The sequence below is a fragment of the Eschrichtius robustus genome, chromosome 1 (assembly GCF_028021215.1).
Source record: "Eschrichtius robustus isolate mEscRob2 chromosome 1, mEscRob2.pri, whole genome shotgun sequence".
Classification (NCBI taxonomy): domain Eukaryota; kingdom Metazoa; phylum Chordata; class Mammalia; order Artiodactyla; family Eschrichtiidae; genus Eschrichtius; species Eschrichtius robustus.
The window spans coordinates 144263003-144383358 of NC_090824.1; the positions used below are offsets into that span (position 1 = coordinate 144263003).

At 54.4% G+C, this 120356-nt stretch overlaps 43 non-coding genes across 43 annotated transcripts; all 43 read left to right on the forward strand.

The window, feature by feature from the left end:
• The first annotated feature begins 1997 nt into the window (after window positions 1–1997).
• On the forward strand, window positions 1998–2090 carry LOC137753574 (small nucleolar RNA SNORD116). Its single transcript, XR_011071512.1, has one exon. It is a non-coding gene; the product is annotated as a small nucleolar RNA SNORD116 (small nucleolar RNA).
• A 2688-nt stretch (window positions 2091–4778) lies between these two features.
• On the forward strand, window positions 4779–4871 carry LOC137751353 (small nucleolar RNA SNORD116). Its single transcript, XR_011070768.1, has one exon. It is a non-coding gene; the product is annotated as a small nucleolar RNA SNORD116 (small nucleolar RNA).
• A 2635-nt stretch (window positions 4872–7506) lies between these two features.
• LOC137753579 (small nucleolar RNA SNORD116) lies at window positions 7507–7599 on the forward strand. The gene has a single exon (XR_011071513.1). It is a non-coding gene; the product is annotated as a small nucleolar RNA SNORD116 (small nucleolar RNA).
• A 2689-nt stretch (window positions 7600–10288) lies between these two features.
• Window positions 10289–10381, forward strand: LOC137751356 (small nucleolar RNA SNORD116). Its single transcript, XR_011070769.1, has one exon. It is a non-coding gene; the product is annotated as a small nucleolar RNA SNORD116 (small nucleolar RNA).
• Window positions 10382–13016: 2635 nt separating this feature from the next.
• LOC137753583 (small nucleolar RNA SNORD116) lies at window positions 13017–13109 on the forward strand. The gene has a single exon (XR_011071514.1). It is a non-coding gene; the product is annotated as a small nucleolar RNA SNORD116 (small nucleolar RNA).
• Window positions 13110–15797: 2688 nt separating this feature from the next.
• LOC137751358 (small nucleolar RNA SNORD116) lies at window positions 15798–15890 on the forward strand. Its single transcript, XR_011070771.1, has one exon. It is a non-coding gene; the product is annotated as a small nucleolar RNA SNORD116 (small nucleolar RNA).
• Window positions 15891–18551: 2661 nt separating this feature from the next.
• On the forward strand, window positions 18552–18644 carry LOC137753587 (small nucleolar RNA SNORD116). The gene has a single exon (XR_011071516.1). It is a non-coding gene; the product is annotated as a small nucleolar RNA SNORD116 (small nucleolar RNA).
• A 2688-nt stretch (window positions 18645–21332) lies between these two features.
• On the forward strand, window positions 21333–21425 carry LOC137751359 (small nucleolar RNA SNORD116). The gene has a single exon (XR_011070772.1). It is a non-coding gene; the product is annotated as a small nucleolar RNA SNORD116 (small nucleolar RNA).
• A 2665-nt stretch (window positions 21426–24090) lies between these two features.
• Window positions 24091–24183, forward strand: LOC137753788 (small nucleolar RNA SNORD116). The gene has a single exon (XR_011071582.1). It is a non-coding gene; the product is annotated as a small nucleolar RNA SNORD116 (small nucleolar RNA).
• Window positions 24184–26870: 2687 nt separating this feature from the next.
• LOC137749623 (small nucleolar RNA SNORD116) lies at window positions 26871–26963 on the forward strand. Its single transcript, XR_011070236.1, has one exon. It is a non-coding gene; the product is annotated as a small nucleolar RNA SNORD116 (small nucleolar RNA).
• Window positions 26964–29628: 2665 nt separating this feature from the next.
• LOC137753795 (small nucleolar RNA SNORD116) lies at window positions 29629–29721 on the forward strand. Its single transcript, XR_011071583.1, has one exon. It is a non-coding gene; the product is annotated as a small nucleolar RNA SNORD116 (small nucleolar RNA).
• A 2687-nt stretch (window positions 29722–32408) lies between these two features.
• LOC137749626 (small nucleolar RNA SNORD116) lies at window positions 32409–32501 on the forward strand. Its single transcript, XR_011070237.1, has one exon. It is a non-coding gene; the product is annotated as a small nucleolar RNA SNORD116 (small nucleolar RNA).
• Window positions 32502–35161: 2660 nt separating this feature from the next.
• Window positions 35162–35254, forward strand: LOC137753988 (small nucleolar RNA SNORD116). Its single transcript, XR_011071672.1, has one exon. It is a non-coding gene; the product is annotated as a small nucleolar RNA SNORD116 (small nucleolar RNA).
• A 2688-nt stretch (window positions 35255–37942) lies between these two features.
• On the forward strand, window positions 37943–38035 carry LOC137751492 (small nucleolar RNA SNORD116). Its single transcript, XR_011070821.1, has one exon. It is a non-coding gene; the product is annotated as a small nucleolar RNA SNORD116 (small nucleolar RNA).
• Window positions 38036–40700: 2665 nt separating this feature from the next.
• Window positions 40701–40793, forward strand: LOC137754021 (small nucleolar RNA SNORD116). The gene has a single exon (XR_011071704.1). It is a non-coding gene; the product is annotated as a small nucleolar RNA SNORD116 (small nucleolar RNA).
• A 2688-nt stretch (window positions 40794–43481) lies between these two features.
• Window positions 43482–43574, forward strand: LOC137749634 (small nucleolar RNA SNORD116). Its single transcript, XR_011070238.1, has one exon. It is a non-coding gene; the product is annotated as a small nucleolar RNA SNORD116 (small nucleolar RNA).
• Window positions 43575–46235: 2661 nt separating this feature from the next.
• Window positions 46236–46328, forward strand: LOC137753594 (small nucleolar RNA SNORD116). The gene has a single exon (XR_011071517.1). It is a non-coding gene; the product is annotated as a small nucleolar RNA SNORD116 (small nucleolar RNA).
• Window positions 46329–49016: 2688 nt separating this feature from the next.
• On the forward strand, window positions 49017–49109 carry LOC137751496 (small nucleolar RNA SNORD116). Its single transcript, XR_011070822.1, has one exon. It is a non-coding gene; the product is annotated as a small nucleolar RNA SNORD116 (small nucleolar RNA).
• A 2665-nt stretch (window positions 49110–51774) lies between these two features.
• LOC137754032 (small nucleolar RNA SNORD116) lies at window positions 51775–51867 on the forward strand. Its single transcript, XR_011071714.1, has one exon. It is a non-coding gene; the product is annotated as a small nucleolar RNA SNORD116 (small nucleolar RNA).
• Window positions 51868–54555: 2688 nt separating this feature from the next.
• Window positions 54556–54648, forward strand: LOC137749640 (small nucleolar RNA SNORD116). The gene has a single exon (XR_011070240.1). It is a non-coding gene; the product is annotated as a small nucleolar RNA SNORD116 (small nucleolar RNA).
• Window positions 54649–57309: 2661 nt separating this feature from the next.
• Window positions 57310–57402, forward strand: LOC137753597 (small nucleolar RNA SNORD116). The gene has a single exon (XR_011071518.1). It is a non-coding gene; the product is annotated as a small nucleolar RNA SNORD116 (small nucleolar RNA).
• A 2688-nt stretch (window positions 57403–60090) lies between these two features.
• On the forward strand, window positions 60091–60183 carry LOC137751475 (small nucleolar RNA SNORD116). Its single transcript, XR_011070812.1, has one exon. It is a non-coding gene; the product is annotated as a small nucleolar RNA SNORD116 (small nucleolar RNA).
• A 2664-nt stretch (window positions 60184–62847) lies between these two features.
• Window positions 62848–62940, forward strand: LOC137753797 (small nucleolar RNA SNORD116). The gene has a single exon (XR_011071584.1). It is a non-coding gene; the product is annotated as a small nucleolar RNA SNORD116 (small nucleolar RNA).
• Window positions 62941–65567: 2627 nt separating this feature from the next.
• LOC137749646 (small nucleolar RNA SNORD116) lies at window positions 65568–65660 on the forward strand. The gene has a single exon (XR_011070241.1). It is a non-coding gene; the product is annotated as a small nucleolar RNA SNORD116 (small nucleolar RNA).
• A 2661-nt stretch (window positions 65661–68321) lies between these two features.
• LOC137753602 (small nucleolar RNA SNORD116) lies at window positions 68322–68414 on the forward strand. The gene has a single exon (XR_011071519.1). It is a non-coding gene; the product is annotated as a small nucleolar RNA SNORD116 (small nucleolar RNA).
• A 2692-nt stretch (window positions 68415–71106) lies between these two features.
• LOC137749653 (small nucleolar RNA SNORD116) lies at window positions 71107–71199 on the forward strand. The gene has a single exon (XR_011070243.1). It is a non-coding gene; the product is annotated as a small nucleolar RNA SNORD116 (small nucleolar RNA).
• Window positions 71200–73862: 2663 nt separating this feature from the next.
• On the forward strand, window positions 73863–73955 carry LOC137753847 (small nucleolar RNA SNORD116). The gene has a single exon (XR_011071601.1). It is a non-coding gene; the product is annotated as a small nucleolar RNA SNORD116 (small nucleolar RNA).
• A 2686-nt stretch (window positions 73956–76641) lies between these two features.
• LOC137749658 (small nucleolar RNA SNORD116) lies at window positions 76642–76734 on the forward strand. The gene has a single exon (XR_011070244.1). It is a non-coding gene; the product is annotated as a small nucleolar RNA SNORD116 (small nucleolar RNA).
• A 2663-nt stretch (window positions 76735–79397) lies between these two features.
• LOC137753851 (small nucleolar RNA SNORD116) lies at window positions 79398–79490 on the forward strand. Its single transcript, XR_011071603.1, has one exon. It is a non-coding gene; the product is annotated as a small nucleolar RNA SNORD116 (small nucleolar RNA).
• Window positions 79491–82176: 2686 nt separating this feature from the next.
• Window positions 82177–82269, forward strand: LOC137749665 (small nucleolar RNA SNORD116). Its single transcript, XR_011070247.1, has one exon. It is a non-coding gene; the product is annotated as a small nucleolar RNA SNORD116 (small nucleolar RNA).
• A 2663-nt stretch (window positions 82270–84932) lies between these two features.
• On the forward strand, window positions 84933–85025 carry LOC137753854 (small nucleolar RNA SNORD116). The gene has a single exon (XR_011071604.1). It is a non-coding gene; the product is annotated as a small nucleolar RNA SNORD116 (small nucleolar RNA).
• A 2686-nt stretch (window positions 85026–87711) lies between these two features.
• Window positions 87712–87804, forward strand: LOC137754043 (small nucleolar RNA SNORD116). The gene has a single exon (XR_011071719.1). It is a non-coding gene; the product is annotated as a small nucleolar RNA SNORD116 (small nucleolar RNA).
• Window positions 87805–90472: 2668 nt separating this feature from the next.
• On the forward strand, window positions 90473–90565 carry LOC137753607 (small nucleolar RNA SNORD116). Its single transcript, XR_011071520.1, has one exon. It is a non-coding gene; the product is annotated as a small nucleolar RNA SNORD116 (small nucleolar RNA).
• Window positions 90566–93252: 2687 nt separating this feature from the next.
• LOC137749669 (small nucleolar RNA SNORD116) lies at window positions 93253–93345 on the forward strand. Its single transcript, XR_011070248.1, has one exon. It is a non-coding gene; the product is annotated as a small nucleolar RNA SNORD116 (small nucleolar RNA).
• Window positions 93346–96007: 2662 nt separating this feature from the next.
• Window positions 96008–96100, forward strand: LOC137754257 (small nucleolar RNA SNORD116). The gene has a single exon (XR_011071789.1). It is a non-coding gene; the product is annotated as a small nucleolar RNA SNORD116 (small nucleolar RNA).
• A 2687-nt stretch (window positions 96101–98787) lies between these two features.
• LOC137749676 (small nucleolar RNA SNORD116) lies at window positions 98788–98880 on the forward strand. The gene has a single exon (XR_011070251.1). It is a non-coding gene; the product is annotated as a small nucleolar RNA SNORD116 (small nucleolar RNA).
• A 2662-nt stretch (window positions 98881–101542) lies between these two features.
• Window positions 101543–101635, forward strand: LOC137754261 (small nucleolar RNA SNORD116). The gene has a single exon (XR_011071790.1). It is a non-coding gene; the product is annotated as a small nucleolar RNA SNORD116 (small nucleolar RNA).
• A 2686-nt stretch (window positions 101636–104321) lies between these two features.
• LOC137749681 (small nucleolar RNA SNORD116) lies at window positions 104322–104414 on the forward strand. Its single transcript, XR_011070254.1, has one exon. It is a non-coding gene; the product is annotated as a small nucleolar RNA SNORD116 (small nucleolar RNA).
• Window positions 104415–107076: 2662 nt separating this feature from the next.
• Window positions 107077–107169, forward strand: LOC137754269 (small nucleolar RNA SNORD116). The gene has a single exon (XR_011071795.1). It is a non-coding gene; the product is annotated as a small nucleolar RNA SNORD116 (small nucleolar RNA).
• Window positions 107170–109855: 2686 nt separating this feature from the next.
• Window positions 109856–109948, forward strand: LOC137749687 (small nucleolar RNA SNORD116). Its single transcript, XR_011070255.1, has one exon. It is a non-coding gene; the product is annotated as a small nucleolar RNA SNORD116 (small nucleolar RNA).
• Window positions 109949–112610: 2662 nt separating this feature from the next.
• Window positions 112611–112703, forward strand: LOC137754276 (small nucleolar RNA SNORD116). The gene has a single exon (XR_011071796.1). It is a non-coding gene; the product is annotated as a small nucleolar RNA SNORD116 (small nucleolar RNA).
• Window positions 112704–115390: 2687 nt separating this feature from the next.
• LOC137749690 (small nucleolar RNA SNORD116) lies at window positions 115391–115483 on the forward strand. The gene has a single exon (XR_011070256.1). It is a non-coding gene; the product is annotated as a small nucleolar RNA SNORD116 (small nucleolar RNA).
• A 2662-nt stretch (window positions 115484–118145) lies between these two features.
• LOC137754279 (small nucleolar RNA SNORD116) lies at window positions 118146–118238 on the forward strand. Its single transcript, XR_011071797.1, has one exon. It is a non-coding gene; the product is annotated as a small nucleolar RNA SNORD116 (small nucleolar RNA).
• Window positions 118239–120356: the final 2118 nt, after the last annotated feature.

Here is a 120356-nt window from a genome sequence, read left to right on the forward strand (position 1 = left end):
AGATGTGGACATGTCCTTTGTGATGTCGTGGATTAGGCTATCATAATTGGGTTGCAGGTGATGGCCTCGGCTTCCCAAGGATGTGTCATGTTCGTGATTGGCTGGCATCAGCTGCCTTTAGAGGGGATGGCTTTGGCATTTCAGGTGGATGAGGTGAGGTAGGTAACTGTGTAGATTTGGAATCCCATTGCCAGAGGAAAGACACTCAAAGTGTGTCTTGCGAGAAGTAAAGAAGATTGACATGGTGACGCGTCTGTGCTGGCCTTCTTGGAGGATGTTTAGTTATGCGAACATCCCCTTTGGCCGCTTTGTTCCCTTGTTTGGGAATGTGCAAAGCAAAAGTGCTTCTCCCGGGGGGGCATGACTCGGCTTGCGAACAGCCAGAGTTTTATCTGGAGCAGTCCGTTGGGGGGACAGAGGTGGGGGCACTGTTGCGACACCAGGCGCATTGTCGTGGACAGCCACTGTGCCCTTTCAAGGTTCCAGGTCCCCTCGTGTGGCAAAGGTTGTCCGTTGAAAGCCTTTGATCACTGTGAGTTCCTCGGTAGTGTCGCTGTGGCAGTGGAGAATTGCCAGGATGCATGGGGTGGGGTGGGCATCATCCAAGCAGACAGGCTTGCGGTGTGTCTTCCCTGCTGTTCAGTGTCTCCGTGTTCGTATGATGTCTGTGGCTTCAAGTAGAGTCGAGCCGCCCTGCAGGCAGGAGGAAGGCACTTAGGACGAGGCTGTGTAGCGTTTGAGCGTTACCTCAGTGGTCAGGGCCGCAAACCCTAACAGTTGGAAGCTTCCCTATACGTGGCCGGGAAGTTGGCCTAATTTCCGCTGTGGGGTTCCAACCTGTGTCATGGTTGCTGAAGCCCAACACTTCCCATTGAGGGCATTCCCACGGGGTCATGGAAAGTGATTTGGTCTAGTTGGCGAGACGAGGCACTTGGGCCGAAGTCCATTAACACCTTGAGAAGTGCCAGGCTGCATCGTGCTTTTTGGCAATTGCAGGTCAGTGTCAGCCCGCCCATGGGAGGTTACCTTGCTTCCGGGAGCACTGGGAGTGACCCGAAGGGCACATCAGATGTGCTGGTAGGTGGCAGGATCGCCAGGTCCACATAGGTGTGACACCCACGGCCGGGAGGGAGGTCTCGTCCAGTCTTTGTGCTTTGGTCAGAAGGCGTGGCTGTGGGAGAGCGGGAGTCTGTGGCCTATTTCGACAGCCTTGGGGTCAAAGTTCGCATGCGGCCTCATGAAGCTGACAGGGGTCTTTCTCCTTTCAGTTGGGGGTCCAACCAGGGTGCTGTGTATAAACTATGACGTTTACTGTTAGAGGCGTCTGCAGAGGGCCACAGGGACACCCAGAGACCAAGACGCGTATTTAGCGGCACACACAGGAATCCACAAACGCATCCTCGTGCAGAGTCACAGTCACACACGCCCACACGTGTGAATACACAAATACAGCGTCTCACACACCGAGCAACGTACGTGCGTAACTTCCTTCAGTCGTGCTGTGAGACACACAATCAGTTTTCGGTAAGGGATAGTGGTACTTGGGAAGGAGGTTCCAGGCTCACGCCCAGATTATGTGTTCACAAAAAGTCATGTTCTCTGAGGACCCTGGTGCAATTTAGAAACCTGCGTGATTTCTGTCCACTTCTCAGGTGCAGTTGCAGCGTAAGGCTGGCTGTTGGCAGAGAAGACCTTCGCGTTGTCTGATGTCTGGATGTGCTAAGGAGAACTGGAAAAAGAGGGGCTGGTGCATGTTGCCGAGCATGGCTGTGGATATCTAAGGACGGTAGGCATTCACCCATACTAAGATGTGCCATTGGATATTAGGATTTCCACAGATGGACCCAATGGTTGCAAGAGTGGATTGATTGTTGGTCCTGCTGAGTGGCCTGAGGACTGTGGATTCCCCAGGCAGTTGGAGTATTTCCAGTTCATGGCTCCTCTGCAGAGACCCACGGCCTTCCCTTTTGTGTTCTGCAGCGTCCCAGCATGTGTTTGGATCGATGATGACACCCTTATATGCATTCCTTGGAAAATCTGAACAAAATGAGTGAGAACGCTCTACCGTCTCCTCATCGAAACTGAGGTCCAGCACGTTTCCTCTCTCGGGAGTACGGGACAGTTAGGAGTGAGGGCCAACGTCCCCTGCTGACAGGCATGCAAACACCACTAAGGGCTCCAGCATTGGAGGGGCTCCTGTCTGAGGGTCGACCATGTCTGCCCATAAGCTGGGTCATCTATGAATCCCCGGTCCCTGCTAAAAGGCCGTTGGGGGAATGCAAGAGGGCAGGCTTTCCTGCTAGTCTTCAGGGTCGGAGTGTCTTCTGGTATAGACCCAGTAAGATTGCAGCTTGGAGAGGTGATTTTTGGACAGGATCACGCTTTGTGCATGCCGCTTCCGAGGTTGATTATGGAAGCCAAAATGAGCAAGCTTCCGTGGTTGGAGCCTGGAGCCTCAGGCCAGGCCTGTGGCCCTCTCTGTTGTTGTGTTTCACGCAGTGAGGTTCTTGACTGCCCGGTGTGGCTGGAGCAGTGGGCGGGCGTGGGCGGGAGTTGGGCGATGGCGGAAGGGGGCTGAAGGTTTAGGCCTCAGTGCTGCCCCTGTCAGCTCCTCTGCTGAAGTTGCCGGCACACTGTTGGCGCTAAGTGGATGTTCGTGGAGTGGGGTGTGGGTCGAGTGAAGCATTTCAGTCTGGGTGGTGGCTGCTGGCCTGGAGAGAAAGGTAAGGTATCATGAGGAAAGGTCCTGTGTGATGTTGTAGGATGGGCTGTCATCATTGGGTTGCAGGCGCTGGCCTCGGCTTCCCAAGAATGTGTCTTGTTCGTGATGGGCTGGCATAAGCTGCCTATGGAGCGGATGGCTTTGGCAGTTCAAGTGGGTGAGTTGAGGTAGGTAAATTGTGTAGAGTTGCAATCCCGTTGCCCGAGGAATGACACCCAAATGGTGTCTTGCGGGAAGTAGGGAAGATCGACATGCTGAGGCGTCTGTGCCGGCCTCCTTGCAGGTAGTTGAGTTATGCGAACATCCCCTTTGGCCGCTTTGTTCCCTTGTTTGGCAATGTGTAAAGCGAAAGTGTTTCTCCCGTGGGGGAATGACGCGACCGGCCAGTGTAGCACGCAGGCCTTTCGAACAGCCAGAGGTTTATCTGGAGCAGTCCATTGGTGGGGCAGAGATGGGGGCCCCATTGCCATGCCTGCTGTGCTGCCGTGGCCAGACACTGTTCCCTTTCAGGTTTCCAAGTCCCCTCGCATGGCAGAGGTCTTCCGTTGCAAGTCTGTCTGTGGTCCTCGGGGACCATGCCTTTGATCACTGTGAGTTACTCGGTAGTGTCACTGTGGCAGTGGAGAATTTCCAGGATGCATGGGGTGGGATCAGCATCAACGAAGGAGACAGGCTTGTGGTCTGTCTTCCCTGGTGTTCAGTGTTCCCGTATTCTGAAGACGTTTGTGGTTTCCAGTAGGGTCGTGTCGCCCTGTGGGCTGGAGGAGGGCACGTAGGACGAGGCTTTCAAGGGTTTGAGAGTTTCCTTAGGGGTCAGGGCCGTGAACATTCAAGATGGGAGCTGCCTGAGACGTGGCTGGGCATGTGGAGTAGTCTCCGCAAGGTGATCCGACATGGGTCATGGTGGCTGAGGCCCACCACTTCCTGTGGTGGGCATTCCCACGGGTCAATGGAAAGTGATTAGGCCTAGTTGGCGAGAAGTGGCACGTGGGCCCACGTTCGTTAGCCCCTTGAGTGGTTTCAGGCTGCATCTTGGCAGTAGACAGCTGCCGGTCGGAGTCGGCCTGACCATGGGAGTTCCCTTGCTTCTGGAAGTGCTGCGAGTGACCCCAAATGCCCATCAGATATACTGGTAGCTGACAGAGTCTCGAGGTGCACGTAGATGTCACAGCCAAGGCCCGGAGGCAGGTCTCGTCCAGGCTGTGTGTTTTTGTCAGAAGGCGTGGCTGTGGGAGAGCGGGAGTCCATGGACTATTTCAACAGCCCCTGGGGGTCAAAGTGTGCCTGCGGCCTCTTGAAGCTAACAGGGGTCTTTCTCCTTTCAGTTGGGCGTCTAACCAGGGTGCTGTGTATAAACTATTTCTTTTATTGTTGGACTCCTCTTCACAGGGCCATAGGGACACACAGAGACCAAGACGCGTATTCAGTGGCACACAGAGAAACCCACAAGCACGTCCGCATGCGCAGTCACAGTCACACATGCCCACACGCGTGAGGACACATATACAGCCTCTCACACACCGGCCAACGTATGTGCCTAACTTCCTGCAGTCGTACTATCAGACAGGCAGTCAATTCTCAGTAAGGGATAGAGGTCCTTGGGAAGCAGTTTCAGAGCTCAAGGCCAGGTAAATGTTTGTATGGATCATGTCCTCTGAGGACACCGGTCCACTTATGAAGCCTCGGTGATTTCTGTCCACTTCTCAGGTGCAGTTGCTGGGAAAGGCTGGCCGTCGGCACAAACAAGAAGACTTTCTTGTGCTCTGATGACTGGACGTGCTAAGAAGAACTGGAAAAAGTGAGGCGGGCCCATGTCCCCGAGCATGGTCGTGGATAACTCAGGATGGTAGGTATTCAAGCACCCCAAATGTGCCATTAGGTATTAGGTTTTCCTCAGACGGGCCCAATGGCTGCAAGAGTGGATTGATTGTTCCTCTTGCTGAGTGACCTGAGGGCTGTGGATTCTCCAGGCTTTTGAGGTAGCCCAGGCTCATGGCTCCTGTACAGAGCCCCGCGCACACCCCGGTTATGTTCTGCAGCGTCCCAGCATGTGCTTGGATAGATGATGACACCCTTGCATGCATTTCTTGGAAAATCTGAACCAAATGAGTGAGAACACTCTACCGTCTCCTCATCGAAACTGAGGTTCAGCACGTTTCCTCTCTCAGGGGGAGAGGACAGTTCGGAATGAGGGCCAGCCTCTCCCGCCGACATGCATGCAAACACCACCAAGGACTCCAGTATTGGAGGGGTTCCTGTCTGAGGTTTGACCGTGTCTGAACATAAGCTGTGTTATCTGTGAATCCCGGGTCCATGCTGAATGGCTGTTGAGGGAATGCGAGGGGCCAGGCTCTCCTGCTGGTCTTAAGAGTCGGAGTGTGTGCTGTTTTAGGCCCAGTTAGCTTGCAGTTGGGAGGTGAGTTTTGGCCAAGGTCACGCTTCGTGCATGCCATTTTGGGGGTTGATTCTGGAAGCCAAAATGAGCAAGCGTCCCTGGTTGGTGCCTTGAATCTCAGGACAGGTCTGTGGACCTCCCTGTTCTTGCGTTTTTCACGGTGAGGTTCTCGAGTGCCTAGTGAGGCTGGAGCAATGGGCAGGGGTGAGCTCGGTTGGGCATCGGAGGAAAGCGGCTGAAGGATTAGGCCTCGCTGCTGCCCTTGTTTGCTTCTCTACTTTAACTCCCGGCAGAGTGTTGATGCCAAGTGGGTCATCGTGGAGTGGGGACAGGAACAAGTGCTGAATTTAAACCTGTGTGGATCACTGATGGCCCGCACAGGAAGGTAAGGGAAGATGTGGACATGTCCTTTGTGATGTCGTGGATTAGGCTATCATAATTGGGTTGCAGGTGATGGCCTCGGCTTCCCAAGGATGTGTCATGTTCGTGATTGGCTGGCATCAGCTGCCTTTAGAGGGGATGGCTTTGGCATTTCAGGTGGATGAGGTGAGGTAGGTAACTGTGTAGATTTGGAATCCCATTGCCAGAGGAAAGACACTCAAAGTGTGTCTTGCGAGAAGTAAAGAAGATTGACATGGTGACGCGTCTGTGCTGGCCTTCTTGGAGGATGTTTAGTTATGCGAACATCCCCTTTGGCCGCTTTGTTCCCTTGTTTGGGAATGTGCAAAGCGAAAGTGCTTCTCCCGGGGGGGCATGACTCGGCTTGCGAACAGCCAGAGTTTTATCTGGAGCAGTCCGTTGGGGGGACAGAGGTGGGGGCACTGTTGCGACACCAGGCGCATTGTCGTGGACAGCCACTGTGCCCTTTCAAGGTTCCAGGTCCCCTCGTGTGGCAAAGGTTGTCCGTTGAAAGCCTTTGATCACTGTGAGTTCCTCGGTAGTGTCGCTGTGGCAGTGGAGAATTGCCAGGATGCATGGGGTGGGGTGGGCATCATCCAAGCAGACAGGCTTGCGGTGTGTCTTCCCTGCTGTTCAGTGTCTCCGTGTTCGTATGATGTCTGTGGCTTCAAGTAGAGTCGAGCCGCCCTGCAGGCAGGAGGAGGGCACTTAGGACGAGGCTGTGTAGCGTTTGAGCGTTACCTCAGTGGTCAGGGCCGCAAACCCTAACAGTTGGAAGCTTCCCTATACGTGGCCGGGAAGTTGGCCTAATTTCCGCTGTGGGGTTCCAACCTGTGTCATGGTTGCTGAAGCCCAACACTTCCCATTGAGGGCATTCCCACGGGGTCATGGAAAGTGATTTGGTCTAGTTGGCGAGACGAGGCACTTGGGCCGAAGTCCATTAACACCTTGAGAAGTGCCAGGCTGCATCGTGCTTTTTGGCAATTGCAGGTCAGTGTCAGCCCACCCATGGGAGGTTACCTTGCTTCCGGGAGCACTGGGAGTGACCCGAAGGGCACATCAGATGTGCTGGTAGGTGGCAGGATCTCCAGGTCCACATAGGTGTGACACCCACGGCCGGGAGGGAGGTCTCGTCCAGTCTTTGTGCTTTGGTCAGAAGGCGTGGCTGTGGGAGAGCGGGAGTCTGTGGCCTATTTCGACAGCCTTGGGGTCAAAGTTCGCATGCGGCCTCATGAAGCTGACAGTGGTCTTTCTCCTTTCAGTTGGGGGTCCAACCAGTGTGCTGTGTATAAACTATGACGTTTACTGTTAGAGGCGTCTGCAGAGGGCCACAGGGACACCCAGAGACCAAGACGCGTATTTAGCGGCACACACAGGAATCCACAAACGCATCCTCGTGCAGAGTCACAGTCACACACGCCCACACGTGTGAATACACAAATACAGCGTCTCACACACCGAGCAACGTACGTGCGTAACTTCCTTCAGTCGTGCTGTGAGACACACAATCAGTTTTCGGTAAGGGATAGTGGTACTTGGGAAGGAGGTTCCAGGCTCACGCCCAGATTATGTGTTCACAAAAATCATGTTCTCTGAGGACCCTGGTGCAATTTAGAAACCTGCGTGATTTCTGTCCACTTCTCAGGTGCAGTTGCAGCGTAAGGCTGGCTGTTGGCAGAGAAGACCTTCGCGTTGTCTGATGTCTGGATGTGCTAAGGAGAACTGGAAAATGAGGGGCTGGTGCATGTTGCCGAGCATGGCTGTGGATATCTAAGGACGGTAGGCATTCACCCATACTAAGATGTGCCATTGGATATTAGGATTTCCACAGATGGACCCAATGGTTGCAAGAGTGGATTGATTGTTGGTCCTGCTGAGTGGCCTGAGGACTGTGGATTCCCCAGGCAGTTGGAGTATTTCCAGTTCATGGCTCCTCTGCAGAGACCCACGGCCTTCCCTTTTGTGTTCTGCAGCGTCCCAGCATGTGTTTGGATCGATGATGACACCCTTATATGCATTCCTTGGAAAATCTGAACAAAATGAGTGAGAACGCTCTACCGTCTCCTCATCGAAACTGAGGTCCAGCACGTTTCCTCTCTCGGGAGTACGGGACAGTTAGGAGTGAGGGCCAACGTCCCCTGCTGACAGGCATGCAAACACCACTAAGGGCTCCAGCATTGGAGGGGCTCCTGTCTGAGGGTCGACCATGTCTGCCCATAAGCTGGGTCATCTATGAATCCCCGGTCCCTGCTAAAAGGCCGTTGGGGGAATGCAAGAGGGCAGGCTTTCCTGCTAGTCTTCAGGGTCGGAGTGTCTTCTGGTATAGACCCAGTAAGATTGCAGCTTGGAGAGGTGATTTTTGGACAGGATCACGCTTTGTGCATGCCGCTTCCGAGGTTGATTATGGAAGCCAAAATGAGCAAGCTTCCGTGGTTGGAGCCTGGAGCCTCAGGCCAGGCCTGTGGCCCTCTCTGTTGTTGTGTTTCACGCAGTGAGGTTCTTGACTGCCCGGTGTGGCTGGAGCAGTGGGCGGGCGTGGGCGGGAGTTGGGCGATGGCGGAAGGGGGCTGAAGGTTTAGGCCTCAGTGCTGCCCCTGTCAGCTCCTCTGCTGAAGTTGCCGGCACACTGTTGGCGCTAAGTGGATGTTCGTGGAGTGGGGTGTGGGTCGAGTGAAGCATTTCAGTCTGGGTGGTGGCTGCTGGCCTGGAGAGAAAGGTAAGGTATCATGAGGAAAGGTCCTGTGTGATGTTGTAGGATGGGCTGTCATCATTGGGTTGCAGGCGCTGGCCTCGGCTTCCCAAGAATGTGTCTTGTTCGTGATGGGCTGGCATAAGCTGCCTATGGAGCGGATGGCTTTGGCAGTTCAAGTGGGTGAGTTGAGGTAGGTAAATTGTGTAGAGTTGCAATCCCGTTGCCCGAGGAATGACACCCAAATGGTGTCTTGCGGGAAGTAGGGAAGATCGACATGCTGAGGCGTCTGTGCCGGCCTCCTTGCAGGTAGTTGAGTTATGCGAACATCCCCGTTGGCCGCTTTGTTCCCTTGTTTGGCAATGTGTAAAGCGAAAGTGTTTCTCCCGTGGGGGAATGACGCGACCGGCCAGTGTAGCACGCAGGCCTTTCGAACAGCCAGAGGTTTATCTGGAGCAGTCCATTGGTGGGGCAGAGATGGGGGCCCCATTGCCATGCCTGCTGTGCTGCCGTGGCCAGACACTGTTCCCTTTCAGGTTTCCAAGTCCCCTCGCATGGCAGAGGTCTTCCGTTGCAAGTCTGTCTGTGGTCCTCGGGGACCATGCCTTTGATCACTGTGAGTTACTCGGTAGTGTCACTGTGGCAGTGGAGAATTTCCAGGATGCATGGGGTGGGATCAGCATCAACGAAGGAGACAGGCTTGTGGTCTGTCTTCCCTGGTGTTCAGTGTTCCCGTATTCTGAAGACGTTTGTGGTTTCCAGTAGGGTCGTGTCGCCCTGTGGGCTGGAGGAGGGCACGTAGGACGAGGCTTTCAAGGGTTTGAGAGTTTCCTTAGGGGTCAGGGCCGTGAACATTCAAGATGGGAGCTGCCTGAGACGTGGCTGGGCATGTGGAGTAGTCTCCGCAAGGTGATCCGACATGGGTCATGGTGGCTGAGGCCCACCACTTCCTGTGGTGGGCATTCCCACGGGTCAATGGAAAGTGATTAGGCCTAGTTGGCGAGAAGTGGCACGTGGGCCCACGTTCGTTAGCCCCTTGAGTGGTTTCAGGCTGCATCTTGGCAGTAGACAGCTGCCGGTCGGAGTCGGCCTGACCATGGGAGTTCCCTTGCTTCTGGAAGTGCTGCGAGTGACCCCAAATGCCCATCAGATATACTGGTAGCTGACAGAGTCTCGAGGTGCACGTAGATGTCACAGCCAAGGCCCGGAGGCAGGTCTCGTCCAGGCTGTGTGTTTTTGTCAGAAGGCGTGGCTGTGGGAGAGCGGGAGTCCATGGACTATTTCAACAGCCCCTGGGGGTCAAAGTGTGCCTGCGGCCTCTTGAAGCTAACAGGGGTCTTTCTCCTTTCAGTTGGGCGTCTAACCAGGGTGCTGTGTATAAACTATTTCTTTTATTGTTGGACTCCTCTTCACAGGGCCATAGGGACACACAGAGACCAAGACGCGTATTCAGTGGCACACAGAGAAACCCACAAGCACGTCCGCATGCGCAGTCACAGTCACACATGCCCACACGCGTGAGGACACATATACAGCCTCTCACACACCGGCCAACATATGTGCCTAACTTCCTGCAGTCGTACTATCAGACAGGCAGTCAATTCTCAGTAAGGGATAGAGGTCCTTGGGAAGCAGTTTCAGAGCTCAAGGCCAGGTAAATGTTTGTATGGATCATGTCCTCTGAGGACACCGTTCCACTTATGAAGCCTCGGTGATTTCTGTCCACTTCTCAGGTGCAGTTGCTGGGGAAAGGCTGGCCGTCGGCACAAACAAGAAGACTTTCTTGTGCTCTGATGACTGGACGTGCTAAGAAGAACTGGAAAAAGTGAGGCGGGCCCATGTCCCCGAGCATGGTCGTGGATAACTCAGGATGGTAGGTATTCAAGCACCCCAAATGTGCCATTAGGTATTAGGTTTTCCTCAGACGGGCCCAATGGCTGCAAGAGTGGATTGATTGTTCCTCTTGCTGAGTGACCTGAGGGCTGTGGATTCTCCAGGCTTTTGAGGTAGCCCAGGCTCATGGCTCCTGTACAGAGCCCCGCGCACACCCTGGTTATGTTCTGCAGCGTCCCAGCATGTGCTTGGATAGATGATGACACCCTTGCATGCATTTCTTGGAAAATCTGAACCAAATGAGTGAGAACACTCTACCGTCTCCTCATCGAAACTGAGGTTCAGCACGTTTCCTCTCTCAGGGGGAGAGGACAGTTCGGAATGAGGGCCAGCCTCTCCCGCCGACATGCATGCAAACACCACCAAGGACTCCAGTATTGGAGGGGTTCCTGTCTGAGGTTTGACCGTGTCTGAACATAAGCTGTGTTATCTGTGAATCCCGGGTCCCTGCTGAATGGCTGTTGAGGGAATGCGAGGGGCCAGGCTCTCCTGCTGGTCTTAAGAGTCGGAGTGTGTGCTGTTTTAGGCCCAGTTAGCTTGCAGTTGGGAGGTGAGTTTTGGCCAAGGTCACGCTTCGTGCATGCCATTTTGGGGGTTGATTCTGGAAGCCAAAATGAGCAAGCGTCCCTGGTTGGTGCCTTGAATCTCAGGACAGGTCTGTGGACCTCCCTGTTCTTGCGTTTTTCACGGTGAGGTTCTCGAGTGCCTAGTGAGGCTGGAGCAATGGGCAGGGGTGAGCTCGGTTGGGCATCGGAGGAAAGCGGCTGAAGGATTAGGCCTCGCTGCTGCCCTTGTTTGCTTCTCTACTTTAACTCCCGGCAGAGTGTTGATGCCAAGTGGGTCATCGTGGAGTGGGGACAGGAACAAGTGCTGAATTTAAACCTGTGTGGATCACTGATGGCCCGCACAGGAAGGTAAGGGAAGATGTGGACATGTCCTTTGTGATGTCGTGGATTAGGCTATCATAATTGGGTTGCAGGTGATGGCCTCGGCTTCCCAAGGATGTGTCATGTTCGTGATTGGCTGGCATCAGCTGCCTTTAGAGGGGATGGCTTTGGCATTTCAGGTGGATGAGGTGAGGTAGGTAACTGTGTAGATTTGGAATCCCATTGCCAGAGGAAAGACACTCAAAGTGTGTCTTGCGAGAAGTAAAGAAGATTGACATGGTGACGCGTCTGTGCTGGCCTTCTTGGAGGATGTTTAGTTATGCGAACATCCCCTTTGGCCGCTTTGTTCCCTTGTTTGGGAATGTGCAAAGCGAAAGTGCTTCTCCCGGGGGGGCATGACTCGGCTTGCGAACAGCCAGAGATTTATCTGGAGCAGTCCGTTGGGGGGACAGAGGTGGGGGCACTGTTGCGACACCAGGCGCATTGTCGTGGACAGCCACTGTGCCCTTTCAAGGTTCCAGGTCCCCTCGTGTGGCAAAGGTTGTCCGTTGAAAGCCTTTGATCACTGTGAGTTCCTCGGTAGTGTCGCTGTGGCAGTGGAGAATTGCCAGGATGCATGGGGTGGGGTGGGCATCATCCAAGCAGACAGGCTTGCGGTGTGTCTTCCCTGCTGTTCAGTGTCTCCGTGTTCGTATGATGTCTGTGGCTTCAAGTAGAGTCGAGCCGCCCTGCAGGCAGGAGGAGGGCACTTAGGACGAGGCTGTGTAGCGTTTGAGCGTTACCTCAGTGGTCAGGGCCGCAAACCCTAACAGTTGGAAGCTTCCCTATACGTGGCCGGGAAGTTGGCCTAATTTCCGCTGTGGGGTTCCAACCTGTGTCATGGTTGCTGAAGCCCAACACTTCCCATTGAGGGCATTCCCACGGGGTCATGGAAAGTGATTTGGTCTAGTTGGCGAGACGAGGCACTTGGGCCGAAGTCCATTAACACCTTGAGAAGTGCCAGGCTGCATCGTGCTTTTTGGCAATTGCAGGTCAGTGTCAGCCCGCCCATGGGAGGTTACCTTGCTTCCGGGAGCACTGGGAGTGACCCGAAGGGCACATCAGATGTGCTGGTAGGTGGCAGGATCGCCAGGTCCACATAGGTGTGACACCCACGGCCGGGAGGGAGGTCTCGTCCAGTCTTTGTGCTTTGGTCAGAAGGCGTGGCTGTGGGAGAGCGGGAGTCTGTGGCCTATTTCGACAGCCTTGGGGTCAAAGTTCGCATGCGGCCTCATGAAGCTGACAGGGGTCTTTCTCCTTTCAGTTGGGGGTCCAACCAGGGTGCTGTGTATAAACTATGACGTTTACTGTTAGAGGCGTCTGCAGAGGGCCACAGGGACACCCAGAGACCAAGACGCGTATTTAGCGGCACACACAGGAATCCACAAACGCATCCTCGTGCAGAGTCACAGTCACACACGCCCACACGTGTGAATACACAAATACAGCGTCTCACACACCGAGCAACGTACGTGCGTAACTTCCTTCAGTCGTGCTGTGAGACACACAATCAGTTTTCGGTAAGGGATAGTGGTACTTGGGAAGGAGGTTCCAGGCTCACGCCCAGATTATGTGTTCACAAAAATCATGTTCTCTGAGGACCCTGGTGCAATTTAGAAACCTGCGTGATTTCTGTCCACTTCTCAGGTGCAGTTGCAGCGTAAGGCTGGCTGTTGGCAGAGAAGACCTTCGCGTTGTCTGATGTCTGGATGTGCTAAGGAGAACTGGAAAAAGAGGGGCTGGTGCATGTTGCCGAGCATGGCTGTGGATATCTAAGGACGGTAGGCATTCACCCATACTAAGATGTGCCATTGGATATTAGGATTTCCACAGATGGACCCAATGGTTGCAAGAGTGGATTGATTGTTGGTCCTGCTGAGTGGCCTGAGGACTGTGGATTCCCCAGGCAGTTGGAGTATTTCCAGTTCATGGCTCCTCTGCAGAGACCCACGGCCTTCCCTTTTGTGTTCTGCAGCGTCCCAGCATGTGTTTGGATCGATGATGACACCCTTATATGCATTCCTTGGAAAATCTGAACAAAATGAGTGAGAACGCTCTACCGTCTCCTCATCGAAACTGAGGTCCAGCACGTTTCCTCTCTCGGGAGTACGGGACAGTTAGGAGTGAGGGCCAACGTCCCCTGCTGACAGGCATGCAAACACCACTAAGGGCTCCAGCATTGGAGGGGCTCCTGTCTGAGGGTCGACCATGTCTGCCCATAAGCTGGGTCATCTATGAATCCCCGGTCCCTGCTAAAAGGCCGTTGGGGGAATGCAAGAGGGCAGGCTTTCCTGCTAGTCTTCAGGGTCGGAGTGTGTTCTGGTATAGACCCAGTAAGATTGCAGCTTGGAGAGGTGATTTTTGGACAGGATCACGCTTTGTGCATGCCGCTTCCGAGGTTGATTATGGAAGCCAAAATGAGCAAGCTTCCGTGGTTGGAGCCTGGAGCCTCAGGCCAGGCCTGTGGCCCTCTCTGTTGTTGTGTTTCACGCAGTGAGGTTCTTGACTGCCCGGTGTGGCTGGAGCAGTGGGCGGGCGTGGGCGGGAGTTGGGCGATGGCGGAAGGGGGCTGAAGGTTTAGGCCTCAGTGCTGCCCCTGTCAGCTCCTCTGCTGAAGTTGCCGGCACACTGTTGGCGCTAAGTGGATGTTCGTGGAGTGGGGTGTGGGTCGAGTGAAGCATTTCAGTCTGGGTGGTGGCTGCTGGCCTGGAGAGAAAGGTAAGGTATCATGAGGAAAGGTCCTGTGTGATGTTGTAGGATGGGCTGTCATCATTGGGTTGCAGGCGCTGGCCTCGGCTTCCCAAGAATGTGTCTTGTTCGTGATGGGCTGGCATAAGCTGCCTATGGAGCGGATGGCTTTGGCAGTTCAAGTGGGTGAGTTGAGGTAGGTAAATTGTGTAGAGTTGCAATCCCGTTGCCCGAGGAATGACACCCAAATGGTGTCTTGCGGGAAGTAGGGAAGATCGACATGCTGAGGCGTCTGTGCCGGCCTCCTTGCAGGTAGTTGAGTTATGCGAACATCCCCGTTGGCCGCTTTGTTCCCTTGTTTGGCAATGTGTAAAGCGAAAGTGTTTCTCCCGTGGGGGAATGACGCGACCGGCCAGTGTAGCACGCAGGCCTTTCGAACAGCCAGAGGTTTATCTGGAGCAGTCCATTGGTGGGGCAGAGATGGGGGCCCCATTGCCATGCCTGCTGTGCTGCCGTGGCCAGACACTGTTCCCTTTCAGGTTTCCAAGTCCCCTCGCATGGCAGAGGTCTTCCGTTGCAAGTCTGTCTGTGGTCCTCGGGGACCATGCCTTTGATCACTGTGAGTTACTCGGTAGTGTCACTGTGGCAGTGGAGAATTTCCAGGATGCATGGGGTGGGATCAGCATCAACGAAGGAGACAGGCTTGTGGTCTGTCTTCCCTGGTGTTCAGTGTTCCCGTATTCTGAAGACGTTTGTGGTTTCCAGTAGGGTCGTGTCGCCCTGTGGGCTGGAGGAGGGCACGTAGGACGAGGCTTTCAAGGGTTTGAGAGTTTCCTTAGGGGTCAGGGCCGTGAACATTCAAGATGGGAGCTGCCTGAGACGTGGCTGGGCATGTGGAGTAGTCTCCGCAAGGTGATCCGACATGGGTCATGGTGGCTGAGGCCCACCACTTCCTGTGGTGGGCATTCCCACGGGTCAATGGAAAGTGATTAGGCCTAGTTGGCGAGAAGTGGCACGTGGGCCCACGTTCGTTAGCCCCTTGAGTGGTTTCAGGCTGCATCTTGGCAGTAGACAGCTGCCGGTCGGAGTCGGCCTGACCATGGGAGTTCCCTTGCTTCTGGAAGTGCTGCGAGTGACCCCAAATGCCCATCAGATATACTGGTAGCTGACAGAGTCTCGAGGTGCACGTAGATGTCACAGCCAAGGCCCGGAGGCAGGTCTCGTCCAGGCTGTGTGTTTTTGTCAGAAGGCGTGGCTGTGGGAGAGCGGGAGTCCATGGACTATTTCAACAGCCCCTGGGGGTCAAAGTGTGCCTGCGGCCTCTTGAAGCTAACAGGGGTCTTTCTCCTTTCAGTTGGGCGTCTAACCAGGGTGCTGTGTATAAACTATTTCTTTTATTGTTGGACTCCTCTTCACAGGGCCATAGGGACACACAGAGACCAAGACGCGTATTCAGTGGCACACAGAGAAACCCACAAGCACGTCCGCATGCGCAGTCACAGTCACACATGCCCACACGCGTGAGGACACATATACAGCCTCTCACACACCGGCCAACGTATGTGCCTAACTTCCTGCAGTCGTACTATCAGACAGGCAGTCAATTCTCAGTAAGGGATAGAGGTCTTTGGGAAGCAGTTTCAGAGCTCAAGGCCAGGTAAATGTTTGTATGGATCATGTCCTCTGAGGACACCGGTCCACTTATGAAGCCTCGGTGATTTCTGTCCACTTCTCAGGTGCAGTTGCTGGGAAAGGCTGGCCGTCGGCACAAACAAGAAGACTTTCTTGTGCTCTGATGACTGGACGTGCTAAGAAGAACTGGAAAAAGTGAGGCGGGCCCATGTCCCCGAGCATGGTCGTGGATAACTCAGGATGGTAGGTATTCAAGCACCCCAAATGTGCCATTAGGTATTAGGTTTTCCTCAGACGGGCCCAATGGCTGCAAGAGTGGATTGATTGTTCCTCTTGCTGAGTGACCTGAGGGCTGTGGATTCTCCAGGCTTTTGAGGTAGCCCAGGCTCATGGCTCCTGTACAGAGCCCCGCGCACACCCCGGTTATGTTCTGCAGCGTCCCAGCATGTGCTTGGATAGATGATGACACCCTTGCATGCATTTCTTGGAAAATCTGAACCAAATGAGTGAGAACACTCTACCGTCTCCTCATCGAAACTGAGGTTCAGCACGTTTCCTCTCTCAGGGGGAGAGGACAGTTCGGAATGAGGGCCAGCCTCTCCCGCCGACATGCATGCAAACACCACCAAGGACTCCAGTATTGGAGGGGTTCCTGTCTGAGGTTTGACCGTGTCTGAACATAAGCTGTGTTATCTGTGAATCCCGGGTCCCTGCTGAATGGCTGTTGAGGGAATGCGAGGGGCCAGGCTCTCCTGCTGGTCTTAAGAGTCGGAGTGTGTGCTGTTTTAGGCCCAGTTAGCTTGCAGTTGGGAGGTGAGTTTTGGCCAAGGTCACGCTTCGTGCATGCCATTTTGGGGGTTGATTCTGGAAGCCAAAATGAGCAAGCGTCCCTGGTTGGTGCCTTGAATCTCAGGACAGGTCTGTGGACCTCCCTGTTCTTGCGTTTTTCACGGTGAGGTTCTCGAGTGCCTAGTGAGGCTGGAGCAATGGGCAGGGGTGAGCTCGGTTGGGCATCGGAGGAAAGCGGCTGAAGGATTAGGCCTCGCTGCTGCCCTTGTTTGCTTCTCTACTTTAACTCCCGGCAGAGTGTTGATGCCAAGTGGGTCATCGTGGAGTGGGGACAGGAACAAGTGCTGAATTTAAACCTGTGTGGATCACTGATGGCCCGCACAGGAAGGTAAGGGAAGATGTGGACATGTCCTTTGTGATGTCGTGGATTAGGCTATCATAATTGGGTTGCAGGTGATGGCCTCGGCTTCCCAAGGATGTGTCATGTTCGTGATTGGCTGGCATCAGCTGCCTTTAGAGGGGACGGCTTTGGCATTTCAGGTGGATGAGGTGAGATAGGTAACTGTGTAGATTTGGAATCCCATTGCCAGAGGAAAGACACTCAAAGTGTGTCTTGCGAGAAGTAAAGAAGATTGACATGGTGACGCGTCTGTGCTGGCCTCCTTGGAGGATGTTTAGTTATGCGAACATCCCCTTTGGCCGCTTTGTTCCCTTGTTTGGGAATGTGCAAAGCGAAAGTGCTTCTCCCTGGGGGGCATGACTCGGCTTGCGAACAGCCAGAGTTTTATCTGGAGCAGTCCGTTGGGGGGACAGAGGTGGGGGCACTGTTGCGACACCAGGCGCATTGTCGTGGACAGCCACTGTGCCCTTTCAAGGTTCCAGGTCCCCTCGTGTGGCAAAGGTTGTCCGTTGAAAGTCTGTCTGTGGTCCTCGGGGACAGTGCCTTTGATCACTGTGAGTTCCTCGGTAGTGTCGCTGTGGCAGTGGAGAATTGCCAGGATGCATGGGGTGGGGTGGGCATCATCCAAGCAGACAGGCTTGCGGTGTGTCTTCCCTGCTGTTCAGTGTCTCCGTGTTCGTATGATGTCTGTGGCTTCAAGTAGAGTCGAGCCGCCCTGCAGGCAGGAGGAGGGCACTTAGGACGAGGCTGTGTAGCGTTTGAGCGTTACCTCAGTGGTCAGGGCCGCAAACCCTAACAGTTGGAAGCTTCCCTATACGTGGCCGGGAAGTTGGCCTAATTTCCGCTGTGGGGTTCCAACCTGTGTCATGGTTGCTGAAGCCCAACACTTCCCATTGAGGGCATTCCCACGGGGTCATGGAAAGTGATTTGGTCTAGTTGGCGAGACGAGGCACTTGGGCCGAAGTCCATTAACACCTTGAGAAGTGCCAGGCTGCATCGTGCTTTTTGGCAATTGCAGGTCAGTGTCAGCCCGCCCATGGGAGGTTACCTTGCTTCCGGGAGCACTGGGAGTGACCCGAAGGGCACATCAGATGTGCTGGTAGGTGGCAGGATCGCCAGGTCCACATAGGTGTGACACCCACGGCCGGGAGGGAGGTCTCGTCCAGTCTTTGTGCTTTGGTCAGAAGGCGTGGCTGTGGGAGAGCGGGAGTCTGTGGCCTATTTCGACAGCCTTGGGGTCAAAGTTCGCATGCGGCCTCATGAAGCTGACAGGGGTCTTTCTCCTTTCAGTTGGGGGTCCAACCAGGGTGCTGTGTATAAACTATGACGTTTACTGTTAGAGGCGTCTGCAGAGGGCCACAGGGACACCCAGAGACCAAGACGCGTATTTAGCGGCACACACAGGAATCCACAAACGCATCCTCGTGCAGAGTCACAGTCACACACGCCCACACGTGTGAATACACAAATACAGCGTCTCACACACCGAGCAACGTACGTGCGTAACTTCCTTCAGTCGTGCTGTGAGACACACAATCAGTTTTCGGTAAGGGATAGTGGTACTTGGGAAGGAGGTTCCAGGCTCACGCCCAGATTATGTGTTCACAAAAATCATGTTCTCTGAGGACCCTGGTGCAATTTAGAAACCTGCGTGATTTCTGTCCACTTCTCAGGTGCAGTTGCAGCGTAAGGCTGGCTGTTGGCAGAGAAGACCTTCGCGTTGTCTGATGTCTGGATGTGCTAAGGAGAACTGGAAAAAGAGGGGCTGGTGCATGTTGCCGAGCATGGCTGTGGATATCTAAGGACGGTAGGCATTCACCCATACTAAGATGTGCCATTGGATATTAGGATTTCCACAGATGGACCCAATTGTTGCAAGAGTGGATTGATTGTTGGTCCTGCTGAGTGGCCTGAGGACTGTGGATTCCCCAGGCAGTTGGAGTATTTCCAGGTCATGGCTCCTCTGCAGAGACCCACGGCCTTCCCTTTTGTGTTCTGCAGCGTCCCAGCATGTGTTTGGATCGATGATGACACCCTTATATGCATTCCTTGGAAAATCTGAACAAAATGAGTGAGAACGCTCTACCGTCTCCTCATCGAAACTGAGGTCCAGCACGTTTCCTCTCTCGGGAGTACGGGACAGTTAGGAGTGAGGGCCAACGTCCCCTGCTGACAGGCATGCAAACACCACTAAGGGCTCCAGCATTGGAGGGGCTCCTGTCTGAGGGTCGACCATGTCTGCCCATAAGCTGGGTCATCTATGAATCCCCGGTCCCTGCTAAAAGGCCGTTGGGGGAATGCAAGAGGGCAGGCTTTCCTGCTAGTCTTCAGGGTCGGAGTGTGTTCTGGTATAGACCCAGTAAGATTGCAGCTTGGAGAGGTGATTTTTGGACAGGATCACGCTTTGTGCATGCCGCTTCCGAGGTTGATTATGGAAGCCAAAATGAGCAAGCTTCCGTGGTTGGAGCCTGGAGCCTCAGGCCAGGCCTGTGGCCCTCTCTGTTGTTGTGTTTCACGCAGTGAGGTTCTTGACTGCCCGGTGTGGCTGGAGCAGTGGGCGGGCGTGGGCGGGAGTTGGGCGATGGCGGAAGGGGGCTGAAGGTTTAGGCCTCAGTGCTGCCCCTGTCAGCTCCTCTGCTGAAGTTGCCGGCACACTGTTGGCGCTAAGTGGATGTTCGTGGAGTGGGGTGTGGGTCGAGTGAAGCATTTCAGTCTGGGTGGTGGCTGCTGGCCTGGAGAGAAAGGTAAGGTATCATGAGGAAAGGTCCTGTGTGATGTTGTAGGATGGGCTGTCATCATTGGGTTGCAGGCGCTGGCCTCGGCTTCCCAAGAATGTGTCTTGTTCGTGATGGGCTGGCATAAGCTGCCTATGGAGCGGATGGCTTTGGCAGTTCAAGTGGGTGAGTTGAGGTAGGTAAATTGTGTAGAGTTGCAATCCCGTTGCCCGAGGAATGACACCCAAATGGTGTCTTGCGGGAAGTAGGGAAGATCGACATGCTGAGGCGTCTGTGCCGGCCTCCTTGCAGGTAGTTGAGTTATGCGAACATCCCCGTTGGCCGCTTTGTTCCCTTGTTTGGCAATGTGTAAAGCGAAAGTGTTTCTCCCGTGGGGGAATGACGCGACCGGCCAGTGTAGCACGCAGGCCTTTCGAACAGCCAGAGGTTTATCTGGAGCAGTCCATTGGTGGGGCAGAGATGGGGGCCCCATTGCCATGCCTGCTGTGCTGCCGTGGCCAGACACTGTTCCCTTTCAGGTTTCCAAGTCCCCTCGCATGGCAGAGGTCTTCCGTTGCAAGTCTGTCTGTGGTCCTCGGGGACCATGCCTTTGATCACTGTGAGTTACTCGGTAGTGTCACTGTGGCAGTGGAGAATTTCCAGGATGCATGGGGTGGGATCAGCATCAACGAAGGAGACAGGCTTGTGGTCTGTCTTCCCTGGTGTTCAGTGTTCCCGTATTCTGAAGACGTTTGTGGTTTCCAGTAGGGTCGTGTCGCCCTGTGGGCTGGAGGAGGGCACGTAGGACGAGGCTTTCAAGGGTTTGAGAGTTTCCTTAGGGGTCAGGGCCGTGAACATTCAAGATGGGAGCTGCCTGAGACGTGGCTGGGCATGTGGAGTAGTCTCCGCAAGGTGATCCGACATGGGTCATGGTGGCTGAGGCCCACCACTTCCTGTGGTGGGCATTCCCACGGGTCAATGGAAAGTGATTAGGCCTAGTTGGCGAGAAGTGGCACGTGGGCCCACGTTCGTTAGCCCCTTGAGTGGTTTCAGGCTGCATCTTGGCAGTAGACAGCTGCCGGTCGGAGTCGGCCTGACCATGGGAGTTCCCTTGCTTCTGGAAGTGCTGCGAGTGACCCCAAATGACCATCAGATATACTGGTAGCTGACAGAGTCTCGAGGTGCACGTAGATGTCACAGCCAAGGCCCGGAGGCAGGTCTCGTCCAGGCTGTGTGTTTTTGTCAGAAGGCGTGGCTGTGGGAGAGCGGGAGTCCATGGACTATTTCAACAGCCCCTGGGGGTCAAAGTGTGCCTGCGGCCTCTTGAAGCTAACAGGGGTCTTTCTCCTTTCAGTTGGGCGTCTAACCAGGGTGCTTTGTATAAACTATTTCTTTTATTGTTGGACTCCTCTTCACAGGGCCATAGGGACACACAGAGACCAAGACGCGTATTCAGTGGCACACAGAGAAACCCACAAGCACGTCCGCATGCGCAGTCACAGTCACACATGCCCACACGCGTGAGGACACATATACAGCCTCTCACACACCGGCCAACATATGTGCCTAACTTCCTGCAGTCGTACTATCAGACAGGCAGTCAATTCTCAGTAAGGGATAGAGGTCCTTGGGAAGCAGTTTCAGAGCTCAAGGCCAGGTAAATGTTTGTATGGATCATGTCCTCTGAGGACACCGGTCCACTTATGAAGCCTCGGTGATTTCTGTCCACTTCTCAGGTGCAGTTGCTGGGAAAGGCTGGCCGTCGGCACAAACAAGAAGACTTTCTTGTGCTCTGATGACTGGACGTGCTAAGAAGAACTGGAAAAAGTGAGGCGGGCCCATGTCCCCGAGCATGGTCGTGGATAACTCAGGATGGTAGGTATTCAAGCACCCCAAATGTGCCATTAGGTATTAGGTTTTCCTCAGACGGGCCCAATGGCTGCAAGAGTGGATTGATTGTTCCTCTTGCTGAGTGACCTGAGGGCTGTGGATTCTCCAGGCTTTTGAGGTAGCCCAGGCTCATGGCTCCTGTACAGAGCCCCGCGCACACCCCGGTTATGTTCTGCAGCGTCCCAGCATGTGCTTGGATAGATGATGACACCCTTGCATGCATTTCTTGGAAAATCTGAACCAAATGAGTGAGAACACTCTACCGTCTCCTCATCGAAACTGAGGTTCAGCACGTTTCCTCTCTCAGGGGGAGAGGACAGTTCGGAATGAGGGCCAGCCTCTCCCGCCGACATGCATGCAAACACCACCAAGGACTCCAGTATTGGAGGGGTTCCTGTCTGAGGTTTGACCGTGTCTGAACATAAGCTGTGTTATCTGTGAATCCCGGGTCCCTGCTGAATGGCTGTTGAGGGAATGCGAGGGGCCAGGCTCTCCTGCTGGTCTTAAGAGTCGGAGTGTGTGCTGTTTTAGGCCCAGTTAGCTTGCAGTTGGGAGGTGAGTTTTGGCAAAGGTCACGCTTCGTGCATGCCATTTTGGGGGTTGATTCTGGAAGCCAAAATGAGCAAGCGTCCCTGGTTGGTGCCTTGAATCTCAGGACAGGTCTGTGGACCTCCCTGTTCTTGCGTTTTTCACGGTGAGGTTCTCGAGTGCCTAGTGAGGCTGGAGCAATGGGCAGGGGTGAGCTCGGTTGGGCATCGGAGGAAAGCGGCTGAAGGATTAGGCCTCGCTGCTGCCCTTGTTTGCTTCTCTACTTTAACTCCCGGCACAGTGTTGATGCCAAGTGGGTCATCGTGGAGTGGGGACAGGAACAAGTGCTGAATTTAAACCTGCGTGGATCACTGATGGCCCGCACAGGAAGGTAAGGGAAGATGTGGACATGTCCTTTGTGATGTCGTGGATTAGGCTATCATAATTGGGTTGCAGGTGCTGGCCTCGGCTTCCCAAGGATGTGTCATGTTCGTGATTGGCTGGCATCAGCTGCCTATGGAGGGGATGGCTTCGACAGTTCAAGTGGATGAGGTGAGGTAGGTAACTGTGTAGAGTTGGAATGCCATTGCCAGAGGAAAGACACCCAAAGGGTGTCTTGCGAGAAGTAAAGAAGATTGACATGGTGACGCGTCTGTGCTGTCCTCCTTGGAGGATGCTTAGTTATGCGAACATCCCCTTTGGCCGCTTTGTTCCCTTGTTTGGGAATGTGCAAAGCAAAACTGCTTCTCCCGGGGGGCGGCATGACTCGGCTTGCGAACAGCCAGAGGTTGATCTGGAGCAGTCCGTTGGGGAGACAGAGGTGGGGGCACTGTTGCGACACCAGGCGCACTGTCGTGGACAGCCACTGTGTCCTTTCAAGGTTCCAGGTCCCCTCGTGTGGCAAAGGTTTTCCGTTGAAAGTCTGTCTGTGGTCCTCGGGGAAAGTGCCTTTGATCACTGTGAGTTCCTCGGTAGTGTCGCTGTGGCAGTGGAGAATTGCCAGGATGTATGGGGTGGGGTGGGCATCATCAAAGCAGACAGGCTTGCGGTGTGTCTTCCCTGCTGTTCAGTGTCTCCGTGTTCGCATGATGTCTGTGGCTTCAAGTAGAGTCGAGTCGCCCTGCAGGCAGGAGGAGGGCACTTAGGACGAGGCTGTGTAGCGTTTGAGCGTTTCCTCAGTGGTCAGGGCCGCAAACCCTACCAGTTGGAAGCTTGCCTCTACGTGGCCGGGAAGGTGGCCTAATTTCCGCTGTGGGGTTCCAACCTGTATCATGGTTTCTAAAGCCCAACACTTCCCATTGAGGGCTTCCCAAGGGGTCATGGAAAGTGATTTGGTCTAGTTGTCGAGATGAGGCATTTGGGCCGAAGTCCATTAACCCCTTGAGAAGTGCCAGGCTGCATCGTGCCTGTCGGCAACTGCAGGTCGGTGTCAGCCCGCCCATGGGATTTTACCTTGCTTCCGGGAGCACTGGGAGTGACCCCAAGGGCACATCAGATGTGGTGGGAGGTGGCAGGATCTCCAGGTCCACATAGGTGTGACAACCACGGCCTTGAGGGAGGTCTAGTCTAGTCTTTGTGCTTTGGTCAGAAGGCGTGGCTGTGGGAGAGCGGGAGTCTGTGGCCTATTTCGACAGCCTTGGGGTCAAAGTTCGCATGCGGCCTCATGAAGCTGACAGGGGTCTTTCTCCTTTCAGTTGGGGGTCCAACCAGGGTGCTGTGTATAAACTATGACGTTTACTGTTAGAGGCGTCTGCAGAGGGCCACAGGCACACCCAGAGACCAAGACGCGTATTTAGCGGCACACACAGGAATCCACAAACTCATCCTCGTGCACAGTCACAGTCACACACGCCCACACGTGTGAATACACACATAAAGCGTCTAACACACCGAGCAACGTACGTGCGTAACTTCCTTCAGTCGTGCTGTGAGACACACAATCAGTTTTCGGTAAGGGATAGTGGTACTTGGGAAGCAGGTTCCAGGCTCACGTCCAGGGTAAGTGTTCACAAAAATCATGTTCTCTGAGGACCCTGGTGCAATTTAGAAACCTGCGTGATTTCTGTCCACTTCTCAGGTGCAGTTGCAGCGTAAGGCTGGCTGTTGGCAGAGAAGAAGACCTTCGCATTGTGTGATGACTGGATGTGCTAAGGAGAACTGGAAAAATTGGGGCGGGTGCATGTTGCCGAGCATGGCTGTGGATATCTCAGGACGGTAGGCATTCACCCATACTAAGATGTGCCATTGGATATTAGGATTTCCACAGATGGGCCCAATGGTTGCAAGAGTGGATTGATTGTTTGTCCTGCTGAGTGGCCTGAGGACTGTGGATTCCCAAGGCACTTGGAGTACTTCCAGGTCATGGCTCCTCTGCAGTGACCCACGGCCTTCCCTTTTGTGTTCTGCAGCGTCCCAGCATGTGCTTGGATCGATGATGACACCCTTGTATGCATTCCTTGGAAAATCTGAACAAAATGAGTGAGAACGCTCTACCGTCTCCTCATCGAAACTGAGGTCCAGCACGTTTCCTCTCTCGGGAGTACGGGACAGTTAGGAGTGAGGGCCAACGTCCCCTGCTGACAGGCATGTAAACACCACTAAGGGCTCCAGCATTGGAGGGGCTCCTGTCTGAGGGTCGACCATGTCTGCCCATAAGTTGGGTCATCTAGGAATCCCCGGTCCCTTCTAAAAGGCCGTTGCGGGAATGCAAGAGGGCAGGCTTTCCTGCTAGTCTTCAGGGTCGGAGTGTTTTCTGGTATAGACCCAGTAAGCTTGCAGCTTGGAGAGTTGATTTTTGGACAGGATCACGCTTTGTGCATGCCACTTCCGAGGTTGATTATGGAAGCCAAAATGAGCAAGCTTCCCTGGAGGGAGCCTGGAGCCTCAGGGCAGGCCTGTGGCCCTCTCTGTTGTTGTGTTTCGTGCAGTGAGGTTCTTGATTGCCTGGTGTGGCTGGAGCAGTGGGTGGGCGTGGGCTGGAGTGGGCGATGGCGGAAGGGGGCTGATGGTTTAGAACTCAGGGCTGCCCCTGTCAGCTCCTCTGCTGAAGTTGCCGGCACACTGTTGGCGCTAAGTGGATGTTCGTGGAGTGGGGTGAGGTTCGAGTGAAGCATTTCAGCCTGGGTGGTGGCTGCTGGCCTGGAGGGAAAGGTAAGGTATCATGAGGAAAGGTCCTGTGTGATATCGTGGGATGGGCTGTCATCATTGGGTTGCAGTCGCTGGTCTCGGCTTCCCAAGAATGTGTCTTGTTCGTGATGGGCTGGCATAAGCTGCCTATGGAGCAGATGGCTTTGGCAGTTCAAGTGGGTGAGTTGAGGTAGGTAACTTGTGTAGAGTTGCGATCCCGTTGCCAGAGGAATGACACCCAAAGGGTGTCTTGCGGGAAGTAGGGAAGATCGACATGGTGAGGCGTCTGTGCCGGCCTCCTTGCAGGTAGTTGAGTTATGCGAACATCCCCTTTGGCCGCTTTGTTCCCTTTTTTGGCAATGTGTAAAGCGAAACTGTTTCTCCCGTGGGGGAATGACGCGACCGGCCAGTGTAGCACGCAGGCCTTTCGAACAGCCAGAGGTTTATCTGGAGCAGTCCATTGGTGGGGCAGAGATGGGGGCCCCATTGCCATACCTGCTGTGCTGCCGTGGCCAGCCACTTTTCCCTTTCAGGCTTCCAAGTCCCCTCGCATGGCAGAGGTCTTCCGTTGCAAGTCTGTCTGTGGTCCTCGGGGACCATGCCTTTGATCACTGTGAGTTACTCGGTAGTGTCACTGTGGCAGTGGAGAATTTCCAGGATGCATGGGGTGGGATCAGCATCAACGAAGGAGACAGGCTTGTGGTCTGTCTTCCCTGGTGTTCAGTGTTCCCGTGTTCTGAAGATATTTGTGGTTTCCAGTAGGGTCGTGTCACCCTGTGGGCTAGAGGAGGGCACGTAGGACGAGGCTTTCAAGGGTTTGAGAGTTTCCTTAGGGGTCAGGGCCTTGAACATTCAAGATGGGAGCTGCCTGAGACGTGGCTGGGCATGTGGAGTAGTCTCCGCCATGGGGATCCGACATGGGTCATGGTGGCTGAGTCCCGCCACTTCCAGTGGTGGGCATTCCCACGGGTCAATGGAAAGTGATTAGGCCTAGTTGGCGAGAAGTGGCACGTGGGCCCACGTTCGTTAGCCCCTTGAGTGGTTTCAGGCTGCATCTTTGCAGTAGACAGCTGCCGGTCGGTGTCGGCCTGACCATGGGAGTTCCCTTGCTTCCGGAAGTGCTGTGAGTGACCCCAAATGCCCATCAGATATACTGGTAGCTGACAGAGTCTCGAGGTGCACGTAGATGTCACAGCCAAGGCCCGGAGGCAGGTCTCGTCCAGGCTGTGTGTTTTTGTCAGAAGGCGTGGCTGTGGGAGAGCGGGAGTCCATGGACTCTTTCAACAGACCCTGGGGGTCAAAGTTTCCCTGTGGCCTCTTGAAGCTGACAAGGGTCTTTCTCCTTTCTGTTGGGGGGTCTAACCAGGGTGTTCTGTATAAACTATTTCTTTTATTGTTGGACTCCTCTTCACAGGGCCATAGGGTCACAAGAGACCAAGACGCGTATTCAGCGGCACACAGAGAAACCCACAAGCACGTCCGCATGCACAGTCACAGTCACACATGCCCAAACGCGTGAGCACACATATACAGCCTCTCACACACCGGGCAACGTATGTGCCTAACTTCTTGCAGTCGTACTATCAGACAGGCAGTCAATTCTCGGTAAGGGATAGAGGTCCTTGGGAAGCAGTTTCAGAGCTCAAGGACAGGTAAATGTTTGTATGGTTCATGTCCTCTGAGGACACCGGTCCACTTATGAAGCCTCGGTGATTTCTGTCAACTTCTCAGGGCCAGTTGCTGGGAAAGGCTGGCCGTCGGCACAAACAAGAAGACCTTCGTGTGCTCTGATGACTGGACGTGCTAAGAAGAACTGAAAAAAGTGAGGCGGGCCCATTTCCCCGAGCATGGTCGTGGATAACTCAGGATGGTAGGTATTCAAGCACCCCAAATGTGCCATTAGGTATTAGGTTTTCCTCAGACGGGCCCAATGGCTGCAAGAGTGGATTGATTGTTCCTCTTGCTGAGTGGCCTGATGGCTGTGGATTCTCCAGGCTTTTGAGGTAGGCCAGGCTCATGGCTCCTGTACAGAGCTCCGCGCACTCCCCGTTGTGTTCTGCAGCGTCCCAGCATGTGCTTGGATCGATGATGACACCCTTGCATGCATTTCTTGGAAAATCTGAACCAAATGAGTGAGAACACTCTACCGTCTCCTCATCGAAACTGAGGTTCAGCACGTTTCCTCTCTCAGGGGGAGAGGGCAATTACGAATGAGGGCCAGCCTCTCCCGCCGACATGCATGCAAACACCACCAAGGACTCCAGTATTGGAGGGGCTCCTGTCTGAGGGTTGACCGTGTCTGCACATAAGCTATGTTATCTGTGAATCCCGGGTCCCTGCTGAATGGCTGTTGAGGGAATGCGAGGGGGCAGGCTCTCCTGCTGGTCTTAAGAGTCGGAGTGTGTGCTGTTTTAGGCCCAGTTAGCTTGCAGTTGGGAGGTGAGTTTTGGCCAGGATCATGCTTCGTGCATGCCATTTTGGGGGTTGATTCTGGAAGCCAAAATGAGCAAGCGTCCCTGGTTGGTGCCTTGAATCTCAGGACAGGTCTGTGGACCTCCCTGTTCTTGCGTTTTTCACGGTGAGGTTCTCGAGTGCCTAGTGAGGCTGGAGCAATGGGCAGGGGTGAGCTCGGTTGGGCATCGGAGGAAAGCGGCTGAAGGATTAGGCCTCGCTGCTGCCCTTGTTTGCTTCTCTACTTTAACTCCCGGCAGAGTGTTGATGCCAAGTGGGTCATCGTGGAGTGGGGACAGGAACAAGTGCTGAATTTAAACCTGTGTGGATCACTGATGGCCCGCACAGGAAGGTAAGGGAAGATGTGGACATGTCCTTTGTGATGTCGTGGATTAGGCTATCATAATTGGGTTGCAGGTGATGGCCTCGGCTTCCCAAGGATGTGTCATGTTCGTGATTGGCTGGCATCAGCTGCCTATGGAGGGGATGGCTTCGACAGTTCAAGTGGATGAGGTGAGGTAGGTAACTGTGTAGAGTTGGAATGCCATTGCCAGAGGAAAGACACCCAAAGGGTGTCTTGCGAGAAGTAAAGAAGATTGACATGGTGACGCGTCTGTGCTGTCCTCCTTGGAGGATGCTTAGTTATGCGAACATCCCCTTTGGCCGCTTTGTTCCCTTGTTTGGGAATGTGCAAAGCAAAAGTGCTTCTCCCGGGGGGCGGCATGACTCGGCTTGCGAACAGCCAGAGGTTGTTCTGGAGCAGTCCGTTGGGGAGACAGAGGTGGGGGCACTGTTGTGACACCAGGCGCACTGTCGTGGACAGCCACTGTGCCCTTTCAAGGTTCCAGGTCCCCTCGTGTGGCAAAGGTTGTCCGTTGAAAGTCTGTCTGTGGTCCTCGGGGAAAGTGCCTTTGATCACTGTGAGTTCCTCGGTAGTGTCGCTGTGGCAGTGGAGAATTGCCAGGATGTATGGGGTGGGGTGGGCATCATCAAAGCAGACAGGCTTGCGGTGTGTCTTCCCTGCTGTTCAGTGTCTCCGTGTTCGCATGATGTCTGTGGCTTCAAGTAGAGTCGAGTTGCCCTGCAGGCAGGAGGAGGGCACTTAGGACGAGGCTGTGTAGCGTTTGAGCGTTTCCTCAGTGGTCAGGGCCGCAAACCCTACCAGTTGGAAGCTTGCCTCTACGTGGCCGGGAAGGTGGCCTAATTTCCGCTGTGGGGTTCCAACCTGTATCATGGTTTCTAAAGCCCAACACTTCCCATTGAGGGCTTCCCAAGGGGTCATGGAAAGTGATTTGGTCTAGTTGTCGAGATGAGGCATTTGGGCCGAAGTCCATTAACCCCTTGAGAAGTGCCAGGCTGCATCGTGCCTGTCGGCAACTGCAGGTCGGTGTCAGCCCGCCCATGGGAGTTTACCTTGCTTCCGGGAGCACTGGGAGTGACCCCAAGGGCACATCAGATGTGGTGGGAGGTGGCAGGATCTCCAGGTCCACATAGGTGTGACAACCACGGCCTTGAGGGAGGTCTAGTCTAGTCTTTGTGCTTTGGTCAGAAGGCGTGGCTGTGGGAGAGCGGGAGTCTGTGGCCTATTTCGACAGCCTTGGGGTCAAAGTTCGCATGCGGCCTCATGAAGCTGACAGGGGTCTTTCTCCTTTCAGTTGGGGGTCCAACCAGGGTGCTGTGTATAAACTATGACGTTTACTGTTAGAGGCGTCTGCAGAGGGCCACAGGCACACCCAGAGACCAAGACGCGTATTTAGCGGCACACACAGGAATCCACAAACTCATCCTCGTGCACAGTCACAGTCACACACGCCCACACGTGTGAATACACACATAAAGCGTCTAACACACCGAGCAACGTACGGTCGTAACTTCCTTCAGTCGTGCTGTGAGACACACAATCAGTTTTCGGTAAGGGATAGTGGTACTTGGGAAGGAGGTTCCAGGCTCACGTCCAGGGTAAGTGTTCACAAAAATCATGTTCTCTGAGGACCCTGGTGCAATTTAGAAACCTGCGTGATTTCTGTCCACTTCTCAGGTGCAGTTGCAGCGTAAGGCTGGCTGTTGGCAGAGAAGAAGACCTTCGCATTGTGTGATGACTGGATGTGCTAAGGAGAACTGGAAAAATTGGGGCGGGTGCATGTTGCCGAGCATGGCTGTGGATATCTCAGGACGGTAGGCATTCACCCATACTAAGATGTGCCATTGGATATTAGGATTTCCACAGATGGGCCCAATGGTTGCAAGAGTGGATTGATTGTTTGTCCTGCTGAGTGGCCTGAGGACTGTGGATTCCCAAGGCACTTGGAGTACTTCCAGGTCATGGCTCCTCTGCAGTGACCCACGGCCTTCCCTTTTGTGTTCTGCAGCGTCCCAGCATGTGCTTGGATCGATGATGACACCCTTGTATGCATTCCTTGGAAAATCTGAACAAAATGAGTGAGAACGCTCTACCGTCTCCTCATCGAAACTGAGGTCCAGCACGTTTCCTCTCTCGGGAGTACGGGACAGTTAGGAGTGAGGGCCACCGTCCCCTGCTGACAGGCATGCAAACACCACTAAGGGCTCCAGCATTGGAGGGGCTCCTGTCTGAGGGTCGACCATGTCTGCCCATTAGTTGGGTCATCTAGGAATCCCCGGTCCCTTCTAAAAGGCCGTTGCGGGAATGCAAGAGGGCAGGCTTTCCTGCTAGTCTTCAGGGTCGGAGTGTTTTCTGGTATAGACCCAGTAAGCTTGCAGCTTGGAGAGTTGATTTTTGGACAGGATCACGCTTTGTGCATGCCACTTCCGAGGTTGATTATGGAAGCCAAAATGAGCAAGCTTCCCTGGAGGGAGCCTGGAGCCTCAGGGCAGGCCTGTGGCCCTCTCTTTTGTTGTGTTTCGTGCAGTGAGGTTCTTGATTGCCTGGTGTGGCTGGAGCAGTGGGTGGGCGTGGGCTGGAGTTGGGCGATGGCAGAAGGGGGCTGATGGTTTAGAACTCAGGGCTGCCCCTGTCAGCTCCTCTGCTGAAGTTGCCGGCACACTGTTGGCGCTAAGTGGATGTTCGTGGAGTGGGGTGAGGTTCGAGTGAAGCATTTCAGCCTGGGTGGTGGCTGCTGGCCTGGAGGGAAAGGTAAGGTATCATGAGGAAAGGTCCTGTGTGATATCGTGGGATGGGCTGTCATCATTGGGTTGCAGTCGCTGGTCTCGGCTTCCCAAGAATGTGTCTTGTTCGTGATGGGCTGGCATAAGCTGCCTATGGAGCAGATGGCTTTGGCAGTTCAAGTGGGTGAGTTGAGGTAGGTAACTTGTGTAGAGTTGCGATCCCGTTGCCCGAGGAATGACACCCAAAGGGTGTCTTGCGGGAAGTAGGGAAGATCGACATGGTGAGGCGTCTGTGCCGGCCTCCTTGCAGGTAGTTGAGTTATGCGAACATCCCCTTTGGCCGCTTTGTTCCCTTTTTTGGCAATGTGTAAAGCGAAACTGTTTCTCCCGTGGGGGAATGACGCGACGGGCCAGTGTAGCACGCAGGCCTTTCGAACAGCCAGAGGTTTATCTGGAGCAGTCCATTGGTGGGGCAGAGATGGGGGCCCCATTGCCATACCTGCTGTGCTGCCGTGGCCAGCCACTTTTCCCTTTCAGGCTTCCAAGTCCCCTCGCATGGCAGAGGTCTTCCGTTGCAAGTCTGTCTGTGGTCCTCGGGGACCATGCCTTTGATCACTGTGAGTTACTCGGTAGTGTCACTGTGGCAGTGGAGAATTTCCAGGATGCATGGGGTGGGATCAGCATCAACGAAGGAGACAGGCTTGTGGTCTGTCTTCCCTGGTGTTCAGTGTTCCCGTGTTCTGAAGATATTTGTGGTTTCCAGTAGGGTCGTGTCGCCCTGTGGGCTAGAGGAGGGCACGTAGGACGAGGCTTTCAAGGGTTTGAGAGTTTCCTTAGGGGTCAGGGCTTTGAACATTCAAGATGGGGGCTGCCTGAGACGTGGCTGGGCATGTGGAGTAGTCTCCGCCATGGGGATCCGACATGGGTCATGGTGGCTGAGTCCCGCCACTTCCAGTGGTGGGCATTCCCACGGGTCAATGGAAAGTGATTAGGCCTAGTTGGCGAGAAGTGGAACGTGGGCCCACGTTCGTTAGCCCCTTGAGTGGTTTCAGGCTGCATCTTGGCAGTAGACAGCTGCCGGTCGGTGTCGGCCTGACCATGGGAGTTCCCTTGCTTCCGGAAGTGCTGTGAGTGACCCCAAATGCCCATCAGATATACTGGTAGCTGACAGAGTCTCGAGGTGCACGTAGATGTCACAGCCAAGGCCCGGAGGCAGGTCTCGTCGAGGCTGTGTGTTTTTGTCAGAAGGCGTGGCTGTGGGAGAGCCGGAGTCCATGGACTCTTTCAACAGATCCTGGGGGTCAAAGTGTGCCTGCGGACTCTTGAAGCTGACAGGGGTCTTTCTCCTTTCAGTTGGGGGTCTTACCAGGGTGCTGTGTATAAACTATTTCTTTTATTGTTGGACTCCTCTTCACAGGGCCATAGGGACACACAGAGACCAAGACGCGTATTCAGCGGCACACAGAGAAACCCAAAGCACGTCCGCATGCACAGTCACAGTCACACATGCCCACACGCGTGAGCACACATATACAGTCTCTCACACAACGGCCAACGTATGTGCCTAACTTCCTGCAGTCGTACTATCAGACATGCAGTCAATTCTCAGTAAGGGATAGAGGTCCTTGGGAAGCAGTTTCAGAGCTCAAGGCCAGGTAAATGTTTTTATGGATCATGTCCTCTGAGGACACCAGTCCACTTATGAAGCCTCGGTGATTTCTGTCCACTTCTCAGGGGCACTTGCTGGGAAAGGCTGGCCGTCGGCACAAACAAGAAGACCTTCGTGTGCTCTGATGACTGGACGTGCTAAGGAGAACTGAAAAAAGTGAGGCGGGCCCATGTCCCCGAGCATGGTCGTGGATAACTCAGGATGGTAGGTATTCAAGCACCCCAAATGTGCCATTAGGTATTAGGTTTTCCTCAGACGGGCCCAATGGCTGCAAGAGTGGTTTGATTTTTCCTCTTGCTGAGTGGCCTGATGGCTGTGGATTCTCCAGGCTTTTGAGGTAGCCCAGGCTCATGGCTCCTGTACAGAGACCCGCGCACACCGCGTTGTGTTCTGCAGCGTCCCAGCATGTGCTTGGATCGATGATGACACCCTTGCATGCATTTCTTGGAAAATCTGAACCAAATGAGTGAGAACACTCTACCGTCTCCTCATCGAAACTGAGGTTCAGCACGTTTCCTCTCTCAGGGGGAGAGGACAGTTCGGAATGAGGGCCAGCCTCTCCCGCCGACATGCATGCAAACACCACCAAGGACTCCAGTATTGGAGGGGCTCCTGTCTGAGGGTTGACCGTGTCTGCACATAAGCTGTGTTATCTGTGAATCCCGGGTCCCTGCTGAATGGCTGTTGAGGGAATGCGAGGGGCCAGGCTCTCCTGCTGGTCTTAAGAGTCGGAGTGTGTGCTGGTCTAGGCCCAGTTAGCTTGCAGTTGGGAGGTGAGTTTTGGCCAGGATCACGCTTCGTGCATGCCATTTTGGGGGTTGTTTCTGGAAGCCAAAATGAGCAAGCGTCCCTGGTTGGTGCCTTGAATCTCAGGACAGGTCTGTGGACCTCCCTGTTCTTGCGTTTTTCACGGTGAGGTTCTCGAGTGCCTAGTGAGGCTGGAGCAATGGGCAGGGGTGACCTCGGTTGGGCATCGGAGGAAAGCGGCTGAAGGATTCGGCCTCGCTGCTGCCCTTGTTTGCTTCTCTACTTTAACTCCCGGCACAGTGTTGATGCCAAGTGGGTCATCGTGGAGTGGGGACAGGAACAAGTGCTGAATTTAAACCTGCGTGGATCACTGATGGCCCGCACAGGAAGGTAAGGGAAGATGTGGACATGTCCTTTGTGATGTCGTGGATTAGGCTATCATAATTGGGTTGCAGGGGCTGGCCTCGGCTTCCCAAGGATGTGTCATGTTCGTGATTGGCTGGCATCAGCTCCCTATGGAAAGGATGGCTTTGGCAGTTCAGGTGGATGAGGTGAGGTAGGTAACTGTGTAGATTTGGAATCCCATTGCCAGAGGAAAGACACTCAAAGGGTGTCTTGCGAGACATAAAGAAGATTGACATGGTGACGCGAATATGCTGGCCTCCTTGGAGGATGTTTAGTTATGCGAACATCCCCTTTGGCCGCTTTGTTCCCTTGTTTGGGAATGTGCAAAGCGAAAGTGCTTCTCCCGGGGGGGCATGACTCGGCTTGCGAACAGCCAGAGTTTTATCTGGAGCAGTCGGTTGGGGGGACAGAGGTGGGGGCACTGTTGCAACACCAGGCGTACTGTCGTGGACAGCCACTGTGCCCTTTCAAGGTTCCAGGTCCCCTCGTGTGGCAAAGGTTTTCCGTTGAAAGTCTGTCTGTGGTCCTCGGGGAAAGTGCCTTTGATCACTGTGAGTTCCTCGGTAGTGTCGCTGTGGCAGTGGAGAATTGCCAGGATGCATGGTGTGGGGTGGGCATCATCAAAGCAGACAGGCTTGAGGTGTGTCTTCCCTGCTGTTCAGTGTCTCCGTGTTCGCATGATGTCTGTGGCTTCAAGTAGAGTCGAGTCGCCCTGCAGGCAGGAGGAGGGCACTTAGGACGAGGCTGTGTAGCGTTTGAGCGTTTCCTCAGTGGTCAGGGCCGAAAAACCTACCAGTTGGAAGCTTGCCTCTACGTGGCCGGGAAGGTGGCCTAATTTCCGCTGTGGGGTTCCAACCTGTGTCATGGTTGCTAAAGCCCGACTCTTCCCATTGAGGGCTTCCCAAGGGGTCATGGAAAGTGATTTGGTCTAGTTGGCGAGATGAGGCACTTGGGCCGAAGTCCATTAACCCCTTGAGAAGTGCCAGGCTGCATCGTGCCTGTCGGCAACTGCAGGTCGGTGTCAGCCCGCCCATGGGAGTTTACCTTGCTTCCGGGAGCCCTGGGAGTGACACCAAGGGCACATCAGATGTGGTGGTAGGTGGCAGGATCTCCAGGTCCACATAGGTGTGACACCCACGGCCGGGAGGGAGGTCTCGTCCAGTCTTTGTGCTTTGGTCAGAAGGCGTGGCTGTGGGAGAGCGGGAGTCTGTGGCCTATTTCGACAGCCTTCGGGTCAAAGTTCGCATGCAGCCTCATGAAGCTGACAGGGGTCTTTCTCCTTTCAGTTGGGGGTCCAACCAGGGTGCTGTGTATAAACTATGACGTTTACTGTTAGAGGCGTCTGCAGAGGGCCACAGGGACACCCAGAGACCAAGACGCGTATTTAGCGGCACACACAGGAATCCACAAACGCATCCTCGTGCAGAGTCACAGTCACACACGCCCACACGTGTGAATACACAAATATAGCGTCTCACACACCGAGCAACGTAAGTGCGTAACTTCCTTCAGTCGTGCTGTGAGACACACAATCAGTTTTCGGTAAGGGATAGTGGTACTTGGGAAGCAGGTTCCAGGCTCACGCCCAGGTTAAGTGTTCACAAAACTCATGTTCTCTGAGGACCCTGGTGCAATTTAGAAACCTGCGTGATTTCTGTCCACTTCTCAGGTGCAGTTGCAGCGTAAGGCTGGCTGTTGGCAGAGAAGACCTTCGCGTTGTCTGATGTCTGGATGTGCTAAGGAGAACTGGAAAAAGAGGGGCTGGTGCATGTTGCCGAGCATGGCTGTGGATATCTAAGGACGGTAGGCATTCACCCATACTAAGATGTGCCATTGGATATTAGGATTTCCACAGATGGACCCAATGGTTGCAAGAGTGGATTGATTGTTGGTCCTGCTGAGTGGCCTGAGGACTGTGGATTCCCCAGGCAGTTGGAGTACTGCCAGATCATGGCTCCTCTGCAGAGACCCACGGCCTTCCCTTTTGTGTTCTGCAGCGTCCCAGCATGTGTTTGGATCGATGATGACACCCTTATATGCATTCCTTGGAAAATCTGAACAAAATGAGTGAGAACGCTCTACCGTCTCCTCATCGAAACTGAGGCCCAGCACGTTTCCTCTCTCGGGAGTACGGGACAGTTAGGAGTGAGGGCCAACGTCCCCTGCTGACAGGCATGCAAACACCACTAAGGGCTCCAGCATTGGAGGGGCTCCTCTCTGAGGGTCGACCATGTCTGCCCATAAGCTGGGTCATCTATGAATCCCCGGTCCCTGCTAAAAGGCCGTTGAGGGAATGCAAGAGGGCAGGCTTTCCTGCTAGTCTTCAGGGTCGGAGTGTGTTCTGGTATAGACCCAGTAAGATTGCAGCTTGGAGAGGTGATTTTTGGACAGGATCACGCTTTGTGCATGCCGCTTCCGAGGTTGATTATGGAAGCCAAAATGAGCAAGCTTCCGTGGTTGGAGCCTGGAGCCTCAGGCCAGGCCTGTGGCCCTCTCTGTTGTTGTGTTTCACGCAGTGAGGTTCTTGACTGCCCGGTGTGGCTGGAGCAGTGGGCGGGCGTGGGCGGGAGTTGGGCGATGGCGGAAGGGGGCTGAAGGTTTAGGCCTCAGTGCTGCCCCTGTCAGCTCCTCTGCTGAAGTTGCCGGCACACTGTTGGCGCTAAGTGGATGTTCGTGGAGTGGGGTGTGGGTCGAGTGAAGCATTTCAGTCTGGGTGGTGGCTGCTGGCCTGGAGAGAAAGGTAAGGTATCATGAGGAAAGGTCCTGTGTGATGTTGTAGGACGGGCTGTCATCATTGGGTTGCAGGCGCTGGCCTCGGCTTCCCAAGAATGTGTCTTGTTCGTGATGGGCTGGCATAAGCTGCCTATGGAGCGGATGGCTTTGGCAGTTCAAGTGGGTGAGTTGAGGTAGGTAACTTGTGTAGAGTTGCAATCCCGTTGCCCGAGGAATGACACCCAAAGGCTGTCTTGCGGGAAGTAGGGAAGATCGACATGCTGAGGCGTCTGTGCCGGCCTCCTTGGAGGTAGTTGAGTTATGCGAACATCCCCTTTGGCCGCTTTGTTCCCTTGTTTGGCAATGTGTAAAGCGAAAGTGTTTCTCCCGTGGGGGAATGACGCGACCGGCCAGTGTAGCAAGCAGGGCTTTCGAACAGCCAGAGGTTTATCTGGAGCATTCCATTGGTGGGGCAGAGATGGGGGCCCCATTGCCATGCCTCCTGTGCTGCCGTGGCCAGACACTGTTCCCTTTCAGGTTTCCAAGTCCCCTCGCATGGCAGAGGTCTTCCGTTGCAAGTCTGTCTGTGGTCCTCGGGGACCATGCCTTTGATCACTGTGAGTTACTCGGTAGTGTCACTGTGGCAGTGGAGAATTTCCAGGATGCATGGGGTGGGATCAGCATCAACGAAGGAGACAGGCTTGTGGTCTGTCTTCCCTGGTGTTCAGTGTTCCCGTATTCTGAAGACGTTTGTGGTTTCCAGTAGGGTCGTGTCGCCCTGTGGGCTGGAGGAGGGCACGTAGGACGAGGCTTTCAAGGGTTTGAGAGTTTCCTTAGGGGTCAGGGCCGTGAACATTCAAGATGGGAGCTGCCTGAGTCGTGGCTGGGCATGTGGAGTAGTCTCCGCAAGGGGATCCGACATGGGTCATGGTGGCTGAGGCCCACCACTTCCTGTGGTGGGCATTCCCACGGGTCAATGGAAAGTGATTAGGCCTAGTTGGCGAGAAGTGGCACGTGGGCCCACGTTTGTTAGCCCCTTGAGTGGTTTCAGGATGCATCTTGGCAGTAGACAGCTGCCGGTCGGAGTCTGCCTGACCATGGGAGTTCCCTTGCTTCTGGAATTTCTGCGAGTGACCCCAAATGCCCATCAGATATACTGGTAGCTGACAGAGTCTCGAGGTGCACGTAGATGTCACAGCCAAGGCCCGGAGGCAGGTCTCGTCCAGGCTGTGTGTTTTTGTCAGAAGGCGTGGCTGTGGGAGAGCGGGAGTCCATGGACTATTTCAACAGCCCCTGGGGGTCAAAGTGTGCCTGCGGCCTCTTGAAGCTGACAGGGGTCTTTCTCCTTTCAGTTGGGCGTCTAACCAGGGTGCTGTGTATAAACTATTTCTTTTATTGTTGGACTCCTCTTCACAGGGCCATAGGGACACACAGAGACCAAGACGCGTATTCAGTGGCACACAGAGAAACCCACAAGCACGTCCGCATGCGCAGTCACAGTCACACATGCCCACACGCGTGAGGACACATATACAGCCTCTCACACACCGGCCAACATATGTGCCTAACTGCCTGCAGTCGTACTATCAGACAGGCAGTCAATTCTCGGTAAGGGATAGAGGTCCTTGGGAAGCAGTTTCAGAGCTCAAGGCCAGGTAAATGTTTGTATGGATCAGGTCCTCTGAGGACACCGGTCCACTTATGAAGCCTCGGTGATTTCTGTCCACTTCTCAGGTGCAGTTGCTGGGAAAGGCTGGCCGTCGGCACAAACAAGAAGACTTTCTTGTGCTCTGATGACTGGACGTGCTAAGAAGAACTGGAAAAAGTGAGGCAGGCCCATGTCCCCGAGCATGGTCGTGGATAACTCAGGATGGTAGGTATTCAAGCACCCCAAATGTGCCATTAGGTATTAGGTTTTCCTCAGACAGGCCCAATGGCTGCAAGAGTGGATTGATTGTTCCTCTTGCTGAGTGACCTGAGGGCTGTGGATTCTCCAGGCTTTTGAGGTAGCCCAGGCTCATGGCTCCTGTACAGAGCCCCGCGCACACCCCGGTTATGTTCTGCAGCGTCCCAGCATGTGCTTGGATAGATGATGACACCCTTGCATGCATTTCTTGGAAAATCTGAACCAAATGAGTGAGAACACTCTACCGTCTCCTCATCGAAAATGAGGTTCAGCACGTTTCCTCTCTCAGGGGGAGAGGACAGTTCAGAAAGAGGGCCAGCCTCTCCCGCCGACATGCATGCAAACACCACCAAGGACTCCAGTATTGGAGGGGTTCGTGTCTGAGGTTTCACCGTATCTGAACATAAGCTGTGTTATCTGTGAATCCCGGGTCCCTGCTGAATGGCTGTTGAGGGAATGCGAGGGGGCAGGCTCTCCTGCTGGTCTTAAGAGTCGGAGTGTGTGCTGTTTTAGGCCCAGTTAGCTTGCAGTTGGGAGGTGAGTTTTGGCCAAGGTCACGCTTCGTGCATGCCATTTTGGGGGTTGATTCTGGAAGCCAAAATGAGCAAGCGTCCCTGGTTGGTGCCTTGAATCTCAGGACAGGTCTGTGGACCTCCCTGTTCTTGCGTTTTTCACGGTGAGGTTCTCGAGTCCCTAGTGAGGCTGGAGCAATGGGCAGGGGTGAGCTCGTTTGGGCATCGGAGGAAAGCGGCTGAAGGATTAGGCCTCGCTGCTGCCCTTGTTTGCTTCTCTACTTTAACTCCCGGCACAGTGTTGATGCCAAGTGGGTCATCGTGGAGTGGGGACAGGAACAAGTGCTGAATTTAAACCTGCGTGGATCACTGATGGCCCGCACAGGAAGGTAAGGGAAGATGTGGACATGTCCTTTGTGATGTCGTGGATTAGGCTATCATAATTGGGTTGCAGGTGCTGGCCTCGGCTTCCCAAGGATGTGTCATGTTCGTGATTGGCTGGCATCAGCTGCCTATGGAGGGGATGGCTTCGACAGTTCAAGTGGATGAGGTGAGGTAGGTAACTGTGTAGAGTTGGAATGCCATTGCCAGAGGAAAGACACCCAAAGGGTGTCTTGCGAGAAGTAAAGAAGATTGACATGGTGACGCGTCTGTGCTGTCCTCCTTGGAGGATGCTTAGTTATGCGAACATCCCCTTTGGCCGCTTTGTTCCCTTGTTTGGGAATGTGCAAAGCAAAAGTGCTTCTCCCGGGGGGCGGCATGACTCGGCTTGCGAACAGCCAGAGGTTGATCTGGAGCAGTCCGTTGGGGAGACAGAGGTGGGGGCACTGTTGCGACACCAGGCGCACTGTCGTGGACAGCCACTGTGCCCTTTCAAGGTTCCAGGTCCCCTCGTGTGGCAAAGGTTTTCCGTTGAAAGTCTGTCTGTGGTCCTCGGGGAAAGTGCCTTTGATCACCGTGAGTTCCTCGGTAGTGTCGCTGAGGCAGTGGAGAATTGCCAGGATGTATGGGGTGGGGTGGGCATCATCAAAGCAGACAGGCTTGCGGTGTGTCTTCCCTGCTGTTCAGTGTCTCCGTGTTCGCATGATGTCTGTGGCTTCAAGTAGAGTCGAGTCGCCCTGCAGGCAGGAGGAGGGCACTTAGGACGAGGCTGTGTAGCGTTTGAGCGTTTCCTCAGTGCTCAGGGCCGCAAACCCTACCAGTTGGAAGCTTGCCTCTACGTGGCCGGGAAGGTGGCCTAATTTCCGCTGTGGGGTTCCAACCTGTATCATGGTTTCTAAAGCCCAACACTTCCCATTGAGGGCTTCCCAAGGGGTCATGGAAAGTGATTTGGTCTAGTTGTCGAGATGAGGCATTTGGGCCGAAGTCCATTAACCCCTTGAGAAGTGCCAGGCTGCATCGTGCCTGTCGGCAACTGCAGGTCGGTGTCAGCCCGCCCATGGGAGTTTACCTTGCTTCCGGGAGCACTGGGAGTGACCCCAAGGGCATATCAGATGTGGTGGGAGGTGGCAGGATCTCCAGGTCCACATAGGTGTGACAACCACGGCCTTGAGGGAGGTCTAGTCTAGTCTTTGTGCTTTGGTCAGAAGGCGTGGCTGTGGGAGAGCGGGAGTCTGTGGCCTATTTCGACAGCCTTGGGGTCAAAGTTCGCATGCGGCCTCATGAAGCTGACAGGGGTCTTTCTCCTTTCAGTTGGGGGTCCAACCAGGGTGCTGTGTATAAACTATGACGTTTACTGTTAGAGGCGTCTGCAGAGGGCCACAGGCACACCCAGAGACCAAGACGCGTATTTAGCGGCACACACAGGAATCCACAAACTCATCCTCGTGCACAGTCACAGTCACACACGCCCACACGTGTGAATACACACATAAAGCGTCTAACACACCGAGCAACGTAAGTGCGTAACTTCCTTCAGTCGTGCTGTGAGACACACAATCAGTTTTCGGTAAGGGATAGTGGTACTTGGGAAGCAGGTTCCAGGCTCACGTCCAGGGTAAGTGTTCACAAAAATCATGTTCTCTGAGGACCCTGGTGCAATTTAGAATCCTGCGTGATTTCTGTCCACTTCTCAGGTGCAGTTGCAGCGTAAGGCTGGCTGTTGGCAGAGAAGAAGACCTTCGCATTGTGTGATGACTGGATGTGCTAAGGAGAACTGGAAAAATTGGGGCGGGTGCATGTTGCCGAGCATGGCTGTGGATATCTCAGGACGGTAGGCATTCACCCATACTAAGATGTGCCATTGGATATTAGGATTTCCACAGATGGGCCCAATGGTTGCAAGAGTGGATTGATTGTTTGTCCTGCTGAGTGGCCTGAGGACTGTGGATTCCCAAGGCACTTGGAGTACTTCCAGGTCATGGCTCCTCTGCAGTGACCCACGGCCTTCCCTTTTGTGTTCTGCAGCGTCCCAGCATGTGCTTGGATCGATGATGACACCCTTGTATGCATTCCTTGGGAAATCTGAACAAAATGAGTGAGAACGCTCTACCGTCTCCTCATCGAAACTGAGGTCCAGCACGTTTCCTTTCTCGGGAGTACGGGACAGTTAGGAGTGAGGGCCAACGTCCCCTGCTGACAGGCATGCAAACACCACTAAGGGCTCCAGCATTGGAGGGGCTCCTGTCTGAGGGTCGACCATGTCTGCCCATAAGCTGGGTCATCTATGAATCCCCGGTCCCTGTTAAAAGGCCGTTGAGGGAATGCAAGAGGGCAGGCTTTCCTGCTAGTCTTCAGGGTCGGAGTGTTTTCTGGTATAGACCCAGTAAGCTTGCAGCTTGGAGAGTTGATTTTTGGACAGGATCACGCTTTGTGCATGCCACTTCCGAGGTTGATTATGGAAGCCAAAATGAGCAAGCTTCCCTGGAGGGAGCCTGGAGCCTCAGGGCAGGCCTGTGGCCCTCTCTGTTGTTGTGTTTCGTGCAGTGAGGTTCTTGATTGCCTGGTGTGGCTGGAGCAGTGGGTTGGCGTGGGCTGGAGTTGGGCGATGGCGGAAGGGGGCTGATGGTTTAGAACTCAGGGCTGCCCCTGTCAGCTCCTCTGCTGAAGTTGCCGGCACACTGTTGGCGCTAAGTGGATGTTCGTGGAGTGGGGTGAGGTATGAGTGAAGCATTTCAGCCTGGGTGTTGGCTGCTGGCCTGGAGGGAAAGGTAAGGTATCATGCGGAAAGGTCCTGTGTGATATCGTGGGATGGGCTGTCATCATTGGGTTGCAGTCGCTGGTCTCGGCTTCCCAAGAATGTGTCTTGTTCGTGATGGGCTGGCATAAGCTGCCTATGGAGCAGATGGCTTTGCCAGTTCAAGTGGGTGAGTTGAGGTAGGTAACTTGTGTAGAGTTGCGATCCCGTTGCCCGAGGAATGACACCCAAAGGGTGTCTTGCGGGAAGTAGGGAAGATCGACATGGTGAGGCGTCTGTGCCGGCCTCCTTGCAGGTAGTTGAGTTATGCGAACATCCCCTTTGGCCGCTTTGTTCCCTTTTTCGGCAATGTGTAAAGCGAAAGTGTTTCTCCCGTGGGGGAATGACGCGACCGGCCAGTGTAGCACGCAGGCCTTTCGAACAGCCAGAGGTTTATCTGGAGCAGTCCATTGGTGGGGCAGAGATGGGGGCCCCATTGCCATACCTGCTGTGCTGCCGTGGCCAGCCACTTTTCCCTTTCAGGCTTCCAAGTCCCCTCGCATGGCAGAGGTCTTCCGTTGCATGTCTGTCTGTGGTCCTCGGGGACCATGCCTTTGATCACTGTGAGTTACTCGGTAGTGTCACTGTGGCAGTGGAGAATTTCCAGGATGCATGGGGTGGGATCAGCATCAACGAAGGAGACAGGCTTGTGGTCTGTCTTCCCTGGTGTTCAGTGTTCCCGTGTTCTGAAGATATTTGTGGTTTCCAGTAGGGTCGTGTTGCCCTGTGGGCTAGAGGAGGGCACGTAGGACGAGGCTTTCAAGGGTTTGAGAGTTTCCTTAGGGGTCAGGGCCTTGAACATTCAAGATGGGAGCTGCCTGAGACGTGGCTGGGCATGTGGAGTAGTCTCCGCCATGGGGATCCGACATGGGTCATGGTAGCTGAGTCCCGCCACTTCCAGTGGTGGGCATTCCCACGGGTCAATGGAAAGTGATTAGGCCTAGTTGGCGAGAAGTGGCACGTGGGCCCACGTTCGTTAGCCCCTTGAGTGGTTTCAGGCTGCATCTTGGCAGTAGACAGCTGCCGGTCGGTGTCGGCCAGACCATGGGAGTTCCCTTGCTTCCGGAAGTGCTGTGAGTGACCCCAAATGCCCATCAGATATACTGGTAGCTGACAGAGTCTCGAGGTGCACGTAGATGTCACAGCCAAGGCCCGGAGGCAGGTCTCGTCCAGGCTGTGTGTTTTTGTCAGAAGGCGTGGCTGTGGGAGAGCGGGAGTCCATGGACTCTTTCAACAGACCCTGGGGGTCAAAGTTTCCCTGTGGCCTCTTGAAGCTGACAGGGGTCTTTCTCCTTTCTGTTGGGGGTCTAACCAGGGTGCTCTGTATAAACTATTTCTTTTATTGTTGGACTCCTCTTCACAGGGCCATAGGGACACACAGAGACCAAGACGCGTATTCAGCGGCACACAGAGAAACCCACAAGCACGTCCGCATGCGCAGTCACAGTCACACATGCCCACACGCATGAGCACACATATACAGCCTCTCACACACCGGGCAACGTATGTGCCTAACTTCTTGCAGTCGTACTATCAGACAGGCAGTCAATTCTCGGTAAGGGATAGAGGTCCTTGGGAAGCAGTTTCAGAGCTCAAGGCCAGGTAAATGTTTGTATGGATCATGTCCTCTGAGGACACCGGTCCACTTATGAAGCCTCGGTGATTTCTGTCAATTTCTCAGGGCCAGTTGCTGGGAAAGGCTGGCCGTCGGCACAAACAAGAAGACCTTCGTGTGCTCTGATGACTGGACGTGCTAAGAAGAACTGAAAAAAGTGAGGCGGGCCCATGTCCCCGAGCATGGTCGTGGATAACTCAGGATGGTAGGTATTGAAACACCCCAAATGTGCCATTAGGTATTAGGTTTTCCTCAGACGGGCCCAATGGCTGCAAGAGTGGATTGATTGTTCCTCTTGCTGAGTGGCCTGATGGCGGTGGATTCTACAGGCTTTTGAGGTAGGCCAGGCTCATGGCTCCTGTACAGAGCCCCGCGCAGTCCCCGTTGTGTTCTGCAGCGTCCCAGCATGTGCTTGGATCGATGATGACACCCTTGCATGCATTTCTTGGAAAATCTGAACCAAATGAGTGAGAACACTCTACCGTCTCCTCATCGAAACTGAGGTTCAGCACGTTTCCTCTCTCAGGGGGAGAGGGCAATTAGGAATGAGGCCCAGCCTCTCCCGCCGACATGCATGCAAACACCACCAAGGACTCCAGTATTGGAGGGGCTCCTGTCTGAGGGTTGACCGTGTCTGCACATAAGCTATGATATCTGTGAATCCCGGGTCCCTGCTGAATGGATGTTGAGGGAATGCGAGGGGGCAGGCTCTCCTGCTGGTCTTAAGAGTCGGAGTGTGTGCTGTTTTAGGCCCAGTTAGCTTGCAGTTGGGAGGTGAGTTTTGGCCAGGATCACGCTTCGGGCATGCCATTTTGGGGGTTGATTCTGGAAGCCAAAATGAGCAAGCCTCCCTGGTTGGTGCCTTGAATCTCAGGACAGGTCTGTGGACCTCCCTGTTCTTGCGTTTTTCACGGTGAGGTTCTCGAGTGCCTAGTGAGGCTGGAGCAATGGGCAGGGGTGAGCTCGGTTGGGCATCGGAGGAAAGCGGCTGAAGGATTAGGCCTCGCTGCTGCCCTTGTTTGCTTCTCTACTTTAACTCCCGGCAGAGTGTTGATGCCAAGTGGGTCATCGTGGAGTGGGGACAGGAATAAGTGCTGAATTTAAACCTGTGTGGATCACTGATGGCCCGCACAGGAAGGTAAGGGAAGATGTGGACATGTCCTTTGTGATGTCGTGGATTAGGCTATCATAATTGGGTTGCAGGTGATGGCCTCGGCTTCCCAAGGATGTGTCATGTTCGTGATTGGCTGGCATCAGCTGCCTATAGAGGGGATGGCTTTGGCATTTCAGGTGGATGAGGTGAGGTAGGTAACTGTGTAGATTTGGAATCCCATTGCCAGAGGAAAGACACTCAAAATGTGTCTTGCGAGACGTAAAGAAGACTGACATGGTGACGCGTCTGTGCTGGCCAACTTGGAGGATGTTTAGTTATGCGAACATCCCCTTTGGCCGCCTTGTTCCCTTGTTTGGGAATGTGCAGAGCGAAACTGCTTCTCCCGGGGGGGCATGACTCGGCTTGCGAACAGCCAGAGTTTTATCTGGAGCAGTCCGTTGGGGGGACAGAGGTGGGGGCACTGTTGCGACACCAGGCGCACTGTCGTGGACAGCCACTGTGCCCTTTCAAGGTTCCAGGTCCCCTCGTGTGGCAAAGGTTGTCCGTTGAAAGTCTGTCTGTGGTCCTCGGGGACAGTGCCTTTGATCACTGTGAGTTCCTCGGTTGTGTCGCTGTGGCAGTGGAGAATTGCCAGGATGCATGGGGTGGGGTGGGCATCATCAAAGCAGACAGGCTTGCGGTGTGTCTTCCCTGCTGTTCAGTGTCTCCGTGTTCGCATGATGTCTGTGGCTTCAAGTAGAGTCGAGCCGCCCTGCAGGCAGGAGGAGGGCACTTAGGACGAGGCTGTGTAGCGTTTGAGCGTTACCTCAGTGGTCAGGGCCGCAAACCCTAACAGTTGGAAGCTTGCCTATATGTGGCCGGGAAGGTGGCCTAATTTCCGCTGTGGGGTTCCAACCTGTGTCATGGTTGCTGAAGCCCAACACTTCCCATTGAGGGCATTCCCACGGGGTCATGGAAAGTGATTTGGTCTAGTTGGTGAGACGAGGCACTTGGGCCGAAGTCCATTAACGCCTTGAGAAGTGCCAGGCTGCATCGTGCTTTTTGGCAACTGCAGGTCAGTGTCAGCCCGCCCATGGGAGGTTACCTTGCTTCCGGGAGCACTGGGAGTGACCCGAAGGGCACATCAGATGTGCTGGTAGGTGGCAGGATCTCCAGGTCCACATAGGTGTGACACCCACGGCCGGGAGGGAGGTCTCGTCCAGTCTTTGTGCTTTGGTCAGAAGGCGTGGCTGTGGGAGAGCGGGAGTCTGTGGCCTATTTCGACAGCCTTCGGGTCAAAGTTCGCATGCGGCCTCATGAAGCTGACAGGGGTCTTTCTCCTTTCAGTTGGGGGTCCAACCAGGGTGCTGTGTATAAACTATGACGTTTACTGTTAGAGGCGTCTGCAGAGGGCCACAGGCACACCCAGAGACCAAGACGCGTATTTAGCGGCACACACAGGAATCCACAAACGCATCCTCGTGCAGAGTCACAGTCACACACGCCCACACGTGTGAATACACAAATACAGCGTCTCACACACCGAGCAACGTACGTGCGTAACTTCCTTCAGTCGTGCTGTGAGACACACAATCAGTTTTCGGTAAGGGATAGTGGTACTTGGGAAGGAGGTTCCAGGCTCACGCCCAGATTATGTGTTCACAAAAATCATGTTCTCTGAGGACCCTGGTGCAATTTAGAAACCTGCGTGATTTCTGTCCACTTCTCAGGTGCAGTTGCAGCGTAAGGCTGGCTGTTGGCAGAGAAGACCTTCGCGTTGTCTGATGTCTGGATGTGCTAAGGAGAACTGGAAAAAGAGGGGCTGGTGCATGTTGCCGAGCATGGCTGTGGATATCTAAGGACGGTAGGCATTCACCCATACTAAGATGTGCCATTGGATATTAGGATTTCCACAGATGGACCCAATGGTTGCAAGAGTGGATTGATTGTTGGTCCTGCTGAGTGGCCTGAGGACTGTGGATTCCCCAGGCAGTTGGAGTATTTCCAGGTCATGGCTCCTCTGCAGAGACCCACGGCCTTCCCTTTTGTGTTCTGCAGCGTCCCAGCATGTGTTTGGATCGATGATGACACCCTTATATGCATTCCTTGGAAAATCTGAACAAAATGAGTGAGAACGCTCTACCGTCTCCTCATCGAAACTGAGGTCCAGCACGTTTCCTCTCTCGGGAGTACGGGACAGTTAGGAGTGAGGGCCAACGTCCCCTGCTGACAGGCATGCAAACACCACTAAGGGCTCCAGCATTGGAGGGGCTCCTGTCTGAGGGTCGACCATGTCTGCCCATAAGCTGGGTCATCTATGAATCCCCGGTCCCTGCTAAAAGGCCGTTGAGGGAATGCAAGAGGGCAGGCTTTCCTGCTAGTCTTCAGGGTCGGAGTGTGTTCTGGTATAGACCCAGTAAGATTGCAGCTTGGAGAGGTGATTTTTGGACAGGATCACGCTTTGTGCATGCCGCTTCCGAGGTTGATTATGGAAGCCAAAATGAGCAAGCTTCCGTGGTTGGAGCCTGGAGCCTCAGGCCAGGACTGTGGCCCTCTCTGTTGTTGTGTTTCACGCAGTGAGGTTCTTGACTGCCCGGTGTGGCTGGAGCAGTGGGCGGGCGTGGGCGGGAGTTGGGCGATGGCGGAAGGGGGCTGAAGGTTTAGGCCTCAGTGCTGCCCCTGTCAGCTCCTCTGCTGAAGTTGCCGGCACACTGTTGGCGCTAAGTGGATGTTCGTGGAGTGGGGTGTGGGTCGAGTGAAGCATTTCAGTCTGGGTGGTGGCTGCTGGCCTGGAGAGAAAGGTAAGGTATCATGAGGAAAGGTCCTGTGTGATGTTGTAGGATGGGCTGTCATCATTGGGTTGCAGGCGCTGGCCTCGGCTTCCCAAGAATGTGTCTTGTTCGTGATGGGCTGGCATAAGCTGCCTATGGAGCGGATGGCTTTGGCAGTTCAAGTGGGTGAGTTGAGGTAGGTAACTTGTGTAGAGTTGCAATCCCGTTGCCCGAGGAATGACACCCAAAGGGTGTCTTGCGGGAAGTAGGGAAGATCGACATGGTGAGGCGTCTGTGCCGGCCTCCTTGCAGGTAGTTGAGTTATGCGAACATCCCCTTTGGCCGCTTTGTTCCCTTGTTTGGCAATGTGTAAAGCGAAAGTGTTTCTCCCGTGGGAGAATGACGCGACCGGCCAGTGTAGCACGCAGGCCTTTCGAACAGCCAGAGGTTTATCTGGAGCAGTCCATTGGTGGGGCAGAGATGGGGGCCCCATTGCCATGCCTGCTGTGCTGCCGTGGCCAGACACTGTTCCCTTTCAGGTTTCCAAGTCCCCTCGCATGGCAGAGGTCTTCCGTTGAAAGTCTGTCTGTGGTCCTCGGGGACCATGCCTTTGATCACTGTGAGTTACTCGGTAGTGTCACTGTGGCAGTGGAGAATTTCCAGGATGCATGGGGTGGGATCAGCATCAGCGAAGGAGACAGGCTTGTGGTCTGTCTTCCCTGGTGTTCAGTGTTCCCGTATTCTGAAGACGTTTGTGGTTTCCAGTAGGGTCGTGTCGCCCTGTGGGCTGGAGGAGGGCACGTAGGACGAGGCTTTCAAGGGTTTGAGAGTTTCCTTAGGGGTCAGGGCCGTGAACATTCAAGATGGGAGCTGCCTGAGACGTGGCTGGGCATGTGGAGTAGTCTCCGCAAGGGGATCCGACATGGGTCATGGTGGCTGAGGCCCACCACTTCCTGTGGTGGGCATTCCCACGGGTCAATGGAAAGTGATTAGGCCTAGTTGGCGAGAAGTGGCACGTGGGCCCACGTTCGTTAGCCCCTTGAGTGGTTTCAGGCTGCATCTTGGCATTAGACAGCTGCCGGTCGGAGTCTGCCTGACCATGGGAGTTCCCTTGCTTCTGGAATTTCTGCGAGTGACCCCAAATGCCCATCAGATATACTGGTAGCTGACAGAGTCTCGAGGTGCACGTAGATGTCACAGCCAAGGCCCGGAGGCAGGTCTCGTCCAGGCTGTGTGTTTTTGTCAGAAGGCGTGGCTGTGGGAGAGCGGGAGTCCATGGACTATTTCAACAGCCCCTGGGGGTCAAAGTGTGCCTGCGGCCTCTTGAAGCTGACAGGGGTCTTTCTCCTTTCAGTTGGGCGTCTAACCAGGGTGCTGTGTATAAACTATTTCTTTTATTGTTGGACTCCTCTTCACAGGGCCATAGGGACACACAGAGACCAAGACGCGTATTCAGTGGCACACAGAGAAACCCACAAGCACGTCCGCATGCGCAGTCACAGTCACACATGCCCACACGCGTGAGGACACATATACAGCCTCTCACACACCGGCCAACATATGTGCCTAACTGCCTGCAGTCGTACTATCAGACAGGCAGTCAATTCTCGGTAAGGGATAGAGGTCCTTGGGAAGCAGTTTCAGAGCTCAAGGCCAGGTAAATGTTTGTATGGATCAGGTCCTCTGAGGACACCGGTCCACTTATGAAGCCTCGGTGATTTCTGTCCACTTCTCAGGTGCAGTTGCTGGGAAAGGCTGGCCGTCGGCACAAACAAGAAGACTTTCTTGTGCTCTGATGACTGGACGTGCTAAGAAGAACTGGAAAAAGTGAGGCAGGCCCATGTCCCCGAGCATGGTCGTGGATAACTCAGGATGGTAGGTATTCAAGCACCCCAAATGTGCCATTAGGTATTAGGTTTTCCTCAGACAGGCCCAATGGCTGCAAGAGTGGATTGATTGTTCCTCTTGCTGAGTGACCTGAGGGCTGTGGATTCTCCAGGCTTTTGAGGTAGCCCAGGCTCATGGCTCCTGTACAGAGCCCCGCGCACACCCCGGTTATGTTCTGCAGCGTCCCAGCATGTGCTTGGATAGATGATGACACCCTTGCATGCATTTCTTGGAAAATCTGAACCAAATGAGTGAGAACACTCTACCGTCTCCTCATCGAAAATGAGGTTCAGCACGTTTCCTCTCTCAGGGGGAGAGGACAGTTCAGAAAGAGGGCCAGCCTCTCCCGCCGACATGCATGCAAACACCACCAAGGACTCCAGTATTGGAGGGGTTCGTGTCTGAGGTTTCACCGTATCTGAACATAAGCTGTGTTATCTGTGAATCCCGGGTCCCTGCTGAATGGCTGTTGAGGGAATGCGAGGGGGCAGGCTCTCCTGCTGGTCTTAAGAGTCGGAGTGTGTGCTGTTTTAGGCCCAGTTAGCTTGCAGTTGGGAGGTGAGTTTTGGCCAAGGTCACGCTTCGTGCATGCCATTTTGGGGGTTGATTCTGGAAGCCAAAATGAGCAAGCGTCCCTGGTTGGTGCCTTGAATCTCAGGACAGGTCTGTGGACCTCCCTGTTCTTGCGTTTTTCACGGTGAGGTTCTCGAGTCCCTAGTGAGGCTGGAGCAATGGGCAGGGGTGAGCTCGTTTGGGCATCGGAGGAAAGCGGCTGAAGGATTAGGCCTCGCTGCTGCCCTTGTTTGCTTCTCTACTTTAACTCCCGGCACAGTGTTGATGCCAAGTGGGTCATCGTGGAGTGGGGACAGGAACAAGTGCTGAATTTAAACCTGCGTGGATCACTGATGGCCCGCACAGGAAGGTAAGGGAAGATGTGGACATGTCCTTTGTGATGTCGTGGATTAGGCTATCATAATTGGGTTGCAGGTGCTGGCCTCGGCTTCCCAAGGATGTGTCATGTTCGTGATTGGCTGGCATCAGCTGCCTATGGAGGGGATGGCTTCGACAGTTCAAGTGGATGAGGTGAGGTAGGTAACTGTGTAGAGTTGGAATGCCATTGCCAGAGGAAAGACACCCAAAGGGTGTCTTGCGAGAAGTAAAGAAGATTGACATGGTGACGCGTCTGTGCTGTCCTCCTTGGAGGATGCTTAGTTATGCGAACATCCCCTTTGGCCGCTTTGTTCCCTTGTTTGGGAATGTGCAAAGCAAAAGTGCTTCTCCCGGGGGGCGGCATGACTCGGCTTGCGAACAGCCAGAGGTTGATCTGGAGCAGTCCGTTGGGGAGACAGAGGTGGGGGCACTGTTGCGACACCAGGCGCACTGTCGTGGACAGCCACTGTGCCCTTTCAAGGTTCCAGGTCCCCTCGTGTGGCAAAGGTTTTCCGTTGAAAGTCTGTCTGTGGTCCTCGGGGAAAGTGCCTTTGATCACCGTGAGTTCCTCGGTAGTGTCGCTGAGGCAGTGGAGAATTGCCAGGATGTATGGGGTGGGGTGGGCATCATCAAAGCAGACAGGCTTGCGGTGTGTCTTCCCTGCTGTTCAGTGTCTCCGTGTTCGCATGATGTCTGTGGCTTCAAGTAGAGTCGAGTCGCCCTGCAGGCAGGAGGAGGGCACTTAGGACGAGGCTGTGTAGCGTTTGAGCGTTTCCTCAGTGCTCAGGGCCGCAAACCCTACCAGTTGGAAGCTTGCCTCTACGTGGCCGGGAAGGTGGCCTAATTTCCGCTGTGGGGTTCCAACCTGTATCATGGTTTCTAAAGCCCAACACTTCCCATTGAGGGCTTCCCAAGGGGTCATGGAAAGTGATTTGGTCTAGTTGTCGAGATGAGGCATTTGGGCCGAAGTCCATTAACCCCTTGAGAAGTGCCAGGCTGCATCGTGCCTGTCGGCAACTGCAGGTCGGTGTCAGCCCGCCCATGGGAGTTTACCTTGCTTCCGGGAGCACTGGGAGTGACCCCAAGGGCATATCAGATGTGGTGGGAGGTGGCAGGATCTCCAGGTCCACATAGGTGTGACAACCACGGCCTTGAGGGAGGTCTAGTCTAGTCTTTGTGCTTTGGTCAGAAGGCGTGGCTGTGGGAGAGCGGGAGTCTGTGGCCTATTTCGACAGCCTTGGGGTCAAAGTTCGCATGCGGCCTCATGAAGCTGACAGGGGTCTTTCTCCTTTCAGTTGGGGGTCCAACCAGGGTGCTGTGTATAAACTATGACGTTTACTGTTAGAGGCGTCTGCAGAGGGCCACAGGCACACCCAGAGACCAAGACGCGTATTTAGCGGCACACACAGGAATCCACAAACTCATCCTCGTGCACAGTCACAGTCACACACGCCCACACGTGTGAATACACACATAAAGCGTCTAACACACCGAGCAACGTAAGTGCGTAACTTCCTTCAGTCGTGCTGTGAGACACACAATCAGTTTTCGGTAAGGGATAGTGGTACTTGGGAAGCAGGTTCCAGGCTCACGTCCAGGGTAAGTGTTCACAAAAATCATGTTCTCTGAGGACCCTGGTGCAATTTAGAATCCTGCGTGATTTCTGTCCACTTCTCAGGTGCAGTTGCAGCGTAAGGCTGGCTGTTGGCAGAGAAGAAGACCTTCGCATTGTGTGATGACTGGATGTGCTAAGGAGAACTGGAAAAATTGGGGCGGGTGCATGTTGCCGAGCATGGCTGTGGATATCTCAGGACGGTAGGCATTCACCCATACTAAGATGTGCCATTGGATATTAGGATTTCCACAGATGGGCCCAATGGTTGCAAGAGTGGATTGATTGTTTGTCCTGCTGAGTGGCCTGAGGACTGTGGATTCCCAAGGCACTTGGAGTACTTCCAGGTCATGGCTCCTCTGCAGTGACCCACGGCCTTCCCTTTTGTGTTCTGCAGCGTCCCAGCATGTGCTTGGATCGATGATGACACCCTTGTATGCATTCCTTGGGAAATCTGAACAAAATGAGTGAGAACGCTCTACCGTCTCCTCATCGAAACTGAGGTCCAGCAGGTTTCCTTTCTCGGGAGTACGGGACAGTTAGGAGTGAGGGCCAACGTCCCCTGCTGACAGGCATGCAAACACCACTAAGGGCTCCAGCATTGGAGGGGCTCCTGTCTGAGGGTCGACCATGTCTGCCCATAAGCTGGGTCATCTATGAATCCCCGGTCCCTGTTAAAAGGCCGTTGAGGGAATGCAAGAGGGCAGGCTTTCCTGCTAGTCTTCAGGGTCGGAGTGTTTTCTGGTATAGACCCAGTAAGCTTGCAGCTTGGAGAGTTGATTTTTGGACAGGATCACGCTTTGTGCATGCCACTTCCGAGGTTGATTATGGAAGCCAAAATGAGCAAGCTTCCCTGGAGGGAGCCTGGAGCCTCAGGGCAGGCCTGTGGCCCTCTCTGTTGTTGTGTTTCGTGCAGTGAGGTTCTTGATTGCCTGGTGTGGCTGGAGCAGTGGGTTGGCGTGGGCTGGAGTTGGGCGATGGCGGAAGGGGGCTGATGGTTTAGAACTCAGGGCTGCCCCTGTCAGCTCCTCTGCTGAAGTTGCCGGCACACTGTTGGCGCTAAGTGGATGTTCGTGGAGTGGGGTGAGGTATGAGTGAAGCATTTCAGCCTGGGTGTTGGCTGCTGGCCTGGAGGGAAAGGTAAGGTATCATGCGGAAAGGTCCTGTGTGATATCGTGGGATGGGCTGTCATCATTGGGTTGCAGTCGCTGGTCTCGGCTTCCCAAGAATGTGTCTTGTTCGTGATGGGCTGGCATAAGCTGCCTATGGAGCAGATGGCTTTGCCAGTTCAAGTGGGTGAGTTGAGGTAGGTAACTTGTGTAGAGTTGCGATCCCGTTGCCCGAGGAATGACACCCAAAGGGTGTCTTGCGGGAAGTAGGGAAGATCGACATGGTGAGGCGTCTGTGCCGGCCTCCTTGCAGGTAGTTGAGTTATGCGAACATCCCCTTTGGCCGCTTTGTTCCCTTTTTCGGCAATGTGTAAAGCGAAAGTGTTTCTCCCGTGGGGGAATGACGCGACCGGCCAGTGTAGCACGCAGGCCTTTCGAACAGCCAGAGGTTTATCTGGAGCAGTCCATTGGTGGGGCAGAGATGGGGGCCCCATTGCCATACCTGCTGTGCTGCCGTGGCCAGCCACTTTTCCCTTTCAGGCTTCCAAGTCCCCTCGCATGGCAGAGGTCTTCCGTTGCATGTCTGTCTGTGGTCCTCGGGGACCATGCCTTTGATCACTGTGAGTTACTCGGTAGTGTCACTGTGGCAGTGGAGAATTTCCAGGATGCATGGGGTGGGATCAGCATCAACGAAGGAGACAGGCTTGTGGTCTGTCTTCCCTGGTGTTCAGTGTTCCCGTGTTCTGAAGATATTTGTGGTTTCCAGTAGGGTCGTGTTGCCCTGTGGGCTAGAGGAGGGCACGTAGGACGAGGCTTTCAAGGGTTTGAGAGTTTCCTTAGGGGTCAGGGCCTTGAACATTCAAGATGGGAGCTGCCTGAGACGTGGCTGGGCATGTGGAGTAGTCTCCGCCATGGGGATCCGACATGGGTCATGGTAGCTGAGTCCCGCCACTTCCAGTGGTGGGCATTCCCACGGGTCAATGGAAAGTGATTAGGCCTAGTTGGCGAGAAGTGGCACGAGGGCCCACGTTCGTTAGCCCCTTGAGTGGTTTCAGGCTGCATCTTGGCAGTAGACAGCTGCCGGTCGGTGTCGGCCAGACCATGGGAGTTCCCTTGCTTCCGGAAGTGCTGTGAGTGACCCCAAATGCCCATCAGATATACTGGTAGCTGACAGAGTCTCGAGGTGCACGTAGATGTCACAGCCAAGGCCCGGAGGCAGGTCTCGTCCAGGCTGTGTGTTTTTGTCAGAAGGCGTGGCTGTGGGAGAGCGGGAGTCCATGGACTCTTTCAACAGACCCTGGGGGTCAAAGTTTCCCTGTGGCCTCTTGAAGCTGACAGGGGTCTTTCTCCTTTCTGTTGGGGGTCTAACCAGGGTGCTCTGTATAAACTATTTCTTTTATTGTTGGACTCCTCTTCACAGGGCCATAGGGACACACAGAGACCAAGACGCGTATTCAGCGGCACACAGAGAAACCCACAAGCACGTCCGCATGCGCAGTCACAGTCACACATGCCCACACGCATGAGCACACATATACAGCCTCTCACACACCGGGCAACGTATGTGCCTAACTTCTTGCAGTCGTACTATCAGACAGGCAGTCAATTCTCGGTAAGGGATAGAGGTCCTTGGGAAGCAGTTTCAGAGCTCAAGGCCAGGTAAATGTTTGTATGGATCATGTCCTCTGAGGACACCGGTCCACTTATGAAGCCTCGGTGATTTCTGTCAATTTCTCAGGGCCAGTTGCTGGGAAAGGCTGGCCGTCGGCACAAACAAGAAGACCTTCGTGTGCTCTGATGACTGGACGTGCTAAGAAGAACTGAAAAAAGTGAGGCGGGCCCATGTCCCCGAGCATGGTCGTGGATAACTCAGGATGGTAGGTATTGAAACACCCCAAATGTGCCATTAGGTATTAGGTTTTCCTCAGACGGGCCCAATGGCTGCAAGAGTGGATTGATTGTTCCTCTTGCTGAGTGGCCTGATGGCGGTGGATTCTACAGGCTTTTGAGGTAGGCCAGGCTCATGGCTCCTGTACAGAGCCCCGCGCAGTCCCCGTTGTGTTCTGCAGCGTCCCAGCATGTGCTTGGATCGATGATGACACCCTTGCATGCATTTCTTGGAAAATCTGAACCAAATGAGTGAGAACACTCTACCGTCTCCTCATCGAAACTGAGGTTCAGCACGTTTCCTCTCTCAGGGGGAGAGGGCAATTAGGAATGAGGCCCAGCCTCTCCCGCCGACATGCATGCAAACACCACCAAGGACTCCAGTATTGGAGGGGCTCCTGTCTGAGGGTTGACCGTGTCTGCACATAAGCTATGATATCTGTGAATCCCGGGTCCCTGCTGAATGGATGTTGAGGGAATGCGAGGGGGCAGGCTCTCCTGCTGGTCTTAAGAGTCGGAGTGTGTGCTGTTTTAGGCCCAGTTAGCTTGCAGTTGGGAGGTGAGTTTTGGCCAGGATCACGCTTCGGGCATGCCATTTTGGGGGTTGATTCTGGAAGCCAAAATGAGCAAGCCTCCCTGGTTGGTGCCTTGAATCTCAGGACAGGTCTGTGGACCTCCCTGTTCTTGCGTTTTTCACGGTGAGGTTCTCGAGTGCCTAGTGAGGCTGGAGCAATGGGCAGGGGTGAGCTCGGTTGGGCATCGGAGGAAAGCGGCTGAAGGATTAGGCCTCGCTGCTGCCCTTGTTTGCTTCTCTACTTTAACTCCCGGCAGAGTGTTGATGCCAAGTGGGTCATCGTGGAGTGGGGACAGGAATAAGTGCTGAATTTAAACCTGTGTGGATCACTGATGGCCCGCACAGGAAGGTAAGGGAAGATGTGGACATGTCCTTTGTGATGTCGTGGATTAGGCTATCATAATTGGGTTGCAGGTGATGGCCTCGGCTTCCCAAGGATGTGTCATGTTCGTGATTGGCTGGCATCAGCTGCCTATAGAGGGGATGGCTTTGGCATTTCAGGTGGATGAGGTGAGGTAGGTAACTGTGTAGATTTGGAATCCCATTGCCAGAGGAAAGACACTCAAAATGTGTCTTGCGAGACGTAAAGAAGACTGACATGGTGACGCGTCTGTGCTGGCCAACTTGGAGGATGTTTAGTTATGCGAACATCCCCTTTGGCCGCCTTGTTCCCTTGTTTGGGAATGTGCAGAGCGAAACTGCTTCTCCCGGGGGGGCATGACTCGGCTTGCGAACAGCCAGAGTTTTATCTGGAGCAGTCCGTTGGGGGGACAGAGGTGGGGGCACTGTTGCGACACCAGGCGCACTGTCGTGGACAGCCACTGTGCCCTTTCAAGGTTCCAGGTCCCCTCGTGTGGCAAAGGTTGTCCGTTGAAAGTCTGTCTGTGGTCCTCGGGGACAGTGCCTTTGATCACTGTGAGTTCCTCGGTTGTGTCGCTGTGGCAGTGGAGAATTGCCAGGATGCATGGGGTGGGGTGGGCATCATCAAAGCAGACAGGCTTGCGGTGTGTCTTCCCTGCTGTTCAGTGTCTCCGTGTTCGCATGATGTCTGTGGCTTCAAGTAGAGTCGAGCCGCCCTGCAGGCAGGAGGAGGGCACTTAGGACGAGGCTGTGTAGCGTTTGAGCGTTACCTCAGTGGTCAGGGCCGCAAACCCTAACAGTTGGAAGCTTGCCTATATGTGGCCGGGAAGGTGGCCTAATTTCCGCTGTGGGGTTCCAACCTGTGTCATGGTTGCTGAAGCCCAACACTTCCCATTGAGGGCATTCCCACGGGGTCATGGAAAGTGATTTGGTCTAGTTGGTGAGACGAGGCACTTGGGCCGAAGTCCATTAACGCCTTGAGAAGTGCCAGGCTGCATCGTGCTTTTTGGCAACTGCAGGTCAGTGTCAGCCCGCCCATGGGAGGTTACCTTGCTTCCGGGAGCACTGGGAGTGACCCGAAGGGCACATCAGATGTGCTGGTAGGTGGCAGGATCTCCAGGTCCACATAGGTGTGACACCCACGGCCGGGAGGGAGGTCTCGTCCAGTCTTTGTGCTTTGGTCAGAAGGCGTGGCTGTGGGAGAGCGGGAGTCTGTGGCCTATTTCGACAGCCTTCGGGTCAAAGTTCGCATGCGGCCTCATGAAGCTGACAGGGGTCTTTCTCCTTTCAGTTGGGGGTCCAACCAGGGTGCTGTGTATAAACTATGACGTTTACTGTTAGAGGCGTCTGCAGAGGGCCACAGGCACACCCAGAGACCAAGACGCGTATTTAGCGGCACACACAGGAATCCACAAACGCATCCTCGTGCAGAGTCACAGTCACACACGCCCACACGTGTGAATACACAAATACAGCGTCTCACACACCGAGCAACGTACGTGCGTAACTTCCTTCAGTCGTGCTGTGAGACACACAATCAGTTTTCGGTAAGGGATAGTGGTACTTGGGAAGGAGGTTCCAGGCTCACGCCCAGATTATGTGTTCACAAAAATCATGTTCTCTGAGGACCCTGGTGCAATTTAGAAACCTGCGTGATTTCTGTCCACTTCTCAGGTGCAGTTGCAGCGTAAGGCTGGCTGTTGGCAGAGAAGACCTTCGCGTTGTCTGATGTCTGGATGTGCTAAGGAGAACTGGAAAAAGAGGGGCTGGTGCATGTTGCCGAGCATGGCTGTGGATATCTAAGGACGGTAGGCATTCACCCATACTAAGATGTGCCATTGGATATTAGGATTTCCACAGATGGACCCAATGGTTGCAAGAGTGGATTGATTGTTGGTCCTGCTGAGTGGCCTGAGGACTGTGGATTCCCCAGGCAGTTGGAGTATTTCCAGGTCATGGCTCCTCTGCAGAGACCCACGGCCTTCCCTTTTGTGTTCTGCAGCGTCCCAGCATGTGTTTGGATCGATGATGACACCCTTATATGCATTCCTTGGAAAATCTGAACAAAATGAGTGAGAACGCTCTACCGTCTCCTCATCGAAACTGAGGTCCAGCACGTTTCCTCTCTCGGGAGTACGGGACAGTTAGGAGTGAGGGCCAACGTCCCCTGCTGACAGGCATGCAAACACCACTAAGGGCTCCAGCATTGGAGGGGCTCCTGTCTGAGGGTCGACCATGTCTGCCCATAAGCTGGGTCATCTATGAATCCCCGGTCCCTGCTAAAAGGCCGTTGAGGGAATGCAAGAGGGCAGGCTTTCCTGCTAGTCTTCAGGGTCGGAGTGTGTTCTGGTATAGACCCAGTAAGATTGCAGCTTGGAGAGGTGATTTTTGGACAGGATCACGCTTTGTGCATGCCGCTTCCGAGGTTGATTATGGAAGCCAAAATGAGCAAGCTTCCGTGGTTGGAGCCTGGAGCCTCAGGCCAGGACTGTGGCCCTCTCTGTTGTTGTGTTTCACGCAGTGAGGTTCTTGACTGCCCGGTGTGGCTGGAGCAGTGGGCGGGCGTGGGCGGGAGTTGGGCGATGGCGGAAGGGGGCTGAAGGTTTAGGCCTCAGTGCTGCCCCTGTCAGCTCCTCTGCTGAAGTTGCCGGCACACTGTTGGCGCTAAGTGGATGTTCGTGGAGTGGGGTGTGGGTCGAGTGAAGCATTTCAGTCTGGGTGGTGGCTGCTGGCCTGGAGAGAAAGGTAAGGTATCATGAGGAAAGGTCCTGTGTGATGTTGTAGGATGGGCTGTCATCATTGGGTTGCAGGCGCTGGCCTCGGCTTCCCAAGAATGTGTCTTGTTCGTGATGGGCTGGCATAAGCTGCCTATGGAGCGGATGGCTTTGGCAGTTCAAGTGGGTGAGTTGAGGTAGGTAACTTGTGTAGAGTTGCAATCCCGTTGCCCGAGGAATGACACCCAAAGGGTGTCTTGCGGGAAGTAGGGAAGATCGACATGGTGAGGCGTCTGTGCCGGCCTCCTTGCAGGTAGTTGAGTTATGCGAACATCCCCTTTGGCCGCTTTGTTCCCTTGTTTGGCAATGTGTAAAGCGAAAGTGTTTCTCCCGTGGGAGAATGACGCGACCGGCCAGTGTAGCACGCAGGCCTTTCGAACAGCCAGAGGTTTATCTGGAGCAGTCCATTGGTGGGGCAGAGATGGGGGCCCCATTGCCATGCCTGCTGTGCTGCCGTGGCCAGACACTGTTCCCTTTCAGGTTTCCAAGTCCCCTCGCATGGCAGAGGTCTTCCGTTGAAAGTCTGTCTGTGGTCCTCGGGGACCATGCCTTTGATCACTGTGAGTTACTCGGTAGTGTCACTGTGGCAGTGGAGAATTTCCAGGATGCATGGGGTGGGATCAGCATCAGCGAAGGAGACAGGCTTGTGGTCTGTCTTCCCTGGTGTTCAGTGTTCCCGTATTCTGAAGACGTTTGTGGTTTCCAGTAGGGTCGTGTCGCCCTGTGGGCTGGAGGAGGGCACGTAGGACGAGGCTTTCAAGGGTTTGAGAGTTTCCTTAGGGGTCAGGGCCGTGAACATTCAAGATGGGAGCTGCCTGAGACGTGGCTGGGCATGTGGAGTAGTCTCCGCAAGGGGATCCGACATGGGTCATGGTGGCTGAGGCCCACCACTTCCTGTGGTGGGCATTCCCACGGGTCAATGGAAAGTGATTAGGCCTAGTTGGCGAGAAGTGGCACGTGGGCCCACGTTCGTTAGCCCCTTGAGTGGTTTCAGGCTGCATCTTGGCATTAGACACCTGCCGGTCGGAGTCGGCCTGACCATGGGAGTTCCCTTGCTTCTGGAAGTGCTGCGAGTGACCCCAAATGCCCATCAGATATACTGGTAGCTGACAGAGTCTCGAGGTGCACGTAGATGTCACAGCCAAGGCCCGGAGGCAGGTCTCGTCCAGGCTGTGTGTTTTTGTCAGAAGGCGTGGCTGTGGGAGAGCGGGAGTCCATGGACTATTTCAACAGCCCCTGGGGGTCAAAGTGTGCCTGCGGCCTCTTGAAGCTGACAGGGGTCTTTCTCCTTTCAGTTGGGCGTCTAACCAGGGTGCTGTGTATAAACTATTTCTTTTATTGTTGGACTCCTCTTCACAGGGCCATAGGGACACACAGAGACCAAGACGCGTATTCAGTGGCACACAGAGAAACCCACAAGCACGTCCGCATGAGCAGTCACAGTCACACATGCCCACACGCGTGAGGACACATATACAGCCTCTCACACACCGGCCATCATATGTGCCTAACTTCCTGCAGTCGTACTATCAGACAGGCAGTCAATTCTCGGTAAGGGATAGAGGTCCTTGGGAAGCAGTTTCAGAGCTCAAGGCCAGGTAAATGTTCGTATGGATCATGTCCTCTGAGGACACCGGTCCACTTATGAAGCCTCGGTGATTCCTGTCCACTTCTCAGGTGCAGTTGCTGGGAAAGGCTGGCCGTCGGCACAAACAAGAAGACTTTCTTGTGCTCTGATGACTGGACGTGCTAAGAAGAACTGGAAAAAGTGAGGCGGGCCCATGTCCCCGAGCATGGTTGTGGATAACTCAGGATGGTAGGTATTCAAGCACCCCAAATGTGCCATTAGGTATTAGGTTTTCCTCAGACGGGCCCAATGGCTGCAAGAGTGGATTGATTGTTCCTCTTGCTGAGTGACCTGAGGGCTGTGGATTCTCCAGGCTTTTGAGGTAGCCCAGGCTCATGGCTCCTGTACAGAGTCCTGCGCAAACCCCGGTTATGTTCTGCAGCGTCCCAGCATGTGCTTGGATAGATGATGACACCCTTGCATGCATTTCTTGGAAAATCTGAACCAAATGAGTGAGAACACTCTACCGTCTCCTCATCGAAATTGAGGTTCATCACGTTTCCTCTCTCGGGGGAGAGGACAGTTCGGAATGAGGGCCAGCCTCTCCCGCCGACATGCATGCAAACACCACCAAGGACTCCAGTATTGGAGGGGTTCCTGTCTGAGGTTTCACCGTGTCTGAACATAAGCTGTGTTATCTGTGAATCCCGGGTCCCTGCTGAATGGCTGTTGAGGGAATGCGAGGGGCCAGGCTCTCCTGCTGGTCTTAAGAGTCGGAGTGTGTGCTGTTTTAGGCCCAGTTAGATTGCAGTTGGGAGGTGAGTTTTGGCCAAGGTCACGCTTCGTGCATGCCATTTTGGGGGTTGATTCTGGAAGCCAAAATGAGCAAGCGTCCCTGGTTGGTGCCTTGAATCTCAGGACAGGTCTGTGGACCTCCCTGTTCTTGCGTTTTTCACGGTGAGGTTCTCGAGTACCTAGTGAGGCTGGAGCAATGGGCAGGGGTCAGCTCGGTTGGGCATCGGAGGAAAGCGGCTGAAGGATTAGGCCTCGCTGCTGCCCTTGTTTGCTTCTCTACTTTAACTCCCGGCACAGTGTTGATGCCAAGTGGGTCATCGTGGAGTGGGGACAGGAACAAGTGCTGAATTTAAACCTGCGTGGATCACTGATGGCCCGCACAGGAAGATAAGGGAAGATGTGGACATGTCCTTTGTGATGTCGTGGATTAGGCTATCATAATTGGGTTGCAGGTGCTGGCCTCGGCTTCCCAAGGATGTGTCATGTTCGTGATTGGCTGGCATCAGCTGCCTATGGAGGGGATGGCTTCGACAGTTCAAGTGGATGAGGTGAGGTAGGTAACTGTGTAGAGTTGGAATGCCATTGCCAGAGGAAAGACACCCAAAGGGTGTCTTGCGAGAAGTAAAGAAGATTGACATGGTGACGCGTCTGTGCTGTCCTCCTTGGAGGATGCTTAGTTATGCGAACATCCCCTTTGGCCGCTTTGTTCCCTTGTTTGGGAATGTGCAAAGCAAAAGTGCTTCTCCCGGGGGGCGGCATGACTCGGTTTGCGAACAGCCAGAGGTTGATCTGGAGCAGTCCGTTGGAGAGACAGAGGTGGGGGCACTGTTGCGACACCAGGCGCACTGTCGTGGACAGCCACTGTGCCCTTTCAAGGTTCCAGGTCCCCTCGTGTGGCAAAGGTTTTCCGTTGAAAGTCTGTCTGTGGTCCTCGGGGAAAGTGCCTTTGATCACTGTGAGTTCCTCGGTAGTGTCGCTGTGGCAGTGGAGAATTGCCAGGATGTATGGCGTGGGGTGGGCATCATCAAAGCAGACAGGCTTGCGGTGTGTCTTCCCTGCTTTTCAGTGTCTCCGTGTTCCCATGATGTCTGTGGCTTCAAGTAGAGTCGAGTCGCCCTGCAGGCAGGAGGAGGGCACTTAGGACGAGGCTGTGTAGCGTTTGAGCGTTTCCTCAGTGCTCAGGGCCGCAAACCCTACCAGTTGGAAGCTTGCCTCTACGTGGCCGGGAAGGTGGCCTAATTTCCGCTGTGGGGTTCCAACCTGTATCATGGTTTCTAAAGCCCAACACTTCCCATTGAGGGCTTCCCAAGGGGTCATGGAAAGTGATTTGGTCTAGTTGTCGAGATGAGGCATTTGGGCCGAAGTCCATTAACCCCTTGAGAAGTGCCAGGCTGCATCGTGCCTGTCGGCAACTGCAGGTCGGTGTCAGCCCGCCCATGGGAGTTTACCTTGCTTCCGGGAGCACTGGGAGTGACCCCAAGGGCACATCAGATGTGGTGGGAGGTGGCAGGATCTCCAGGTCCACATAGGTGTGACAACCACGTCCTTGAGGGAGGTCTAGTCTAGTCTTTGTGCTTTGGTCAGAAGGCGTGGCTGTGGGAGAGCGGGAGTCTGTGGCCTATTTCGACAGCCTTGGGGTCAAAGTTCGCATGCGGCCTCATGAAGCTGACAGGGGTCTTTCTCCTTTCAGTTGGGGGTCCAACCAGGGTGCTGTGTATAAACTATGACGTTTACTGTTAGAGGCGTCTGCAGAGGGCCACAGGCACACCCAGAGACCAAGACGCGTATTTAGCGGCACACACAGGAATCCACAAACTCATCCTCGTGCACAGTCACAGTCACACACGCCCACACGTGTGAATACACACATAAAGCGTCTAACACACCGAGCAACGTACGTGCGTAACTTCCTTCAGTCGTGCTGTGAGACACACAATCAGTTTTCGGTAAGGGATAGTGGTACTTGGGAAGCAGGTTCCAGGCTCACGTCCAGGGTAAGTGTTCACAAAAATCATGTTCTCTGAGGACCCTGGTGCAATTTAGAAACCTGCGTGATTTCTGTCCACTTCTCAGGTGCAGTTGCAGCGTAAGGCTGGCTGTTGGCAGAGAAGAAGACCTTCGCATTGTGTGATGACTGGATGTGCAAAGGAGAACTGGAAAAATTGGGGGGGGGGCATGTTGCCGAGCATGGCTGTGGATATCTCAGGACGGTAGGCATTCACCCATACTAAGATGAGCCATTGGATATTAGGATTTCCACAGATGGGTCCAATGGTTGCAAGAGTGGATTGATTGTTTGTCCTGCTGAGTGGCCTGAGGACTGTGGATTCCCAAGGCACTTGGAGTACTTCCAGGTCATGGCTCCTCTGCAGTGACCCACGGCCTTCCGTTTTGTGTTCTGCAGCGTCCCAGCATGTGCTTGGATCGATGATGACACCCTTGTATGCATTCCTTGGAAAATCTGAACAAAATGAGTGAGAACGCTCTACCGTCTCCTCATCGAAACTGAGGTCCAGCACGTTTCCTATCTCGGGAGTACGGGACAGTTAGGAGTGAGGGCCACCGTCCCCTGCTGACAGGCATGCAAACACCACTAAGGGCTCCAGCATTGGAGGGGCTCCTGTCTGAGGGTCGACCATGTCTGCCCATTAGTTGGGTCATCTAGGAATCCCCGGTCCCTTCTAAAAGGCCGTTGAGGGAATGCAAGAGGGCAGGCTTTCCTGCTAGTCTTCAGGGTCGGAGTGTTTTCTGGTATAGACCCAGTAAGCTTGCAGCTTGGAGAGTTAATTTTTGGACAGGATCACGCTTTGTGCATGCCACTTCCGAGGTTGATTATGGAAGCCAAAATGAGCAAGCTTCCCTGGAGGGAGCCTGGAGCCTCAGGGCAGGCCTGTGGCCCTCTCTGTTGTTGTGTTTCGTGCAGTGAGGTTCTTGATTGCCTGGTGTGGCTGGAGCAGTGGGTGGGCGTGGGCTGGAGTTGGGCGATGGCGGAAGGGGGCTGATGGTTTAGAACTCAGGGCTGCCCCTGTCAGCTCCTCTGCTGAAGTTGCCGGCACACTGTTGGCGCTAAGTGGATGTTTGTGGAGTGGGGTGAGGTTCGAGTGAAGCATTTCAGCCTGGGTGGTGGCTGCTGGCCTGGAGGGAATGGTAAGGTATCATGAGGAAAGGTCCTGTGTGATATCGTGGGATGGGCTGTCATCATTGGGTTGCAGTCGCTGGTCTCGGCTTCCCAAGAATGTGTCTTGTTCGTGATGGGCTGGCATAAGCTGCCTATGGAGCAGATGGCTTTGGCAGTTCAAGTGGGTGAGTTGAGGTAGGTAACTTGTGTAGAGTTGCGATCCCGTTGCCCGAGGAATGACACCCAAAGGGTGTCTTGCGGGAAGTAGGGAAGATCGACATGGTGAGGCGTCTGTGCCGGCCTCCTTGCAGGTAGTTGAGTTATGCGAACATCCCCTTTGGCCGCTTTGTTCCCTTTTTTGGCAATGTGTAAAGCGAAACTGTCTCTCCCGTGGGGGAATGACGCGACCGGCCAGTGTAGCACGCAGGCCTTTCGAACAGCCAGAGTTTTATCTGGAGCAGTCCATTGGTGGGGCAGAGATGGGGGCCCCATTGCCATACCTGCTGTGCTGCCGTGGCCAGCCACTTTTCCCTTTCAGGCTTCCAAGTCCCCTCGCATGGCAGAGGTCTTCCGTTGCAAGTCTGTCTGTGGTCCTCGGGGACCATGCCTTTGATCACTGAGTTACTCGGTAGTGTCACTGTGGCAGTGGAGAATTTCCAGGATGCATGGGGTGGGATCAGCATCAACGAAGGAGACAGGCTTGTGGTCTGTCTTCCCTGGTGTTCAGTGTTCCCGTGTTCTGAAGATATTTGTGGTTTCCAGTAGGGTCGTTTCGCCCTGTGGGCTAGAGGAGGGCACGTAGGACGAGGCTTTCAAGGGTTTGAGAGTTTCCTTAGGGGTCAGGGCCTTGAACATTCAAGATGGGAGCTGCCTGAGACGTGGCTGGGCATGTGGAGTAGTCTCCGCCATGGGGATCCCACATGGGTCATGGTGGCTGAGTCCCGCCACTTCCAGTGGTGGGCATTCCCATGGGTCAATGGAAAGTGATTAGGCCTAGTTGGCGAGAAGTGGCACGTGGGCCCACGTTCGTTAGCCCCTTGAGTGGTTTCAGGCTGCATCTTGGCAGTAGACAGCTGCCGGTCGGTGTCGGCCTGACCATGGGAGTTCCCTTGCTTCCGGAAGTGCTGTGAGTGACCCCAAATCCCCATCAGATATACTGGTAGCTGACAGAGTCTCGAGGTGCACGTAGATGTCACAGCCAAGGCCCAGAGGCAGGTCTCGTCCAGACTGTGTGTTTTTGTCAGAAGGCGTGGCTGTGGGAGAGCGGGAGTCCATGGACTCTTTCAACAGACCCTGGGGGTCAAACCAGGGTGCTCTGTATAAACTATTTCTTTTATTTTTGGACTCCTCTTCACAGGGCCATAGGGACACACAGAGACCAAGACGCGTATTCAGCGGCACACAGAGAAACCCAGAAGCACGTCCGCATGCGCAGTCACAGTCACACATGCCCACACGCGTGAGCACACATATACAGCCTCTCACACACTGGGCAACGTATGTGCCTAACTTCTTGCAGTCGTACTATCAGACAGGCAGTCAATTCTCGGTAAGGGATAGAGGTCCTTGGGAAGCAGTTTCAGAGCTCAAGGCCAGGTAAATGTTTGTATGGATCATGTCCTCTGAGGACACCGGTCCACTTATGAAGCCTCGGTGATTTCTGTCAACTTCTCAGGGGCAGTTGCTGGGAAAGGCTGGCCGTCGGCACAAACAAGAAGACCTTCGTGTGCTCTGATGACTGGACGTGCTAAGAAGAACTGAAAAAAGTGAGGCGGGCCCATGTCCCCGAGCATGGTCGTGGATAACTCAGGATGGTAGGTATTCAAGCACACCAAATGTGCCATTAGGTATTAGGTTTTCCTCAGACGGGCCCAATGGCTTCAAGAGTGGATTGATTGTTCCTCTTGCTGAGTGGCCTGATGGCTGTGGATTCTCCAGGCTTTTGAGGTAGGCCAGGCTCATGGCTCCTGTACAGAGCCCCGCGCACACCCCGTTGTGTTCTGCAGCGTCCCAGCATGTGCTTGGATCGATGATGACACCCTTGCATGCATTTCTTGGAAAATCTGAACCAAATGAGTGAGAACACTCTACCGTCTCCTCATCGAAACTGAGGTTCAGCACGTTTCCTCTCTCAGGGGGAGAGGACAATTAGGAATGAGGGCCAGCCTCTCCCGCCGACATGCATGCAAACACCACCAAGGACTCCAGTATTGGAGGGGATCCTGTCTGAGGGTTGACCGTGTCTGCACATAAGCTATGTTATCTGTGAATCCCGGGTCCCTGCTGAATGGCTGTTGAGGGAATGCGAGGGGGCAGGCTCTCCTGCTGGTCTTAAGAGTCGGAGTGTGTGCTGTTTTAGGCCCAGTTAACTTGCAGTTGGGAGGTGAGTTTTGGCCAGGATCATGCTTCGTGCAAGCCATTTTGGGGGTTGATTCTGGAAGCAAAAATGAGCAAGCCTCCCTGGTTGGTGCCTTGAATCTCAGGACAGGTCTGTGGACCTCCCTGTTCTTGCGTTTTTCACGGTGAGGTTCTCGAGTGCCTAGTGAGGCTGGAGCAATGGGCAGGGGTGAGCTCGGTTGGGCATCGGAGGAAAGCGGCTGAAGGATTAGGCCTCGCTGCTGCCCTTGTTTGCTTCTCTACTTTAACTCCCGGCAGAGTGTTGATGCCAAGTGGGTCATCGTGGAGTGGGGACAGGAACAAGTGCTGAATTTAAACATGTGTGGATCACTGATGGCCCGCACAGGAAGGTAAGGGAAGATGTGGACATGTCCTTTGTGATGTCGTGGATTAGGCTATCATAATTGGGCTGCAGGTGATGGCCTCGGCTTCCCAAGGATGTGTCATGTTCGTGATTGGCTGGCATCAGCTGCCTATAGAGGGGATGGCTTTGGCATTTCAGGTGGATGAGGTGAGGTAGGTAACTGTGTAGATTTGGAATCCCATTGCCAGAGGAAAGACACTCAAAGTGTGTCTTGCGAGAAGTAAAGAAGATTGACATGGTGAAGCCTCTGTGCTGGCCTCCTTGGAGGATGTTTAGTTATGCGAACATCCCCTTTGGCCGCTTTGTTCCCTTGTTTGGGAATGTGCAAAGCGAAAGTGCTTCTCCCGGGGGGGCATGACTCGGCTTGCGAACAGCCAGAGTTTTATCTGGAGCAGTCCGTTGGGGGGACAGAGGTGGGGGCACTGTTGCGACAGCAGGCGCACTGTCGTGGACAGCCACTGTGCCCTTTCAAGGTTCCAGGTCCCCTCGTGTGGCAAAGGTTGTCCGTTGAAAGTCTGTCTGTGGTCCTCGGGGACAGTGCCTTTGATCACTGTGAGTTCCTTGGTTGTGTCGCTGTGGCAGTGGAGAATTGGCAGGATGAATGTGGTGGGGTGGGCATCATCAAAGCAGACAGGCTTGCGGTGTGTCTTCCCTGCTGTTCAGTGTCTCCGTGTTCACATGTTGTCTGTGGCTTCAAGTAGAGTCGAGTCGCCCTGCAGGCAGGAGGAGGGCACTTTGGACGAAGCTGTGTAGCGTTTGAGTGTTTCCTCAGTGGTCAGGGCCGCGAACCCTACCAGTTGGAAGCTTGCCTATTCGTGGCTGGGAAGGTGGCCTAATTTCCGCTGTGGGGTTCCAACCTGTGTCATGGTTGCTGAAGCCCAACACTTCCCATTGAGGGCTTCCCACGGGGTCATGGAAAGTGATTTGATCTAGTTGGCGAGATGAGGCACTTGGGCCGAAGTCCATTAACGCCTTGAGAAGTGCCAGGCTGCATCGTGCCTGTCGGCAACTGCAGGTCGGTGTCAGCCCGCCCATGGGAGGTTACCTTGCTTCCGGGAGCACTGGGAGTGACCCCAAGGGCACATCAGATGTGCTGGTAGGTGGCAGGATCTCCAGGTCCACATAGGTGTGACACCCACGGCCGGGAGGGAGGTCTCGTCCAGTCTTTGTGCTTTGGTCAGAAGGCGTGGCTGTGGGAGAGCGGGAGTCTGTGGCCTATTTCGACAGCCTTGGGGTCAAAGTTCGCATGCGGCCTCATGAAGCTGACAGGGGTCTTTCTCCTTTCAGTTGGGGGTCCAACCAGGGTGCTGTGTATAAACTATGACGTTTACTGTTAGAGGTGTCTGCAGAGGGCCACAGGGACACCCAGAGACCAAGACGCGTATTTAGCGGCACACACAGAAATCCACAAACGCATCCTCGTGCAGAGTCACAGTCACACACGCCCACACGTGTGAATACACAAATACAGTGTCTCACACACCGAGCAACGTACGTGCGTAACTTCCTTCAGTCGTGCTGTGAGACACAATCAGTTTTCGGTAAGGGATAGTGGTACTTGGGAAGGAGGTTCCAGGCTCACGCCCAGATTATGTGTTCACAAAAATCATGTTCTCTGAGGACCCTGGTGCAGTTTAGAAACCTGCGTGATTTCTGTCCACTTCTCAGGTGCAGTTGCAGCGTAAGGCTGGCTGTTGGCAGAGAAGAAGACCTTCGCGTTGTCTGATGTCTGGATGTGCTAAGGAGAACTGGAAAAAGAGGGGCTGGTGCATGTTGCCGAGCATGGCTGTGGATATCTAAGGACGGTAGGCATTCACCCATACTAAGATGTGCCATTGGATATTAGGATTTCCACAGATGGACCCAATGGTTGCAAGAGTGGATTGATTGTTGGTCCTGCTGAGTGGCCTGAGGACTGTGGATTCCCCAGGCAGTTGGAGTACTGCCAGGTCATGGCTCCTCTGCAGAGACCCACGGCCTTCCCTTTTGTGTTCTGCAGCGTCCCAGCATGTGTTTGGATCGATGATGACACCCTTATATGCATTCCTTGGAAAATCTGAACAAAATGAGTGAGAACGCTCTACCGTCTCCTCATCGAAACTGAGGTCCAGCACGTTTCCTCTCTCGGGAGTACGGGACAGTTAGGAGTGAGGGCCAACGTCCCCTGCTGACAGGCATGCAAACACCACTAAGGGCTCCAGCATTGGAGGGGCTCCTGTCTGAGGGTCGACCATGTCTGCCCATAAGCTGGGTCATCTATGAATCCCCGGTCCCTGCTAAAAGGCCGTTGAGGGAATGCAAGAGGGCAGGCTTTCCTGCTAGTCTTCAGGGTCGGAGTGTGTTCTGGTATAGACCCAGTAAGATTGCAGCTTGGAGAGGTGATTTTTGGACAGGATCACGCTTTGTGCATGCCGCTTCCGAGGTTGATTATGGAAGCCAAAATGAGCAAGCTTCCGTGGTTGGAGCCTGGAGCCTCAGGCCAGGACTGTGGCCCTCTCTGTTGTTGTGTTTCACGCAGTGAGGTTCTTGACTGCCCGGTGTGGCTGGAGCAGTGGGCGGGCGTGGGCGGGAGTTGGGCGATGGCGGAAGGGGGCTGAAGGTTTAGGCCTCAGTGCTGCCCCTGTCAGGTCCTCTGCTGAAGTTGCCGGCACACTGTTGGCGCTAAGTGGATGTTCGTGGAGTGGGGTGTGGGTCGAGTGAAGCATTTCAGTCTGGGTGGTGGCTGCTGGCCTGGAGAGAAAGGTAAGGTATCATGAGGAAAGGTCCTGTGTGATGTTGTAGGATGGGCTGTCATCATTGGGTTGCAGGCGCTGGCCTCGGCTTCCCAAGAATGTGTCTTGTTCGTGATGGGCTGGCATAAGCTGCCTATGGAGCGGATGGCTTTGGCAGTTCAAGTGGGTGAGTTGAGGTAGGTAACATGTGTAGAGTTGCAATCCCGTTGCCCGAGGAATGACACCCAAAGGGTGTCTTGCGGGAAGTAGGGAAGATCGACATGCTGAGGTGTCTGTGCCGGCCTCCTTGGAGGTAGTTGAGTTATGCGAACATCCCCTTTGGCCGCTTTGTTCCCTTGTTTGGCAATGTGTAAAGCGAAAGTGTTTCTCCCGTGGGGGAATGACGCGACCGGCCAGTGTAGCACGCAGGCCTTTTGAACAGCCAGAGGTTTATCTGGAGCAGTCCATTGGTGGGGCTGAGATGGGGGCCCCATTGCCATACCTGTTGTGCTGCCGTGGCCTGCCACTCTTCCCTTTCAGGCTTCCAAGTCCCCTCGCATGGCAGAGGTCTTCCGTTGCAAGTCTGTCTGTGGTCCTCGGGGACCATGCCTTTGATCACTGTGAGTTACTCGGTAGTGTCACTGTGGCAGTGGAGAATTTCCAGGATGCATGGGGTGGGATCAGCATCAACGAAGGAGACAGGCTTGTGGTCTGTCTTCCCTGGTGTTCAGTGTTCCCGTATTCTGAAGACGTTTGTGGTTTCCAGTAGGGTCGTGTCGCCCTTTGGGCTGAAGGAGGGCACGTAGGACGAGGCTTTCAAGGCTATGAGAGTTTCCTTAGGCGTCAGGGCCGTGAACATTCAAGATGGGAGCTGCCTGAGTCGTGGCTGGGTGTGTGGATTAGTCTCCGCCGTGGGGATCCGACATGGGTCATGGTGGCTGAGGCCCACCACTTCCTGTAGTGGGCATTCCCACGGGTCAATGGAAAGTGATTAGGCCTAGTTGGCAAGAAGTGGCACTTGGGCCCACGTTCGTTAGCCCCTTGAGTGGTTTCAGGCTGCATCTTGTCAGTAGACAGCTGCCGGTCGGTGTCGGCCCGACCATGGGAATTCCCTTGCTTCTGGAAGTGCTGCGAGTGACCCCAAATGCCCATCAGATATACTGGTAGCTGACAGAGTCTCGAGGTGCACGTAGATGTCACAGCCAAGGCCCGGAGGCAGGTCTCGTCGAGGCTGTGTGTTTTTGTCAGAAGACGTGGCTGTGGGAGAGCGGGAGTCCATGGACTATTTCAACAGCCCCTGGGGGTCAAAGTGTGCCTGCGGCCTCTTGAAGCTGACAGGGGTCTTTCTCCTTTCAGTTGGGGGTCTAACCAGGGTGCTGTGTATAAACTATTTCTTTTATTGTTGGACTCCTCTTCACAGGGCCATAGGGACACACAGAGACCTAGACGCGTATTCAGCGGCACACAGAGAAACCCACGAGCTCGTCCGCATGCGCAGTCACAGTCACACATGCCCAAACGCGTGAACACACACATACAGCCTCTCACACACCGGCCAACGTATGTGCCTAACTTCCTACAGTCGTACTATCAGACAGGCAGTCAATTCTCGGTAAGGGATAGAGGTCCTTGGGAAGCAGTTTCAGAGCTCAAGGCCAGGTAAATGTTTGTATGGATCATGTCCTCTGAGGACACCGGTCCACTTATGAAGCCTCGGTGATTTCTGTCCACTTCTCAGGTGCAGGTGCTGGGAAAGGCTGGCCGTCGGCACAAAGAAGAAGTACTTCGTGTGCTCTGATGACTGGACGTGCTGCTAAGAAGAACTGGAAAAAGTGAGGCGGGCCCATGTCCCCGAACATGGTCGTGGATAACTCAGGATGGTAGGTATTCAAGCACCCCAAATGTGCCAGTAGGTATTAGGTTTTCCTCAGACGGGCCCAATGGCTGCAAGAGTGGATTGATTGTTCCTCTTGCTGAGTGACCTGAGGGCTGTGGATTCTCCAGGCTTTTGAGGTAGCCCAGGCTCATGGCTCCTGTACAGAGCCCCGCGCACACCCCGGTTATGTTCTGCAGCGTCCCAGCATGTGCTTGGATCGATGATGACACCCTTGCATGCATTTCTTGGAAAATCTGAACCAAATGAGTGAGAACACTCTACCGTCTCCTCATCGAAACTGAGGTTCAGCACGTTTCCTCTCTCAGGGGGAGAGGACAGTTCGGAATGAGGGCCAGCCTCTCCCGCCGACATGCATGCAAACACCACCAAGGACTCCAGTATTGGAGGGGTTCCTGTCTGAGGGTTGACCGTGTCTGAACATAAGCTGTGTTATCTGTGAATCCCGGGTCCCTGCTGAATGGCTGTTGAGGGAATGCGAGGGGCCAGGCTCTCCTGCTGGTCTTAAGAGTCGGAGTGTGTGCTGTTTTAGGCCCAGTTAGCTTGCAGTTGGGAGGTGAGTTTTGGCCAAGGTCACGCTTCGTGCATGCCATTTTGGGGGTTGATTCTGGAAGCCAAAATGAGCAAGCGTCCCTGGTTGGTGCCTTGAATCTCAGGACAGGTCTGTGGACCTCCCTGTTCTTGCGTTTTTCACGGTGAGGTTCTCGAGTGCCTAGTGAGGCTGGAGCAATGGGCAGGGGTGAGCTCGGTTGGGCATCTGAGGAAAGTGGCTGAAGGTTTAGGCCTCGCTGCTGCCCTTGTTTGCTTCTCTACTTTAACTCCCGGCACAGTGTTGATGCAAAGTGGGTCATCGTGGAGTGCGGACAGGAACGAGTGCTGAATTTAAACCTGCATGGATCACTGATGGCCCGCACAGGAAGGTAAGGGAAGATGTGGACATGTCCTTTGTGATGTCGTGGTATAGGCTATCATAATTGGGTTGCAGGTGCTGGCCTCAGCTTCCCAAGGATGTGTCAGGTTCGTGATTGGCTGGCATCAGCTGCCTATGGAGGGGATGGCTTCGGCAGTTCAGGTGGATGAGGTGAGGTAGGTAACTGTGTAGATTTGGAATCCCATTGCCAGAGGAAAGGCACCCAAAGGGTGTCTTGCGAGACGTAAAGAAGACTGACATGGTGACGCGTCTGTGCTGGCCTCCTTGGAGGATGTTTAGTTATGCGAACATCCCCTTTGGCCGCCTTGTTCCCTTGTTTGGGAATGTGCAGAGCGAAAGTGCTTCTCCCGGGGGGGCATGACTCGGCTTGCGAACAGCCAGAGGTTTATCTGGAGCAGTCCATTGGGGGGACAGAGGTGGGGGCACTGTTGCGACAGCAGGCGCACTGTCGTGGACAGCCACTGTGCCCTTTCAAGGTTCCAGGTCCCCTCGTGTGGCAAAGGTTGTCCGTTGAAAGTCTGTCTGTGGTCCTCGGGGACAGTGTCTTTGATCACTGTGAGTCCTCGGTTGTGTCGCTGTGGCAGTGGAGAATTGCCAGGATGCATGGGGTGGGGTGGGCATCATCCAAGCAGACAGGCTTGCGGTGTGTCTTCCCTGCTATTCAGTGTCTCCGTGTTCGTATGATGTCTGTGGTTTCAAGTAGAGTCGAGCCTGCCTGCAGGCAGGAGGAGGGCACTTAGGACGAGGCTGTGTAGCGTTTGAACGTTACCTCAGTGGTCAGGGCCGCAAACCCTAACAGTTGGAAGCTTGCCTATACGTGGCCGGGAAGGTGGCCTAATTTCCGCTGTGGGGTTCCAACCTGTGTCATGGTTGCTGAAGCCCAACACTTCCCATTGAGGGCATTCCCACGGGGTCATGGAAAGTGATTTGGTCTAGTTGGCGAGACGAGGCACTTGGACCGAAGTCCATTAACGCCTTGAGAAATGCCAGGCTGCATCGTGCCTGTCGGCAACTGCAGGTCGTTGTCAGCCCGCCCATGGGAGTTTACCTTGCTTCCGGGAGCACTGGGAGTGACCCCAAGGGCACATCAGATGTGGTGGTAGGTGGCAGGATCTCCAGGTCCACATAGGTGTGACCCCCACGGCCGGGAGGGAGGTCTTGGCCAGACTTTGTGCTTTGGTCAGAAAGCGTGGTTGTGGGAGAGTGGGAGTCTGTGGCCTATTTCGAAAGCCTGGGGGTCAAAGTTCGAATGCCGCCTCATGAAGCTGACAGGGGTCTTTCTCCTTTCAGTTGGGGTTCCAACCAGGGTGCTGTGTATATACTATGACGTTTACTGTTAGAGGAGTTTGCAGAGGGCCACAGGGACACCCAGAGACCAAGACGCGTATATAGCGGCACACACAGGAATCCACAAACGCATCCTTGTGCAGAGTCACAGTCACACACGCCCACACGTGTGATTACACACATACAGCGTCTCACACACCGAGCAACGTACGTGCATAAGTTCCTTCAGTCGTGCTGTGAGATACACAATCAGTTTTCGGTAAGGGATAGTGGTACTTGGGAAGCTGATTCCAGGCTCACACCCAGGTTAAGTGTTCACAAAAATCATGTTCTCTGAGGACCCTGGTGCAATTTAGAAACCTGCGTGATTTCTGTCCACTTCTCAGGTGCAGTTGCAGCGTAAGGCTGGCTGTTGGCAGAGAAGAAGACCTTCGCATTGTCTGATGACTGGATGTGCTAAGGAGAACTGGAAAAAGTGGGGCGGGTGCACGTTGCCGAGCATGGCTGTGCATATCTCAGGACGGGAGGCATTCACCCATACTAAGATGTGCCATTGGATATTAGGATTTCCACAGATGGGCCCAATGGTTGCAAGAGTGGATTGATTGTTGGTCCTGCTGAGTGGCCTGAGGACTGTGGATTCCCCAGGCAGTTGGAGTACTTCCAGGTCATGACTCCTCTGCAGAGACCCATGGCCTTCCCTTTTGTGTTCTCCAGCGTCCCAGCATGTGCTTGGATCGATGATGACACCCTTGTATGCATTCCTTGGAAAATCTGAACAAAATGAGTGAGAATGCTCTACCGTCTCCTCATCGAAACTGAGGTCCAGCACGTTTCCTCTCTCGGGAGTACGGGAAGTTTAGGAGTGAGGGCCAACGTACCCTGCTGACAGGCATGCAAACACCCCTAAAGGCTCCATTATTGGAGGGGCTCCTGTCTGAGGGTCGACCATGTCTGCCCATTAGATGGGTCATCTATGAATCCCCGGTCCCTGCTAAAAGGCCGTTGAGGGAATGCAAGAGGGCAGGCTTTCCTGCTAGTCTTCAGGGTCGGAGTGTGTTCTGGTATAGACCCAGTAAGCTTGCAGCTTGGAGAGTTGATTTTGGGACAGGATCACGCTTTGTGCATCCGATTCCGAGGTTGATTATGGAAGCCAAAATGAGCAAGCTTCCCTGGTTGGAGCCTGGAGCCTCAGGCCAGGCCTGTGGCCCTCTCTGTTGTTGTGTTTCGTGCAGTGAGGTTCTTGACTGCCCGGTGTGGCTTGAGCAGTGGGAGGGCGTGGGTAGGAGTTGGGCGATGGCGGAAGGGGGCTGATGATTTAGGCCTCGGTGCGGCCCCTGTGAGCTCCGCTGCTGAAGTTGCTGGCACACTGTTGGCGCTAAGTGGATGTTTGTGGAGTGGGGTATGGATCGAGTGAAGCATTTCAGCCTGGGTGGTGGCTGCTGGCCTGGAGAGAAAGGTAAGGTATCATGAGGAAGGGTCCTGTGTGATGTTGTGGGATGGGCTGTCATCATTGGGTTGCAGGCGCTGGCCTCGGCTTCCCAAGTATGTGTCTTGTTCGTGATGGGCTGGCATAAGCTGCCTATGGAGCAGATGGCTTTGGCAGTTCAAGAGGGTGAGTTGAGGTACGTAACTTGTGTAGAGTTGCGATCCCGTTGCCCGAGGAATGACACCCAAAGGGTGTCTTGCGGGAAGTAGAGAAGATCGACATGGTGAGGCGTCTGTGCCGGCCTCCTTGGAGGTAGTTGAGTTATGCGAAAATCCCCTTTGGCCGCTTTGTTCCCTTGTTTGGCAATGTGTAATGCGAAAGTGTTTCTCCCGTGGGGGAATGATGCGACCGGCCAGTGTAGCACGCAGGCCTTTCGAACAGCCAGAGGTTTATCTGGAACAGTCCATTGGTGGGGCAGAGATGGGGGCCCCATTGCCATTCCTGCTGTGCTGCCGTGGCATGCCACTGTTCCCTTTCAGGCTTCCAAGTCCCCTCGCATGGCACAGGTCTTCCGTGGAAAGTCTGTCTGTGGTCCTCGGGAACATGCCTTTGATCACTGTGAGTTACTCGGTACTGTCACTGTTGCAGTGGAGAATTTCCAGGATGCATGGGGTGGGGTCAGCATCAACGAAGGAGACAGGCTTGCGGTCTGTCTTCCCTGGTGTTCAGTGTCCCCGTGTTCTGAAGATGTTTGTGGTTTCCAGTAGGGTCGTGTCGCCCTGTGGGCTGGAGGAGGGCACGTAGGACGAGGCTTTCAAGGGTTTGAGAGTTTCCTTAGGGGTCAGGGCCGTGAACATTCAAGATGGGAGCTGCCTGAGACGTGGCTGGGCAAGTGGAGTAGTCTCCGCCGTGTGGATTCAAATGGGTCATGGTGGCTGAAGCCCATCACTTCCTGTGGTGGGCATTCCCACGGGTCAATGGAAAGTGATTAGGCCTAGTTAGCGAGAAGTGGCACGTGGGCCCACGTTCGTTAGCCCCTTGAGTGGTTTCAGGCTGCATCTTGGCAGTAGACAGCTGCCGGTCGGAGTCGGCCCGACCATGGGAGTTCCCTTGCTTCTGGAAGTGCTGCGAGTGACCCCAAATGCCCATCAGATATACTGGTAGCTGACAGAGTCTCGAGGTGCACGTAGATGTCACAGCCAAGGCCCGGAGGCAGGTCTCGTCGAGGCTGTGTGTTTTTGTCAGAAGGCGTGGCTGTGGGAGAGCGGGAGTCCATGGACTATTTCAACAACCCCTGGGGGTCAAAGTGTGCCTGCGGCCTCTTGAAGCTGACAGGGGTCTTTCTCCTTTCAGTTGGGGGTCTATCTAGGGTGCTGTGTATAAACTATTTCTTTTATTGTTGGACTCCTCTTCACAGGGCCATAGGGACACACAGAGACCAAGACGCGTATTCAGCGGCACACAGAGAAACCCACAAGCACGTCCGAATGCGCAGTCACAGTCACACATGCCCACACGCATGAACACACACATACAGCCTCTCACACACCGGCCAACATATGTGCCTAACTTCCTGCAGTCGTACTATCAGACAGGCAGTCAATTCTCAGTAAGGAATAGAGGTCCTTGGGAAGCAGTTTCACAGCTCAAGGCCAGGTAAATGTTTCTATGGATCATGTCCTCTGAGGACACCGGTCCACTTATGAAGCCTCGGTGATTTCTGTCCACTTCTCAGGTGCTGTTGCTGGGAAAGTCTGGCCGTCGGCACAAACAAGAAGACCTTCTTGTTCTCTGATGACTGGACGTGCTAAGAAGAACTGGAAAAAGTGAGGCGGGCCCATGTCCCCGAGCATGGTGGTGGATAACTCAGGATGGTAGGTATTCAAGCACCCCAAATGTGCCATTAGGTATTAGGTTTTCCTCAGACGGGCCCAATGGCTTCAAGAGTGGATTGATTGTTCCTCTTGCTGAGTGACCTGAGGGCTGTGGATTCTCCAGGCTTTTGAGGTAGCCCAGGCTCATGGCTCCTGTACAGAGCCCCGCGCACACCCCGGTTATGTTCTGCAGCGTCCCAGCATGTGCTTGGATCGATGATGACACCCTTGCATGCATTTCTTGGAAAATCTGAACCAAATGAGTGAGAACACTCTACCGTCTCCTCATCGAAACTGAGGTTCAGCACGTTTCCTCTCTCAGGGGGAGAGGACAGTTCGGAATGAGGGCCAGCCTCTCCCGCCGACATGCATGCAAACACCACCAAGGACTCCAGTATTGGAGGGGTTCCTGTCTGAGGGTTGACCGTGTCTGAACATAAGCTGTGTTATCTGTGAATCCCGGGTCCCTGCTGAATGGCTGTTGAGGGAATGCGAGGGGCCAGGCTCTCCTGCTGGTCTTAAGAGTCGGAGTGTGTGCTGTTTTAGGCCCAGTTAGCTTGCAGTTGGGAGGTGAGTTTTGGCCAAGGTCACGCTTCGTGCATGCCATTTTGGGGGTTGATTCTGGAAGCCAAAATGAGCAAGCGTCCCTGGTTGGTGCCTTGAATCTCAGGACAGGTCTGTGGACCTCCCTGTTCTTGCGTTTTTCACGGTGAGGTTCTCGAGTGCCTAGTGAGGCTGGAGCAATGGGCAGGGGTGAGCTCGGTTGGGCATCTGAGGAAAGTGGCTGAAGGTTTAGGCCTCGCTGCTGCCCTTGTTTGCTTCTCTACTTTAACTCCCGGCACAGTGTTGATGCAAAGTGGGTCATCGTGGAGTGCGGACAGGAACGAGTGCTGAATTTAAACCTGCATGGATCACTGATGGCCCGCACAGGAAGGTAAGGGAAGATGTGGACATGTCCTTTGTGATGTCGTGGTATAGGCTATCATAATTGGGTTGCAGGTGCTGGCCTCAGCTTCCCAAGGATGTGTCAGGTTCGTGATTGGCTGGCATCAGCTGCCTATGGAGGGGATGGCTTCGGCAGTTCAGGTGGATGAGGTGAGGTAGGTAACTGTGTAGATTTGGAATCCCATTGCCAGAGGAAAGGCACCCAAAGGGTGTCTTGCGAGACGTAAAGAAGACTGACATGGTGACGCGTCTGTGCTGGCCTCCTTGGAGGATGTTTAGTTATGCGAACATCCCCTTTGGCCGCCTTGTTCCCTTGTTTGGGAATGTGCAGAGCGAAAGTGCTTCTCCCGGGGGGGCATGACTCGGCTTGCGAACAGCCAGAGGTTTATCTGGAGCAGTCCATTGGGGGGACAGAGGTGGGGGCACTGTTGCGACAGCAGGCGCACTGTCGTGGACAGCCACTGTGCCCTTTCAAGGTTCCAGGTCCCCTCGTGTGGCAAAGGTTGTCCGTTGAAAGTCTGTCTGTGGTCCTCGGGGACAGTGTCTTTGATCACTGTGAGTCCTCGGTTGTGTCGCTGTGGCAGTGGAGAATTGCCAGGATGCATGGGGTGGGGTGGGCATCATCCAAGCAGACAGGCTTGCGGTGTGTCTTCCCTGCTATTCAGTGTCTCCGTGTTCGTATGATGTCTGTGGTTTCAAGTAGAGTCGAGCCTGCCTGCAGGCAGGAGGAGGGCACTTAGGACGAGGCTGTGTAGCGTTTGAACGTTACCTCAGTGGTCAGGGCCGCAAACCCTAACAGTTGGAAGCTTGCCTATACGTGGCCGGGAAGGTGGCCTAATTTCCGCTGTGGGGTTCCAACCTGTGTCATGGTTGCTGAAGCCCAACACTTCCCATTGAGGGCATTCCCACGGGGTCATGGAAAGTGATTTGGTCTAGTTGGCGAGACGAGGCACTTGGACCGAAGTCCATTAACGCCTTGAGAAATGCCAGGCTGCATCGTGCCTGTCGGCAACTGCAGGTCGTTGTCAGCCCGCCCATGGGAGTTTACCTTGCTTCCGGGAGCACTGGGAGTGACCCCAAGGGCACATCAGATGTGGTGGTAGGTGGCAGGATCTCCAGGTCCACATAGGTGTGACCCCCACGGCCGGGAGGGAGGTCTTGGCCAGACTTTGTGCTTTGGTCAGAAAGCGTGGTTGTGGGAGAGTGGGAGTCTGTGGCCTATTTCGAAAGCCTGGGGGTCAAAGTTCGAATGCCGCCTCATGAAGCTGACAGGGGTCTTTCTCCTTTCAGTTGGGGTTCCAACCAGGGTGCTGTGTATATACTATGACGTTTACTGTTAGAGGAGTTTGCAGAGGGCCACAGGGACACCCAGAGACCAAGACGCGTATATAGCGGCACACACAGGAATCCACAAACGCATCCTTGTGCAGAGTCACAGTCACACACGCCCACACGTGTGATTACACACATACAGCGTCTCACACACCGAGCAACGTACGTGCATAAGTTCCTTCAGTCGTGCTGTGAGATACACAATCAGTTTTCGGTAAGGGATAGTGGTACTTGGGAAGCTGATTCCAGGCTCACACCCAGGTTAAGTGTTCACAAAAATCATGTTCTCTGAGGACCCTGGTGCAATTTAGAAACCTGCGTGATTTCTGTCCACTTCTCAGGTGCAGTTGCAGCGTAAGGCTGGCTGTTGGCAGAGAAGAAGACCTTCGCATTGTCTGATGACTGGATGTGCTAAGGAGAACTGGAAAAAGTGGGGCGGGTGCACGTTGCCGAGCATGGCTGTGCATATCTCAGGACGGGAGGCATTCACCCATACTAAGATGTGCCATTGGATATTAGGATTTCCACAGATGGGCCCAATGGTTGCAAGAGTGGATTGATTGTTGGTCCTGCTGAGTGGCCTGAGGACTGTGGATTCCCCAGGCAGTTGGAGTACTTCCAGGTCATGACTCCTCTGCAGAGACCCATGGCCTTCCCTTTTGTGTTCTCCAGCGTCCCAGCATGTGCTTGGATCGATGATGACACCCTTGTATGCATTCCTTGGAAAATCTGAACAAAATGAGTGAGAATGCTCTACCGTCTCCTCATCGAAACTGAGGTCCAGCACGTTTCCTCTCTCGGGAGTACGGGAAGTTTAGGAGTGAGGGCCAACGTACCCTGCTGACAGGCATGCAAACACCCCTAAAGGCTCCATTATTGGAGGGGCTCCTGTCTGAGGGTCGACCATGTCTGCCCATTAGATGGGTCATCTATGAATCCCCGGTCCCTGCTAAAAGGCCGTTGAGGGAATGCAAGAGGGCAGGCTTTCCTGCTAGTCTTCAGGGTCGGAGTGTGTTCTGGTATAGACCCAGTAAGCTTGCAGCTTGGAGAGTTGATTTTGGGACAGGATCACGCTTTGTGCATCCGATTCCGAGGTTGATTATGGAAGCCAAAATGAGCAAGCTTCCCTGGTTGGAGCCTGGAGCCTCAGGCCAGGCCTGTGGCCCTCTCTGTTGTTGTGTTTCGTGCAGTGAGGTTCTTGACTGCCCGGTGTGGCTTGAGCAGTGGGAGGGCGTGGGTAGGAGTTGGGCGATGGCGGAAGGGGGCTGATGATTTAGGCCTCGGTGCGGCCCCTGTGAGCTCCGCTGCTGAAGTTGCTGGCACACTGTTGGCGCTAAGTGGATGTTTGTGGAGTGGGGTATGGATCGAGTGAAGCATTTCAGCCTGGGTGGTGGCTGCTGGCCTGGAGAGAAAGGTAAGGTATCATGAGGAAGGGTCCTGTGTGATGTTGTGGGATGGGCTGTCATCATTGGGTTGCAGGCGCTGGCCTCGGCTTCCCAAGTATGTGTCTTGTTCGTGATGGGCTGGCATAAGCTGCCTATGGAGCAGATGGCTTTGGCAGTTCAAGAGGGTGAGTTGAGGTACGTAACTTGTGTAGAGTTGCGATCCCGTTGCCCGAGGAATGACACCCAAAGGGTGTCTTGCGGGAAGTAGAGAAGATCGACATGGTGAGGCGTCTGTGCCGGCCTCCTTGGAGGTAGTTGAGTTATGCGAAAATCCCCTTTGGCCGCTTTGTTCCCTTGTTTGGCAATGTGTAATGCGAAAGTGTTTCTCCCGTGGGGGAATGATGCGACCGGCCAGTGTAGCACGCAGGCCTTTCGAACAGCCAGAGGTTTATCTGGAACAGTCCATTGGTGGGGCAGAGATGGGGGCCCCATTGCCATTCCTGCTGTGCTGCCGTGGCATGCCACTGTTCCCTTTCAGGCTTCCAAGTCCCCTCGCATGGCACAGGTCTTCCGTGGAAAGTCTGTCTGTGGTCCTCGGGAACATGCCTTTGATCACTGTGAGTTACTCGGTACTGTCACTGTTGCAGTGGAGAATTTCCAGGATGCATGGGGTGGGGTCAGCATCAACGAAGGAGACAGGCTTGCGGTCTGTCTTCCCTGGTGTTCAGTGTCCCCGTGTTCTGAAGATGTTTGTGGTTTCCAGTAGGGTCGTGTCGCCCTGTGGGCTGGAGGAGGGCACGTAGGACGAGGCTTTCAAGGGTTTGAGAGTTTCCTTAGGGGTCAGGGCCGTGAACATTCAAGATGGGAGCTGCCTGAGACGTGGCTGGGCAAGTGGAGTAGTCTCCGCCGTGTGGATTCAAATGGGTCATGGTGGCTGAAGCCCATCACTTCCTGTGGTGGGCATTCCCACGGGTCAATGGAAAGTGATTAGGCCTAGTTAGCGAGAAGTGGCACGTGGGCCCACGTTCGTTAGCCCCTTGAGTGGTTTCAGGCTGCATCTTGGCAGTAGACAGCTGCCGGTCGGAGTCGGCCCGACCATGGGAGTTCCCTTGCTTCTGGAAGTGCTGCGAGTGACCCCAAATGCCCATCAGATATACTGGTAGCTGACAGAGTCTCGAGGTGCACGTAGATGTCACAGCCAAGGCCCGGAGGCAGGTCTCGTCGAGGCTGTGTGTTTTTGTCAGAAGGCGTGGCTGTGGGAGAGCGGGAGTCCATGGACTATTTCAACAACCCCTGGGGGTCAAAGTGTGCCTGCGGCCTCTTGAAGCTGACAGGGGTCTTTCTCCTTTCAGTTGGGGGTCTATCTAGGGTGCTGTGTATAAACTATTTCTTTTATTGTTGGACTCCTCTTCACAGGGCCATAGGGACACACAGAGACCAAGACGCGTATTCAGCGGCACACAGAGAAACCCACAAGCACGTCCGAATGCGCAGTCACAGTCACACATGCCCACACGCGTGAACACACACATACAGCCTCTCACACACCGGCCAACATATGTGCCTAACTTCCTGCAGTCGTACTATCAGACAGGCAGTCAATTCTCAGTAAGGAATAGAGGTCCTTGGGAAGCAGTTTCACAGCTCAAGGCCAGGTAAATGTTTCTATGGATCATGTCCTCTGAGGACACCGGTCCACTTATGAAGCCTCGGTGATTTCTGTCCACTTCTCAGGTGCTGTTGCTGGGAAAGTCTGGCCGTCGGCACAAACAAGAAGACCTTCTTGTTCTCTGATGACTGGACGTGCTAAGAAGAACTGGAAAAAGTGAGGCGGGCCCATGTCCCCGAGCATGGTGGTGGATAACTCAGGATGGTAGGTATTCAAGCACCCCAAATGTGCCATTAGGTATTAGGTTTTCCTCAGACGGGCCCAATGGCTTCAAGAGTGGATTGATTGTTCCTCTTGCTGAGTGACCTGAGGGCTGTGGATTCTCCAGGCTTTTGAGGTAGCCCAGGCTCATGGCTCCTGTACAGAGCCCCGCGCACACCCCGGTTATGTTCTGCAGCGTCCCAGCATGTGCTTGGATCGATGATGACACCCTTGCATGCATTTCTTGGAAAATCTGAACCAAATGAGTGAGAACACTCTACCGTCTCCTCATCGAAACTGAGGTTCAGCACGTTTCCTCTCTCAGGGGGAGAGGACAGTTCGGAATGAGGGCCAGCCTCTCCCGCCGACATGCATGCAAACACCACCAAGGACTCCAGTATTGGAGGGGTTCCTGTCTGAGGGTTGACCGTGTCTGAACATAAGCTGTGTTATCTGTGAATCCCGGGTCCCTGCTGAATGGCTGTTGAGGGAATGCGAGGGGCCAGGCTCTCCTGCTGGTCTTAAGAGTCGGAGTGTGTGCTGTTTTAGGCCCAGTTAGCTTGCAGTTGGGAGGTGAGTTTTGGCCAAGGTCACGCTTCGTGCATGCCATTTTGGGGGTTGATTCTGGAAGCCAAAATGAGCAAGCGTCCCTGGTTGGTGCCTTGAATCTCAGGACAGGTCTGTGGACCTCCCTGTTCTTGCGTTTTTCACGGTGAGGTTCTCGAGTGCCTAGTGAGGCTGGAGCAATGGGCAGGGGTGAGCTCGGTTGGGCATCTGAGGAAAGTGGCTGAAGGTTTAGGCCTCGCTGCTGCCCTTGTTTGCTTCTCTACTTTAACTCCCGGCACAGTGTTGATGCAAAGTGGGTCATCGTGGAGTGCGGACAGGAACGAGTGCTGAATTTAAACCTGCATGGATCACTGATGGCCCGCACAGGAAGGTAAGGGAAGATGTGGACATGTCCTTTGTGATGTCGTGGTATAGGCTATCATAATTGGGTTGCAGGTGCTGGCCTCAGCTTCCCAAGGATGTGTCAGGTTCGTGATTGGCTGGCATCAGCTGCCTATGGAGGGGATGGCTTCGGCAGTTCAGGTGGATGAGGTGAGGTAGGTAACTGTGTAGATTTGGAATCCCATTGCCAGAGGAAAGGCACCCAAAGGGTGTCTTGCGAGACGTAAAGAAGACTGACATGGTGACGCGTCTGTGCTGGCCTCCTTGGAGGATGTTTAGTTATGCGAACATCCCCTTTGGCCGCCTTGTTCCCTTGTTTGGGAATGTGCAGAGCGAAAGTGCTTCTCCCGGGGGGGCATGACTCGGCTTGCGAACAGCCAGAGGTTTATCTGGAGCAGTCCATTGGGGGGACAGAGGTGGGGGCACTGTTGCGACAGCAGGCGCACTGTCGTGGACAGCCACTGTGCCCTTTCAAGGTTCCAGGTCCCCTCGTGTGGCAAAGGTTGTCCGTTGAAAGTCTGTCTGTGGTCCTCGGGGACAGTGTCTTTGATCACTGTGAGTCCTCGGTTGTGTCGCTGTGGCAGTGGAGAATTGCCAGGATGCATGGGGTGGGGTGGGCATCATCCAAGCAGACAGGCTTGCGGTGTGTCTTCCCTGCTATTCAGTGTCTCCGTGTTCGTATGATGTCTGTGGTTTCAAGTAGAGTCGAGCCTGCCTGCAGGCAGGAGGAGGGCACTTAGGACGAGGCTGTGTAGCGTTTGAACGTTACCTCAGTGGTCAGGGCCGCAAACCCTAACAGTTGGAAGCTTGCCTATACGTGGCCGGGAAGGTGGCCTAATTTCCGCTGTGGGGTTCCAACCTGTGTCATGGTTGCTGAAGCCCAACACTTCCCTTTGAGGGCATTCCCACGGGGTCATGGAAAGTGATTTGGTCTAGTTGGCGAGACGAGGCACTTGGACCGAAGTCCATTAACGCCTTGAGAAATGCCAGGCTGCATCGTGCCTGTCGGCAACTGCAGGTCGTTGTCAGCCCGCCCATGGGAGTTTACCTTGCTTCCGGGAGCACTGGGAGTGACCCCAAGGGCACATCAGATGTGGTGGTAGGTGGCAGGATCTCCAGGTCCACATAGGTGTGACCCCCACGGCCGGGAGGGAGGTCTTGGCCAGACTTTGTGCTTTGGTCAGAAAGCGTGGTTGTGGGAGAGTGGGAGTCTGTGGCCTATTTCGAAAGCCTGGGGGTCAAATTTCGAATGCCGCCTCATGAAGCTGACAGGGGTCTTTCTCCTTTCAGTTGGGGTTCCAACCAGGGTGCTGTGTATATACTATGACGTTTACTGTTAGAGGAGTTTGCAGAGGGCCACAGGGACACCCAGAGACCAAGACGCGTATATAGCGGCACACACAGGAATCCACAAACGCATCCTTGTGCAGAGTCACAGTCACACACGCCCACACGTGTGATTACACACATACAGCGTCTCACACACCGAGCAACGTACGTGCATAAGTTCCTTCAGTCGTGCTGTGAGATACACAATCAGTTTTCGGTAAGGGATAGTGGTACTTGGGAAGCTGATTCCAGGCTCACACCCAGGTTAAGTGTTCACAAAAATCATGTTCTCTGAGGACCCTGGTGCAATTTAGAAACCTGCGTGATTTCTGTCCACTTCTCAGGTGCAGTTGCAGCGTAAGGCTGGCTGTTGGCAGAGAAGAAGACCTTCGCATTGTCTGATGACTGGATGTGCTAAGGAGAACTGGAAAAAGTGGGGCGGGTGCACGTTGCCGAGCATGGCTGTGCATATCTCAGGACGGGAGGCATTCACCCATACTAAGATGTGCCATTGGATATTAGGATTTCCACAGATGGGCCCAATGGTTGCAAGAGTGGATTGATTGTTGGTCCTGCTGAGTGGCCTGAGGACTGTGGATTCCCCAGGCAGTTGGAGTACTTCCAGGTCATGACTCCTCTGCAGAGACCCATGGCCTTCCCTTTTGTGTTCTCCAGCGTCCCAGCATGTGCTTGGATCGATGATGACACCCTTGTATGCATTCCTTGGAAAATCTGAACAAAATGAGTGAGAATGCTCTACCGTCTCCTCATCGAAACTGAGGTCCAGCACGTTTCCTCTCTCGGGAGTACGGGAAGTTTAGGAGTGAGGGCCAACGTACCCTGCTGACAGGCATGCAAACACCCCTAAAGGCTCCATTATTGGAGGGGCTCCTGTCTGAGGGTCGACCATGTCTGCCCATTAGATGGGTCATCTATGAATCCCCGGTCCCTGCTAAAAGGCCGTTGAGGGAATGCAAGAGGGCAGGCTTTCCTGCTAGTCTTCAGGGTCGGAGTGTGTTCTGGTATAGACCCAGTAAGCTTGCAGCTTGGAGAGTTGATTTTGGGACAGGATCACGCTTTGTGCATCCGATTCCGAGGTTGATTATGGAAGCCAAAATGAGCAAGCTTCCCTGGTTGGAGCCTGGAGCCTCAGGCCAGGCCTGTGGCCCTCTCTGTTGTTGTGTTTCGTGCAGTGAGGTTCTTGACTGCCCGGTGTGGCTTGAGCAGTGGGAGGGCGTGGGTAGGAGTTGGGCGATGGCGGAAGGGGGCTGATGATTTAGGCCTCGGTGCGGCCCCTGTGAGCTCCGCTGCTGAAGTTGCTGGCACACTGTTGGCGCTAAGTGGATGTTTGTGGAGTGGGGTATGGATCGAGTGAAGCATTTCAGCCTGGTGGTGGCTGCTGGCCTGGAGAGAAAGGTAAGGTATCATGAGGAAGGGTCCTGTGTGATGTTGTGGGATGGGCTGTCATCATTGGGTTGCAGGCGCTGGCCTCGGCTTCCCAAGTATGTGTCTTGTTCGTGATGGGCTGGCATAAGCTGCCTATGGAGCAGATGGCTTTGGCAGTTCAAGAGGGTGAGTTGAGGTACGTAACTTGTGTAGAGTTGCGATCCCGTTGCCCGAGGAATGACACCCAAAGGGTGTCTTGCGGAAGTAGAGAAGATATCGACATGGTGAGGCGTCTGTGCCGGCCTCCTTGGAGGTAGTTGAGTTATGCGAAAATCCCCTTTGGCCGCTTTGTTCCCTTGTTTGGCAATGTGTAATGCGAAAGTGTTTCTCCCGTGGGGGAATGATGCGACCGGCCAGTGTAGCACGCAGGCCTTTCGAACAGCCAGAGGTTTATCTGGAACAGTCCATTGGTGGGGCAGAGATGGGGGCCCCATTGCCATTCCTGCTGTGCTGCCGTGGCATGCCACTGTTCCCTTTCAGGCTTCCAAGTCCCCTCGCATGGCACAGGTCTTCCGTGGAAAGTCTGTCTGTGGTCCTCGGGAACATGCCTTTGATCACTGTGAGTTACTCGGTACTGTCACTGTTGCAGTGGAGAATTTCCAGGATGCATGGGGTGGGGTCAGCATCAACGAAGGAGACAGGCTTGCGGTCTGTCTTCCCTGGTGTTCAGTGTCCCCGTGTTCTGAAGATGTTTGTGGTTTCCAGTAGGGTCGTGTCGCCCTGTGGGCTGGAGGAGGGCACGTAGGACGAGGCTTTCAAGGGTTTGAGAGTTTCCTTAGGGGTCAGGGCCGTGAACATTCAAGATGGGAGCTGCCTGAGACGTGGCTGGGCAAGTGGAGTAGTCTCCGCCGTGTGGATTCAAATGGGTCATGGTGGCTGAAGCCCATCACTTCCTGTGGTGGGCATTCCCACGGGTCAATGGAAAGTGATTAGGCCTAGTTAGCGAGAAGTGGCACGTGGGCCCACGTTCGTTAGCCCCTTGAGTGGTTTCAGGCTGCATCTTGGCAGTAGACAGCTGCCGGTCGGAGTCGGCCCGACCATGGGAGTTCCCTTGCTTCTGGAAGTGCTGCGAGTGACCCCAAATGCCCATCAGATATACTGGTAGCTGACAGAGTCTCGAGGTGCACGTAGATGTCACAGCCAAGGCCCGGAGGCAGGTCTCGTCGAGGCTGTGTGTTTTTGTCAGAAGGCGTGGCTGTGGGAGAGCGGGAGTCCATGGACTATTTCAACAACCCCTGGGGGTCAAAGTGTGCCTGCGGCCTCTTGAAGCTGACAGGGGTCTTTCTCCTTTCAGTTGGGGGTCTATCTAGGGTGCTGTGTATAAACTATTTCTTTTATTGTTGGACTCCTCTTCACAGGGCCATAGGGACACACAGAGACCAAGACGCGTATTCAGCGGCACACAGAGAAACCCACAAGCACGTCCGAATGCGCAGTCACAGTCACACATGCCCACACGCGTGAACACACACATACAGCCTCTCACACACCGGCCAACATATGTGCCTAACTTCCTGCAGTCGTACTATCAGACAGGCAGTCAATTCTCAGTAAGGAATAGAGGTCCTTGGGAAGCAGTTTCACAGCTCAAGGCCAGGTAAATGTTTCTATGGATCATGTCCTCTGAGGACACCGGTCCACTTATGAAGCCTCGGTGATTTCTGTCCACTTCTCAGGTGCTGTTGCTGGGAAAGTCTGGCCGTCGGCACAAACAAGAAGACCTTCTTGTTCTCTGATGACTGGACGTGCTAAGAAGAACTGGAAAAAGTGAGGCGGGCCCATGTCCCCGAGCATGGTGGTGGATAACTCAGGATGGTAGGTATTCAAGCACCCCAAATGTGCCATTAGGTATTAGGTTTTCCTCAGACGGGCCCAATGGCTTCAAGAGTGGATTGATTGTTCCTCTTGCTGAGTGACCTGAGGGCTGTGGATTCTCCAGGCTTTTGAGGTAGCCCAGACTCATGGCTCCTGTACAGAGCCCCGCGCACACCTCGGTTATATTCTGCAGCGTCCCAGCATGTGATTGGATCGATGATGACACCCTTGTATGCATTCCTTGGAAAATCTGAACAAAATGAGTGAGAACACTCTACCGTCTCCTCATCGAAACTGAGGTTCAGCACGTTTCCTCTCTCAGGGGGAGAGGACAGTTCGGAATGAGGGCCAGCCTCTCCCGCCGACATGCATGCAAACACCACCAAGGACTCCAATATTGGAGGGGCTCCTGTCTGAGGGTTGACCGTGTCTGAACATAAGCTGTGTTATCTGTGAATCCCGGGTCCCTGCTGAATGGCTGTTGAGGGAATGCGAGGGGCCAGGCTCTCCTGCTGGTCTTAAGAGTCGGAGTGTGTGCTGTTTTAGGCCCAGTTAGGTTGCAGTTGGGAGGGGAGTTTTGGCCAAGGTCACGCTTCGTGCATGCCATTTTGGGGGTTGATTCTGGAAGCCAAAATGAGCAAGCGTCCCTGGTTGGTGCCTTGAATCTCAGGACAGGTCTGTGGACCTCCCTGTTCTTGCGTTTTTCACGGTGAGGTTCTCGAGTGCCTAGTGAGGCTGGAGCAATGGGCAGGGGTGAGCTCGGTTGGGCATCGGAGGAAAGCGGCTGAAGGATTAGGCTTCGCTGCTGCCCTTGTTTGCTTCTCTACTGTAACTCCCGGCACAGTGTTGATGCCAAGTGGGTCATCGTGGAGTGGGGACAGGAACAAGTGCTGAATTTAAACCTGCGTGGATCACTGATGGCCCGCACAGGAAGATAAGGGAAGATGTGGACATGTCCTTTGTGATGTCGTGGATTAGGCTATCATAATTGGGTTGCAGGTGCTGGCCTCGGCTTCCCAAAGATGTGTCATGTTCGTGATTGGCTGGCATCAGCTGCCTATGGAGGTGATGGCTTCGACAGTTCAAGTGGATGAGGTGAGGTAGGTAACTGTGTAGAGTTGGAATGCCATTGCCAGAGGAAAGACACCCAAAGGGTGTCTTGCGAGAAGTAAAGAAGATTGACATGGTGACGTGTCTGTGCTGTCCTCCTTGGAGGATGCTTAGTTATGTAAACATCCTCTTTGGCCGCTTTGTTCCCTTGTTTGGGAATGTGCAAAGCAAAAGTGCTTCTCCCGGAGGGGGGGCATGACTCGGCTTGCGAACAGCCAGAGGTTGATCTGGAGCAGTCCGTTGGGGAGACAGATGTGGGGGCACTGTTGCGACACCAGGCGCACTGTCGTGGACAGCCACTGTGCCCTTTCAAGGTTCCAGGTCCCCTCGTGTGGCAAAGGTTTTCCGTTGAAAGTCTGTCTGTGGTCCTCGGGGAAAGTGCCTTTGATCACTGTGAGTTCCTCGGTAGTGTCGCTGTGGCAGTGGAGAATTGCCAGGATGCATGGGGTGGGGTGGGCATCATCAAAGCAGACAGGCTTGCGGTGTGTCTTCCCTGCTGTTCAGTGTCTCCGTGTTCGCATGATGTCTGTGGCTTCAAGTAGAGTCGAGTCGCCCTGCAGGCAGGAGGAGGGCACTTAGGACGAGGCTGTGTAGCGTTTGAGAGTTTCCTCAGTGTTCAGGGCCGCAAACCCTACCAGTTGGAAGCTTGCCTCTACGTGGCCGGGAAGGTGGCCTAATTTCCGCTGTGGGGTTCCAACCTCTATCATGGTTTCTAAAGCCCAACACTTCCCATTGAGGGCATTCCCACGGGGTCATGGAAAGTGATTTGGTCTAGTTGGCGAGACGAGGCACTTGGGCCGAAGTCCATTAACACCTTGAGAAGTGCCAGGCTGCATCGTGCTTTTTGGCAATTGCAGGTCAGTGTCAGCCCGCCCATGGGAGGTTACCTTGCTTCCGGGAGCACTGGGAGTGACCCCAAGGGCACATCAGATGTGGTGGTAGGTGGCAGGATCTCCAGGTCCACATAGGTGTGACAACCACGGCCGGGAGGGAGGTCTAGTCTAGTCTTTGTGCTTTGGTCAGAAGGCGTGGCTGTGGGAGAGCGGGAGTCTGTGGCCTATTTCGACAGCCTTGGGGTCAAAGTTCGCATGCGGCCTCATGAAGCTGACAGGGGTCTTTCTCCTTTCAGTTGGGGGTCCAACCAGGGTGCTGTGTATAAACTATGACGTTTACTGTTAGAGGGGTCTGCAGAGGGCCACAGGGACACCCAGAGACCAAGACGCGTATTTAGCGGCACACACAGGAATCCACAAACGCATCCTCGTGCAGAGTCACAGTCACACACGCCCACACGTGTGAATACACAAATACAGCGTCTCACACACCGAGCAACGTACGTGCATAACTTCCTTCAGTCGTGCTGTGAGACACACAATCAGTTTTCGGTAAGGGATAGTGGTACTTGGGAAGGAGGTTCCAGGCTCACGCCCAGGGTAAGTGTTCACAAAAATCATGTTCTCTGAGGACCCTGGTGCATTTTAGAAACCTGCGTGATTTCTGTCCACTTCTCAGGTTGCAGTTGCAGCGTAAGGCTGGCTGTTGGCAGAGAAGAAGACCTTCGCGTTGTCTGATGTCTGGATGTGCTAAGGAGAACTGGAAAAAGAGGGGCTGGTGCATGTTGCCGAGCATGGCTGTGGATATCTAAGGACGGTAGGCATTCACCCATACTAAGATGTGCCATTGGATATTAGGATTTCCACAGATGGGCCCTATGGTTGCAAGAGTGGATTGATTGTTGGTCCTGCTGAGTGGCCTGAGGACTGTGGATTCCCCAGGCAGTTGGAATATTTCCAGGTCATGGCTCCTCTGCAGACACCCACGGCCTTCCCTTTCGTGTTCTGCAGCGTCCCAGCATGTGTTTGGATCGATGATGACACCCTTATATGCATTCCTTGGAAAATCTGAACAAAATGAGTGAGAACGCTCTACCGTCTCCTCATCGAAACTGAGGTCCAGCACGATTCATCTCTCGGGAGTACGGGACAGTTAGGAGTGAGGGCCAACGTCCCCTGCTGACAGGCATGCAAACACCACTAAGGGCTCCAGCATTGGAGGGGCTCCTGTCTGAGGGTCGACCATGTCTGCCCATAAGCTGGGTCATCTATGAATCCCCGGTCCCTTCTAAAAGGCCGTTGAGGGAATGCAAGAAGGCAGGCTTTCCTGCTAGTCTTCAGGGTCGGTGTGTGTTCTGGTATAGACCCAGTAAGATTGCAGCTTGGAGAGGTGATTTTTGGACAGGATCACGCTTTGTGCATGCCGTTTTCGAGGTTGATTATGGAAGCCAAAATGAGCAAGCTTCCGTGGTTGGAGCCTGGAGCCTCAGGCCAGGCCTGTGGCCCTCTCTGTTGTTGTGTTTCACGCAGTGAGGTTCTTGACTGCCCGGTGTGGCTGGAGCAGTGGGCGGGCGTGGGCGGGATTTGGGCGATGGCGGAAGGGGGCTGAAGGTTTAGGCCTCAGTGCTGCCCCTGTCAGCTCCTCTGCTGAAGTTGCCGGCACACTGTTGGCGCTAAGTGGATGTTCGTGGAGTGGGGTGTGGGTCGAGTGAAGCATTTCAGTCTGGGTGGTGGCTGCTGGCCTGGAGAGAAAGGTAAGGTATCATGAGGAAAGGTCCTGTGTGATGTTGTGGGATGGGCTGTCATCATTGGGTTGCAGGCGCTGGCCTCGGCTTCCCAAGAATGTGTCTTGTTCGTGATGGGCTGGCATAAGCTGCCTATGGAGCAGATGGCTTTGGCAGTTCAAGTGGGTGAGTTGAGGTAGGTAACTTGTGTAGAGTTGCGATCCCGTTGCCCGAGGAATGACACCCAAAGGGTGTCTTGCGGGAAGTAGGGAAGATCGACATGGTGAGGCGTCTGTGCCGGCCTCCTTGCAGGTAGTTGAGTTATGCGAACATCCCCTTTGGCCGCTTTGTTCCCTTTTTTGGCAATGTGTAAAGCGAAACTGTTTCTCCCGTGGGGGAATGACGCGACGGGCCAGTGTAGCACGCAGGCCTTTCGAACAGCCAGAGGTTTATCTGGAGCAGTCCATTGGTGGGGCAGAGATGGGGGCACCATTGCCATACCTGCTGTGCTGCCGTGGCCAGACACTTTTCCCTTTCAGGCTTCCAAGTCCCCTCGCATGGCAGAGGTCTCCCGTTGCAAGTCTGTCTGTGGTCCTCGGGGACCATGCCTTTGATCAATGTGAGTTACTCGGTAGTGTCACTGTGGCAGTGGAGAATTTCCAGGATGCATGGGGTGGGATCAGCATCAACGAAGGAGACAGGCTTGTGGTCTGTCTTCCCTGGTGTTCAGTGTTCCCGTGTTCGGAAGACGTTTGTGGTTTCCAGTAGGGTCGTGTCACCCTGTGGGCTGGAGGAGGGCACGTAGGACGAGGCTTTCAAGGGTTTGAGAGTTTCCTTAAGGGTCAGGGCCGTGAACATTCAAGATGGGAGCTGCCTGAGACGTGGCTGGGCATGTGGAATAGTCTCCGCCATGGGGATCCGACATGGGTCATGGTGGCTGACTCCCTCCACTTCCAGTGGTGGGCATTCCCACAGGTCAATGGAAAGTGATTAGGCCTAGTTGGCGAGAAGTGGCACGTGGGCCCACGTTCGTTAGCCCCTTGAGTGGTTTCAGGCTGCATCTTGGCAGTAGACAGCTGCCGGTCGGTGTCGGCCCGACCATGGGAGTTCCCTTGCTTCCGGAAGTGCTGCGAGTGACCCCAAATGCCCATCAGATATACTGGTAGCTGACAGAGTCTCGAGGTGCACGGAGATGTCACAGCCAAGGCCCGGAGGCAGGTCTCGTCGAGGCTGTGTGTTTTTGTCAGAAGGCGTGGCTGTGGGAGAGCGGTAGTCCATGGACTCTTTCAACAGACCCTGGGGGTCAAAGTGTGCCTGCGGCCTCTTGAAGCTGACAGGGGTCTTTCTCCTTTCAGTTGGGGGTCTTACCAGGGTGCTGTGTATAAACTATTTCTTTTATTGTTGGACTCCTCTTCACAGGGCCATAGGGACACACAGAGACCAAGACGCGTATTCAGCGGCACACAGAGAAACCCAAAGCACGTCCGCATGCACAGTCACAGTCACACATGCCCACACGCGTGAGCACACATATACAGGCTCTCACACAACGGCCAACGTATGTGCCTAACTTCCTGCAGTCGTACTATCAGACATGCAGTCAATTCTCAGTAAGGGATAGAGGTCCTTGGGAAGCAGTTTCAGAGCTCAAGGCCAGGTAAATGTTTTTATGGATCATGTCCTCTGAGGACACCAGTCCACTTATGAAGCCTCGGTGATTTCTGTCCACTTCTCAGGGGCACTTGCTGGGAAAGGCTGGCCGTCGGCACAAACAAGAAGACCTTCGTGTGCTCTGATGACTGGACGTGCTAAGGAGAACTGAAAAAAGTGAGGCGGGCCCATGTCCCCGAGCATGGTCGTGGATAACTCAGGATGGTAGGTATTCAAGCACCCCAAATGTGCCATTAGGTATTAGGTTTTCCTCAGACGGGCCCAATGGCTGCAAGAGTGGTTTGATTTTTCCTCTTGCTGAGTGGCCTGATGGCTGTGGATTCTCCAGGCTTTTGAGGTAGCCCAGGCTCATGGCTCCTGTACAGAGACCCGCGCACACCCCGTTGTGTTCTGCAGCGTCCCAGCATGTGCTTGGATCGATGATGACACCCTTGCATGCATTTCTTGGAAAATCTGAACCAAATGAGTGAGAACACTCTACCGTCTCCTCATCGAAACTGAGGTTCAGCACGTTTCCTCTCTCAGGGGGAGAGGACAGTTCGGAATGAGGGCCAGCCTCTCCCGCCGACATGCATGCAAACACCACCAAGGACTCCAGTATTGGAGGGGCTCCTGTCTGAGGGTTGACCGTGTCTGCACATAAGCTGTGTTATCTGTGAATCCCGGGTCCCTGCTGAATGGCTGTTGAGGGAATGCGAGGGGCCAGGCTCTCCTGCTGGTCTTAAGAGTCGGAGTGTGTGCTGGTCTAGGCCCAGTTAGCTTGCAGTTGGGAGGTGAGTTTTGGCCAGGATCACGCTTCGTGCATGCCATTTTGGGGGTTGTTTCTGGAAGCCAAAATGAGCAAGCGTCCCTGGTTGGTGCCTTGAATCTCAGGACAGGTCTGTGGACCTCCCTGTTCTTGCGTTTTTCACGGTGAGGTTCTCGAGTGCCTAGTGAGGCTGGAGCAATGGGCAGGGGTGACCTCGGTTGGGCATCGGAGGAAAGCGGCTGAAGGATTCGGCCTCGCTGCTGCCCTTGTTTGCTTCTCTACTTTAACTCCCGGCACAGTGTTGATGCCAAGTGGGTCATCGTGGAGTGGGGACAGGAACAAGTGCTGAATTTAAACCTGCGTGGATCACTGATGGCCCGCACGGGAAGGTAAGGGAAGATGTGGACATGTCCTTTGTGATGTCGTGGATTAGGCTATCATAATTGGGTTGCAGGGGCTGGCCTCGGCTTCCCAAGGATGTGTCATGTTCGTGATTGGCTGGCATCAGCTCCCTATGGAGGGGATGGCTTTGGCAGTTCAGGTGGATGAGGTGAGGTAGGTAACTGTGTAGATTTGGAATCCCATTGCCAGAGGAAAGACACTCAAAGGGTGTCTTGCGAGACATAAAGAAGATTGACATGGTGACGCGAATATGCTGGCCTCCTTGGAGGATGTTTAGTTATGCGAACATCCCCTTTGGCCGCTTTGTTCCCTTGTTTGGGAATGTGCAAAGCGAAAGTGCTTCTCCCCGGGGGGCATGACTCGGCTTGCGAACAGCCAGAGTTTTATCTGGAGCAGTCGGTTGGGGGGACAGAGGTGGGGGCACTGTTGCAACACCAGGCGTACTGTCGTGGACAGCCACTGTGCCCTTTCAAGGTTCCAGGTCCCCTCGTGTGGCAAAGGTTTTCCGTTGAAAGTCTGTCTGTGGTCCTCGGGGAAAGTGCCTTTGATCACTGTGAGTTCCTCGGTAGTGTCGCTGTGGCAGTGGAGAATTGCCAGGATGCATGGTGTGGGGTGGGCATCATCAAAGCAGACAGGCTTGAGGTGTGTCTTCCCTGCTGTTCAGTGTCTCCGTGTTCGCATGATGTCTGTGGCTTCAAGTAGAGTCGAGTCGCCCTGCAGGCAGGAGGAGGGCACTTAGGACGAGGCTGTGTAGCGTTTGAGCGTTTCCTCAGTGGTCAGGGCCGAAAACCCTACCAGTTGGAAGCTTGCCTCTACGTGGCCGGGAAGGTGGCCTAATTTCCGCTGTGGGGTTCCAACCTGTGTCATGGTTGCTAAAGCCCGACTCTTCCCATTGAGGGCTTCCCAAGGGGTCATGGAAAGTGATTTGGTCTAGTTGGCGAGATGAGGCACTTGGGCCGAAGTCCATTAACCCCTTGAGAAGTGCCAGGCTGCATCGTGCCTGTCGGCAACTGCAGGTCGGTGTCAGCCCGCCCATGGGAGTTTACCTTGCTTCCGGGAGCACTGGGAGTGACACCAAGGGCACATCAGATGTGGTGGTAGGTGGCAGGATCTCCAGGTCCACATAGGTGTGACACCCACGGCCGGGAGGGAGGTCTCGTCCAGTCTTTGTGCTTTGGTCAGAAGGCGTGGCTGTGGGAGAGCGGGAGTCTGTGGCCTATTTCGACAGCCTTCGGGTCAAAGTTCGCATGCAGCCTCATGAAGCTGACAGGGGTCTTTCTCCTTTCAGTTGGGGGTCCAACCAGGGTGCTGTGTATAAACTATGACGTTTACTGTTAGAGGCGTCTGCAAAGGGCAACAGGGACACCCAGAGACCAAGACGCGTATTTAGCGGCACACACAGGAATCCACAAACGCATCCTCGTGCACAGTCACAGTCCACACGCCCACACGTGTGAATACAAACATACAGCTTCTCACACACCGAGCAACGTACGTGCGTAACTTCCTTCAGTCGAGCTGTGAGACACACAATCAGTTTTCGGTAAGGGATAGTGGTACTTGGGAAGCAGGTTCCAGGCTCACGCCCTGGCTAAGTGTTCACAAAAATCATGTTCTCTGAGGACCCTGGTGCAATTTAGAAACCTGCGTGATTTCTGTCCACTTCTCAGGTGCAGTTGCAGCGTAAGGCTGGCTGTTGGCAGAGAAGAAAACCTTCGCATTGTCTGATGACTGGATGTGCTAAGGAGAACTGGAAAAATTGGGGCGGGTGCATGTTGCCGAGCATGGCTGTGGATATCTCAGGACGGTAGGCATTCACCCATACTAAGATGTGCCATTGGATGTTAGGATTTCCACAGATGGGCCCAATGGTTGCAAGAGTGGATTGATTGTTGGTCCTGCTGAGTGGCCTGAGGACTGTGGATTCCCAAGGCACTTGGAGTACTTCCAGGTCATGGCTCCTCTGCAGAGACCCACGGCCTTCCCTTTTGTGTTCTGCAGCGTCCCAGCATGTGCTTGGATCGATGATGACACCCTTGTATGCATTCCTTGGAAAATGTGAACAAAATGAGTGAGAACGCTCTACCGTCTCCTCATCGAAACTGAGGTCCAGCACGTTTCCTCTCTCGGGAGTACGGGACAGTTAGGAGTGAGGGCCAACGTCCCCTGCTGACAGGCATGCAAACACCACTAAGGGCTCCATCATTGGAGGGGCTCCTGTCTGAGGGTCGACCATGTCTGCCCATAAGCTGGGTCATCTATGAATCACCGGTCCCTTCTAAAAGGCCGTTGAGGGAATGCAAGAGGGCAGGCTTTCCTGCTAGACTTCAGGGTCGGAGTGTGTTCTGGTATAGACCCAGTAAGCTTGCAGCTTGCAGAGTTGATTTTTGGACAGGATCACGCTTTGTGCATGCCACTTCCGAGGTTGATTATGGAAGCCAAAATGAGCAAGCTTCCCTGGAGGGAGCCTGGAGCCTCAGGCCAGGCCTGTGGCCCCCTCTGTTGTTGTGTTTCGCGCAGTGAGGTTCTTGACTGCCCGGTGTGGCTGGAGCAGTGGGTGGGCGTGGGCTGGAGTTGGGCGATGGCGGAAGGGGGCTGATGGTTTAGGCCTCAGTGCTGCCCCTGACAGCTCCTCTGCTGAAGTTGTCGGCACACTGTTGGCGCTAAGTGGATGTTCGTGGAGTGGGGTGTGGATCGAGTGAAGCATTTCAGCCTGGGTGGTGGCTCCTGGCCTGGAGAGAAAGGTAAGGTATCATGAGAAAAGGTCCTGTGTGATGTCGTGGGATGGGCTGTCATCATTGGGTTGCAGTCGCTGGCCTCGGCTTCCCAAGAATGTGTCTTGTTCGTGATGGGCTGGCATAAGCTGCCTATGGAGCAGATGGCTTTGGCAGTTCAAGTGGGTGAGTTGAGGTAGGTAACTTGTGTAGAGTTGTGATCCCGTTGCCCGACGAATGACACCCAAAGGGTGTCTTGCGGGAAGTAGGGAAGATCGACATGGTGAGGCGTCTGTGCCGGCCTCCTTGGAGGTAGTTGAGTTATGTGAACATCCCCTTTGGCCGCTTTGTTCCCTTGTTTGGCAATGTGTAAAGCGAAAGTGTTTCTCCCGTGGGGGAATGACGCGACCGGCCAGTGTAGCACGCAGGCCTTTCGAACAGCCAGAGGTTTATCTGGAGCAGTCCATTGGTGGGGCAGAGATGGGGGCACCATTGCCATACCTGCTGTGCTGCCGTGGCCAGACACTTTTCCCTTTCAGGCTTCCAAGTCCCCTCGCATGGCAGAGGTCTTCCGTTGCAAGTCTGTCTGTGGTCCTCGGGGACCATGCCTTTGATCAATGTGAGTTACTCGGTAGTGTCACTGTGGCAGTGGAGAATTTCCAGGATGCATGGGGTGGGATCAGCATCAACGAAGGAGACAGGCTTGTGGTCTGTCTTCCCTGGTGTTCAGTGTTCCCGTGTTCGGAAGACGTTTGTGGTTTCCAGTAGGGTCGTGTCACCCTGTGGGCTGGAGGAGGGCACGTAGGACGAGGCTTTCAAGGGTTTGAGAGTTTCCTTAAGGGTCAGGGCCGTGAACATTCAAGATGGGAGCTGCCTGAGACGTGGCTGGGCATGTGGAATAGTCTCCGCCATGGGGATCCGACATGGGTCATGGTGGCTGACTCCCTCCACTTCCAGTGGTGGGCATTCCCACAGGTCAATGGAAAGTGATTAGGCCTAGTTGGCGAGAAGTGGCACGTGGGCCCACGTTCGTTAGCCCCTTGAGTGGTTTCAGGCTGCATCTTGGCAGTAGACAGCTGCCGGTCGGTGTCGGCCCGACCATGGGAGTTCCCTTGCTTCCGGAAGTGCTGCGAGTGACCCCAAATGCCCATCAGATATACTGGTAGCTGACAGAGTCTCGAGGTGCACGGAGATGTCACAGCCAAGGCCCGGAGGCAGGTCTCGTCGAGGCTGTGTGTTTTTGTCAGAAGACGTGGCTGTGGGAGAGCGGGAGTCCATGGACTCTTTCAACAGATCCTGGGGGTCAAAGTGTGCCTGCGGACTCTTGAAGCTGACAGGGGTCTTTCTCCTTTCAGTTGGGGGTCTTACCAGGGTGCTGTGTATAAACTATTTCTTTTATTGTTGGACTCCTCTTCACAGGGCCATAGGGACACACAGAGACCAAGACGCGTATTCAGCGGCACACAGAGAAACCCAAAGCACGTCCGCATGCACAGTCACAGTCACACATGCCCACACGCGTGAGCACACATATACAGGCTCTCACACAACGGCCAACGTATGTGCCTAACTTCCTGCAGTCGTACTATCAGACATGCAGTCAATTCTCAGTAAGGGATAGAGGTCCTTGGGAAGCAGTTTCAGAGCTCAAGGCCAGGTAAATGTTTTTATGGATCATGTCCTCTGAGGACACCAGTCCACTTATGAAGCCTCGGTGATTTCTGTCCACTTCTCAGGGGCACTTGCTGGGAAAGGCTGGCCGTCGGCACAAACAAGAAGACCTTCGTGTGCTCTGATGACTGGATGTGCTAAGGAGAACTGAAAAAAGTGAGGCGGGCCCATGTCCCCGAGCATGGTCGTGGATAACTCAGGATGGTAGGTATTCAAGCACCCCAAATGTGCCATTAGGTATTAGGTTTTCCTCAGACGGGCCCAATGGCTGCAAGAGTGGTTTGATTTTTCCTCTTGCTGAGTGGCCTGATGGCTGTGGATTCTCCAGGCTTTTGAGGTAGCCCAGGCTCATGGCTCCTGTACAGAGACCCGCGCACACCCCGTTGTGTTCTGCAGCGTCCCAGCATGTGCTTGGATCGATGATGACACCCTTGCATGCATTTCTTGGAAAATCTGAACCAAATGAGTGAGAACACTCTACCGTCTCCTCATCGAAACTGAGGTTCAGCACGTTTCCTCTCTCAGGGGGAGAGGACAGTTCGGAATGAGGGCCAGCCTCTCCCGCCGACATGCATGCAAACACCACCAAGGACTCCAGTATTGGAGGGGCTCCTGTCTGAGGGTTGACCGTGTCTGCACATAAGCTGTGTTATCTGTGAATCCCGGGTCCCTGCTGAATGGCTGTTGAGGGAATGCGAGGGGCCAGGCTCTCCTGCTGGTCTTAAGAGTCGGAGTGTGTGCTGGTCTAGGCCCAGTTAGCTTGCAGTTGGGAGGTGAGTTTTGGCCAGGATCACGCTTCGTGCATGCCATTTTGGGGGTTGTTTCTGGAAGCCAAAATGAGCAAGCGTCCCTGGTTGGTGCCTTGAATCTCAGGACAGGTCTGTGGACCTCCCTGTTCTTGCGTTTTTCACGGTGAGGTTCTCGAGTGCCTAGTGAGGCTGGAGCAATGGGCAGGGGTGAGCTCGGTTGGGCATCGGAGGAAAGCGGCTGAAGGATTCGGCCTCGCTGCTGCCCTTGTTTGCTTCTCTACTTTAACTCCCGGCACAGTGTTGATGCCAAGTGGGTCATCGTGGAGTGGGGACAGGAACAAGTGCTGAATTTAAACCTGCGTGGATCACTGATGGCCCGCACAGGAAGGTAAGGGAAGATGTGGACATGTCCTTTGTGATGTCGTGGATTAGGCTATCATAATTGGGTTGCAGGGGCTGGCCTCGGCTTCCCAAGGATGTGTCATGTTCGTGATTGGCTGGCATCAGCTCCCTATGGAAAGGATGGCTTTGGCAGTTCAGGTGGATGAGGTGAGGTAGGTAACTGTGTAGATTTGGAATCCCATTGCCAGAGGAAAGACACTCAAAGGGTGTCTTGCGAGACATAAAGAAGATTGACATGGTGACGCGAATATGCTGGCCTCCTTGGAGGATGTTTAGTTATGCGAACATCCCCTTTGGCCGCTTTGTTCCCTTGTTTGGGAATGTGCAAAGCGAAAGTGCTTCTCCCGGGGGGGCATGACTCGGCTTGCGAACAGCCAGAGTTTTATCTGGAGCAGTCGGTTGGGGGGACAGAGGTGGGGGCACTGTTGCAACACCAGGCGTACTGTCGTGGACAGCCACTGTGCCCTTTCAAGGTTCCAGGTCCCCTCGTGTGGCAAAGGTTTTCCGTTGAATGTCTGTCTGTGGTCCTCGGGGAAAGTGCCTTTGATCACTGTGAGTTCCTCGGTAGTGTCGCTGTGGCAGTGGAGAATTGCCAGGATGCATGGGGTGGGGTGGGCATCATCAAAGCAGACAGGCTTGAGGTGTGTCTTCCCTGCTGTTCAGTGTCTCCGTGTTCGCATGATGTCTGTGGCTTCAAGTAGAGTCGAGTCGCCCTGCAGGCAGGAGGAGGGCACTTAGGACGAGGCTGTGTAGCGTTTGAGCGTTTCCTCAGTGGTCAGGGCCGAAAACCCTACCAGTTGGAAGCTTGCCTCTACGTGGCCGGGAAGGTGGCCTAATTTCCGCTGTGGGGTTCCAACCTGTGTCATGGTTGCTAAAGCCCGACTCTTCCCATTGAGGGCTTCCCAAGGGGTCATGGAAAGTGATTTGGTCTAGTTGGCGAGATGAGGCACTTGGGCCGAAGTCCATTAACCCCTTGAGAAGTGCCAGGCTGCATCGTGCCTGTCGGCAACTGCAGGTCGGTGTCAGCCCGCCCATGGGAGTTTACCTTGCTTCCGGGAGCACTGGGAGTGACACCAAGGGCACATCAGATGTGGTGGTAGGTGGCAGGATCTCCAGGTCCACATAGGTGTGACACCCACGGCCGGGAGGGAGGTCTCGTCCAGTCTTTGTGCTTTGGTCAGAAGGCGTGGCTGTGGGAGAGCGGGAGTCTGTGGCCTATTTCGACAGCCTTCGGGTCAAAGTTCGCATGCAGCCTCATGAAGCTGACAGGGGTCTTTCTCCTTTCAGTTGGGGGTCCAACCAGGGTGCTGTGTATAAACTATGACGTTTACTGTTAGAGGCGTCTGCAAAGGGCAACAGGGACACCCAGAGACCAAGACGCGTATTTAGCGGCACACACAGGAATCCACAAACGCATCCTCGTGCACAGTCACAGTCCACACGCCCACACGTGTGAATACAAACATACAGCTTCTCACACACCGAGCAACGTACGTGCGTAACTTCCTTCAGTGGAGCTGTGAGACACACAATCAGTTTTCGGTAAGGGATAGTGGTACTTGGGAAGCAGGTTCCAGGCTCACGCCCTGGCTAAGTGTTCACAAAAATCATGTTCTCTGAGGACCCTGGTGCAATTTAGAAACCTGCGTGATTTCTGTCCACTTCTCAGGTGCAGTTGCAGCGTAAGGCTGGCTGTTGGCAGAGAAGAAAACCTTCGCATTGTCTGATGACTGGATGTGCTAAGGAGAACTGGAAAAATTGGGGCGGGTGCATGTTGCCGAGCATGGCTGTGGATATCTCAGGACGGTAGGCATTCACCCATACTAAGATGTGCCATTGGATGTTAGGATTTCCACAGATGGGCCCAATGGTTGCAAGAGTGGATTGATTGTTGGTCCTGCTGAGTGGCCTGAGGACTGTGGATTCCCAAGGCACTTGGAGTACTTCCAGGTCATGGCTCCTCTGCAGAGACCCACGGCCTTCCCTTTTGTGTTCTGCAGCGTCCCAGCATGTGCTTGGATCGATGATGACACCCTTGTATGCATTCCTTGGAAAATGTGAACAAAATGAGTGAGAACGCTCTACCGTCTCCTCATCGAAACTGAGGTCCAGCACGTTTCCTCTCTCGGGAGTACGGGACAGTTAGGAGTGAGGGCCAACGTCCCCTGCTGACAGGCATGCAAACACCACTAAGGGCTCCATCATTGGAGGGGCTCCTGTCTGAGGGTCGACCATGTCTGCCCATAAGCTGGGTCATCTATGAATCACCGGTCCCTTCTAAAAGGCCGTTGAGGGAATGCAAGAGGGCAGGCTTTCCTGCTAGACTTCAGGGTCGGAGTGTGTTCTGGTATAGACCCAGTAAGCTTGCAGCTTGGAGAGTTGATTTTGGGACAGGATCACGCTTTGTGCATCCGATTCCGAGGTTGATTATGGAAGCCAAAATGAGCAAGCTTCCCTGGAGGGAGCCTGGAGCCTCAGGCCAGGCCTGTGGCCCCCTCTGTTGTTGTGTTTCGCGCAGTGAGGTTCTTGACTGCCCGGTGTGGCTGGAGCAGTGGGTGGGCGTGGGCTGGAGTTGGGCGATGGCGGAAGGGGGCTGATGGTTTAGGCCTCAGTGCTGCCCCTGACAGCTCCTCTGCTGAAGTTGTCGGCACACTGTTGGCGCTAAGTGGATGTTCGTGGAGTGGGGTGTGGATCGAGTGAAGCATTTCAGCCTGGGTGGTGGCTCCTGGCCTGGAGAGAAAGGTAAGGTATCATGAGAAAAGGTCCTGTGTGATGTCGTGGGATGGGCTGTCATCATTGGGTTGCAGTCGCTGGCCTCGGCTTCCCAAGAATGTGTCTTGTTCGTGATGGGCTGGCATAAGCTGCCTATGGAGCAGATGGCTTTGGCAGTTCAAGTGTGTGAGTTGAGGTAGGTAACTTGTGTAGAGTTGTGATCCCGTTGCCCGAGGAATGACACCCAAAGGGTGTCTTGCGGGAAGTAGGGAAGATCGACATGGTGAGGCGTCTGTGCCGGCCTCCTTGGAGGTAGTTGAGTTATGTGAACATCCCCTTTGGCCGCTTTGTTCCCTTGTTTGGCAATGTGTAAAGCGAAAGTGTTTCTCCCGTGGGGGAATGACGCGACCGGCCAGTGTAGCACGCAGGCCTTTCGAACAGCCAGAGGTTTATCTGGAGCAGTCCATTGGTGGGGCAGAGATGGGGGCACCATTGCCATACCTGCTGTGCTGCCGTGGCCAGACACTTTTCCCTTTCAGGCTTCCAAGTCCCCTCGCATGGCAGAGGTCTTCCGTTGCAAGTCTGTCTGTGGTCCTCGGGGACCATGCCTTTGATCAATGTGAGTTACTCGGTAGTGTCACTGTGGCAGTGGAGAATTTCCAGGATGCATGGGGTGGGATCAGCATCAACGAAGGAGACAGGCTTGTGGTCTGTCTTCCCTGGTGTTCAGTGTTCCCGTGTTCGGAAGACGTTTGTGGTTTCCAGTAGGGTCGTGTCACCCTGTGGGCTGGAGGAGGGCACGTAGGACGAGGCTTTCAAGGGTTTGAGAGTTTCCTTAAGGGTCAGGGCCGTGAACATTCAAGATGGGAGCTGCCTGAGACGTGGCTGGGCATGTGGAATAGTCTCCGCCATGGGGATCCGACATGGGTCATGGTGGCTGACTCCCTCCACTTCCAGTGGTGGGCATTCCCACAGGTCAATGGAAAGTGATTAGGCCTAGTTGGCGAGAAGTGGCACGTGGGCCCACGTTCGTTAGCCCCTTGAGTGGTTTCAGGCTGCATCTTGGCAGTAGACAGCTGCCGGTCGGTGTCGGCCCGACCATGGGAGTTCCCTTGCTTCCGGAAGTGCTGCGAGTGACCCCAAATGCCCATCAGATATACTGGTAGCTGACAGAGTCTCGAGGTGCACGGAGATGTCACAGCCAAGGCCCGGAGGCAGGTCTCGTCGAGGCTGTGTGTTTTTGTCAGAAGGCGTGGCTGTGGGAGAGCGGGAGTCCATGGACTCTTTCAACAGATCCTGGGGGTCAAAGTGTGCCTGCGGACTCTTGAAGCTGACAGGGGTCTTTCTCCTTTCAGTTGGGGGTCTTACCAGGGTGCTGTGTATAAACTATTTCTTTTATTGTTGGACTCCTCTTCACAGGGCCATAGGGACACACAGAGACCAAGACGCGTATTCAGCGGCACACAGAGAAACCCAAAGCACGTCCGCATGCACAGTCACAGTCACACATGCCCACACGCGTGAGCACACATATACAGGCTCTCACACAACGGCCAACGTATGTGCCTAACTTCCTGCAGTCGTACTATCAGACATGCAGTCAATTCTCAGTAAGGGATAGAGGTCCTTGGGAAGCAGTTTCAGAGCTCAAGGCCAGGTAAATGTTTTTATGGATCATGTCCTCTGAGGACACCAGTCCACTTATGAAGCCTCGGTGATTTCTGTCCACTTCTCAGGGGCACTTGCTGGGAAAGGCTGGCCGTCGGCACAAACAAGAAGACCTTCGTGTGCTCTGATGACTGGACGTGCTAAGGAGAACTGAAAAAAGTGAGGCGGGCCCATGTCCCCGAGCATGGTCGTGGATAACTCAGGATGGTAGGTATTCAAGCACCCCAAATGTGCCATTAGGTATTAGGTTTTCCTCAGACGGGCCCAATGGCTGCAAGAGTGGTTTGATTTTTCCTCTTGCTGAGTGGCCTGATGGCTGTGGATTCTCCAGGCTTTTGAGGTAGCCCAGGCTCATGGCTCCTGTACAGAGACCCGCGCACACCCCGTTGTGTTCTGCAGCGTCCCAGCATGTGCTTGGATCGATGATGACACCCTTGCATGCATTTCTTGGAAAATCTGAACCAAATGAGTGAGAACACTCTACCGTCTCCTCATCGAAACTGAGGTTCAGCACGTTTCCTCTCTCAGGGGGAGAGGACAGTTCGGAATGAGGGCCAGCCTCTCCCGCCGACATGCATGCAAACACCACCAAGGACTCCAGTATTGGAGGGGCTCCTGTCTGAGGGTTGACCGTGTCTGCACATAAGCTGTGTTATCTGTGAATCCCGGGTCCCTGCTGAATGGCTGTTGAGGGAATGCGAGGGGCCAGGCTCTCCTGCTGGTCTTAAGAGTCGGAGTGTGTGCTGGTCTAGGCCCAGTTAGCTTGCAGTTGGGAGGTGAGTTTTGGCCAGGATCACGCTTCGTGCATGCCATTTTGGGGGTTGTTTCTGGAAGCCAAAATGAGCAAGCGTCCCTGGTTGGTGCCTTGAATCTCAGGACAGGTCTGTGGACCTCCCTGTTCTTGCGTTTTTCACGGTGAGGTTCTCGAGTGCCTAGTGAGGCTGGAGCAATGGGCAGGGGTGAGCTCGGTTGGGCATCGGAGGAAAGCGGCTGAAGGATTCGGCCTCGCTGCTGCCCTTGTTTGCTTCTCTACTTTAACTCCCGGCACAGTGTTGATGCCAAGTGGGTCATCGTGGAGTGGGGACAGGAACAAGTGCTGAATTTAAACCTGCGTGGATCACTGATGGCCCGCACAGGAAGGTAAGGGAAGATGTGGACATGTCCTTTGTGATGTCGTGGATTAGGCTATCATAATTGGGTTGCAGGGGCTGGCCTCGGCTTCCCAAGGATGTGTCATGTTCGTGATTGGCTGGCATCAGCTCCCTATGGAAAGGATGGCTTTGGCAGTTCAGGTGGATGAGGTGAGGTAGGTAACTGTGTAGATTTGGAATCCCATTGTCAGAGGAAAGACACTCAAAGGGTGTCTTGCGAGACATAAAGAAGATTGACATGGTGACGCGAATATGCTGGCCTCCTTGGAGGATGTTTAGTTATGCGAACATCCCCTTTGGCCGCTTTGTTCCCTTGTTTGGGAATGTGCAAAGCGAAAGTGCTTCTCCCGGGGGGGCATGACTCGGCTTGCGAACAGCCAGAGTTTTATCTGGAGCAGTCGGTTGGGGGGACAGAGGTGGGGGCACTGTTGCAACACCAGGCGTACTGTCGTGGACAGCCACTGTGCCCTTTCAAGGTTCCAGGTCCCCTCGTGTGGCAAAGGTTTTCCGTTGAAAGTCTGTCTGTGGTCCTCGGGGAAAGTGCCTTTGATCACTGTGAGTTCCTCGGTAGTGTCGCTGTGGCAGTGGAGAATTGCCAGGATGCATGGTGTGGGGTGGGCATCATCAAAGCAGACAGGCTTGAGGTGTGTCTTCCCTGCTGTTCAGTGTCTCCGTGTTCGCATGATGTCTGTGGCTTCAAGTAGAGTCGAGTCGCCCTGCAGGCAGGAGGAGGGCACTTAGGACGAGGCTGTGTAGCGTTTGAGCGTTTCCTCAGTGGTCAGGGCCGAAAACCCTACCAGTTGGAAGCTTGCCTCTACGTGGCCGGGAAGGTGGCCTAATTTCCGCTGTGGGGTTCCAACCTGTGTCATGGTTGCTAAAGCCCGACTCTTCCCATTGAGGGCTTCCCAAGGGGTCATGGAAAGTGATTTGGTCTAGTTGGCGAGATGAGGCACTTGGGCCGAAGTCCATTAACCCCTTGAGAAGTGCCAGGCTGCATCGTGCCTGTCGGCAACTGCAGGTCGGTGTCAGCCCGCCCATGGGAGTTTACCTTGCTTCCGGGAGCACTGGGAGTGACACCAAGGGCACATCAGATGTGGTGGTAGGTGGCAGGATCTCCAGGTCCACATAGGTGTGACACCCACGGCCGGGAGGGAGGTCTCGTCCAGTCTTTGTGCTTTGGTCAGAAGGCGTGGCTGTGGGAGAGCGGGAGTCTGTGGCCTATTTCGACAGCCTTCGGGTCAAAGTTCGCATGCAGCCTCATGAAGCTGACAGGGGTCTTTCTCCTTTCAGTTGGGGGTCCAACCAGGGTGCTGTGTATAAACTATGACGTTTACTGTTAGAGGCGTCTGCAAAGGGCAACAGGGACACCCAGAGACCAAGACGCGTATTTAGCGGCACACACAGGAATCCACAAACGCATCCTCGTGCACAGTCACAGTCCACACGCCCACACGTGTGAATACAAACATACAGCTTCTCACACACCGAGCAACGTACGTGCGTAACTTCCTTCAGTCGAGCTGTGAGACACACAATCAGTTTTCGGTAAGGGATAGTGGTACTTGGGAAGCAGGTTCCAGGCTCACGCCCTGGCTAAGTGTTCACAAAAATCATGTTCTCTGAGGACCCTGGTGCAATTTAGAAACCTGCGTGATTTCTGTCCACTTCTCAGGTGCAGTTGCAGCGTAAGGCTGGCTGTTGGCAGAGAAGAAAACCTTCGCATTGTCTGATGACTGGATGTGCTAAGGAGAACTGGAAAAATTGGGGCGGGTGCATGTTGCCGAGCATGGCTGTGGATATATCAGGACGGTAGGCATTCACCCATACTAAGATGTGCCATTGGATGTTAGGATTTCCACAGATGGGCCCAATGGTTGCAAGAGTGGATTGATTGTTGGTCCTGCTGAGTGGCCTGAGGACTGTGGATTCCCAAGGCACTTGGAGTACTTCCAGGTCATGGCTCCTCTGCAGAGACCCACGGCCTTCCCTTTTGTGTTCTGCAGCGTCCCAGCATGTGCTTGGATCGATGATGACACCCTTGTATGCATTCCTTGGAAAATGTGAACAAAATGAGTGAGAACGCTCTACCGTCTCCTCATCGAAACTGAGGTCCAGCACGTTTCCTCTCTCGGGAGTACGGGACAGTTAGGAGTGAGGGCCAACGTCCCCTGCTGACAGGCATGCAAACACCACTAAGGGCTCCATCATTGGAGGGGCTCCTGTCTGAGGGTCGACCATGTCTGCCCATAAGCTGGGTCATCTATGAATCACCGGTCCCTTCTAAAAGGCCGTTGAGGGAATGCAAGAGGGCAGGCTTTCCTGCTAGACTTCAGGGTCGGAGTGTGTTCTGGTATAGACCCAGTAAGCTTGCAGCTTGGAGAGTTGATTTTGGGACAGGATCACGCTTTGTGCATCCGATTCCGAGGTTGATTATGGAAGCCAAAATGAGCAAGCTTCCCTGGTTGGAGCCTGGAGCCTCAGGCCAGGCCTGTGGCCCCCTCTGTTGTTGTGTTTCGCGCAGTGAGGTTCTTGACTGCCCGGTGTGGCTGGAGCAGTGGGTGGGCGTGGGCTGGAGTTGGGCGATGGCGGAAGGGGGCTGATGGTTTAGGCCTCAGTGCTGCCCCTGACAGCTCCTCTGCTGAAGTTGTCGGCACACTGTTGGCGCTAAGTGGATGTTCGTGGAGTGGGGTGTGGATCGAGTGAAGCATTTCAGCCTGGGTGGTGGCTCCTGGCCTGGAGAGAAAGGTAAGGTATCATGAGAAAAGGTCCTGTGTGATGTCGTGGGATGGGCTGTCATCATTGGGTTGCAGTCGCTGGCCTCGGCTTCCCAAGAATGTGTCTTGTTCGTGATGGGCTGGCATAAGCTGCCTATGGAGCAGATGGCTTTGGCAGTTCAAGTGTGTGAGTTGAGGTAGGTAACTTGTGTAGAGTTGTGATCCCGTTGCCCGAGGAATGACACCCAAAGGGTGTCTTGCGGGAAGTAGGGAAGATCGACATGGTGAGGCGTCTGTGCCGGCCTCCTTGGAGGTAGTTGAGTTATGTGAACATCCCCTTTGGCCGCTTTGTTCCCTTGTTTGGCAATGTGTAAAGCGAAAGTGTTTCTCCCGTGGGGGAATGACGCGACCGGCCAGTGTAGCACGCAGGCCTTGCGAACAGCCAGAGGTTTATCTGGAGCAGTCCATTGGTGGGGCAGAGATGGGGGCACCATTGCCATACCTGCTGTGCTGCCGTGGCCAGACACTTTTCCCTTTCAGGCTTCCAAGTCCCCTCGCATGGCAGAGGTCTTCCGTTGCAAGTCTGTCTGTGGTCCTCGGGGACCATGCCTTTGATCAATGTGAGTTACTCGGTAGTGTCACTGTGGCAGTGGAGAATTTCCAGGATGCATGGGGTGGGATCAGCATCAACGAAGGAGACAGGCTTGTGGTCTGTCTTCCCTGGTGTTCAGTGTTCCCGTGTTCGGAAGACGTTTGTGGTTTCCAGTAGGGTCGTGTCACCCTGTGGGCTGGAGGAGGGCACGTAGGACGAGGCTTTCAAGGGTTTGAGAGTTTCCTTAAGGGTCAGGGCCGTGAACATTCAAGATGGGAGCTGCCTGAGACGTGGCTGGGCATGTGGAATAGTCTCCGCCATGGGGATCCGACATGGGTCATGGTGGCTGACTCCCTCCACTTCCAGTGGTGGGCATTCCCACAGGTCAATGGAAAGTGATTAGGCCTAGTTGGCGAGAAGTGGCACGTGGGCCCACGTTCGTTAGCCCCTTGAGTGGTTTCAGGCTGCATCTTGGCAGTAGACAGCTGCCGGTCGGTGTCGGCCCGACCATGGGAGTTCCCTTGCTTCCGGAAGTGCTGCGAGTGACCCCAAATGCCCATCAGATATACTGGTAGCTGACAGAGTCTCGAGGTGCACGGAGATGTCACAGCCAAGGCCCGGAGGCAGGTCTCGTCGAGGCTGTGTGTTTTTGTCAGAAGGCGTGGCTGTGGGAGAGCGGGAGTCCATGGACTCTTTCAACAGATCCTGGGGGTCAAAGTGTGCCTGCGGACTCTTGAAGCTGACAGGGGTCTTTCTCCTTTCAGTTGGGGGTCTTACCAGGGTGCTGTGTATAAACTATTTCTTTTATTGTTGGACTCCTCTTCACAGGGCCATAGGGACACACAGAGACCAAGACGCGTATTCAGCGGCACACAGAGAAACCCAAAGCACGTCCGCATGCACAGTCACAGTCACACATGCCCACACGCGTGAGCACACATATACAGGCTCTCACACAACGGCCAACGTATGTGCCTAACTTCCTGCAGTCGTACTATCAGACATGCAGTCAATTCTCAGTAAGGGATAGAGGTCCTTGGGAAGCAGTTTCAGAGCTCAAGGCCAGGTAAATGTTTTTATGGATCATGTCCTCTGAGGACACCAGTCCACTTATGAAGCCTCGGTGATTTCTGTCCACTTCTCAGGGGCACTTGCTGGGAAAGGCTGGCCGTCGGCACAAACAAGAAGACCTTCGTGTGCTCTGATGACTGGACGTGCTAAGGAGAACTGAAAAAAGTGAGGCGGGCCCATGTCCCCGAGCATGGTCGTGGATAACTCAGGATGGTAGGTATTCAAGCACCCCAAATGTGCCATTAGGTATTAGGTTTTCCTCAGACGGGCCCAATGGCTGCAAGAGTGGTTTGATTTTTCCTCTTGCTGAGTGGCCTGATGGCTGTGGATTCTCCAGGCTTTTGAGGTAGCCCAGGCTCATGGCTCCTGTACAGAGACCCGCGCACACCCCGTTGTGTTCTGCAGCGTCCCAGCATGTGCTTGGATCGATGATGACACCCTTGCATGCATTTCTTGGAAAATCTGAACCAAATGAGTGAGAACACTCTACCGTCTCCTCATCGAAACTGAGGTTCAGCACGTTTCCTCTCTCAGGGGGAGAGGACAGTTCGGAATGAGGGCCAGCCTCTCCCGCCGACATGCATGCAAACACCACCAAGGACTCCAGTATTGGAGGGGCTCCTGTCTGAGGGTTGACCGTGTCTGCACATAAGCTGTGTTATCTGTGAATCCCGGGTCCCTGCTGAATGGCTGTTGAGGGAATGCGAGGGGCCAGGCTCTCCTGCTGGTCTTAAGAGTCGGAGTGTGTGCTGGTCTAGGCCCAGTTAGCTTGCAGTTGGGAGGTGAGTTTTGGCCAGGATCACGCTTCGTGCATGCCATTTTGGGGGTTGTTTCTGGAAGCCAAAATGAGCAAGCGTCCCTGGTTGGTGCCTTGAATCTCAGGACAGGTCTGTGGACCTCCCTGTTCTTGCGTTTTTCACGGTGAGGTTCTCGAGTGCCTAGTGAGGCTGGAGCAATGGGCAGGGGTGAGCTCGGTTGGGCATCGGAGGAAAGCGGCTGAAGGATTCGGCCTCGCTGCTGCCCTTGTTTGCTTCTCTACTTTAACTCCCGGCACAGTGTTGATGCCAAGTGGGTCATCGTGGAGTGGGGACAGGAACAAGTGCTGAATTTAAACCTGCGTGGATCACTGATGGCCCGCACAGGAAGGTAAGGGAAGATGTGGACATGTCCTTTGTGATGTCGTGGATTAGGCTATCATAATTGGGTTGCAGGGGCTGGCCTCGGCTTCCCAAGGATGTGTCATGTTCGTGATTGGCTGGCATCAGCTCCCTATGGAAAGGATGGCTTTGGCAGTTCAGGTGGATGAGGTGAGGTAGGTAACTGTGTAGATTTGGAATCCCATTGCCAGAGGAAAGACACTCAAAGGGTGTCTTGCGAGACATAAAGAAGATTGACATGGTGACGCGAATATGCTGGCCTCCTTGGAGGATGTTTAGTTATGCGAACATCCCCTTTGGCCGCTTTGTTCCCTTGTTTGGGAATGTGCAAAGCGAAAGTGCTTCTCCCGGGGGGGCATGACTCGGCTTGCGAACAGCCAGAGTTTTATCTGGAGCAGTCGGTTGGGGGGACAGAGGTGGGGGCACTGTTGCAACACCAGGCGTACTGTCGTGGACAGCCACTGTGCCCTTTCAAGGTTCCAGGTCCCCTCGTGTGGCAAAGGTTTTCCGTTGAAAGTCTGTCTGTGGTCCTCGGGGAAAGTGCCTTTGATCACTGTGAGTTCCTCGGTAGTGTCGCTGTGGCAGTGGAGAATTGCCAGGATGCATGGTGTGGGGTGGGCATCATCAAAGCAGACAGGCTTGAGGTGTGTCTTCCCTGCTGTTCAGTGTCTCCGTGTTCGCATGATGTCTGTGGCTTCAAGTAGAGTCGAGTCGCCCTGCAGGCAGGAGGAGGGCACTTAGGACGAGGCTGTGTAGCGTTTGAGCGTTTCCTCAGTGGTCAGGGCCGAAAACCCTACCAGTTGGAAGCTTGCCTCTACGTGGCCGGGAAGGTGGCCTAATTTCCGCTGTGGGGTTCCAACCTGTGTCATGGTTGCTAAAGCCCGACTCTTCCCATTGAGGGCTTCCCAAGGGGTCATGGAAAGTGATTTGGTCTAGTTGGCGAGATGAGGCACTTGGGCCGAAGTCCATTAACCCCTTGAGAAGTGCCAGGCTGCATCGTGCCTGTCGGCAACTGCAGGTCGGTGTCAGCCCGCCCATGGGAGTTTACCTTGCTTCCGGGAGCACTGGGAGTGACACCAAGGGCACATCAGATGTGGTGGTAGGTGGCAGGATCTCCAGGTCCACATAGGTGTGACACCCACGGCCGGGAGGGAGGTCTCGTCCAGTCTTTGTGCTTTGGTCAGAAGGCGTGGCTGTGGGAGAGCGGGAGTCTGTGGCCTATTTCGACAGCCTTCGGGTCAAAGTTCGCATGCAGCCTCATGAAGCTGACAGGGGTCTTTCTCCTTTCAGTTGGGGGTCCAACCAGGGTGCTGTGTATAAACTATGACGTTTACTGTTAGAGGCGTCTGCAAAGGGCAACAGGGACACCCAGAGACCAAGACGCGTATTTAGCGGCACACACAGGAATCCACAAACGCATCCTCGTGCACAGTCACAGTCCACACGCCCACACGTGTGAATACAAACATACAGCTTCTCACACACCGAGCAACGTACGTGCGTAACTTCCTTCAGTCGAGCTGTGAGACACACAATCAGTTTTCGGTAAGGGATAGTGGTACTTGGGAAGCAGGTTCCAGGCTCACGCCCTGGCTAAGTGTTCACAAAAATCATGTTCTCTGAGGACCCTGGTGCAATTTAGAAACCTGCGTGATTTCTGTCCACTTCTCAGGTGCAGTTGCAGCGTAAGGCTGGCTGTTGGCAGAGAAGAAAACCTTCGCATTGTCTGATGACTGGATGTGCTAAGGAGAACTGGAAAAATTGGGGCGGGTGCATGTTGCCGAGCATGGCTGTGGATATATCAGGACGGTAGGCATTCACCCATACTAAGATGTGCCATTGGATGTTAGGATTTCCACAGATGGGCCCAATGGTTGCAAGAGTGGATTGATTGTTGGTCCTGCTGAGTGGCCTGAGGACTGTGGATTCCCAAGGCACTTGGAGTACTTCCAGGTCATGGCTCCTCTGCAGAGACCCACGGCCTTCCCTTTTGTGTTCTGCAGCGTCCCAGCATGTGCTTGGATCGATGATGACACCCTTGTATGCATTCCTTGGAAAATGTGAACAAAATGAGTGAGAACGCTCTACCGTCTCCTCATCGAAACTGAGGTCCAGCACGTTTCCTCTCTCGGGAGTACGGGACAGTTAGGAGTGAGGGCCAACGTCCCCTGCTGACAGGCATGCAAACACCACTAAGGGCTCCATCATTGGAGGGGCTCCTGTCTGAGGGTCGACCATGTCTGCCCATAAGCTGGGTCATCTATGAATCACCGGTCCCTTCTAAAAGGCCGTTGAGGGAATGCAAGAGGGCAGGCTTTCCTGCTAGACTTCAGGGTCGGAGTGTGTTCTGGTATAGACCCAGTAAGCTTGCAGCTTGGAGAGTTGATTTTTGGACAGGATCACGCTTTGTGCATGCCACTTCCGAGGTTGATTATGGAAGCCAAAATGAGCAAGCTTCCCTGGAGGGAGCCTGGAGCCTCAGGCCAGGCCTGTGGCCCCCTCTGTTGTTGTGTTTCGCGCAGTGAGGTTCTTGACTGCCCGGTGTGGCTGGAGCAGTGGGTGGGCGTGGGCTGGAGTTGGGCGATGGCGGAAGGGGGCTGATGGTTTAGGCCTCAGTGCTGCCCCTGACAGCTCCTCTGCTGAAGTTGTCGGCACACTGTTGGCGCTATGTGGATGTTCGTGGAGTGGGGTGTGGATCGAGTGAAGCATTTCAGCCTGGGTGGTGGCTCCTGGCCTGGAGAGAAAGGTAAGGTATCATGAGAAAAGGTCCTGTGTGATGTCGTGGGATGGGCTGTCATCATTGGGTTGCAGTCGCTGGCCTCGGCTTCCCAAGAATGTGTCTTGTTCGTGATGGGCTGGCATAAGCTGCCTATGGAGCAGATGGCTTTGGCAGTTCAAGTGGGTGAGTTGAGGTAGGTAACTTGTGTAGAGTTGTGATCCCGTTGCCCGAGGAATGACACCCAAAGGGTGTCTTGCGGGAAGTAGGGAAGATCGACATGGTGAGGCGTCTGTGCCGGCCTCCTTGGAGGTAGTTGAGTTATGTGAACATCCCCTTTGGCCGCTTTGTTCCCTTGTTTGGCAATGTGTAAAGCGAAAGTGTTTCTCCCGTGGGGGAATGACGCGACCGGCCAGTGTAGCACGCAGGCCTTTCGAACAGCCAGAGGTTTATCTGGAGCAGTCCATTGGTGGGGCAGAGATGGGGGCACCATTGCCATACCTGCTGTGCTGCCGTGGCCAGACACTTTTCCCTTTCAGGCTTCCAAGTCCCCTCGCATGGCAGAGGTCTTCCGTTGCAAGTCTGTCTGTGGTCCTCGGGGACCATGCCTTTGATCAATGTGAGTTACTCGGTAGTGTCACTGTGGCAGTGGAGAATTTCCAGGATGCATGGGGTGGGATCAGCATCAACGAAGGAGACAGGCTTGTGGTCTGTCTTCCCTGGTGTTCAGTGTTCCCGTGTTCGGAAGACGTTTGTGGTTTCCAGTAGGGTCGTGTCACCCTGTGGGCTGGAGGAGGGCACGTAGGACGAGGCTTTCAAGGGTTTGAGAGTTTCCTTAAGGGTCAGGGCCGTGAACATTCAAGATGGGAGCTGCCTGAGACGTGGCTGGGCATGTGGAATAGTCTCCGCCATGGGGATCCGACATGGGTCATGGTGGCTGACTCCCTCCACTTCCAGTGGTGGGCATTCCCACAGGTCAATGGAAAGTGATTAGGCCTAGTTGGCGAGAAGTGGCACGTGGGCCCACGTTCGTTAGCCCCTTGAGTGGTTTCAGGCTGCATCTTGGCAGTAGACAGCTGCCGGTCGGTGTCGGCCCGACCATGGGAGTTCCCTTGCTTCCGGAAGTGCTGCGAGTGACCCCAAATGCCCATCAGATATACTGGTAGCTGACAGAGTCTCGAGGTGCACGGAGATGTCACAGCCAAGGCCCGGAGGCAGGTCTCGTCGAGGCTGTGTGTTTTTGTCAGAAGGCGTGGCTGTGGGAGAGCGGGAGTCCATGGACTCTTTCAACAGATCCTGGGGGTCAAAGTGTGCCTGCGGACTCTTGAAGCTGACAGGGGTCTTTCTCCTTTCAGTTGGGGGTCTTACCAGGGTGCTGTGTATAAACTATTTCTTTTATTGTTGGACTCCTCTTCACAGGGCCATAGGGACACACAGAGACCAAGACGCGTATTCAGCGGCACACAGAGAAACCCAAAGCACGTCCGCATGCACAGTCACAGTCACACATGCCCACACGCGTGAGCACACATATACAGGCTCTCACACAACGGCCAACGTATGTGCCTAACTTCCTGCAGTCGTACTATCAGACATGCAGTCAATTCTCAGTAAGGGATAGAGGTCCTTGGGAAGCAGTTTCAGAGCTCAAGGCCAGGTAAATGTTTTTATGGATCATGTCCTCTGAGGACACCAGTCCACTTATGAAGCCTCGGTGATTTCTGTCCACTTCTCAGGGGCACTTGCTGGGAAAGGCTGGCCGTCGGCACAAACAAGAAGACCTTCGTGTGCTCTGATGACTGGACGTGCTAAGGAGAACTGAAAAAAGTGAGGCGGGCCCATGTCCCCGAGCATGGTCGTGGATAACTCAGGATGGTAGGTATTCAAGCACCCCAAATGTGCCATTAGGTATTAGGTTTTCCTCAGACGGGCCCAATGGCTGCAAGAGTGGTTTGATTTTTCCTCTTGCTGAGTGGCCTGATGGCTGTGGATTCTCCAGGCTTTTGAGGTAGCCCAGGCTCATGGCTCCTGTACAGAGACCCGCGCACACCCCGTTGTGTTCTGCAGCGTCCCAGCATGTGCTTGGATCGATGATGACACCCTTGCATGCATTTCTTGGAAAATCTGAACCAAATGAGTGAGAACACTCTACCGTCTCCTCATCGAAACTGAGGTTCAGCACGTTTCCTCTCTCAGGGGGAGAGGACAGTTCGGAATGAGGGCCAGCCTCTCCCGCCGACATGCATGCAAACACCACCAAGGACTCCAGTATTGGAGGGGCTCCTGTCTGAGGGTTGACCGTGTCTGCACATAAGCTGTGTTATCTGTGAATCCCGGGTCCCTGCTGAATGGCTGTTGAGGGAATGCGAGGGGCCAGGCTCTCCTGCTGGTCTTAAGAGTCGGAGTGTGTGCTGGTCTAGGCCCAGTTAGCTTGCAGTTGGGAGGTGAGTTTTGGCCAGGATCACGCTTCGTGCATGCCATTTTGGGGGTTTTTTCTGGAAGCCAAAATGAGCAGGCGTCCCTGGTTGGTGCCTTGAATCTCAGGACAGGTCTGTGGACCTCCCTGTTCTTGCGTTTTTCACGGTGAGGTTCTCGAGTGCCTAGTGAGGCTGGAGCAATGGGCAGGGGTGAGCTCGGTTGGGCATCGGAGGAAAGCGGCTGAAGGATTCGGCCTCGCTGCTGCCCTTGTTTGCTTCTCTACTTTAACTCCCGGTACAGTGTTGATGCCAAGTGGGTCATCGTGGAGTGGGGACAGGAACAAGTGCTGAATTTAAACCTGCGTGGATCACTGATGACCCGCACAGGAAGGTAAGGGAAGATGTGGACATGTCCTTTGTGATGTCGTGGATTAGGCTATCATAATTGGGTTGCAGGGGCTGGCCTCGGCTTCCCAAGGATGTGTCATGTTCGTGATTGGCTGGCATCAGCTCCCTATGGAGGGGATGGCTTTGGCAGTTCAGGTGGATGAGGTGAGGTAGGTAACTGTGTAGATTTGGAATCCCATTGCCAGAGGAAAGACACTCAAAGGGTGTCTTGCGAGACATAAAGAAGATTGACATGGTGACGCGAATATGCTGGCCTCCTTGGAGGATGTTTAGTTATGCGAACATCCCCTTTGGCCGCTTTGTTCCCTTGTTTGGGAATGTGCAAAGCGAAAGTGCTTCTCCCGGGGGGGCATGACTTGGCTTGCGAACAGCCAGAGTTTTATCTGGAGCAGTCGGTTGGGGGGACAGAGGTGGGGGCACTGTTGCAACACCAGGCGTACTGTCGTGGACAGCCACTGTGCCCTTTCAAGGTTCCAGGTCCCCTCGTGTGGCAAAGGTTTTCCGTTGAAAGTCTGTCTGTGGTCCTCGGGGAAAGTGCCTTTGATCACTGTGAGTTCCTCGGTAGTGTCGCTGTGGCAGTGGAGAATTGCCAGGATGCATGGTGTGGGGTGGGCATCATCAAAGCAGACAGGCTTGAGGTGTGTCTTCCCTGCTGTTCAGTGTCTCCGTGTTCGCATGATGTCTGTGGCTTCAAGTAGAGTCGAGTCGCCCTGCAGGCAGGAGGAGGGCACTTAGGACGAGGCTGTGTAGCGTTTGAGCGTTTCCTCAGTGGTCAGGGCCGAAAACCCTACCAGTTGGAAGCTTGCCTCTACGTGGCCGGGAAGGTGGCCTAATTTCCGCTGTGGGGTTCCAACCTGTGTCATGGTTGCTAAAGCCCGACTCTTCCCATTGAGGGCTTCCCAAGGGGTCATGGAAAGTGATTTGGTCTAGTTGGCGAGATGAGGCACTTGGGCCGAAGTCCATTAACCCCTTGAGAAGTGCCAGGCTGCATCGTGCCTGTCGGCAACTGCAGGTCGGTGTCAGCCCGCCCATGGGAGTTTACCTTGCTTCCGGGAGCACTGGGAGTGACACCAAGGGCACATCAGATGTGGTGGTAGGTGGCAGGATCTCCAGGTCCACATAGGTGTGACACCCACGGCCGGGAGGGAGGTCTCGTCCAGTCTTTGTGCTTTGGTCAGAAGGCGTGGCTGTGGGAGAGCGGGAGTCTGTGGCCTATTTCGACAGCCTTCGGGTCAAAGTTCGCATGCAGCCTCATGAAGCTGACAGGGGTCTTTCTCCTTTCAGTTGGGGGTCCAACCAGGGTGCTGTGTATAAACTATGACGTTTACTGTTAGAGGCGTCTGCAAAGGGCAACAGGGACACCCAGAGACCAAGACGCGTATTTAGCGGCACACACAGGAATCCACAAACGCATCCTCGTGCACAGTCACAGTCCACACGCCCACACGTGTGAATACAAACATACAGCTTCTCACACACCGAGCAACGTACGTGCGTAACTTCCTTCAGTCGAGCTGTGAGACACACAATCAGTTTTCGGTAAGGGATAGTGGTACTTGGGAAGCAGGTTCCAGGCTCACGCCCTGGCTAAGTGTTCACAAAAATCATGTTCTCTGAGGACCCTGGTGCAATTTAGAAACCTGCGTGATTTCTGTCCACTTCTCAGGTGCAGATGCAGCGTAAGGCTGGCTGTTGGCAGAGAAGAAAACCTTCGCATTGTCTGATGACTGGATGTGCTAAGGAGAACTGGAAAAATTGGGGCGGGTGCATGTTGCCGAGCATGGCTGTGGATATATCAGGACGGTAGGCATTCACCCATACTAAGATGTGCCATTGGATGTTAGGATTTCCACAGATGGGCCCAATGGTTGCAAGAGTGGATTGATTGTTGGTCCTGCTGAGTGGCCTGAGGACTGTGGATTCCCAAGGCACTTGGAGTACTTCCAGGTCATGGCTCCTCTGCAGAGACCCACGGCCTTCCCTTTTGTGTTCTGCAGTGTCCCAGCATGTGCTTGGATCGATGATGACACCCTTGTATGCATTCCTTGGAAAATGTGAACAAAATGAGTGAGAACGCTCTACCGTCTCCTCATCGAAACTGAGGTCCAGCACGTTTCCTCTCTCGGGAGTACGGGACAGTTAGGAGTGAGGGCCAACGTCCCCTGCTGACAGGCATGCAAACACCACTAAGGGCTCCATCATTGGAGGGGCTCCTGTCTGAGGGTCGACCATGTCTGCCCATAAGCTGGGTCATCTATGAATCACCGGTCCCTTCTAAAAGGCCGTTGAGGGAATGCAAGAGGGCAGGCTTTCCTGCTAGACTTCAGGGTCGGAGTGTGTTCTGGTATAGACCCAGTAAGCTTGCAGCTTGGAGAGTTGATTTTTGGACAGGATCACGCTTTGTGCATGCCACTTCCGAGGTTGATTATGGAAGCCAAAATGAGCAAGCTTCCCTGGAGGGAGCCTGGAGCCTCAGGCCAGGCCTGTGGCCCCCTCTGTTGTTGTGTTTCGCGCAGTGAGGTTCTTGACTGCCCGGTGTGGCTGGAGCAGTGGGTGGGCGTGGGCTGGAGTTGGGCGATGGCGGAAGGGGGCTGATGGTTTAGGCCTCAGTGCTGCCCCTGGCAGCTCCTCTGCTGAAGTTGTCGGCACACTGTTGGCGCTAAGTGGATGTTCGTGGAGTGGGGTGTGGATCGAGTGAAGCATTTCAGCCTGGGTGGTGGCTCCTGGCCTGGAGAGAAAGGTAAGGTATCATGAGAAAAGGTCCTGTGTGATGTCGTGGGATGGGCTGTCATCATTGGGTTGCAGTCGCTGGCCTCGGCTTCCCAAGAATGTGTCTTGTTCGTGATGGGCTGGCATAAGCTGCCTATGGAGCAGATGGCTTTGGCAGTTCAAGTGGGTGAGTTGAGGTAGGTAACTTGTGTAGAGTTGTGATCCCGTTGCCCGAGAAATGACACCCAAAGGGTGTCTTGCGGGAAGTAGGGAAGATCGACATGGTGAGGCGTCTGTGCCGGCCTCCTTGGAGGTAGTTGAGTTATGTGAACATCCCCTTTGGCCGCTTTGTTCCCTTGTTTGGCAATGTGTAAAGCGAAAGTGTTTCTCCCGTGGGGGAATGACGCGACCGGCCAGTGTAGCACGCAGGCCTTTCGAACAGCCAGAGGTTTATCTGGAGCAGTCCATTGGTGGGGCAGAGATGGGGGCACCATTGCCATACCTGCTGTGCTGCCGTGGCCAGACACTTTTCCCTTTCAGGCTTCCAAGTCCCCTCGCATGGCAGAGGTCTTCCGTTGCAAGTCTGTCTGTGGTCCTCGGGGACCATGCCTTTGATCAATGTGAGTTACTCGGTAGTGTCACTGTGGCAGTGGAGAATTTCCAGGATGCATGGGGTGGGATCAGCATCAACGAAGGAGACAGGCTTGTGGTCTGTCTTCCCTGGTGTTCAGTGTTCCCGTGTTCTGAAGATGTTTGTGGTTTCCAGTAGGGTCGTGTCACCCTGTGGGCTGGAGGAGGGCACGTAGGACGAGGCTTTCAAGGGTTTGAGAGTTTCCTTAAGGGTCAGGGCCGTGAACATTCAAGATGGGAGCTGCCTGAGACGTGGCTGGGCATGTGGAATAGTCTCCGCCATGGGGATCCGACATGGGTCATGGTGGCTGACTCCCTCCACTTCCAGTGGTGGGCATTCCCACAGGTCAATGGAAAGTGATTAGGCCTAGTTGGCGAGAAGTGGCACGTGGGCCCACGTTCGTTAGCCCCTTGAGTGGTTTCAGGCTGCATCTTGGCAGTAGACAGCTGCCGGTCGGTGTCGGCCCGACCATGGGAGTTCCCTTGCTTCCGGAAGTGCTGCGAGTGACCCCAAATGCCCATCAGATATACTGGTAGCTGACAGAGTCTCGAGGTGCACGGAGATGTCACAGCCAAGGCCCGGAGGCAGGTCTCGTCGAGGCTGTGTGTTTTTGTCAGAAGGCGTGGCTGTGGGAGAGCGGGAGTCCATGGACTCTTTCAACAGATCCTGGGGGTCAAAGTGTGCCTGCGGACTCTTGAAGCTGACAGGGGTCTTTCTCCTTTCAGTTGGGGGTCTTACCAGGGTGCTGTGTATAAACTATTTCTTTTATTGTTGGACTCCTCTTCACAGGGCCATAGGGACACACAGAGACCAAGACGCGTATTCAGCGGCACACAGAGAAACCCAAAGCACGTCCGCATGCACAGTCACAGTCACACATGCCCA